This window comes from Geotrypetes seraphini, chromosome 16, assembly GCF_902459505.1.
Source record: "Geotrypetes seraphini chromosome 16, aGeoSer1.1, whole genome shotgun sequence".
NCBI lineage: Eukaryota > Metazoa > Chordata > Amphibia > Gymnophiona > Dermophiidae > Geotrypetes > Geotrypetes seraphini.
This window is the reverse complement of record NC_047099.1, coordinates 22,866,739-22,988,634: the sequence shown is the minus strand read 5'-3', so window position 1 is coordinate 22,988,634 and position 121,896 is coordinate 22,866,739. Positions and strand designations below refer to the sequence as shown.

Below are 121,896 nucleotides of genomic sequence, written 5' to 3'. Positions count from 1 at the left end.
GCGCTATACAAACTTTAGGTTTAGTTTAGTTTATAATCAATAATAAATAGTTTAGTTTAGTTAAATCAATAATCAATAGTTTAGTTTAAAACCAATAATTAATCTTTACAACATTTTGTCAATGGCAATTTTGCTCTGTGAAGAAGGCAGAGCCCAGGACTGGAAGGTGTGGCAGAAAGAGAATCCCTGAGACTTCAAAAAGTGATTGGTGTGGGAGGGGACACAGGAAGTTAACTCCTTCTTCCAGTAGGCGAGGCTTTATTTCACCACTTGCGATTCCTGGGGGAAAGGATTTAGCATGAAGTTTGGGGCTTTCCTCCTGGGGGTTTTCTTAATAATCTCTTCTGCCCCGGCCCGAGGTAAGTGAAGTCCTCTTATTCTGGAACTGTTTGGAAATGCTGGGTTTTACCTTGTTCCTTTACCTTGTACCTTTCCCCAGGCACCCTTCAGGAAGGGCCCGTATTCTCCGCAAGCAGGAAACTAATACACCCAGGACAGTTACCGGGGGTAAAAGATGGATCCAAGTCTTTCCGGATCGACTCACCAGGGTGCCCAGGGCTAGGCTTGCGCTCCCCGTGGTTTTCTAGAGGGCAGCACCCCCCTTCCCTCCTCCAGAGATCTAGGCCTTTAAAGCTTCTTAGGGAAACCTGTTGGGGAACCATCAGTACAGCAGCTTAGATTGTAAACTCTTCCGATCAGGGACCGTCTATAAATGCGTATGCTTTTCAGCGCTATATAAGTGAAAAGTAGTAGTAGTGATAATAATTTCCAAAGTTTACAGTAGCAGGGGTTAAAAAAAAAAAGGTCCGGGGAAGGGTGGCTTTGCTTCTGTCTTTTGTTTGGAAAACGAATAAAGAGAGAGTTTCAAAGAATAATTTTATCAGCCCTTTATGGATTCGTGGCACCTGGGGGGGGGGTCGATGCAAACTTGCATTTAAAAACTAAAATGGAAATAGCCTTGTAGGCCTTATTCGGCCTGAGGAACAGATCTGAACACACTTTATGGTAAATAAATGCCAGACTAGGGGAAACTGAAAGGTTGTCTAACTTAGGTCACCCTATTCCTGCTTCATAAAGTTAAAATCACACATTCTTGTTTATATGATGAGCCAAGATTAATCTGTATTACTTGCCTGCACTTGTGCAAATATACCCCACACCCCACTCCTTATTTTGTAACTTTTTTTTTATTATGTATAACAATTTTTATTGAAAGAATCAAATAATCAGTACAATAGGATAATACAAAAATACATTCAATACAATAAGAATTACAATAATATTTCATACAAATTTAAATCATTCTTTCAAATTTAATTTCCATATGAATTAATTCAATCTTATCTACACCCCCCTTAATTCCATCCCCTATCTTCCCCTAAATGAAATCCCTCACCCTGGATGAAAGTTGACAAAAATAAAGAATTAAAATAAATAACTGAAATGTAATTAGTAAACCTAATTTTCATAATAAATCATTGATAACCAAACTTCATATTTTTGGTGAAAGATTCTGAATATAAGGATCCCAAACATCCATAAAAAGATGAGTTTTTTTAGGCGAACCTCGAACCTCCCAACTCTCAAATAAAAATAAGCGATGTAATTGATTCCTCCAATGCCAAAAACTTGGAGATTCTTTCTGCAACCAAAATTGCATAACACATTTAGGCCCAATCATACAGGCTTTCTGAAATAAAAGACATTTTAGTTGGCCAAAAACCCCACAAGCTGATGCTTTACCAAAAATTATTCCCCTAGGACAACCCACTATCAAATTACCCCATAAAGAACCCAAAAAAATAATAATTTTGTACCTTTTCTGGTGATTTGGGTTGATGTTACCCCAGTTAAAGTGTGAAATAGCATCTGCTTATCTTTAGGAATATGAGATTTAAAATTATTATTTTTTCCCAGTTATTTCAAACAAATGAAATGCTAAAACAACTTAAGGCAGGGGTGTCCAATGTCGGTCCTCGAGGGCCGCAGTCCAGTCGGGTTTTCAGGATTTCCCCAATGAATATACATGAGGTCTATTTGCATGCACTGCTTTCATTGTATGCTAATAGATCTCATGCATATTCATTGGGGAAATCCTGAAAACCCGACTGGATTGCGGCCCTCGAGGACCGACATTGGACACCCCTGACTTAAGGGGACCTTTTACAAGCTAATGTGTGCTTACTGCAGCAAAAAAAATGGCTTTTTACCAGGGGGTGCAGTAATTTGAGGATCTGCTCAATAGGTCTGGGGCAGGGATCTCAAAGTCCCTCCTTGAGGGTCGCAATCCAGTTGGGTTTTCAGGATTTCCCCAATGAATATACATCGAAAGCAGTGCATGCACATAGATCTCATGCATATTCATTGGGGAAATCCTGAAAACCTGACTGGAATACAGCTCTCGAGAACCGGAGTTCCCTACCCCTGGGTTACCTGTAGAACAGGGATCTCAAAGTCCCTCCTTGAGGTTCACAATCCAGTCGGGTTTTCAGGATTTCCCCAATGAATATGCATCGAAAGCAGTGCATGCACATAGATCTCATGCATGTTCATTGGGGAAATCCTGAAAACCCGACTGGATGGCGGCCCTCAAGGAGGGACTTTGAGATCCCTGGTCTGGGGGGCAGAGAGTGGGTATGTTCTGCGCTGATTAGCCCAGGCTTAGCTTATGAATCTCAGCCGCCTACACAACAGGTAAGAGGAGGGGCCCACGTGCTAATGGGAAAAATCAGAGCGGACTATTTTAGCCCAGTGGTAAAATTGGCCATAGTGCATGAGAATAATCCATGTAAGGCAGGGGAGTCAAAGTCTCTCCTTGAGGGCCGCAATCCATTCGGGTTTTCCCCAATGAATATGCATGAGATATATTAGCATACAATGAAAGCAGTGCATGCAAATAGATCTCGTGCATTCATTGGGGAAATCCTGAAAACCCGACTGGATTGCGGCCCTCGAGGAGGGACTTTGACACCCTTGACGTAAGAGCACGCTAAGGTCACTTTTTACCGCTGTTTGGTAAAAGGACCCCTAAATGTAGAATTATCCGTGTTGAAACAATTCTTAAATAACTTGTTGGTGGGTTTTTTTTTTTTTTTTTCATTTCAGATTGGAATTTAGTTCATTTGTATTTTATTTCACTTTAGTTACTTTAATTTAATTTTTCTGCTAAGTTATGTTTAATTTTCACCTTTCTGCTTCATTTACCCCCCTCCCTTCCCCTTTTTACAAAATCGTAGCACGGTTTTTAGTGCTGGCTGCAGTGGTAACAGCTTCAATGCTCATAGGAATTCTTTGAGTGCCAGAGCTGTTCCTGCTGTGGCTGGCGCTATAAACCGCACTACAGTTTTGTAAAAAGGGGGTTATATTGTTGTTATACTCTTATATATTTCATATTCTTTCTTTCTTAGGCATGTTAGTTTAGATCAGTGTTCTTCAACTGCCGATCCATGGACCGGTGCCGGTCTGCAGAAACTTCCTGCCGGTCCACAGGGCCGGCACGTGCATCAGGCCCCAATTCGGTGCTCTTTGGCCGCCAGTCCACGGTGTGATTGATGCGGTGTTATCTTCAGACCGGCTCCCTCTTCCTCAGTGCTGCAGTGCACAAAGCCGTGGGCAGAGGCTCCTATGAGTGTCCTGCGCCTGAACCAGAAGCCTTCTCTCTGATGTCGCAACGTCAGAGGGAAGGCTTCCAGATGAGGCACGGGACGTGCGAGGAGCTGCTTTCCACGGCTTTGTGCACTGCAGTACTGAGGAAGAGGGAGCTGGCCCGGGGACAGGCCAGAAGGCAAGGCACAGCATGGAGGGAGGGAGACAATGATAGGGGGAATGGTTTGATTTTTTAATTTAGTGATCGATTTACATCTGCTGTCTGTTCAGGAAGAAATGCATTTGTTTCTTTTCCTCTGCATGCAGTCTTGCATCTTAGGGTTTGTTTGTATAGATTAGTACTTTTAGTTTTTGGTCCCGTATTTGCATGGGGTTATCTGTGTTCTGGTAGGAATGAATATTGAGAAGAGTACAGTGTTCTTTGTGTAATTTAATTTTGTGGTTAACCATTATGAGTTGTCAGGGCCGGATTTAGATGAAAAGAGGCCCTAGGCTATTCCACTTATGAGGCCCTTTCACCTCCCATTTTTAAGTTTGTAAATTACATGAGAGATAATAAAATACATCATTACTGTGATATATATCAATATGTTAAATGAAACATGTTATTGGTACTAACCTTTATAAAAAAATGTGACATGGATAATAAATAAAAAAAAGTCGAGAACATTTATTTGGACATTTATTCTCAGCACCATATATAGTACTTGTAACAATAACTAATCAAACATAACAAACAACATTGCCCCTTCCTATGTCCTTATCCTCACCTCACCCTACCCTCCAATGCCCGCCTGCCTCCCATCCCCCTTCCATTGAACACCCCCCATGCCATCCTGCCTGCCTGCCTTCCATTAAACCCCCCCACCCTACCCTCCGATGCTAGCCTGCCTGCCTCCCATCCCCCTTCCACTGAAACCCCCCCCCCCCCAATGCCAGTCTGGGCCGCCCTGTCCTGACGGATCCACGTTTTGCCTCTCTCCCCGCGGGGCTGGGCTTTGCCCAGCTGCTTCCGGACTGACGTCTTTCCCTCCCCGATCCTCCTCCCAGGGCGAGAAAAAGAAAGGGAGAAGCCAAGTTGGTGCCCCGTTGCGGCCGGAGCCGGTTCCGATCCCGAAGCGTAGAATTTCTCCTTATTTTCGGTTCAGTATTTTAGTGTTCACTGTTTTTAGAATAGTGTAATTTTAATTTTGCTAACAATTTGAATGTAGGCCCCTCTTGATCTTGAGGCCCTAGGCTGAAGCCTAGTTAGCTTATAGGAAAATCTGGCCCTGTGTGTTGTTAATATGATTATATTGTGTGTGTGTGTATATATATGAAAAATGAATGGAAGAAATGGTGTTACAATTAGTACTATTATAGGGGCGGGGTCTGGGGCGGAGATTGGGTAGAGATGGGCGGGGTCTTGCCCACGACTTAGCCCAGTGTTCTTCAACTGCTGGTCCGCGGACCGGTGCCGGTCCACAAAATAATTATTTTATTTCCGCCGGTCCATAGGTGTCAAAAGGTTGAAGAACACTGGTTGAGATTGTGAGCCTATTTGGAACAGAGAGGGCAGCTCAATGTGCCTTCAATACAATGTATTCAAATTGTGATCTGCTTAGGTTTTAAGTGGAATATAAAGTGTTAAAAATAAATAAATGTAGAATTCCTCTTGTTAAAACAATTCCTTAAATCAATTTTTAAATTGCAGCATTCTACTTGCTAAGGGACACTTTTGAACTCAATTTTATTTTTTGGAACTTTTCATAAAACATTGCCCATGTAGTCTACCAAAAAATTAAAAGGAACATCGTCTTAATAGTGACAGCCATTAGCAGAGCTCTCGTGACTGGAAAAGGAAGAGTAGATGGACTAGGGTGTGTGTTTTGGGGAGAGCGTGCTCAGTCTTCTTGCTTTCTTTTCTAAGGTCACCTGCACTGCCACCCTATTGCTTTTGCTGTTCCTGTTCGGGCCCAGCAGGGGGCTACCATCCTGCTCCCTTGCACCTTCAAATGGACTTCTGAGCCACCCCGTGACAAGAAGGTGATTTGGCAACGGGCACAGGCAGGTGTGGAGGACGAGGTGGTGCACTTCCAGAACGGCGGGGACATCCGGGACCAGCAGAGCGAGGCGTTTGTGGGAAGAACCTTCATGGGACCTGCGTGGTTTGAAAATCAGAACGCCAGCCTCATCCTGCAACCTGTCCGTCTGGAAGACACAGGGCTCTACTGTTGCCTGCTGCTGACCTATCCTCTGGGGTCTAACTCCCTCCACAATTGCTCTACGGTCCAGCTGGATGTGGATACCCAGGAAGGAGGAAGGAGTGTGGATGAAGAAGAAGGTCCACAGATGAAGACATGCGACTACAAGCCCCCAGGTTAAACAAACATACACACTGGGTTTTCTGTGTCACTGCTCAAATCAATGCTGATAAAGCCCTTCATTTGATGACAGAAACGGAGACTATTGCCCAACCTGTAGATTAGTAAAATTTGTGTGTTTTTGGAAAATACACATTTTTTCCTGTGGAAGGAAGAGATGGTAGAAGGGGATTATAGCAGGCGTGGAAACTGGAGTTACAAGTTTAATTCTAAATAACCAAAACTGTGTGAATATTTCTCTCGCTGAAAGAAAAAGCAGGTGCAGTCCCTGCACGTAACCTTTCCTGGGGTGATAAATCAAACCCCAGTCTATTGGTGGTATTGGTATACTCCCTCCTCCCTGGTAGGGATGTTCAGAGCTTGCAATGTTGCAGGCCGTTTTCATTATGGTCCCAGCAGGTTAATATGGGGACTCTGGATTGTCAGAAAACGTTTCGCAAGAGACTCCCGAGGAAACTAAAAATTCACAGGCTGTGTTCTGTTGTTGACTGGGACCTGGTTAAAAGAGAGAAGACAGAGAGAGCACCAAGTGGTCAGTTACCTCAAAAGTAAATAGTGGAGGGATCTGGACCGCGATTTGGGTTCACTGGTAGGGGCAAAAGGCTGGGAGCCATTTGCTGCTGGACCATCACATGTTTTATTTTAGGAAACAGTATCCCAAATCACTTACGAGAAATAACAACTCTTGCCAATTTTAAGGCGAAGTTAAAGACCTTTTTATTCCTTGATGCTTTTGAAACTTAAACCGTCCTTCTAAGGACGGTTTAGATTCAGGAAAGGTTTCTTCCTTCAGTTCCCCCCTCCCTTTGTTCTTGCCCCCCTTGAATGTTCTCTTTCTCTCTATCAATTGTAGTTCCGACCCTTCTTCCCTTTTGTTCCGGTTTGTCAATGTCTTTATAAATTGTCATTTCCCTTGGTTTGTCTTGGTTCATATTGTATTTTAATTGGCGCATTGATTTGGTGGGTTTTTTTTGTACACCGCCTAGAAGGCTTGATTAGGCGGTGTAAGAAATTTTAAATAAACTTGAAACTTGAGAAGAGGCAGCCGTGGTGGTGCTGAGCGCAGTCTCTGCTCTTCTCTAGAATAGAGAGTTGCGCGGGGACAGAAATCCCACCCAACCCCCGCCTGTCCCCGCCAGGATCCTCTCCGTCCCCACCAGGATTCTCTCCGTCCCCCCCCCAGGATCCTCTCTGTCACCACCCGTCCCCGCCAGGATCCTCTCCGTCCCCACCTGTCCCCGCCAGGATCCTCTCCGTCCCCGCCAGGATCCTCTCCGTCCCCACCCGTCCCCGCCAGGATCCTCTCTACCCGTCCCCGTCAGGATCCTCTCTGTCCCCACCCATCCCCGCAAGGAATTACCTCCATCCCCGCCCGTCCCCATTAAAAGCAGTACTTCTGAAGGATCATCAATTCCACAGTTTCTTTTGTGTTTGCACTGCTGTTTCCCTTGTGGAATCTCTTTGGTGGAACCCTTTTTTTGTTTTCTGTTCAGGTAATTAACTTATAAAGCCCCTCTTTTACTAAGGCTGACGTGTCCATTATATTATATGGATGAACCCTGCTTCCAAAGCCTTCCATCCCCATGGGAGTCCCGTTGGCTAGAGGGGTGTCCCCTGGGAGTCGCGTGGACCAGAGGTGGGTCCCCGTGGGTTAGGGGGGGATTCCCGCAGGACCCCCCGCGATCCCCGTTCCCATGCAGACCTCTACTCTAGAAGTCCTGGTACACCTCCTCCTGAGCCCAGTCTTATTTGTGTCCTCCTGTCCCACATGTAGCTTGAAAAATGTTTACACATTTTATCTTGGGCTGCTGCTTGGGTCTCTCATGATAAGAGCTATGATTGCACGTCAGTCAGAGATGAAGCACTTTTCCAGCTGGGGGGGGGAGGGGTGGTGAAGACTGGGATCAGCAGATAAGTGATGTGTGCGTCACGCTTCCTCCACTCCATATAAAAAAAAAAAAAGTGTGTTAAGCACTGTAGCAAGAGATGAGGAAGGATGTGTTTCCTAAACCCTCTTTTGCACCCCATCATCTCTGTCGATTACTTTATATACCCCCAGGCTCCTTTTATTGGTCATGTGGCCACCTCAGAAGTCCTTCTCGGACCCCTCTCTTTACACACACACACACAGACACATATTCAAAACTGTAGATCACACTGCTTCATTAAAAACTCAGCAAGCTTGGTATTTCAGGCTTGGTTCTGAAATGTTTTTTTTTGGGAAATTTTTGCATAATGGGTATTATAGGGCAGTGTTTCTCAGCTTGGCCCTGGAGTACTCCCTTGCCAGTCAGGTTTTCGGGACATCCACAATGAATATGCATGAAAGAAATCTGCGTATAATGGAACAGTGTATGCATATCAAGTTTATTCTTGTTCATTGTGGATATCCTGAAAACCTGGCTGGCAATGAGATACTCCAGGACTGAGCTCGGAAACACTGCTATAGGGTGAAAATGATCTTTCTAGTTGGAAACCGTTGTGTGGAGGGCCACAGGGATCCCCTCTTTCCCTCTTGGAAGTAGAAACGTATTTCAGAGTATTAGGATTGATCTGAATATTTAGTGTACTTTGGATGACGGTAGTTTTAGTGTAAAGCAATTTTTATTGAAGCGAAAATAACACAGCAAAAAGATAAAATCATGTGGAAAGAGTAACAAGTCCCCCCAAACCCAACCTCTCCCCAACCCACCCCTCAACCAAAACCATCCAAGCATCAGAAAGAAGAAACAAGAATATGCAAGCCCAGAAACCAGCAGCATCCCAACCCTGTGCCACTGGGGAGGTCCAAACACCAGAGTCCAAAATACCATGCAAACAGAGCTCTGTACTCTGATGAGCCCTGAGAGGAACACTAGCCCCCCCCCCCCCCCCACATCCCTCCCCCCACCACAAGATAGGAGAAAAATAAAGAAACAAGGAAAGAAAAAAATAAAGAAATACAAATTAAAACAAACAAAAAAAAAAAACCACCACAGCCGGGGAGAGGCACCCCCACTCACCGCTCAGAACAGCTCAAAGCCACAGCAGATTAAGAATTAAGCTCCGACTTCTAGGGGACAGTGAATAGATATAGGGCCTCCAAACCCATAGAAAACATTTTTTCTGTTGAAAGGAAGCACGCACCCGATTCCTCTCAAGTAACATCAAAGCATGCAGTCTATTGCGCCATGCCCAATACGCAGGAGGGTCAGCCGACACCCACTCAGTCAATATGACCTTTTTAGCTACCAAGCCCGCCTTCCGCAAGAATAAACTGCCGACACCAGGCGGCAAACGAAAAGCCTCAAATTTATCTGGATGACGGTAGTTTAAAGAAGTTTTCTTCAGACTGTGCCAAGTAAGGTCACTATATTCACTATTCAGTGGAGAATATTTTCAACTTCTAGCTCTGTTTGGCTTGTTGTGATGCACGTGGTCAAGCAAGAAGGTGTTTGTAACACTGTTATTGCTCAGACAGGCAGCTTGCCTTCATTTTAACATCATTCTTTCTGACCCCTGATGCAGGCATACCCTAGAACAGGGGTGTCCAACCTTTTTTGCTTCACTGGGCCGCATTGGCCGAAAAAAAATGTTTCTGGGGCCGCAAATATGCTCAAAAGCTGCGGCAAGACAGAGGAGGGAGCCGGCAAGACGGTAAACACCAGGGGGCAGCAGAGGAAAATACTGCATTGCCCTCGACTGGGGCCACACAAAATACTTCACGGGGCCGCATGCGGCCCTCGGGCCGCAGGTTGGACACCCCTGCCCTAGAACACGGGCTGTTTTGGGTCCAATAAAAGCTGCTATTTCTCACACTTGGCTTCACCTGTTTGTTCCATTCATGGCCTACAACAGTGGTTCCCCAACCCTGTCCTGGAGGACCACTAGCCAGTCGGGTATTCGGGATAGCCCTAACGACTGCGCACGGAGCAGATCTGCATTCCTATCATCTTCATTACATGCATATCTCTTTCATGCATGGTCATTGGGGTGTCAGGTAAAAAGTGCGCCGGGACAAAGGCGCGCTCAGACAATTGAGCGTAGTGCGGAGGTGCGCGCTGCAGAAAATTACTGTTTTTAGGGCTCCGACGGGGGGGCATGGGTTGAACCCCTCCACTTTACTTAATAGAGATTGCGCCCTGTTGTGGGGGCATTATGGGGGGTTTGGGGGGTTGTAACCCCCCACAATTTACTGAAAACTTCACTTTTTCCCTGTTTTTAGGGAAAAAGTTAAGTTTACAGTAAAATGTGGAGGGTTACAGCCCCCCACAACGCCGGCGCCATCTCTATTAAGTAAACTGGGGGGGCTCCCCAACAAAACCCCCCGTCGGAGCCCCTAAAAACTGTAATTTTCTTCGGCCTCCGTCTTGTGCTCAGTTGTCGGCGCGCGCCTTTGTCTTTTGCGGGGTTGTCTATGAACCGTCATTGGGGCTATCCCGAAAACCCGACTGGCTGGTGGTCCTCCAGGACAGGGTTGGGAACCACTGGCCTACAACACTGTTCTCGACCCACTCGTGATATTGCCATACCTGGGTTTTTTTTGTAATGCCCTGTTTGTGGGTTTGTCTCCACCACTCAAATCTCAATACGGCTGTTAAATTATCTATAAATATCCTAAAATACGATTGAGCGGCGTCTCTGTTAATCCATCTGCACCGATCCCAGTTTTAATTATGCACAAGATATTTGGCGGTACAAATACCAAGCGCCCTGTCCGTGTCTCGTCGTTTTCCAGCTCTGCTAAAACTGTGAGAGCAAAGATCATTTTAGCTCAGTACAAGATTTACGCTACGGGAAAGTATTAGGTCTTCATTTTGCCTATTGAGTGTCTAATCTGGAATGAACTGGCTCCAGATCTTTTGTCCTCGGCCATCTTGTTTATTTAGTATGTCATCACTTGAAAAGGTTCTTATTAAATAAGAGGATCCTTTTTCACTAAGCTGCGTCAAAAAGTGGTCTGCGTTTGTATTAGCGCAAGGGATTCTTGTGCGCCGAGGCCCCACTTAGCGCAGCTGTAAATTGGCCACAATTTTTCCATGTTCTGAATTAATGGCCACACGCTAACTTCCAAATTAGCACACGAGCCCCCTACCACCATCTCTTTTATTAGGCGGTAAGGACCTCCAAGCTAATCAGTTAGCACGCAGCGATGTACATCCGCTAACCGATTAGCACAGGGCACTTGTATTCTCTATTCTTTTTTTTTTTTTAATTCTTTATTGATTTTCAACCTACAAATGCGCAATAAATGATTCACAATTTTGTACAATATTATATAATAAGCGCCACAAAACTGACAAATATTACTGTGCAAAGAAATTCCCCCCCTCCCCTCCCAGCTAATAAACAAATATATCAAAACCTTCATGAAACTATTCATAAAATCCCCGGATCAATTCCAATCCCACCCCCTTCCCTTACCTCCTCCTCCCCCTCCCCAGGATGTGTATGTTTACTTGTCTATAAAATAAAATTAATTATTTCTCTTTACACTGCAGGGGTGTCCAACCTGCGGCCCCGTGAAGCATTTTCAAGTTTCAAGTTTATTATAAAATTTGATTAATCGCCTATTCCAAATTCTAAGCGATGAAGAAATCGATAAAATTACAGAGTTAGGGGAAACAAACATAACTAACAAAAAGACTAAATCTACGAAACATAATAAAAACCAACTTTACAAACATAATAAAACACAAGGAAAGAAATACAATCTGATTAATAAAAAGAAAGACAATTAAGGTCAAGAACAATAGGAAGGGGAAGGAGAAAAACTCTCAAAAAATATAAAGATAAAAAGAAATTCCTAAGCAATTCATTTAGTCATTAAATGCATCTTAAAAAGAAAAAATTATTTCCCTTATGTTTATTAGTTTATGAGGTAGGGAGGGGGGTATTTTATTATTACATATATCATACAATAATGGAGTATATGGTTGGGGGGGATGGGCGAGGGATAGGGATAAGAATATATGTAATATACCAATGATTGTTTATAAGTGATGTGTGAATGAAAATATTAACACTTAATGTAATTTGTGAAAATGAATAAAGAATTATTTAAAAAAAAAACCCAAAACCCTTGAGTTTGCTCTTAAATTTTTCCAAATTGTTTTCCTCTCTTAAGTAAATTGGAAGGGAATTCCGTGTTTGAGGAGCTGTAACGGAAAAGATGGATTGCCGTCGTGTGTTAATAATTTTAAGGGAGGGAATGACTAATAAGTGTTGGTCATTCGACCTCAGTAATTTAGATGCAGTGTTTTCCTCTGCTGGCCCGGGTTGTTTACCATCTTGCTGGCTCCCTCCTCTGTCTTGCTGCAGCGTTTGCGCGTCCCCAGAAAAATTTTTTCGGCCAATGCGGCCCAGGGAAGCCAAGGTTGGACACCCCTGCTTTACAGTATTTAGCCAACGGCTCCCAAACATCCATCAAATTCTTAAATCGTCCCTGTTGTACGGCCATGCAACGCTCTATTTTATATGTATAAGGCAGGGATTCCCACCAGAATGTATAGTTTAACCTATCCCAGTTTTTCCAATTTCTTAAAATAAGATGCAAAGCAACCCCGGTCATTACTAATAGAAGCTTGTTATTTCTCATTGATAACTGGCTTTTAGCTCTCATAACAGTACCAAATAAAATAGTATCATAAGATAAAGCCACTGGATTCTCTAACACAGTGTTCTTCAACCACCGGTCCATGGACCAGTGCCGGTCCACAGAAATTTCCTGCCGGTCCACAGGGCAAGCACGTGCATCAGGCCCAAAACAGTGTTCTTCAACTGCCAGTCCACGGTGCGATCGATGCGGCGTTATCTTCGAGCCAGCTCCCTCTTCCTAACTAATTCAGTGCACAAAGCCACGGGCAGTGGTTCCTACGGGCATCCTGCGCCTGAATCGGAAGCCTTCTTTCTGACGTTGCAACGTCGGAGGGAAGGCTTCCAGATGAGGCACAGGACGTGCAAGGTGCAATTAGTACTATTTGGGGGCGGGGTCTGGGGTGGAGATTGGGAGAGATGGGCGGGGTCTGGCCCACGACTTAGCCCAGTGTTCTTCAACTGCCGGTCCACGGACCAATGCCGGTCCACAGAATAATTCTTTTATTTCTGCCGGTCCATAGGTGTAAAAAGGTTGAAAAACACTGCTCTAACATATTATTTACTTGTATTCTATGCTCACCTGTGCTAAAAAATTAAATATTTTTTAGTACTTGGAAGCATGCACTGATCTCAAAACTACCACAGGGCGCCCGAGCGCATCCCGTGACGGTACCTTTTTGTAATCTGTGGTAAGCATATCTTAATAGAAAGATCCCTGAAGTGTTTTTTTAAATAATCCATTTTGGAACCCCTATGGGGAGTTGGCAAAACACTGCCTGACATACCCTCCCCGTCCCCTCTCCACAAGCCTTGCAACCTCATCTTTTACACACATGCCTATGACCGCTGTACTCGTTGACGGTTCATAGATGAAAGCGCGCGGACAAAGGAGCACAGACAAATGCACGCAGGATGTCAGCGTGCTGGGTTAAAAGTTAAATATAAAGCGCTTTGAGGGGGGGTTTGGGGGAGAACCCCCCACTTTACTTAGAAGTGTTGGCGCTGCCATTGGGGGGCTCGGGGGGGGGAGGTTAAACCTGTTTTAGGGAAAAAGTACAGTTTCTTCTATAGGGGGGGTTCCCCCCAGTGCCAACACTTCTCCCCATACTCCCCCTCAGAGCGCATTTATCTGTGCTCATTTTTCCGCACGCGATTGTCTCGCGCGCTTTAGTCCCGTCACCCTCGTTTGACATACACAAGCCCTACTCAGCCCTTGCTTCAGAAATCCCACTCATAGCAGACACATCCCACCAGTGGCGTGGCAGGGGGGTGGGGCAGACTGCCCCGGGTGCTGTCATGATGGGGGCACTGACACTTCTTCACCCTCCCTTCCCCGCTCACCAGCATGAGCAACTACTTCTGGCCTGCTGCTCATGCTGGCCTGGCTCCCTCTGAAATCACTTCCGGATCGCGGGGCCAGAAAGTGACATCATAGGGAAAGCCAATGCAAGCAGCAGGCTGGAGAGGCTGGTCGCTCTGGCAAAGATTTGAAGATGAACGGGGTGGGAAGGGAGGGCACAAGGGGTGGGGTGGAGGGGCACAGGGAGGTTGGCGTGGAAGTGCCCAGGGAGGACGGGACACGGAGATCTGTATCTGTATCTGTACCCTGGGTGCCTCCTACCCTTATTACGCCACTGAACCCCACACAGGTAGGTGTGTGTGCATCTATACCCCCTCCTCATTTTCTGTACATAATTCTCCATTCCCATCCCAGTTACCTATGAAAAGATGGTATTATAGGGGGTCCAGAGACGATAGAGGTCTATAAAATATTTAGTGGAGTGGAAAGAGTAGATGTGATTTGCTTGTTCACTCTTTCCAAAAATACTAGGACTAGGGGACAATGATGGAGCTACTAAGCAGTAGATTTAAAACGAACTGGAGAAAATATTTCTTCGCACAACCTATAATTAAACTCTGGAATTCATTGCTGGAGAATGTGGTGAAATCAGTTAGCTTAGCGGGGTTTAAAAAAGGCTTGGCTAATTTCCTAAAAGAGAAGTCTATAGGCCATTATTGAGATGGCTTGGGGGAAATCCACTGCTTATTCCTAGGATAAGCAGCATAAAATCTGATTTACTCCTTGGGATCTTGCCAGGTATTATTTTATTTGTTTACTAGTCTTTAAGCCCGTTACGTTTACGGGTGCTAGAACATATGTGTGTGTGTCTGTCTTTATTTCTTTCTCTCTCTCTCCTTAGCCGCTTTCTTTCTTTCTGCCTTTATTTTTCCTTGGCTGTCCTCTGTTCCTTTTTCTTCACCCCCCCCCCCTGTCCATCAGCATCTCTTTCCTTCTCCCCCTGTCCAGCAGTAGGCATCCCTTCCTTTTTTATCCTCCCTCCTCCTTCTTATCCCTATGATACTCTTATCTTGCTCTGTCCCTGATCAGAGGTTCCCGACAGCCGCCCAGTTGCACCCATTGGAAAAGTTCCCACTGCCGCATCCCGCACTCCTCCTGACGCGGCTCCCGCTGTCCTTTCTGTCTGTCTGTGTCCCTGGCCCCCTTTGCCTGTCTGTCTTTCTGTGTATCTCCCTGCCCCTGTGTCTTTCTTCTTTCTCCCTCTGTCTGTCTGTCCAAAGCAGCATTCCATCCTCCTCCATTTCCCTCCCCCCCCACACCAGTTCCCTGTGCACCTGCCCCTGTGTCTTTCTTATTTTCTTTGTGTTTCCCTTCCTCTCTCTGTCTGTCTGTCCAAAGCAGCATTCCCTCCCCTCCATTTCCCTGTGCAGCAGCATTAGCGTTTCCTCTACCCCCCCCCCCCTTTCCCTTCCTGCGGTCCGGACTACAAACGTGGTGATTACAGCAACGCTTGCATCAGTCTCCACACGCTGCTTCGGGTCCTTCTACTGCCCTGATTTACTCTGGCACGTCCCTGATGACATCATCAGAGACGCGGCAGAGCAAATCAGGGCAGTAGAAGGGCCCGAAGCAGCGTGTGAAGACTGATGCACATGCTGCTGGAATCGCCATTCGGGCCCGCGGGAAGAGAAGGGGGTGGGCGGCAAAGGAGGAACGGAGATCGTCGTCTGGCTGCGGTCGGGCTTGTGGAGAGCAGGGAGGCTGTGACGTATTAAGCGAGCAGGTGGTGACGTAAAACCTGCGCATGCACACTCGTGTTTTCGCGACGGATCAGGGAACACGTTTTTTTAGTGCGCATGCGCGGCCTATCATTTTATTATATTAGATTTTAAGAATTTATATACCGTTTAAAACTAAACGGTTTACAAAGTTTACCTACACAGTATTTAAAATGAACACATAATAAAAACAAACAGATTGTTAAAAAAAACATATAATAAAATAAACATAAAAACAATTTTCAAGAGAAACCATAAGGTGGGTAAAAAGAACATAGATAGTTCATCAATTTTGCCAAAAATACCTAAAAAAAAAGGCGTCAACAAATAGCTGTGTCTTTTGAAATTTTCTAAAGCTACCCTTTTCACAGCAATTTCGTATCGGACCCACCAAGGAGTTCCATAACTTAACTCCTGCGCAGCAAAAGGTCATTTTGCTAGTCTCGACAAGCCTTGGGTTCAAAGTCATCTTCAGGTTCTTGGGACCTGGGTTGGACCACTCTTGGAAAAAGGATACTGGGCTTAATTTTTCCGTTAAACCCATTCAATCTGAGCTATACCCACTGCTGGGCCTGGTGTTTTTCTAAATAATCTGGAGGAAGGAGTAGTAACAAGTGAGGTGATGCTAAGCTTTTATTCATCATTGAATTTCATGTTAAGTCATGAGGAGGCCCTGACAAAAGTGTGTGTGTGGGGGGTGAGTAATTAAAGGTAGATGAAATGTTGTATGGACCAGCGCAAAGTATCAAATTCAGGCCATAGCTACGCGATGCAGGGTTCTGTTTTCAGAACAGATCAGGAAAATCTTGACGACGTTGCTGACACTTTGTAGAAACTCAGTCCAGAGGGGGGCAGCAGTCAAAAAAAAAAAACGTAAACGGAATATTCGGAATTATTTCCTGTGGCAATAGGGTGGTGTCAGACACTCGTTGCGTGATAAGTTTTAACCCATTTAGAAAGGCTCTGGAGATATGCAGAGAGGCCTAATAACAGCGCCTGTGTATTGACCACCCTTTAAAATAGAGTTGCGGCTCTGGTTGATCACACACCAAAAAGGCACAGCAGATCTAGAAAAGGGTGACAGAAATTCAAAAAGGGGATAGAACACCTCCCTTATGAAGAGAACTTGAAACGATTAGGGCTCTTCAGCTTGGGGAAAAGATGACGGAGAGAATCTGATAAAGAAACTGTTGCTTTAACCTTTCAAGCATTTAAAACACTGGGACAGGCCCTGAAACCAGCTGGTAGCAGATGGAGCTGGATTTCGCTTGTGTTGTTGTGTGTAGAAGAAAGACAAACTGTTGCGGCTTCTCCTGAAAAATAAACTTAGCAAGCCCTTGTGCGATAGGTGGCCCTGCCAGTCACTTGGGCTTCCTGTTACCATGGAAACCCATAGGGTTAGGTGGTGAAGCCGGGTGCAGCACCATTCCATACCACAGAGCCTCTCCGCAGAAGAGATGACAGGCGCAAGGCTGAATATACTAGTGGGAGCCTCTGCAACACTGCTGGGCCTATCTTTCCTTTCCAGGATAAGCAGCATGATGGCAGGCCTTGGCTGCGCCATAGCCATGGTGCCGACACCCGGGCACCTATTAAAATTTGGCACCAGAGGAAGTGCCTGTGGTTAAATCTGGGCCTGGTCCCATATTCTAAAAAGTTTAGGAAAGTATTTGTTGAATGTGTGCCCGGAGAGTGCCCCCGTTGGCATAGCATAAGAGTTTTGACACATATATAAGGGCTGCAAGTTAATGGCAGTTAACTCTACGATTAGCACATCATTAATTGCGGGTTAAAAAAAGAAATGAATTGCAGTTCTGTGTCTCCAGTCTCTTCCAAACATCTCGTCTGCTCTCTTCCACTCCTACCTCTGTCTTTGGTGCAATCAGCATCTTATCCCCTCCCCCCCCCATCTGCGATTCAACATCACCCCCACCACCACACCAGTCTTCTGTTGGTCCTTGACATTGGCAGTGTTGCACAGATGCTGCCTGCAGCCTCTGAATCTTTCCCTCCGACCTGATCTGCCTGTTGAGAAACAGGAAGTGATGTAAGAGGCAGGAGAGAATGCTTCGGAGCAGGCTGTATGTACAATGCTTCTGGGGAGCAACAGAAGACCGCCTTTGAGGTGGATTGGAGGGGGGATGGAATGGGAGCAGAGGAGTGAGCTTCAGGCCCGCAGAAGAACCGGAGGGACCGCAGGTGAAGCTATGGCTGAGAAGGTAAACTCCATCAGCCAGTTTGATGTTGCTCATGGAGGTGGAGGGAAGGGGAAGGGTGGGAGGAAGAGAAGAAAGATAATGGACCTAGGGAGAGGGAGAGATGCTTGATCTTGGAGGGCGGGAGGAGAGATCTGATATGTGAGTATCATCTTTGTGCGATTATGATCAAAGTGAGGTTTATATATTATATAACAAAAACAGAAGTGGTGAAGGGACTGTGCACATTAACCTCTGGAACAATTGCAATTTATTAAAAACTAACTCTTTAAGCCCATTACATTAACGGGTGCTAGAGACGCTTCCTCCCTTTCCCTTGCACGGTCTCCCTCGTGATCAGGACGGGGTGGAGGGGGCTGCCCTCCGGGGCCGGCGGAGAGGAGCTAGGCGGTTGGAGGAGTAGCAGCAGTCGCTGCCGATCGCAGCCTCCGTCCTACCTGGATTTCCTTTTTTATCTGCATTGGGAAGGTTCGCTACAGCGGCTGGCCAACCTCAGCAGGCCGCTTTGAAGAGCAGCGGCAGCGGGAGGGAGGAGTCTCTGGAACACGCGCCTCCAGCTAGCGCAGGCGCCGTGAGGTGTGACACAGAAGCACACCTCGCGCCACCAGGAATCACGATCTTTGAAAAGCGCATGCACGCTTAGCCTTTTATTATTATGGATAATCACAAGATAAAAAGCATATCGCATATGTAAAAAAACCTTTTGCATTATATAGAGTCCTTTTGCTTATTTCTTTGGGCGCTTTTTTTTTTTTTTTTTTTTCATTCAGCACTTAAGGGCAAATTCTATAAGAAGCGCCCAAAAGTTAGGCGCCGAAGAAGGCACCGTTCAGTGCGATCCAAGTAAAATCGGGCGCTGTTTAGTGAATCGCGCTGAGCGGCACCTATTTTGGAAGCGCCCGAGAAATAGGCCAGCTCTAGGAACAACTAAAAGTTAGGCGGCTACGCGAGCGCTGAAGCACGCTTAAGAGCAGCGATTCTGCAACAATGCGCCCACGCCTAACGTGCTTAGCGCCTACTTTTTTGAAGGCCGCCTAAATTTTTAGAGGCGCCTTATTGCAGAATCGCTCTTGGTAGGCGCCGAAGGGGTTCCTTTATCAAGCTGCAGTAGTGGCTTAACGCGCGGAATACCGCACGTTAAACCGCCTGCCGCGCTAGCCGCTAACGCCTGCGTTGAGCGGGTGTTAAGTTTTTTAGCCGGCGGCGGGAGTTAGCGCATGATGAAATGTCCGACGCGCTAACCCCGCTGGCGCGGCTTGATAAAAGGACCCCTAAGTTTTTTTCAATTATTGCTGATTAAAAAGCTTAATTGGGCTTGTTGATCAATTTAGATAGGCGCCTCCGAAATAAGAGCCTAACTTTAGGCACTGCTTACCGAATTTGGGCCTTAGTGTTTCTTAGCGCAGCGCCTTAGGGTGAATTTTTACGCCTGTTCTGTTGGATTTTGTTTGCTTTATCCAATCTGTTGTTTTTTTTTGATACTCTACGTACCAACATCCGGGACCCCCGAGGAAGAAGTGTTTTTCGAAACACAGACCGTGTCGGGTCCGGTCCACAGGAATCCAAGGCCCGGTTTTTGGATATATTTATTATATCTTTGCTATCTATGATTTTTATTGCACCTTGTACATTCCTCTGCAGTTTTGTTTTGGTTTTTTGCTTTTGCATTTTTCACTGTGGTTTTCGTTGGTTTCCTTTGCCTTGCTTTTTTTTTTTTTTTTTACATATGTGATAAGCTTTTTATCTTATGATTATCCATACTAATAAAACCCTTAGCACGCATGCGCACTTCAAACTCCGTGTGTCCGTCTTCTGTGCCACGCATGCGTAGTAGGCTGATCTGTCTGAGGAAGAGGCAGGGTAGCGCTAAGCATGACCATCCCCCAGACAGAAACATTTGCGCGCACAGTGTGTGTACGGGTCTGGAAGAGTCAGCGCATGGCGGGGTGAGGTGGGGCAGAGCCGAGAAAAGAGGGGGGGGGGGGTCATACGCAAGCTGTTGGGGAGGAGGATGGACGTTTGGCAACATCCGGGACCCCCGAGGAAGAAGTGTTTTTCGAAACACAGACCATGTTGGGTCCGGTCCACAGGAATCCAGGGCCCGGTTTTTGGATATATTTATTATATCTTTGCTATCTATGATTTTTATTGAATAAATTCCTGCACCTCGAACATTCCTCTGCAGTTTTGTTTTGGTTTTTTGCTTTTGCAATTTTCACTGCGGTTTTCGTTGGTTTCCTTTGCCTTGCTTTTTTTTTTTTTTATATATGTGATAAGCTTTTTATCTTATGATTATCCATAATAATAAAACCCTTAGCACGCATGCGCACTTCAAACTCTGTGCGTCCGTCTTCTGTGCCACGCATGCATAGTAGGCTGATCTGTCTGAGGAGGAGGCAGGGTAGCGCTAAGCATGACCATCCCCCAGACAGAAACATCTGCGCGCACAGTGTGTGTACGGGTCTGGCAGAGTCAGCATGCAACGGGGTGAGGTGGGGCAGAGCCGAGAAAAGAGGGGGGGGGTCATACGCGAGCTGTTGGGGAGGAGGATGGACGTTTGACACAGCTAGAGCAGTTCATGAGCTCCCGGCCCTTCGGTCGCAGATGTCTCCAAACTCCGGCCGAAACCAAAAATAAAAACAACCGCTGACGCAGAGGGGGATAGGGACGCTTCCGTTTGCGGCAGGGAAGGGTGGGGCTTCTCAGTGATGGATAGGCACCAGGGACATGTGAAAAAAGGGGGCTGGGGCTGGAAACTGAAAGGGAAAAGATGGAGGGAGGGGGTTAAAAATGGGTTTGGAGCTGGGGCTGAAAATAGGGGACACGTGAGGGAAGGAGGCTTTACTAGCACCCGTTAATGTAACCGGCTTAAACACTAGTTCTTAATAAATTGCAGTTGTTCCAGAGGTTGACGTGCACAGTCCCTTCCCCACTTGTGTTTTTGTTTTGTTCCGCTCTGCATGGGGTTGAGTTTTCCTTTCTCTTAAGGAGCGCATTGTTCCATATTAAATATACAGGTATTTATATTGTACCTGGAGCAATGGACTTGCCCAGAGTCAGGAGGCGCTACAGTGAGAAATTAATTACACCATTAAAGCTATTCTGTTTATCACGATTAATTTAGGGCTGGTGAGGGCTTCTCCTTTTACAGCCGGGCGTGAACGGCAAAGAATGAATTCTCCCTAAGGGATCTTTCCAAGTGACCTGCAGCGGCCACTGTTGGAGAAGGGGTGGTGGGGCCTAGCTTGGCACATCTCGTGGTCATTCTTGCTCTAACTTTTTCCCTTCTCTCTTCTAGGTTTTATCATCTTCATGGCTTCACTGAGTTTTTTAGTGGCATGGGTCGCCATGGTGGGGATTTTCTTCTTGATCATTTTTCTCCACCCTAACGGTACGTGACCAAGAAGTGCCTCCGTTCCTCCCTGAGGCCTTCGCTCAAAACCATGCAGCACCTACAGAAGTGGGGTTCTCCCTGGGGTGGGGCCTTCACACACACACACTGAGCAGACAAAATGGCTTCTCGTATTTCTAGAAAAAGGCCCGACTGGATACAGTGCGGTCTCGCATTAGAATTGCGGAGGGAAATGGATCGGATTACCTTCAGGTAAAAGCTGAAAATTTTGAGCAGTGGAGTAGTAAGGGGGGGGCAGGAGGGTGGTCCGCCCTAGGCGCTGTCTTGATGGGGAGGGGGCACTAGCTCCCCTCCTCCTCCTCTCCGCCCCCCTGCTCTTTCCTCGCTCCTTCCCCCCGCTCTTCGCTGGTGTGAGCAGCAACTCCAATCTGCTGCTCGCACTGGCGTCGGCTCTCCCTCTGATGTCACTTCCGGGTCTCGCGCCTAGGAGGTGAAATCGGAGGGAGAGCCGACGTAGACGCGGGCAAATTGGTGCTGCTGCTTACGTCGGGGAAGTTTAAGAGGGACAAGGGAAGGGGTGTGTGTGCACAGCGGGGGGAGCAGGGAGGCGGAGAAGAGGGTGAGGGAGGGGCGCCACCTTCCCAGGCCCCTCACACCCTCCCTACGCCATTGATCTTGAGCCTAGAATTCAGTGGGTCTTGATGCTGCTGAAAATCCAGTCAGTGCCGGGGTGGAGTCCGGGCAGAGCTAAGAATTGCCCATGGTTAGCGGCAGTATTCAGTCTGCTAATTGGCTAACTTACCAAAAGGCTGTTGCAGCTTTATCCTGGTAGTTACTCTTCAAGATCTGATGTGAATGTTGCCGGGCATAACCAGACATTCAACGTCTATATCTGGATGCAATCTGGCATTGAATAGCCAGGTATGAAAAGCCTGCAGAAGCCAGTACGCTGACTTGTGCAGTGGTGCAGCCAGAGAGTGGATGTTGGGTGGGCCTATGAGGCAAATGGGTGGACACTAAGGCCCCGATTGTATAAAAGATGCCTAAATTGGCCTGCCTAGTTGATCTAGACGCCTCACTTAATTGGCTTAATTGAAAGCATCATTAAGAACCAATTAAAAAGTTTATTTAGCTGGTAGGTGCCTACCATTTTGAGGTAAGTGTCTACACCGAGATGCCTACTGTCAAGTAGGCGTGGTTAAGGGCAAATTCGGGGTGGAGTTTGGTTGTGGATTGACGTAGGCGCACTCATTTAGACCAAGAAAACCCTGGCCTAAATTACAGCGCGACTAAGGATTCAACACCTACTAAGAATCACTAGACACGATTCTATAAATGACACCTAGCAGAGGACTGAAACTACGACTTAGGCATCGTTTAGAGAATCGGGGCCTAAATGTTCCCCTCCCCCCCCTCTCCTTCCACTTGAAAGAAATTGTAGGTACCTGAGCTGGTGGGGATTTCAAGCCCCACCAGCTGCCCTGAAGGTTCCCAGGGTGCAACTGGGCAGCCGGCAGCTGCTTCCTGAGCCACCGACGCTGGAACCCTGTTCCTGCTCCATTTCTGTCTGTGCGCAAAAACTGAACTTGCGCAGAGCACCGGCCTTGGTGATTCGGAAAACAGCTGCCGACTGCCAAGCTGCCCTCTGGAGTTTCTAGAGCGTCTTCTGGGAGATCTTCTGGTGGGGCTTGGGATCCCTGCCAGATACCGCAGCAGTGTGCCACTTTTGGGTGGGCCTGAGTAGTGGTGTAGAGAGGGTGAGTGACGCCAGGGACGGTAGCGCCTCTCCCCTGCCCCCTCCTGTCACGCACGTGACCCTTTCCCCATCCCTTTTTAATTTTCCCAGTGCGAGCAGCATCACGAACTTGCTGCCCACGTCGTGTCGGCCCTCCCTCTGACGTCGCGTCCTTGGTGCGGGACCCAGAGAGCCGCCACCGATGCGGGCAGCAAGTTCGTGATCCTGCTTGCACTGGGAAAATTTAAAGAAGTATTAAGGATGGATCAGGAAGGAGAGGGGGATGGGTGGATGGGAGAGCAGAATGGGTGCCGCCCGTCCCTCCCCTCTTACTATGCCACTGTGCCTGAGCCCAAAGTGGTTGGGCCTGTGCTCACTCGGGCCCTCCTGCGGTTGTGCTGCCGATGCCACTGAAGGCTGAATTTTCATCCTTTGCTTTTATTAAGTTCCTTGAGGTTGTGCTATAATATAATTATAGAAGCTTAGAGTGTGCTTTACTTTAGTTAATTTACATTAGGATTGTTTTTAGAGTGTTAATGTTTGTTTTTTTATGAGGTAAAAATGTTTCTGCACTTTTTACATTTTTACGGAAAATGGTTGGGACGAGGGAGGAGGTAAGAGGGCGTGTCATGTAGAATGTCATGTGACCAGTCAGTCAGGCAAGCCGGCTCCCCTTGCAGGTCGTGGGAGAGCCGATAGGCTGTGGGGAAGATGGCTGTGAAATTTACAATTACATTACGTTACAAAGCTTTTCATATTCTGCCCTAGCCCTTATAAGTTCCGGGCGGATTACGGTAAAGCAGATGACCAGAAGCAAACCTGGTTAAACAGGCAATATTGAAAAAAAAAAATCATAAAAAACAATCGGTTCAAACATTTCTTGAATAAAACTGTTTTTAAAAGCTTTCGAAAAACTAAACCGTTAGTTTCTGATCTAACAATGAGAGGAGGTTTATTCCAAATAGTTGGAGTTTGATAACTAAAAGAAGCATTAAGTTGAATGAATAGCTTAATTGATGTAGGCGATGGAAATTGTAAGCAGAATTGATTTCGTTGGATGTGACCTTGTCTACTAATCATTAAGGAAACTAAATCCAGGAAATGAGGAGAAGGTAGGCCATGTGAAATATTAAAACCCAAAACATAGAGCTCGTAAGTTATCCTAGCAGAAATTGGTAACCAATGTAAGGGGCAAACATAAGAACATAAGAAGTTGCTTCCGCTGAGGCAGACCAGAGGTCAATCTCGCCCAGCAGTCCGCTCCCGCGGCGGCCCATCAGGCCCATTGCCTGAGCAGTGGTCCCTGACTAGCTCTATAACCTATCTCTACTCCTATCCCTATAACTTACCTCTACTCCTATCCCTATAACTTACCTCTACTCCTATCTCTATAACCCATCTCTACACCTATCTATACCCCTCAATCCCTTTATCCTCTAGGAACCTATCCAAACCTTCTTTGAAGCCCTGTACAGTGCTCCTGTCTACCACAGCCTCTGGAAGCACATTCCATGTATCCACCACCCTCTGGGTGAAAAAGAACTTCCTAGCGTTTGTTCTAAACCTGTCCCCTTTCAATTTCTCCGCTTGCCCCCTTGTACTTGTGGTTCCCCTTAGTTTGAAAAATCTGTCCCTGTCTACTTTCTCTATGCCTTTCAGGATCCTTTCATATTTGGAAATCAAGAATATAACTCTTAACTGCAGTATGTTGAACAGTTTGTAATCTCTTTAGGAGTCTTGTAGTACACCCAAGATAAACTTAGGGCCTCTTCTATTAAACTGTGCTAGCAGTTTCTAGGGCGGGGAGCCGCGCTGCTCCCGACGCTCATAGAGTTCCTCTGAGCGTCGGGAGCAGCGCAGGCCATTCAGCGTGGCTCCCCGCATGAAAAACTGCTAGCGCAGTTTAACAGAAGAGGGGGTATGTTACAATAATCCAGTTGCGAAATAATTAATGACTGGACCACTAGTGAAAATGCTGAAATATCGAAACATTTTCTGACTAATCTTAATTTCCTTAAAAGCCCCATATTCCGTAGTTGAAATCCCAATACTCTAGTTTGCATTTCAAACTTGTAACCATTCTGACAGAAAGAGGCCAAAAGATCTGATCTAGCCAAACCTGCCGGACCCAGCCAAAGGAATTTGGTTTTTTTCTGTATTTATCTTAGTTTGCACCAAAGAGGAACAACGATCTGTTGTACTTTTTTTTGGTATCAATAAAGAAACCCAATAGGAAAGCATGACAAAATACTCTACAAGAAAAATCTCTCCCTGTATTCTAAATAGAGAATGACACGGTGACAAAATTCATCACCGTTCCCGTCCCCGCGGATAACCGCAGGAAATAATCCCATGTCATTTTCTAGTGTCTGTTTCAACCTCAGTCCTTCTACACCAGCATTCTTCAAAGCAAAGCTTGAAGGTCAGTGGTTGTGGCCATTCATACTCTGATTCTTATGTGAGCCAAGGATAATGAAGCCACTATGACATCACTGATGTGATTGGCTCTTAGGCATTGGTGGAATGAGGCATTATGACATCACAATATCTGCTCTGGATACCAGAGACTGTCATTCTTTAGTGTCTATCTCAACCTCAGTCCTTCTACACCAGCATTCTTCAAAGCAAAGCTTGAGGGTCAGTGGTTGTGGCCATTCATACTCTGATTCTTCCCTCTCTCCTTAAAGAATGACATGAAGATGGTTTCCCGCGGTTATCCGCGGGGACGGGAACGGTGATGAATTTTGTCACCGTGTCATTCTCTAATTCTAAAATAGGAGAGCAGTGGAAAAAAACTAAACTAAGGGCCTGTTTAACAAAGCCACGCTAGTGGCTGCCGCGTGGCCACAGCCCCGAAGCCCTTTAAGGGATCCTTTTTATCAAGCCGCGCTAGCGGTTTAACACATGCCGGCCGTGCTAGCTGCTACTGCCTTCTCTTGAGCAGGCGGTAGTTTTTGGCCAGCGCAGGGGTTAACGCGTGATGAAAAGTCACACGCGTTAACCCCGCTAGCGCGGCCTGATAAAAGGAGCCCTAAATCTCTATGGGCTTCGGGGCCATTACCGCGCGGCAGCCACTAGAGCGGCTTTGTAAAACTGGCCCTAAGTTTCAAAGGATTTTTAGAACATATATAAATACGAAGGGAGGGCCCTTCAGTCTTCACCACGGAGTGAAACCCCTCAAACAGAGTTGTTGTTCTGGTAAACCCGAAAGGGTATTGCCTTGTGAAACATCCCAGGGCCTCTCCTTCAGTGCAAGTGAAGACAAACTATGAAGTCTCTAAGCGTGACCTAAATATTTCAACAAAATTCACAGTTTGTCTTCAGTTGCACTCTGTTTGAGGGGTTTCACTCCCATTCTGAAGACTGAGGACCCTCCCTTCATATTTATATAGTTAAAAAAATCCTTTGAAAAACTTTTATAGTTTTTTCCGCTGCTCTCCTAGAATAAGGGGAGAGATTTTCCTTGTAGTCTGTCCAATATTGTATTAACATGTTCCATGGATTTTATCCAGTTTTCCCCCTGTTTTTATATGTTTTTATGTTTTAATACGTCTTCATGTAATTTTACACTGTACACCGCTTAGAAATTTGAGTAAGCGGTTTAAAAAGCTTTTTAATAAACTTGAAACTAGAGTACATTTTTTTGTAGGCAAAAGGTGTACTGTAGGGATGTCAAAGTCCCTCCTCGAGGGCCGCAATCCAGTCAGGTTTTCAGGATTTCCCCAATGAATGCATGAGATCTAAACTAAACTAAACCTTGGGTTTATATACCGCACCATCTCCACGAATGCGGAGCTCGGCACGGTTTACAGGAAGAAAGATGAGAGAGGAACTACAGTGGAGAGATTAAAGAGTTAGGTGTAAAGGGGGAAGGTGAGAGGCCTAAGAGGGGGGAAGTGTTACAGTTTTGAGAATAGCCAGGTTTTTAGGTGTTTGCGGAAGAGTTGGAGGGAGCTTGAGGTTCGGAGAGGGGAGGTGAGGTTATTCCAGATCTCAGTGATTCTAAAGGGGAGGGATGACCCAAGTTTGCCTACATGGGAAATACCTTTTATGGAAGGGAAGGATAGTTTAAAAATTTGCATGCACTGCTTTCATTGCATGCTAATAGATCTCATGCATATTCATTGGGGAAATCCTGAAAACCCGACTGGATTGCGGCCTTCAAGGAGGGACTTTGACACCCCTGGTGTACTGGGAGAAGAAATTCATCACTGCATGTGTGCTCAATACGGGGACAAAGTTTTCTCTCGTAAAGTCGTCCATCTGATGGTGATGTCCACCTTTTTGGATCACTGAAAGAAGCTTTAAGGGGCAGAAGATTTTTCTGTGACGGTGACGTGGAAGGGGTGGTGCCTCAGTGGCTACGCGCTCAACCAAAAACATTCTTTTCTGATGGTATTAAGAAGTTAGTAGGACGCTGGGAAAATTGTATTGCTGATTATGTGGAAAAGTGGTGTAATTTGCTTTTGAGTGGGTGGGCAACTCCAGTCCTCAAGGGTCAGAATCCAGTTGGGGTTTCAGGATTTCCCCAATGAATATGCATGAGATCTATTTGCATGCACTGCTTTCATTGGGGAAATCCTGAAAACCCGACTGGATTCTGGCCCTCGAGGACCAGAGTTGCCCATCCCTGTTCTATACCATTCAAAACTAAATGGTTTACATCAATGGTTCCCAACCCTGTCCTGGAGGACCACCAGGCCAATCGGGTTTTCAGGCTAGCCCTAATGAATATGCATGAGAGAGATTTGCATACAGTGGAAGTGATAGGCATGCAAATTTGCTCCATGCATATTCATTAGGGCTAGCCTGAAAACCCGATTGGCCTGGTGGTCCTCCAGGACAGGGTTGGGAACCACTGGTTTACATGAATTACATACATAAATTATAAAAGAGCATAATAAAACAAACAGTCTTAAAAACATATCTGCAAAAGATTGGCCAAAGCTTAAATTTAATAATAATAATAATAAATTTAATAAATAGTGTTTAAAAAAAATTAAAGTACGGAAACTTTTTGAAGCTCCCTCATATTTTTCCTGGTTATGTTCTTTATAATTTGCCCAGTCGTGCTGTGATAAAGAAGAAGAAAAAAATTAAAATAATTTGAATAGTAAGTTACGTCTCAGTCTTAAAGAGTGCTACCTCAGAGGTTTCTCATTTACAAAGCCGCGGTGGCGGTTCTCCCACGGCAAATGCACAAAAGCCCATTCATTTCCTATGGGTTTCAGTCTATTCGCCACGGGAGAAATGCTACCGTGGCTTTGTGAAAGGGGTCCTTAGCTCTTTACAACGGTTACACTCTTATACCATAAGACAGGGGTGTCAAAGTCCCTCCTAGAGGGCCGCAATCCAGTCGGGTTTTCAGGATTTCCCCAATGAATAGGCATGAGATCTATTTGCATGCAATGTTTTCATTGTATGCTAATAGATCTCATGCATATTCATTGGGGAAATCCTGAAAACCCAACTGGATTGCGGCCCTCGAAGAGGGACTTTAACACCCCTGCTAAGAGGTATTGCTTAACTGCGTGCAATAATAAAAAAAAATAAGGCTGGAGGTGAGGTATCTTTCATCCTGACATGTTCTTTTTCCCTCTCTCTACAGCTCTGCGGCATGCGTCCCCTGGTTTCATAGGAAATCCTGTACCTGGCTGAACTGTCGTGGTTTACACAGCTCTGCCTAAAGTCCTCGCTTGAGCTGTTAAATGTTTAACTATGTTAATTGCATAAATGTTGTCAGCGGGCGAGGCATATGTCCTCTGGGTTGGGCCAGTGCAAGAGAACTCGGTCCCCGCCTCGCTCATTCTCTGGCCAGGGCTCTGCCTTCGGTCCTTTTCCAGGACTCAGTTCTGGCCCAATGCATGTTGTGAGGAGCTGACAGGTTGCGCATTATTTGAGGGGGGAAGGGGAGAGGAGGAATCGGGGGGGGGGAGGGGGGTCCTTGACTGTCTTGCACTGAGATATTGCCACTAAGGAATGTGTGGGGGAACAGGACCTAAAAAAATATTTAACTACAGGAAACAAAGAAAAGCTATGAGCTTGCAAAGCTTTTTTTTAATTGCTAAAGGCTGAGCAGCCGAAACACGGTCGTGTGGAGAAGGTGACTGCTTTGGAACAGCGTTTGTTCTTCCAGAGAGCAACTTGATTTGATGGACACTGCTTGATTGTCTGAAATTACGGGATGCTTGGGTGGGAGATTTGAATATGGAATTTTCTAATGAAGTAATTTTGAATGCTATTAAAAAAACTGCCTTTGTATAGTAAATATGCTATTTTTTGGGGAACAACACTTCAAATTGATTCTCCGCCTATATATTTCTCCTCGGAGAGCTTTTTTGGCGGGGCTCTGTTTGACTGCGGACTGCCAGAGTTGTGGTGCTCCGGACGCTGGTCTCGGCCACATGTTTTGGTCTTGTTCATCCATACAGACCTTTTGGGACGCTGTTTTTCTTTTTGTCGATGACATCTGGAACGTCACAGTTCAGAGATCAGCCCTGGTGTTATTTGGAGCATCTTTGCATTTTCATCCCCGTAGGCCTGGGGCCTCTGCATTTCTTCGTTGGATGGCTGCGGTTGCAATCAAGTGCATTTTGCTTAAGTAGATGGAAGCGGAGGCTCCTGACTATTCCCTTTGGCGTAGTCACATGATTACGTTGCTTTCTTGGGAGCGAAGAGGTGTTCAGGACATTTCTTCCTTGCCTGGACGGGCTTTCCAACGAATTTGGGAGCCCTTTTGGTTTATACTATCTACGGTGGCTCGTAGCCGCCTTTTGAACTGCTAGGGTATTCTTTTATTTACCTCACTTTGTTTAGCATCAGTGAGAGGGGAAGGGTGGGGGGATGGGTTGGGTTGGTAGGGTGGGTTTGATGGTTTTTGTATACAATTTTGAGCTACCTTGTTGTTTGTTCTTTGTTCTTGATTTTGATTGTATTTGCTCAATAAAATATATTTAATGATATTAAAGCTTATTTGGACTTTTTAGTGTTTCACTTTGTTGACAGTTCATGAAACGATTTCTTTTTGCTCATTAAAATGTTTTATCATGTATGGTGTGGACATTATCATGTAACATACTATGCCATACTTTGTATTGTTTGAATATGTTTATTGTTTATTGCTCGGGTTTGACTTATTCTTGCTGTACACCATCTTTAGTGAATTCCATCAAAAAGATATGAAATAAATCAATATGTATGTAAGTGACATTGCTGAAGGGTTAGAAGGAAAAGTGTGCCTTTTTGCAGATGATACCAAGATTTGTAACAGAGTAGACACCGAAGAGGGAGTGGAAAATATGAAAAAGGATCTGCAAAAGTTAGAGGAATGGTCTAATGCCTGGCAACTAAAATTCAATGCAAAGAAATGCAGAGTAATGCATTTGGGGATTAATAATAGGAAGGAACCGTATATGCTGGGAGGAGAGAAGCTGATATGCACGGACGGGGAGAGGGACCTTGGGGTGATAGTGTCCGAAGATCTAAAGGTGAAAAAACAGTGTGACAAGGCAGTGGCTGCTGCCAGAAGGATTCTGGGCTGTATAAAGAGAGGCGTAGTCAGTAGAAGGAAGAAGGTGTTGATGCCCCTGTACAGGTCATTGGTGAGGCCCCACTTGGAGTATTGTGTTCAGTTTTGGAGACCGTATCTGGCGAAAGACGTAAGAAGACTTGAGGCGGTCCAGAGGAGGACGACGGAAATGATAGGAGGCTTGTGCCAGAAGACGTATGAGGAGAGACTGGAAGCCCTGAATATGTATACCCTAGAGGAAAGGAGAGACAGGGGAGATATGATTCAGACGTTCAAATACTTAAAGGATATTAATGTAGAACAAAATCTTTTCCAGAGAAAGGAAAATGGTAAAACCAGAGGACATAATTTGAGGTTGAGGGGTGGTAGATTCAGGGGCAATGTTAAGAAATTCTACTTTACGGAGAGGGTGGTGGATGCCTGGAATGCGCTCCCGAGAGAGGTGGTGGAGAGTAAAACTGTGACTGAGTTCAAAGAAGCGTGGGATGAATACAGAAGATTTAGAATCAGAAAATAATATTAAAGATTGAACTAGGCCAGTTACTGGGCAGACTTGTACGGTCTGCGTCTATGTATGGCCGTTTGGAGGAGGATGGGCAGGGGAGGGTGTAGATGGGCTGGAGTAAGTCTTAACAGAGATTTCGGCAGTTGGAACCCAAGCACAGTACCAGGTAAAGCTTTGGATTCTCGCCCAGAAATAGCTAAGAAGAAAAAAAAAAAAAAAAATTTCAATTGAATCAGGTTGGGCAGACTGGATGGACCATTCGGGACTTTATCTGCCGTCATCTACTATGTTAGGAAACGTAATTAAAGTAAAATCACTATATCCTCTCTGGTTCTACCTGACAAGACGTAGTGAGACCCGGAAACTTGCAACATGCAAAGAATAATTGTTTATACACTTCTTCCTCCGTATTCGCGGTTTCGCTTATTTGCGATTTTTCACACGCTGACCCCTCCCCCCCCCCAATTAAGTCATGAGTAAAGTACCTGTACTGTACCGATAAAAAAATTTGGCGCTTATCAGTTTTCACTCAGAAAATCGCTGTTTCCTTGCTTTCACCCTCAAAAATCGCTGCTTCCCAGCGTGCACAGAGAAAATCGCCGCGTGCCTGCTATCAGCCTGAAAATCACTGCTTGCCAGTATCTTAGGCATGTTGAGAGGGAGGGAGTTAAGGACTGAGTGAGATGGGTACAAATCACGAATATGACCATTGTTATTTGCGATTTCAATAGTCATAATGGTGGCTGTTACAAAAAGCAAATAACATATATAAAAAGTTAGTCGCGGTTTTTCCGTATTCGCGGTTCTGTCCCGCCCCTAACCACCGCGAATACGGAGGGAGGAGTGTATTCATTTACGATTTATTGGCCGACAAGACGTAGCGAGCCCCGGATACCTGCAGCAAGCAAAGAAGATTTGTTAAGACTCGTTTTCAATTTGTTGACTGACATCCAATTCTAGATGTTATCAAACTTAGAAGGAAAAACATCGGAAATATTCAAGGTCACAGGAGAAAGTATTAGAGTATCATCTGAATAAGAGCCGGGCCAGCTCAACCTCTGAGCCAGGCGAGGCCCTGGCCCAGGGCGCTGGTGATAAAGAACGCCAAAATCCCAGTCTGGTCTACCTTCAGCCTTCTAGAGCAGTGGTCTCAAACTTGCGGCCTGGGGGCCACATGCGGCCCGCCAGGTACTATTTTGTGGCCCTCAGTATGTTTATCATAATCACAAAAGTAAAATAAAACAGTTTCTTGATCTTATGTCTCTTTAGCTATAAATGACAATATTATTAAGACTCGGCCAAAAAGAAAGATTTATAAACTATAAAGAGTTTTACCTCAGGCAAAATTGTCATTTCTTTAATAAGACATTAACTATTTTTTTTCTGAGGCCGTCCAAGTACCTACAAATCCAAAATGTGGCCCTGCAAAGGGTTTGAGTTGGAGACCACTGGCTTAACTGTAACCATGACATCCTGTTTGCCTTTGGGAAGCCGAGCTGAGATTGTGATGTCATAATGCCTCATTCCACCAATAAGAGCCAGCCTCATCAGTGATGTCACAATGGCTTGATTGTCCTGTTCTCCCCTCTGCCCTCCAACCCAGCCAGCAGATTAACCGTTCCCCTTAACTCAGTGGTCTCCAACTCACGGCCCGCCAGGTCCTATTTTGAGGCCCTCGATATGTTTATCATAATCACAAAAATAAAACAGTTTCTTGATCATATGTCTCTTTAGCTATAAATGACAATATTATTAAGACTCGGCCAAAAAGAAAGATTTATAAACTATAAAGAGTTTTACCTCATGCAAAATTGTCTTTTCTTTAATAAGACATTAATTATTTTTTTTCTGAAGCCCTCCAAGTACCTACAAATCCAAAATGTGGCCCTACAAAGGGTTTGAGTTTGAGACCACTGTTCTAGAGGGATAGATGCCGGACTAGGATTTTGGCAACCTTTATCATCCGTGCCCTGAGCCCGTGCTTCATCTGGCCTAGAAGGAGGGGGGAGATGCTGGATCGCAGTTGGTGGGGGGAAAGGGGAGAGTGATCAGATTGGTGGGGGGGGGGGGGTGCCAGTGCAAAAGTAAGCTCAGGGCTCCACAAGCCCTTGAGCCATTTTTGCATAAGAGAAAAATGTAATCTTGACCCAATCCACTTAGATAAACATAAAATTTAAGTGGCTGAGAGGGGGGGATCTCTGAAGGACTCCCTGTGCAGTAAGGGGGGGATCCACCCTGGGCACAAGCAGGAACCCCAGCTCATGCCAGAGGAAGAGCTGACGTTAAAGAGATAAGAGGGAAGGGTCACGCGAGTGTGGCAAGAGGGGGTAGGGAAGAAGCAGAAATGGGGACGGAGAAGAGGTTGGGGGAGGGGCGCCTCTCACCCTCACTACACCACTGTCCCTGTGCCATATACCGCTTCACTGAAATATCCTTTTGCAATTCACTTGAAAAGGTCTAGACTTTTTTCTTGTAAACCAGCTAACGCCTTCATGAGCATCGGGTTTAAATAAAGGTCCTGATCTCACTGGATTACTGCAACATAATCTACCTAGGGTCGCACCAAAAAACCATCAGGAAACTGAGTCTAGTCCAGAACACGGTCGTTCGACTAATCTTTGGCCTGAAAAAACCCGAACGCATCACCTCCATACTTGCAAGAAACTTCACTGGCCAGAATAATCTTCAAATTCGGCTGCCTCTGCTGCAAGACCCTCTTCGGCACCGCTCCTCCACTACCTCCTGAGACACTTCATCCTACAGGACAAACTCCGCTTCCCACGCAGAACACTCCTCTTTGCGTTCCCCTCCCCCCAAAAGGATGCCGATTCAAAAGATTCCTCCACGGGACTCTCGCCTTCCAAGCCAGGGATAGGGAACAACACCCTGGGCAACCTAACCCTGAACTCGCTAACATGCCACACATTCAGAAAATCACTAAAAACCACACCGATTCGACAAATTCGTCTGAGCCTCCAAAATAGTTCAACGCCTACCTCGTCTTACACGTTCCCCCCCTCCCACCCCCCTATGCTGCCCAACCACATAGCCATCCACCTACCCCCTTCCCAATTCCAACCGATGTTAACTTGCTGTTGTCAACATCTCCTATTGTACACCGTCTTGAACTGAAAGGTATGACGGGATCTAAATAAAGCTATTGTTATGAAGCGGTGCACTGATGTCTCTGCAATTAGGTATCCATTTCTGAACCCGCATTAAACGACTTGCTAAGCCGCGTGAACGTTAATTCATCGACCCCTGAGAAAGAACGAGGGGGGGGGTGGAGTGGAAAACAAAAATCCTCGTTTGCACGGAATGATTTTAGTTAGAGGTTTTTGCTCTCAAAGCTAACAGGGCAACCAGGTCCTTATGACTCACCCCATCCACTCTTCTTCAGTTCGTAACCCACGTACTTCCTGAGGAAGGTATAAAGACATCGCGCAGTGACCCAGAAAAGACCTGCAGGATCTTGCATGACAGTTCCTGCCGTCACAACTGGCCTGGGGAGAGAGGGGGGGGGGGCGTGGGGGGCACAGCAGGAGTAGTGGAAATATCACTCCAACAACCCTCTCTACAGCTCCCCATTCAAGAGAGGGATAAAGAGGCATCTCATTTGCAATATCAGAAAATGATCCGCATGCAACACTCTTAGATTTTGCGTTTCATTGGGTTTAATCTTCTGCTCAAGGTCAACCACAATCCCCCTCATGCGCTGAATCTCAACTATCTTCCCCTGCTTGACGCAGGAGCTGAAGCATAGGGATGCTGTGTGGAGACCAGGGCACCCCCCCACTCCCCCAAGCTTGAGATGCAGGGTAACATCATGACCATGAAGACTGAATGGATCAGGCTAATAAAAAAAATTTGAAAAGTACGATGGTTTCTGTTCCGATTGAACTAACAATGCATTTTTTTCCTAGATTTTGGAGGCCACAACCTCCATCAGGTCAGGGTAATATGAGGAAGGAGATTGTGGCCTCTTAAAGCTGGTCAAAATATATTTACATAGTTAGTCCAAAACTTTATTTTTTCACTTGTAGAATAGTTAAGCTCTGGAACACGTTGCCAGAGGTTGTGGTAAGAGCGGATAATAATAACAGCTTATATACCGCAATACCGTGAAGTTCTATGCGGTTTACAAAGATTAAGCAAAGGTACAAATTGATTGACTTTAAGAGGGTTGGAAGAAAGAGGGTTAATAGGACAGGAAATCCATTTTTGAGGATAGAGTAATCAATAGAACAAGTTAATCGCTATAGAGGGGAGAGAGAAGAGAGGGTCAGTTGTCTAGATACTTTAGGAACAGGTGTGTTTTCAGACGTTTCCTAAATTCCTCATAAGTAGTGGGCGAAAGCAATTGTTCTAGGTCTTTACCCCATGATGCTGCTTGGTGCGAGTGTTTTTTCAGTTTACAACCTCTCACTGGGGGGGAAACGAAGTTGGAATGTGAGCTTCTCTTGTGTCTATTGGCTGAGAAGACGAAAAGGTTAGTTATATATTTAGGGGCAAGTCCGTGTAGTGCTTTGAAGCAGAAGCAGGCAAATTTAAAGCGGACAGCAAAGCTAGTTTTAAGAAAGGCTTGGACAATTTCCTGGAGGGAAAAGTTCATAGTCTGTTATTGAGAAAGACATGGGGGGAAGCCACTGCTTGCCCTGGATCAGTAGCATGGAATGTTTGCTGCTCTTTGGGTTCCAAAACCTTGCAACTCTTTGGCATTCCAGAATCTTGCTACTCTTTGAGATTCTGGAATCTTGCTATTCTTTGGGTTTTTGCCAGGTACTAGTGACCTGGACTGGCCACTGTGAGGACTGGAAGGACCATTGGCCTGACCCAGTAAGGCTATTATGTTCTTATTAAATTTTAGATTGAACCAACATGGCTATCCCCTACTTTATCATGAATGAAGCAGGTCATTTGCAGGGTGGCATTAAAAAGTGATCCTAGAATAATGAAAATAAAGGACTAGGAGAGCATTCCAGAAGTCACTCAGATTCCTGAAACGTAGGTAGGACTGGGGAGGGCGTGGGAGGGGAGCTCTAGAAGTCAGAATCATGAAAATGTACCAAAGTAGGACTGGAAGAGATCTTCAGAGGTTGCCTAGAGCAGTGTTCAGCAATGGCCGGTCCGTGGACCGGTGCCTGTCCGCAGAAATTTTCTGTCGGTCCACAGGGCTGGCACCTCCATCGGGCCCAAGACAGTGTTCTGTAGCCGCCGGTACACGGTGCGATCAACGTGGCGTCTTCGGGCTGGTTCCCCGAGTGCTGCAGTGCACAAAGCCATGGCAAAAGGCTCCTACGCGCATCCTGCATTTGAATTAGAAGCCTTCTTTCTGATATCGCAACATCAGAGAGAAGGCTTCCAGATGAGGCGAGGGACGCGTGCGAGGAGCCGCTGCTCACTGCTTTGTGCAATGTGGCCCTCAGGGAGCCGGCCCAAAGACGTCACGTTGATCGCACCATGGACCGGCCCGAAGGTAACACCGGGGGGCAAGCCAGAAGGCAAGGCACAGCATGGAGAGAGAGAGACAACAACGGTAGGGGGAATGCTTTGATTTTTTTAATTTTTTTATTAAGTGATTGATTTACTTCTGCTGTCTGTTCAAGAAGAAATGCATTTGTTTCTTTTCCTCTGAGGGTTGTACTGCTTGCAGAGTCTTGCATCTTAGGGTTTGTTTGCATATTAGTACTTTTAGTTTTTGGTCCTGCATTTGCATGGGGTTATCTGTTTTCTGGTAGGAATGAATGTTGAAAAGCATACAGTGTGCTTTGTGTATTTTAATTTTGTGGTTAACCATTATGTGTTGTTATTAGGATTATATTGTATGTGTGTATATATGAAAACTGGATGGAAAAAATGGTGTTACAATTAGTACTATTATGGGGGCGGGATTTGGGATAGAGATTGGGTGGAGATGGGCACGACTTAGCCCAGTGTTCTTCAACTGCCGGTCTGCGGACCAGTGCCGGTCCACAAAATAATTATTTTATTTCCGCCAGTCCATAGGTGTCAAAAGGTAGATGAACACTGGCCTAGAGTTATGGAAAAGTAGAACTGGAGGGGAGTTCCAGAGGACATCTAGAGTGATAACAATACAACAAATAAGATTAAGGAATGTTTATATATGAAAAATTCCAGAACTACCTCTCCATGACTCTAGATGACTGATGGAGCCCCCTTCTAGTCTTTCCATAACCCTAGGTGACATCTGCAGCACCCCTCGAGTGCTGCAGATGTCACCTAGGGTCATGGAAAGACTAGAAGGGGGCTCCATCAGTCATCTAGAGTCATGGAGAGGTAGTTCTGGAATTTTTCATATATAAACATTCGTTAATCTTATTTGTTGTATTGTTATCACTCTGTCCAATGACTTTCCATTTATTTTTTAAAAATCTTTATTTCCCCCAGCATATTTCCGATTAAAAAATTAGCTGGGAGAGTATGCATGAGGTGGGTGACAGGCTGGTGGAATCAATCTTTTGTGATTTTTGAGGCAGTTTAGAGAGTAGGTGGCCAGGCAGGAAATGGGCTGCCTTGCACCGATGCTCCGATTGCGATACCTCCACTGACAGTTTCTCTCTCCTCTAACCTAATTTTTAACCCTGGCCTGGCTGCTCCCAGATCAGACACAGGAATGGAAGAAAGAGCAGCCCTCCTCTGCCTCCTTCTGCTACTCCGAGCTCCCTGCTTGCCTTCCCTGGAGAAAGGTAGGTCTTCTGGCTTGTAGATGTGTGAGTGATAGTGTTCGGACCGGGGAAATCTCTACGGAAAGAGCTTCAGAGGCTTGTAATATTGACCATGAGCATCACAGCACCTGCAATGAGCTCCTTACAATTGTCAAACCAAAGAAACAAAGTCCAGGAAGCCTAAAAGTGAGGGCACAGTGAATCCAAGACCACAAAAAGAAAACTGGAGACCACTTTACAAGATGCAGGCAGTGTTTATTCCAATAAACCAGCGGTCTCAAAATCAAACCCTTTGCAGGGCCACATTGTAGATTTGTAGGTATTTGAGAGGGCTGCAGAAAAAAATAGTTAAAGACAACTTTGCATAAGGTAAAACTCATTTGTAAAGCTTTCCTTAATTGCTTCTGATAATTTAAGCTCTACATAGCTGAAAGCAGTGCAACATGCAGAAAGATGCAGGAAAGCGCTTGCATGAGGTTACAGCAGTGAGGCAGGCAACATTCCAGAACAATGGTAAGATACTGAGGGCCTGAAAATAGTACCTGGTGGGCCGCATGTGGCCCCCGGGCCGCGGGTTTGAGACCACTGCAATAAACAATACGCTGCACGCTATAATCACAGCTTCTTCAGCAGCGAGACCCCTCGCCAGACAACATTGCTCCAAGTTTATTTGACATGTGATTTACCAACCATCAGCGAGCATCTGATCGGTTTACGGAGTAAAATTACAATGTTAAAATTAAAATACAGTTCTAAAATAAAATTGGGGAAAAAAAAAAAAAAAGGCCATTTAATAAAGGGCTCCTTTTTACTAAGCTGTGCTGGTGGTTTTACTGCGCGCATGCTGGACGCTAACGCCTCCGCTGAGCAGGCGGTAGTTTTTTGGCTAACGCAGGGAGGGGTTAACGCATGCTAAAAAGGTGCGTGCGATAAAGCCGCAGACGCGGCTTCGTAAAAGGAGCCCTACGTATTTACAAACTGAAAAAAATACCATGAACACCTTCTCGCACATCAGGCAGCATTATGGGGTAAAGATCTAGAACAATTCTCTCGCCCACTACTTACGAGGAATTCAGAAAGCGCCTAAAAACTTATTTGTTCCTAAAGTATCTAGACAACTCATCTCTTTCTCCTTAACGGTTCTTTTGTCCTATTACCACTTTCTTTCCTTCATCTCTTTTAATTCAATCAACTTGTACCTCTTTTAGTCTTTTGTAAACCGCATAGAACTTCACGGTATTACATTACATTACATTAGAGATTTCTATTCCATCTGTGCCTTGCGGTTCTAGGCGGATTACAATTTAGAAGATATCTGGGCATTTCCAGTGGAGTTACATTACAGTAGAAGAGTAAATTATAGGTAAATAGTAAAGAATTACAATACATTCAAGATCACAGAAGATGTACATAACAACTGAATCAAGTTACATCGGGTAGAGAATAACATCAGATAACTATAAGCGAAGGTGGTTACATAATGTTGATGATTTCATGACGTTGGTTTCTTAATGTTGATGATATAGACTGTAGAGGTGTTTGATGGTGGTTAGAGTGATGGGAGATATTTTTTGAATAGTAGAGTTTTTATTTCTTTTCGGAATTCTTTTATGTCTTGTTTTGATCAGTAATTTTGAGATGGTAGGGTCAATTTTAGCTGCCTGTGTCCCTAGTAGGTTGTCGTAAAGTTTCTTACGTCGAGTACCATTGAGGGGTGGGTAGGAGAAGAGGTTCAGTGTTCTCCTTCTTCTGGGTGAGAGGTAGTAATAAAAACGGTTGTTTAGGTAGCTGGGTGCAGTGCCATGGGTTATTTTGAATAAAAGACAGTAGAATTTGAATTGTGTTCTTGCTTTTATCGGTAGCCAGTGAGCTTCTAAGTATGCGTTGGTAATGTGGTCATATTTGCTGAGTGAGTAAATGAGTCTGAGGGCTGTGTTCTGGACGGTCTGTAATTGTTTTATTGTTTTGATTGGGCACGGTACTGCGGTATATAAACTGTTATTATTATTAGAATTGACCAGCATCTCAGGGACCCCTGATGAAGACGTGTTGGACCGTGTCAGGTCCCTTTACCTGTTAAAAGGTGGCCTATTTGTACACAACATACTCCCTACAATTGTACCATAGGCTTGTAAGAGAAAAGAGCTTTAGGTAATTAGCCATGCAATGGGCATTATTACATCCAATAACCACAATTTATTATTTCTATAGTGCTAGCAGACTCATGCAGTACTGCATATTGTACACGCAAGAGACGGTCCCTGCTCTGAAGAGCTTACAATCTAATTATGACAGACACACAGGACAAAAGGGGAGTCAGAGCATAGTGATCATTTAAGGAATTAGAGGGGGGGGGAGGCTGATGAGGTGGAATCGCATAGGACAAAGGGGAATAATAATAATAATAATAAATAACAGTTTATATACCGCAGTACCGTTAAGGGAATCTGAACTTAGGTGCTCAAGAAGGGAACTGGAACGGAATGAAGAGGTGGTATGGGACCATTCAGGGGATGAAAGCTAGAAGGATGCTAAGGTGCACAGGAAGAGATATGGCCAGTAGGAAAAAGGAAGTATTGATGCCTCTGTATAAGACTCTGGTGAGACTTCATTTAGAATATTGTGTACAATTCTGGAGGCTGCACCTTCAAAAAGATATAAAAAGGATGGAGTCGGTCCAGAGGAAGGCTACTAAAATGGTGTGTGGTCTTCGTGATGAGACATATGGGGACAGACTTAAAGATCTCAATCGGTATACTTTGGAGGAAAGGCGGGAGAGGGGAGATATGATAGAGACGTTTAAATACCTACGTAATGTAAATGCGCACGAGTCGAGTCTCTTTCATTTGAAAGGAAACTCTGCAATGAGAGGGCATAGGATGAAGTTATGAAGCGATAGGCTCAGGAGCAATCTAAAGAAATACTTTTTTACAGAAAGAGTGGTAGATGTGTGGAACAGTCTCCCAGAGGAAGTGACTGAATTCAAGAAGGCATGGGATAGGCACGTGGGATCTCTCAGAGAGATGAAGAGATAATGGTTACTGTGGATGGGCAGACTAGATGGGCCATTTGGACTTTATCTGCCATCAAGTTTCTATAAAAGACATATGTTGGTAGGGTTAGGATTTAAACACCAGCTTCAAATAAGCGGGCTTTCCGTCTGGATTTGAATCCGCCAGCGATGGACCCTGGCGCAGCAAGGTAGAAGGGACGGAGACAGGGGTTGGCAGTAGAGGAGAAGGGCATTGGCAGGAGGGGCTTGTCTGACACACGGAGTGATCCTGGCCCTAAATGGTTAATTCTCATTGACTTTTTTTGTTTCAGTCTATAGTTTTGTAATTCCTGGAGTGTTTCCAGCTTCTTATTTTGCAAACTGCCCTGAATTATAATTGGTGTGGTTGGGATAAAAACGACTCCCTCCTGCCTGTTTAATGCTTTAAATGTTTACTTGTAACCTGTTCTGAGCTTTCTGGGAGGACAGGAGATAAAACGAGCAAACTAAAATACTGAATAATGTAATGCAACAGTGGTTTAGGGGTTCTCTTTGCTCTATACCATAACCGGGGGGGGGGGGGGGGGGGGGGGGACTGAGGGTATAATAAAAGCGCTCCCTATCTATACTGAGATTCTATCTATTCATCTTTTCATGAAGTGATTCAAGGTGGTTTAAACTAAACTAAAACTTGGCTTCGTAGACTGGGTCATACAATATGTTGAATATTAAACCGGTTCTGTGAAGTATTTTCCCTATCTGTCTAGCTGTGTTGCCCAGAGTCACAGGGGAGCAATCTTGGATTGAATTCCACAGCCTCAGGGCTGAGGCAGCAGCTCTAACCACTAGGCCACGCCTCCCCTTCCCTATATGATGTACGTGGATGACATTCTACTACTACTACTGTTTAATACTTCTATTGCGCTGAAAGGCATACACAGTGCTTTACAGTTTGACATTGAATAGACAGTGCCTGCTCAGAAGAGCTTACAATCTAACTTGGTCACACAGGCATGACGTAGAAGGTTGGAGATGCAGAACCCAAGGTGAGAGGAGTTAGGAGGAATCAAAAGCACTCTCGGAGAGGTGGGCTGACATTTATAGACGGTCCCTGCTCGGAAGAGCTTACAATCTAACTTGGACAGAAAGACATGACATATAGGGTTGGGGATGCAGAACCTGAGGTGAGAGGAGTTAGGAGTCAAAAGCACTCTCGAAGAGGTGTGCTGACATTTATAGATGGTCCCTGCTCGGAAGAGCTTACAATCTAACTTGGACAGAAAGACATGACATATAGGGTTGGGGATGCAGAACCTGAGGTGAGAGGAGTTAGGAGTCAAAAGCACTCTCAAAGAGGTGGGCTGACATTTATAGATGGTCCCTGCTTGGAAGAGCTTACAATCTAACTTGGACAGAAAGACATGATATATAGGGGTAGGGATGCAGAACCCAAGGTGAGAGGAGTCAAAAGCTAGCCTCCTCATTGGTCTTGTCCCTGCTGCCTCTCGTTTAAATGCCCAAGCAAAGAAAGCTAAGTTAAAAACTAATTTATTTCACGAAAAAAATATACAATGCTTTAAAAAATATTAAGATTAAGACTATTTAATATAAGAGAGGCAGCAGGGAGAAGACCAATGAGAAAGCTAGCTATGTTGTGAATTCTGTACTATAACAGATTGTATTCTGTACAGATGTAACCACTGAGGTCTTATCCCAAATCACCTAAATGAAATGAATAAGGAATTGAATATATGATAAGCTGATGGTGAAGTACTTATTATGAAATATTGAGATATATCTGAATGAAATATGTCTTCGAACTTTTTCAAAAACTTTTCTTAATATATCAATGAATGAGGACACTTTTTGGATTAATGACTTATTCAAATGTTTTGCCATGTATTGTGTCAACACTGAAATGTAGCATACTATAACAAAGAAAGAATCCAACAAAACTGCAGTGTGAGATCGAGCCGAAAAACAAAAGCAAAAACTGCAGCGGTGATGTACAATGATGACAAGACTTTAATGGACAATCATCCGCTATAATAAAAAACCCCTTAGCGAGCAAGCGCACTTCAAACTCCGTGTTCCATGCCTCCGTGGTGCCGTGCTCCTGCAGGCGCAGTATGACCCTGCGGCGGTTTCTCTATTGGCCTCCGTTCTCATGCGCAGATGCGGCAACAGTTTCACCCCCCTCCCACACCCCAGCCAGCCTGCGCCTCGACGAACGGAAAATGCCCAGGCCTCTAGGGCTCAAGGCACCGCTGCTAGGTGTACAGACAGGGACTAGCGGGTTTTCCCCAGCCCGAGGCCGGACCAGCAGCAGCAGTAGCCGCGGTTTCATCAAGTGACCGCAGGGCATTTGCTAGGCCGGCCCACTTTGATAATGCGAGGTGGGTCAGCCTAGCAAAAAGGCTGCCCGGTCTAGCGGGTGCTGCACAGGGGGAGCAGGTAAGGGAGAGGGGGTGTTGCTAGACATGGGGGAGGTAAAAGAAAGGGAGAGGGGCTACTGCTGGAGAGGGGGAGCAGGGAAAGGGTGCTGATGGACAGGGGGGAGGTAAAAGGAAGGGAGAAGGTCTACTGCTGGACAGGGGGAGTAAGAAAGGGGTGCTGCTGGACAGGGGGGAAATAAAAGGAAGGGAGAAGGGCTACTGCTGAACAGGGGGAGCAGGGAAAGGGTGCTGCTGGACGGGGGGGAGGTAAAAGGAAGGGAGAAGGCCTACTGCTGGACAGGGGGAGCATGGAAGAGGTGCTGCTGGACAGGGGGGAGGTAAAAGGAAGAGAGAAGGCCTACTGCTGGACAGGGGGAGCAGGGAAGAGTTGCTGCTGGACAGGGGGGAGTTAAAGGGAAGGGAGAAGGTCTACTGGACAGGGGGAGCAGGGAAGGGATGCTGCTTGGCAGGAGGGAGGTAAAAGGAAGGGATAAGGGCTACTGGACAGGGGGAGCAGGGAAGGGGTGCTGCTGGACAGGGGGGAGGTAAAAGGAAGGGAGAATGGCTACTTCTGGACAGGGGGAGCAGGGAAGGGGTGTTGCTGGACAGGGGGGAGGTAAAAGGAAGGAAGAAGGCCTACTGCTGGACAGGGGGAGCAGGGAAGAGGTTCTGCTGGACAGGGGGGAGGTAAAAGGAAGGGAGAAGGGCTGCTAGCATCCGTTAATGTAACGAGCTAAAATAACTAGTAAGAAATAAATATCAATATAGTCATAAAACAGTTTGTATCCAAAAAGGATTGATGAACCCGGACCCGACACGGTCCGTGTTTCGAAGAAACACTCCTTCTTCATGGGTCCTACATAGTATCATATTCAAAATAACCTGTTTACCGCTGATTCCAGTTGCTATCATCAGGTTATTTTGTATATGATACTATTTAGCCATAGCATACTTCACTTGCTATAACTCATCAACAGATAAGTACATCATGTTCTCTGATCTTAAGGGTCGATGGGACTGATGTAATGTCACAGTATGTGAAAGATCCCATGGTATCCCTCGGCGACTTGCTTGAAAAATCAAACACCAACACATTAAACATTACTGGAGATTTAAAAGGTAGCCAATACAATTTTTGTACTAAAGGTGTCTCATGCTCAAATGTAATGCCATTTGCAGAGATTAAATGATTTCCAGAGGGTGCATTTGAGATAAAGGTGGTTAGACATTTATTCCATTCATCTGCTTGGAATAGAAACATAGAAACATAGAAAGATGACGGCAGAAAAGGGCCACAGCCCATCAAGTCTGCCCACTCTATTGACCCACCCCATTAAGTCTGAGTGCTAATGACCTAGTTCCTTAACTCGACCCTCGTAGGGATCCCACGTGGATGTCCCATTTATTCTTAAAGTCGAGCACGCTGGTGGCCTTGATCACCTGCACCGGAAGTCTGTTCCAGTGATCTACCACCCTTTCTGTGAAGAAATACTTCCTGGTGTCACCACTAAATTTCCCTCCTCTGAGTTTGAGCGGGTGCCCCCTTGTGACCGAGGGTCCCTTGGGAAAGAATATATCGTTTTCCACCTCGACACGACCCGTGACGTACTTAAATGTCTCAATCATGTCACCCCTTTCCCTGCGCTCCTCAAGGGTATAGAGCTGCAGTTTGCCCAGTGATCGATCCATCAAGGAATCTCTTGTAGATACAGCTCTTCAAGGATGGAAAGGCAAACAGATAGGCACTACATGTGGAAATTCAAAATGGTGCGACAGGTAGATCGGGGATGAACCTGTTATGGTTTTGAAGCAGAGGCAGGCAAACTTGAAAATGGCCCTTGCTTCCATAGGTAGCCAGTATAGTTTTTTTGTAATACGGGCTTACTCAGAGAAAGGGCATTTTGGTAATGCTGGAGTGATCAAAATCCCAGTAAGGAGCTCAACTATTAAGGGGAACCCCCACCTAATGCCCTCGCGCCAACCCTGATGAGCGGTACAGGCTGGTGCGAGTCCATTAATTGGTGTTACATATCTTTGGGGCCCGGGCGGTGAAGTCCGGAAGAAATGTTTTACTGAATCCCATTCAAAGATACTTGTGTTTTTCTGATTATACCCCAGATTTGCTCGAGATGGAGGAGGGGGAGAAGGACAGCGTCCTGCAGACCCCTCCCTCACTGGCTGTGAGGACAGGAGACACCTTCAACCTGAGTTGCACGCTGACCTGGAGGCAGAGGGCACAGCTCCGGACCGTGGTTTTCCTGTGGGAGGTCGGGAACCGGACATATAGCCGTGTGGCCTCCTCTACCTTAGAGGAGGCTGCAGGAGGCAAGAATTCACCCCTCTCCCTTGGCTGGGATGACAGAGTGTCTTTGCGGGCAGATCTGGGAGTAGGGGCATCCTGGCTGGTTGTGATCAATGCCCAGGAGCAGGACAGTGGCTTCTATCGCTGCAATGTGTCTGTGCTGAGACCACTGCCCACGCTGGACCTCTCTGGAAATGGCTCGATGGTGACCGTACAAGGCAGAGTGCCCTCCTTCCTATCCTACTGTCTGATATGTCTCTCGTTGTCTCTCACATTTGTCCCTTTTAATGTGTCGATGTTTCTTTTAAATTGTACTTCCTCTGTTTATGTTAATGGCATTGGTTTTATGTTTTATTATGTTTTTCTTTTCCTTTTTATATTTTACATTGTAAAGTCGCTTAGAAATTGGATAGTTTCAAGTTTATTTAATTTTTGATGAATCGCCTATTACAAATTCTAGGCGATGTACATATTATAATTTAGATAGAAGAAACTTACAAAATAAATTCAAATTTCAAATTTAAAACAATACATACATGAGTTTGAGGAATAGGGATAAAAGTTACAATATTTGGGATTAGATAAAAAAGGAAAAAACAAAAAGAGGGGAATAAGCGATCAAATCAAATTTTAATAAACACTTGAAAACGATGCTCAATACTCTCTTCTCACCTTACTTGGGTTCATCCATCCCTTTCTTTTCTTCCCTGCACAGGTGAGGAGGTGGTACTGCCTCAGAGTTCTCTGCACCGTTATACCTCACTTCTCACTGCTTTTGCTATTGGCGGGGTCCTAATCACGGTGACAACCCTGATCTTGACATCGAAAGGCGAGTATTTGAAAATGGGGAAGAGGAAGGAGGGACAGATACAGAGGGAAGCGTAAACAAGATGGGAGCCAGACAGGTTTCAGTATAACAGATAGAACTAAGCAACAGGAGTGCTTCCCTTCAGACGTAGGGTTGCCAGATTGCCTCTATGAAAAAAAAAGAGGACACCTGCTTCTGCCCCAGACCTGCTCCAGCTTTGCTACATCCGCCCCCCACCCTGCTGCCACATCAATCTACCCCGAGCTCAGGACCGCATCTGCGCATGTGTGGATATTGGCGCAATGATGTCCGTGCACGCACAGACGCCTTCCAGGCGTGGCCCTGTAGTTGGGGACTTCAAAAACTTGGACAAACTGGCCAGGTTTTGGCACCCGGACAATTCTCTAACAAGAGGACATGTCCAGGTTTCCCCGGATGTCTGCTAACCCTCCTCATGCACTCCCATCCCTCACACCTAACTCCCCATTCTCAACACACACATAAGAGTTGCCATTACTGGGTCAGGCCAAAGGTCCATCCAGCCTAGTAATACTGTTTCCAACAGTGGCCAACCCAGGTCACAAGTACCTGGCAAGATCCCATGGGATAAAACAGATTTTATGCTGCTTATCCTAGGAAAAAGCAGTGGATTTCCCCAAGTCCATGGACTTTTGTTTTAGGAAATTATCCAAACCTTTTTTAAACCCTGCTACGCAAATTGCTTTCACCACATTCTCTGGCAATGAATTCCAGAGTTTAATTACACATTGAGCGACAAAATATTTTCTCCGGTTTGCTATAAATCTACTACTTAGTAGCTTCATTGCATGCCCCCCTAGTCCTAGTATTTTTTAGGAAAGAGTAAATAAGCAATTTACTTCTACCCATTCCACTCCACTTTACTGGGGAGCCATCATAGCCATTTCATCGCAGCTGCGCTGAAACCTCCCACAATGAAATGGCTGCCATGAATCGTCCCATTCTGACTATGAGTTTGTACCTGGGTTTAAGTGACTTGCCTGAGATCACCAGGAGCTGCAGTCGGATTGAACTGAGCCTACCGGGTTTCAGGCCATTGCTTTAACCATTAGGCTATACCTCCATTCCATGCATTGTTTTAGTTGTAGCTCAGGGTGAGTTAAATTTAGCTACTTTTAGGTATTCATTCATCTACTGTAATTCGATGATTGTAGAGCTCTTCTTCTTTGTGAACCGCCTAGAAGTCGCAAGATTATGGCGGTATAGAAAAATAAAGCTATTATTATTACTGCCTCACACCTTCACATAGCCCCTCTCCCCCTCCAAACACAACCCCACTCCCTCACAAACACCCCCACACAACTCCTACTTTGATGAAGCTTCATTCCATCTGTTAGTGTAGTCGTCCGTTTTAAGCATTCCTGGTTATTGTAATGTTATTTATTTGGGTGCGTTTAAGAAAATTGAGAGTGGTTCAAAACACCGCAGTTCGACTGATCTTTGGACTGGAAAAAAATGGGAGCATATTACACCATCTTATTTGAAACTCCACTGGCTGCCGATTGAGGCCAGAGTTTTGTTTAACTTTGCCTGCGTTTCGTACAAATCAATTTTTGGTTTGTCACCTTGTTCCAAATTTTTTCTTTGAACCACCCAAATAAGGTCACACGCAGAGTTTGTCTGTTTACATTTCCTTCCGCTAAATTATGTTGTTACAAAAGATTCCTGGAGAGAACTCTCTCTTTTCAAGCGGCCAAACTGAATGATTGGTTTGGTAAAATTATGCTAGGATCCTCTTCTTATCTTGATTTTAGAAAACTATTGAAGACTCAACTATTTGAAAAATTTGTATCCTAACTGGTTGTTTCGTTTAATAATTCTATGCTTCCGTCATGCAATGGATCTTCTTTTAAATTGTATTTTTACTGTATGGTCGGTTCTTAGTTGTTGTAATCCGCTTAGAACCATTCTTTCCAATTGCATTTTTCTTTTAAATCATATTTTCTACTGTAGGACCAATTCTTATTTATTGTATTTTGTTCTGAATTGTGTTTCCCCTTTAAAATTACTCTCCACTGTATGACTTGTGCTTATTTGTTGTAAACCGCCTAGAACAGGGGTCTCAAAGCCCCTCCTTGAGGGCCGCAATCCAGTCGGGTTTTCAGGATTTCCCCAATGAATATGCATGAGATCTATGTGCATACACTGCTTTCAATGTATATTCATTCGGGAAATCCTGAAAACCCGACTGGATTGCGGCCCTCAAGGAGGGACTTTAGATCCCTGGCCTAGAACCATTTCTAGCACCCTAAGCGGCGCATGGCGCACTCCTACCTGCGTGTTCCGTATGTCCGTGGCCGGAAGGAGTGCGTATGCGCGCCTACAACTGCCCCACACTCGCGAAGGGAGAAGATACAGAAACAAAGAAAGACTGACAGACAGCCAGGGAGAGAGGCAGTAAGACAGGGGGTCAGAGACACACAGGGGGACAGATGCAGAAAGAAAGGGGGGCAGGGAGAGAGATAAAAAACATAAAGTAAGAAAGAAAGAAACGCCTCGGCAAAAGTCTACACATCTATTCTAGCACCCGTTAATGTAACGGGCTTAAACACTAGTATAAAAATAAAATTATTATTATTAATTGTGAGGGCAGCAGGCTAAATCCCAGGGATTCTCACTTCAGCTCCTTGTGATCTTGGGCAGGTCACTCAACCCTTTGTTGCATCAGGAGCAAACAGACTGGAGCCACTCCGGGGACACAGAAACACCTAGTGCAGTGTTCTCAACCACCGGTCCACGGACCAGTGCCGGTCCACAGAAATTTCCTGCCGGTCCACAGGGCCAACACGTGCATCAAGCCCAAAACAGCGTTCCTCAACCGCCAGTCCACGGTGCGATCAATGCGGCATTATCTTTGAGCCAGCTCCCTCTTCCTCACTGATTCAGTGCACAAAGCCACGGGCAGTGGCTCCTACGGGCATCCTGTGCCTGAACCGGAAGCTTTCTCTCTGACATTGCAACGTCAGAGGGAAGGCTTCCAGATGAGGCACGGGACGTGCAAGGTGCAATTAGTACTATTATGGGGGCGGGGTCTGGGGGTGGAGATTGGGTAGAGATGGGCGGGGTCTGGCCCAGTGTTCTTCAACCGCCGGTCCACGGTGCGAACGACGCGGCGTTATCTTCAAGCCAGCTCCCTCTTCCTCACTGATTCAGTGCACAAAGCCACGGGCAGCGGCTCCTACGGGCATCCTGCGCTTGAACCGGAAGCCTTCTCTCTGACGTTGCAACATCAGAGGGAAAGCTTCCAGATGAGGCACGGGACGTGCAAGGTGCAATTAGTACTATTATGGGGGCGGGGTCTGGGGTGGAGATTGGGTAGAGATGGGCAGGGTCTGGCCCATGACTTAGCTCCGTGTTCTTCAACCGCCAGTCCACGGACCGATGCCAGTCCACAGAATAATTCTTTCATGTCTGGTGTAAAAAGGTTGAAAAACACTGACCTAGTGTACCTAAACATAGGGTTACCAGACGTTCGGATTTACCAGGCATCCAGACGGCTTTTCCAAACCCGGCACTTTGTCTGGGTTTTGGAAAAGTTTTGAGCTCGGGGGCCACCTCTGGAGAGCACCTACGCGTGTGCGGATGCAACGCGGTGGCATTGGACGCATGCGCGCACCCGTGTGATGTCATTGTGTCACGCCTGCGTGTGCTCGGAGGCCCTCCAAACATGGCTCTGTGCTCGAGAAGAGGAGGTTTGGGGGGGGGGGGGCTGGGGCAGAATGGGGAGTGAATTGGGTGGATATCCTGAAAACCTGACCTGGCTCCGGCTCTCGAGGACTGGAATTGCCTACCCCTGTCCTAAGTGGTTTATATTCAGGTCCTTTATCATAATTAATGGCTGGAACTGGGTGGGGCTGTGGGGCAGGGCCACGAATCCACGTTTTACTCATGTAAAATCTGGTAACCCTACCTAAAGGTAACTTGCCTCAAGCTACTATTGCGAAAGGGGTGAGCTAAATCCAAGCCCATAAACACTCCACATGTAGCATTACATCTTTTGTCCCTAGTCCCTACACACAACCCCTAAACCTACTTCCTCAGGCACCTCTACATAGGGTCACCAGATTTTCCAACGTAGAAATCCAGACACATGGCCCTGCCCATTCTGCCTCTAGCCCCGCCTTGTTCCGCCTCCAGCCCTGCCCTGTTCCACCTCCAGCCCCGCCCCATTATGCTGGTATAGGTGCGAGTTCCTAAATGTGGTGGGGACCTGTTTAACTTACAGTATATTTTAATCCTAGTACTATGCACAAATTTTTCTAGTATCTTACAAATTGATTTAATTTATTCATATACCACTTCTATCCTAAGTCAGGGGTAGGCAATTCTGGTCCTCGAGAGCCGGAGCCAGGTCAGGTTTTCAGGATATCCACAATAAATATGCATGAGATCGATTTGCATGCACTGCTTTCGATGCATATTCATTGAGGAAATCTGGAAAACCCGACTGGAATACGGCTCTCGAGGACCAGAGTTCCCTACCCTGACCTAGGCCAGGGGTAGGCAATTCCGGTCCTTGAGAGCCGGAGCCAGGTCAGGTTTTCAGAATATCCACAATCAATATGCACAAGATATATCTGCATCTCAAGGAGGCAGTGCATGCAAATCCATCTCGTACATATTCATTGTGGATATCCTCAAAACCTGACCTGGCTCCGGCTCTCGAGGACCGGAATTGCCTACCCCTGTCCTAAGTGGTTTATATTCAGGTCCTTTATCATAATTAATGAATAATATTTGCTCAGTAACCACCACCACGGTCATATTATAAAATGTATAATGACCACGATTTTATGGGAACCATCATTGCACACACGGGTTCCCTGCTCCTCTGTCAGACTAGGAAAGGACAGCCTGACCTATAACCAGTGTCCTTCCTTTGGAGAAGCCAAATAAAATAAAGAAAGAAATAAAAACCCTTCTATTCAAAAAAACACATAAAACCGAACTAACACAATCACCACGACAACATACTGTGTTTCCCCGATGATAAGGCAGGACCATCAAATAAGACAGCCCCCCCTTTTTAGAAAAAAATGTAAAATAAGGCACCCCCCCCCGCAAATAAGCCACCCACCGATACCTGCGCTTACCCGAATCGGGTGGTACGGTGGGTGACTCCGTGTGGTCCCTCCGTCTACCGTATTTGCCTCCATGGCTGCGTGCCGCGCCTCGTCATGAAGTGAAGAGGAGGAAGTGACAGGACTGCAGCGCGCGCACGTGACTCCGCGCAAGGAAACACAGGCAGCTTCCCTCATCCCTCCCTAACGGAGACTGCAGGAGTTTGTTCACGGCCGGAACATCCAATACAGGTAATAAAATTCTGTTTTTTTTCAACAATAACTGTGTACTGTAGTCTTCTTCATGGGTAAATAAGGCATCCCCCCGAAAATAAGCCCTAGAGCATATTTTGGCCTTCCAAAAAAAATAAGACAGTGTCTTACCATCGGGGAAACACGGTATGTACTTCCAATATCATGACAACTCAGATGTAATCCTTAGCAACTCAAAGAAATGTACAAACTACTCCGAATCTCCGGCCAATCCATTTGTAATTCGCCTTGAACGGCAAGGTAATGGCGGAATAGAAATCCCTAATATAATGTTAGCGTTCAGCCACATCAATTGCCATCAGATAAGAACATAAGAACATAAGAACTGCCTCTGCCGAGTCAGACCATAGGTCCATCACGCCCAGCAGTCCGCTCCCGCGGCGGCCCTCCAGGTCAATGACCTGTAGTGATCTATTACTCATTATACCCCTGGATCCCCTTTCCCTTCAAGAACTCGTCCAATCCCTTTTTGAAACCCAAAATCGTACTCTGCTCAACCACCTCCTCTGGAAGCGCATTCCAAGTGTCCACCACTCTCTGGGTGAAGAAGAACTTCCTAGCATTTGTTCTAAATCTATCTCCCCTCAATTTTTTTGAGTGCCCTCCAGAGTGCTCTCTACCTTCACCATACCCTTCATAATCTTATAAGTTTCTATCATATCCCCTCTAAGTCTCCGCTTTTCCAGGGAAAAGAGCCCCAGTCTCTCCAGCCTCTCAGCCTATGAGAGGTTTTCCATGCCCTTTATCATTTTTGTTGCTCTTCTCTGGACCCTCTTGAGTATCGCCATGTCTTTCTTTAGGTACGGCGACCAGTACTGGACGCAGTATTCCAGATGCGGTCGCACCATGGCCCTGTACAGCGGGAGGATAACTTCCTTGGTTCTGGTAGTGATACCTTTTTTGATAATGCCCAACATTCTGTTCGCCTTTTTTGAGGCCGCTGTTTACCCTGATGACGACTGCGAAACTCAGCTCGAGCTGGCCGACAGCGGCATTGAGCTGATAAAGACAAGTGCAACTGTTTCAGTGATGCTGATAGCAAAACAGTGATCGACATTTTGGGTTTTTAGTTAATGGGCGAGCACATAAAATCTGTGACACGATTTTGAATATCGCAGCGCTCAACAAACGGAACCAGATCAATGCAGCTTTCATGTCTCTTTTCTGTTGCCCACTGAATTATTTCTGGTTATAGATCATGCTGCCCTTTTCAGGTCTAACGGAGGAGCAGGGAACCCGTGTGTGCAATGATGGCTCCCATAAAATGGTGGTCGTTATAAATTTGATAATATGATCGTGGTGGTGGTGGTTACTGAGGTAGCACACAATATTATTCATTAATTTGTAAGATACTAGAAAAATTTGTGCATAGTACTAGGATTCAGATATAATTTAAGAGTGAGTACTTTTGTTTTTTTTAGCGCTTGCTATAGCTTGTTGACAATTGACTGAGAGGGGACATGATCGAAACATTCAAGATAATGAAGGGAATAGACTTAGTAGATAAAGTCAAGTTGTTCACCCTCTCCAAGGTAGAGAGAACGAGAGGGCACTCTCTGAAGTTAAAAGGGGGATAGATTCCGTTCAAATGTAAGGAAGTTCTTCTTCACCCAGAGAGTGGTAGAAAACTGGAATGTTCTTCCAGAGGCTGTTATAGGGGAAAACACCCTTCAGGGATTCAAGACAAAGTAGATAAAGACAGGTTGTTCACCCTCTCCAAGGTAGAGAGAACGAGAGGGAACTCTCTAAAGTTAAAAGGGGATAAATTCTGTACAAACGTAAGGAAGTTCTTCTTCACCCAGAGAGTGGTGGAAAACTGGAACGCTCTTCCGGAGGCTGTTATAGGGGAAATCACCCTTCAGGGATTCAAGACAAAGTTAGACAAGTTCCTGCTGAACCATAACATACACAGGTAGGTTCTAGTCTCAGTTAGGGCACAGGTCTTTGACCTAAGGGCCGCCGCGGGAGCAGATTGCTGGGCACAATGAACCACTGGTCTGACCCAGCAGCAGAAATTCTTATGTTTGTATGTTCTTAAGTGGAAGCCCCCACTTACATCCTGCCCCTGCCCAGCCCCTGACAAATACCCACTGTGTAAGATACGTGGGTATTTCTGGAATAACACTTAGGCCGATTGACATTTACACGGTATTCTCTGCATTCAAACTTGTAACACACACGCCAAGGTTTACCAGATATTTTCTAAAAAAGAGGACGCATGGCCCTGCCCTCTTCTACCCCTGGTCCCACCCCTTTCCACCCACAACCCCACCCCATTTCACTCCCCCCCAACCCCAGCCCAACTCAACCTCGTGTTTCAAAGGCATCAGTGCGTGTGCAGATGTGACGGGGTGATGTCACATGCATGCGGCGTCATTGCCTCAGGTCTGCGCATTCGCAGATGCCCTCCAGACGTGGCCTCGAGCTCAATGGTTTTCAAAACCCAGACAAACTGCCGGGTTTTGGAAACCTGTCTGGACACCTGGGAAAATTTAGACATCTGCTAACCCTACACATGCATAAAGGTGAGCACCCAGTAAGTATCTGAGCTTAACAGTGGGGCAGTGAGGAGACCAGCGACTGCATGATCTTACAGTTTGGGCTTTATTATTCTTTAGGGAAATGCTCAGGGGTCAGAGAAGAGGTGAGACCACCCAGCACCACAGATACCAAGGAGAACACGCACCATGGAGTGCCAAAGGTGTGTACAGAAATCAGACTTGGACACAATTCATATCCGTTCAATCTACTCTGACAGTGTAGGGGCACTGCCTGAATCCCAGCTCAGAACTTCTATGCCCTGGGGAAGGGGATGGGGAGAGGACAGTATATCAAATATACTGCAAATTAGAGAATGACACGGTGACAGAATTCATCACCGTTCCCGTCCCCAAGGATAACCGCGGGAAATAATCCCATGTCATTTTCTAGTGTCTATTCAACCTCGGTCCTTCTACACCAGCATTCTTCAAAGCATAGCTTGAGGGTCAGTGGTTGTGGCCAATCATACTCTGATTCTTATGTGAGCCAAGGATAATGAAGCCATTGTGACATCGCTGATGTGATTGGTTCTTAGGCACTGGTGGAATGAGGCACTATGACATCACAATATCTGCTCTGGATACCAGAGACTGTCATTCTGTAGTGTCTATCTCAACCTCAGTCCTTCTACACCAGCATTCTTCAAAGCAAAGCTTGAGGGTCAGTGGTTGTGGCCATTCATACTCTGATTCTTCCCTCTCTCCTTAAAGAATGACATGAAGATGGTTTCCCGCGGTTATCTGCGGGGACGGTAACGGTGATGAATTTTGTCACCGTGTCATTCTCTACTGCAAATGAACTTGGAAACTTGCTTGAGGAAATACTCTCAGCCCCTGAAGTGGAAGGAGAACAGTCGTTATGCAGAAGTGACATCTAATGGAAGAATGTAATGCCTCATTGTTTCCGGGTAATAGTAACATAGTAAATGACGGCAGATAAAGACCCGAGTGGTCCATCCAGTCTGCCCAACCATACATGCTCCATAAATTAATTATTTAGTTTAAATGGTCATTTTCCTTAGATATTTCTGGGCTGGATACCCAGAGCCCTGCTGAGTAGTGGTGCTTAGGTTCCAACTACTGGAGTCTCCATCAAAGCTCACTCCAGCCCATCTTAACCATCCCAGCCATCGAAGCCCTCCCCAGCCCGTCCTCAACTGAATGTCCATTTACAGGAAACAGGCCGTGCAAGCCTGCCCAGTACTGGTCTTAGTTCTTCAATGTATACCCATTATTTTCTGATTTGAGATCCTCTATATTCATCCCACCCTAGTTTGAACTCTGTCACCGTTTTCTTCTCCACCACTTCCCTTGGGAGCGCATTCCACGCATCAACCACCCTCTCCGAAAAGTAGAATTTCCTAACATTACTCTTGAATCTACCACCTCTCAACCTCAGATTATGTCCTCTGGTTTTACCATTTTCCTTTCTCTGGAATAGATTTTGTTCTACGTTAATACCTTTGACGTATTTGAACGTCTGAATCATATCTCCCCTGTCCCTCCTTTCCTCTAGGGCAGTGGTTCCCAAACCTGTCCTGGGGGACCCCCAGCCAGTCAGGTTTTCCAGATATCCCTAATGAATATGCATGAGAGAGATTTGCATATAATGGAAGTGAAAGGTAAGCAAATTTCTCTCATGCATATTCATTAGGGATATCTGGAAAACCTGACTGGCTGGGGGTCCCCCAGGACAGATTTGGGAACCACCGCTCTAGGGGATAGATATTCAGGGCTTCCAGTCTCTCCTCATACGTCTTCTGGTGCAAACCTCTTACCATTTTCGTCGCCTTCCTCTGGACCGCTTCAAGTGGAGGGAGCTCAGTGCATCCTGGCCAAGATTATTCCTATAGTAATTGAGAAAAAAATAGTAGTAGGGGGAAAAAAATCCTGGATTTTTGGGAATGAAGACACCAGAGTGCAGATCATGATTCCAATGAACCTAGGAACTCTTAGGAGGAAATAATTTATACAGAGGGAGAGAAGGAATGTAAATTTATAAATGCATTGTAAAAACACAATAATTTCTTTAAATTGTCAATATCAAAATGAGATAGTGTTTGTTAAAAGGTGGGCTGTTAATGGGGAAACAATGGTATGTCCCACAGAAAGTTGTGTAGGAAAATAAGCATTGCTGGCTGACCCAAAAGGACTGTCTAATAAAAGTAGGTGGAGGTGATACAAAGGAGGATCATTAAGAACTGATAAGGGACGCAAGCATTGTCAATTGAGGACCCCATGTTTGCATTCATAAGAGAACCTGAATGTTCCAAAACAGGGGTGTCAAAGTCCCTCCTCGAGGGCCGCAATCCAGTCGGGTTTTCAGGATTTCCCCAATGAATACGCATGAGATCTATTTGCATGCACTGCTTTCATGGTATGCTAATAGATCTCATGCATATTCATTGGGGAAATCCTGAAAACCCGACTGGATTGCGGCCCTCGAGGAGGGACTTTGACACCCCTGTTCCAAAAGAAAAGACCTTCCCGGAATTGAGTTCGTCTGATCAGCTCCAGCCAGCGCATTTTTTTTATAAATCCTAGATCCAGCAAATTAATAACCCAGTGAACTCATCACATCAAGCAGCAGTATCCGATAATGGTATCCTCACCTCTCCCCCCACAACAGGAAACGTTTTGCTCTGGTGCAAGTTTTGGATTTGGACTGCGGTAATGAAAATCTCTCTCCCTCCCTCCCTCTCCCTCCCTCTCTCCCTCAGGGAAATGCCTCTGCTTCTACATCTGTTCAGACCAGGAGGGACAGGATGGTGCATGCAGAAATCCAGAATGCCCTCAACCAGGTCCCTTCACCACTACGTGCTGTAAAGAGCCAGCTGCAGCCAGGCCCCGCCGAAGAGATCATCTATAGTGCGCTGGCACTGGCATCGCCACAGGCTGCTAACATTCCTACAACAGTACCATGACTGTCATACTCTTGGCGTGCAGAAGTGTGCTCTGCATCCCAGAGGTGTCAGCCCATCTGCTTTCCAGGGCGCTGAAGCGAGCAGCGAGTTTGGGAGCCTTCCATCAAAGAAGGGCATTATGGAAACAGCGCCCCCCCCCCACCCCACCCCCCAATTTCTAAAGTGTCCACAGAGTAAAATGAATTTCTCTGTTCCTTTCCAGAGCTAGGACTTTGCAGGGTAAGGAGGCTGACGAGGGTTTACTAATTTATGATTTCATTCATTCCCATTTTTGATACAGCAATTTGTACCTGAAGATGGATGAATCTGGCTTAAAAGCGATAGGGGCAGCCTTGCACGCCATTGTCATTTATAATATCGTTATTATAATTGTGCCACTGTAGTTGTGCATTTCTGATATAACGATGTATTACGCCCTATTTGTCTCGTTGTTTTTTGTATATAGGCTTATGCTTGATCATTTCATTCGTTATGTTATTAAGAAATTGCAAGATTTATGTCAAGCTATACTTGGCCTTTTTTTAAAAAATTATTTATTTACTCAATTTTCTATACTGTTCTCCCAGGAGAGTTCAGAACGGTTTATATGAATTTATTCAGATACTCAAGCATTTTTTCTATCTGTCCTGGTGTGCTCACAATCTATCTAGTGTACCTGGGGCAATGGGGGGATTAAGTGACTTGCCCAGGGTCACAAGGAGCAGCGTGGGTTTGAACCCACAACCCCAGGGTGCTGAGGCTGTAGCTTTAACCACTGCGCCACTCTAGAAATCAAAATGTAGTAGAAGTGAGCCAAGTATAGGGCAATGAGGCCATTGTGACATCACTGATGAGGTTGGTTCTTAGGCATTGGTGGAATGAGGCATTATGATGTCATAATACCAGCTCTGCTTATCAGAGGCTGAAACTTGTCACACTATTTTTTTATTCAATTTTCTGTACCGTTTTCCCAGGGGAGCTCATAACGGTTTATATGAATTTATTCAGGTACTCAAGCATTTTTCCCTGTCTCTACCTGGGGCAATGTGGGGATTAAGTGATTTGCCCAAGGTCAGAAGAGCAGCGTGTGTTTGAACCCACAACTTCAGGATGCCAAGGCTGTAGCTTTAACCACTGCGCCACTCTAGAAATCAAAATGTAGTAGACGTGAGCCAAGTATAGGGCAATGAAGCCATTGTGACATCACTGATGAGGTTGGCTCTTACGCACTGGTGGAATGAGGCATTATGATGTCACAATACCAGCTCTGGTTATCAGAGGCTGAAACTTTTCACACTGTTTATTTATTCAATTTTCTATACTGTTCTCCCAGGAGAGCTGAGAACTGTTTACATGAGTTCATTCAGGTACTCAAGCATTTTTCATTGTCTGTCCCAGTGGCTCACAATCTATCTAGTGTACCTGGGGCAATGGGGGGATTAAGTGACTTGCCCAGGTCACAAGGTGCAGCGACCATCACCTAGGACTAGGTCCTAGGGTGAATCTCTTCATTAAGATAATAAATCCTAATATACAAACAATAGAAACATTTACTGTTGACAGAGGCTGAGGCAAACACAATGATCTTATAAATCAGTTTCCTTGGAACAGGGGTTCTCAACCCAGTGGGGTAGTGAAAGTAGGAGGTGCCCAGGGCTTCTTCTACCCCCCTCCCCCTCACAACATGTGCATGCCTTCCTTTCCTCTCCCATACCTCTTTGGCTCTTTTGCTGGAGCAAGCAGCATCTTCAACCTGCTGCCGGTGCTGGCCTGGGCCTCCAGTCCTGCCCCATTTTACCCCCAGCCCCACAAAGCCTCCTCTCCTCTTCCCCGACGAGCTCCGGCGGCATCTGGAGAGCCTGGTGCATGCGTGAATCTGTGTGGCATCATCTCAGAGGCCCTCCAGATGTGGCCGGAGCTCAGCAGGGCTTTCCAAAACCCAGACAACTGCTTGGTTTTGGAAAGCGAACGTGTCCGAATTTTCCTGGTCATCTGGTAACCCTAGTTATGACATACTGTTCTTTTTCCGTTTACATTTTACAAGGACTCTTTCCTTATCTTTCCACTTTGAAATACGAGGGTCATTTCATAAATAATGTAAACTTTTTTTTTTTTTTTACAATCCTTCAATATAGTCTCCCTGCTTTGCAATGACCAAGTCCCAATGTCCGGGAAGCTTCATTATTCCATCCAATACACTGTTTTTGTTCAGTTGCCGAATGGCTTGGGTACCGGTGGAAGAAAGCTCTTCCAGAGATGCAAAACGATGTCCACGCATAGGTTGTTTCAACTTTGGAAAAAGGTCGAAATCTGGTGGGACTCATGTCTACACTGTAGGGAGCATGAGGTAACGCCTCCCAGCCGTATTCGTGTAGTTTTTCAGTGACGAGTGGAGAGCTCCATCTTCCCCCACGACCAAAAAATTTTTGATGAGCTCAATCAATAGTCAAACAAATGATGATTTGTGCTTATGTTCATGAAGGCATCATCATCACAGACAAAGTTTCATGTGGAAGAAGTGTCACAGCCGTGCATTACCGTGATTTTTTGCAAAACAATGCGCAGAAAAATGCACAAAACCCGACCTCAGTTGCTCTTGGCTGGGCCAAGCATTCTTCACGACAACGCTTGCCGGCACATAGGGAATGTCGTCATAGAATACTGTGTCCAACACTGGTCTCCTTACCTCAAGAAGGACATAACTCTGATGGAGAGAGTGCAGAGGCGAGCCACGAAACTAGTCATAGGAATGGAGAATTTGAGCTACGAAGAATGCCTCAGGAAACTGGGACTGTTTACACTCGAGAAGAGAAGACTGAGAGGGGATTTGATTGAGACTTTTAAAATATTAAAAGGATTTGATAAAATAGACCAAAAAGCAGCATTACTAACACTTTCAGATGTGACACGGACAAGAGGACACAGCCTGAAACTTAGTGGCAGCAGGTTCAGGATAAATGTCAGGAAATTTTGTTTCACACAACGAGTGGTGGGCGCTTGGAATTCTCTTCCGGACGATGTTGTAGCGGAGACTACTGTTCTGGGTTTCAAGTGCAAGTTGGATGCACACCTTCTTGCAAATCATATTGAGGGATACGGTAATTTCGGGTCTCCAAAAAGGAGTACCTAAATGGGCCTCCGCGTGTGCGGATTGCCGGACTTGATGGACCTCGGTCTGATCCGGTGAAGGCATTTCTTATGAAAAACTACGCAAATATGGCTGAGAGGCGTTACCTCGGTCATTGCAAAGCAGGGAGACTATATTGAAGAATTGTTATAGAAATACTTGAAAAAAAACAAAACCATGGAAATAAAAAAAAAAAAAATAGTGTGCATTATTTATGACCCTCGTAGTTATCAGTGATGGATAAGCTCAGAATACAGGGGTTCAGGCTAGCTAAAGGGACTTTTGGGGATTGTATTTCAAGTTTGACCACATAAACTATATTGACAGTTAAACAATGATAGTACAAAGAACATGTTTCCTCATTCCACAAACAGGGTGTGTCATTTGCTGGAAAGCTTTACCTCCCTCAAGCTGGGAGCAGAAGATGTCTGTGGAGAGCTAAAGGTAGGTTGTAAACCTTTAATTCTGTTTTTTTCAGCAGAGGAGCTGAGAGTGGCAGCTGGGTATCTGGAAGGCTGGGAGACAGGCGGGGTGCCTGGGATTGCGTGTGAAGACTGGGATTGGGGGGGGGGCATATGGGCTATCTTGGATTGTGCAAAGAGTCTAGGGTTGGGAGGCAGGTGGATTGTCTGGGTTTTTGCACGGAGACTAGGGTTGGGGGCAGGTTCGATGTCAGATTGTGTGTGGAGACTAGGACTAGGGACAGGTCGGATGTCTAAGATTATGTGTGGTGTCATTATATATACGAGTTACATATGTTAAATCTCTGTTTCTCAAGTTGCTTTGGTTGTCAGTCTATTTTTGTGTCTGCTTTAAAATATTGTGCTTCACTCAAGGTCGATTACAAGGGTGTCCCGTCTAGAGAATGACACGGTGACAAAATTCATCATTGTTCCCGTCCCCATGGGAAACCATCCCCAAGTCATTCTTTAAAGAGAGAGGGAAGAATCAGAGTATGAATGGGCACAACCACTGATCTTCAAGCCTTGCATTGAAGAATGCTGGTGTAGAAGGATTGCGGATGAGATAGACACTAAAGAATGACGCGGGATGGTTAGAACATAAACATTGCCATACTGGGACAGACTACAGGTCCATCAAGCCCTGTTTCTAGCAGTGACCAACCCAGATCACAAGTACCTACCAGAAACCCAAAGAGTAGCAACATTCCAGAGCTGAGATTGTGATGTCATAAAGCCTCATTCCACCAGTGCCTTAGAGTCAACCTCATCAGTGATGCCACAATGACTTCATTATCCTACACTTGGCTCACATAAGAATCAGAGAATGAATGGGTTCAGCCACTGACCCTCAAGCCTTACATTGAAGAATGCTGGTGTAGAAGGACTGAGGTTGAGTAGCAACATTCCAGAGCTGAGATTGTGATGTCATAAAGTCTCATTCCATCAGTGATGTCGTTTCATTATCCTACACTTGGCTCACATAAGAATCAGAGAATGAATGGGTTCAGCCACTGACCCTCAAGCCTTGCATTGAAGAATGCTGGTGTAGAAGGACTGAGGTTACATAGAAACATAGAGTATGAAGGCAGAAAAGGGCCGGCGGCCCAACAAGTCTGCCCAATCAAGAACCCTCCCTCCTCGAGAATCCATTTTTTAAGCATTCCTCTGGAGCGACCCCACCAGACGGTCCCATCGTCCCTTGAAGTCGAGCGTGGTACTGGCCTCAACTACCTGACGTGGAAGACCATTCCATCGATCAATTACCCTTTCAGTGAAGAAGTATTTCCTGGTGTCCCCATGAAATCTTCCCCCCCTGAGTTTTAGCGGGTGCCCTCTTGGCACCGTGGGACCCATAGGAGGTTGAGATAGATACTAAAGAATGACACCGGATGGTTTCCAGTAGTTATCCGCAGGGATGGGAACAGTGATGAATTTGGTCATTCTGCCTGTCCTCTTTAACTCTCAAACCACCACACACTCCCTCTGATCATTGGACCCCATTACCTTGTACGTCTCAACCCCAAGCAGGCACACTGCAAGTCTAGATATTCAATTTTCTTTTTTTCCAAACCCAAAACTTTGAAAAATGGTCCCGACCACCACCACCATCACCAATAGCGAAGCAAAGGGGGGGAGGGAGGGTCCACTTTGGGTGCCCGCTTGGTGGGGGCATCAGCACCTTTCCTCCTCTCTGTCCCCCTTCCTTCCCCCCCCCCCCCTGTGCATGCGTGCTGCTTCCCTTGCTCCATACCTTTTTAACGTTCATGGCACGAGCAGTGACCCCAACCTGCTGTTTGCCCCAGCGTCGGCTCTTCTTCTTATGTCATGTCCTGGACCCACACCTAGGAAGTGATGTCGGAGGAAGAGCCAACACTGGTGCAAGCAGCAGGTTGGGGTGGTCGCTGCTTGCGCAATGAACATTAAAAAGGTACGGGGAAGGGGCTGCGCACGCAGCAGGAGTGGCGGGAAAGGAACCGATGGAAGTGGGGGTGACGAAGAGGGTGGGGAGCGGCGCGAGGTGCCTATCACCCTTGCTACACCACTGACAACCCCCATACTGAATTATCCTGTACACAGTTTCAAAGTGTCTTGAAAATGCAATACTTCAAACTGGGGTTCAGTAGCTTAGTTCTGGGGGTGGCAAACTGTCTGTCCACTTTAACTTTAAACACTTGGCTTTCTTGAGGTTGAATGTGTGTCTTTCCTATCAATTATTGGTGCTGGTTTCTGAATTTTTTTTATTTTTTTTAAGATTGCAGATACGATGTACAGGGCACAGGATCTTTATTGGACTCCAATAAAGATCCGGCGCCCTGTACATCGTATCTGCAGTCTCCTTGTTTTCATCGCGTGACTCTTCACCTCAGATTGGTTGGATTGTTTTTCTTGTTTTGTCTTGTGTTTTTAAGATTGTATATCGCCTTGACCTGCTTGTCAGATAAGGTGATAAAGAAAGTGCTCAATAAATAAACATACAGTACCTATAATATCACTTTTCCACCTAATCACCCCGTTTTGCTTGACTGACTTGTCACATAACACCTTCTTACCACTTTTCCCTCCCCAACCATTTCCTGCAAAATTATGAAAGTGCAGAAACCATTGAAGAACCCTTGTATATCTAAATTGGAAAAAACTAAACCCTCACCCTTTTACAAAAGCACAGAAGAGTTTTCCTCGCTAATATTGAGCATTGTTATTGATTCATCTCTTACATTTAAGGATCAGCTAAATTCTCTCGTTAAAAAGTGTTTCTTTAGACTCCGTATCCTGAGAAGAGTGAGAGCGCTCTTTCATCAGCAACACTTCTCTGTAATGGTTCAGTCAATTATCCTGTCAAGGTTGGATTATTGCAACTCAATGGGTCTCTCAAAGGTCAGTCTGCAGAGACTTCAATTGATACAGAGCACTGCTGCCAAGCTCATTTTTGGTAAGAGTAAAATCGATCACGTGACCCCATTGCTCAAGGAATAACATTGGCTTTCAGTGTACCTTAGAGTTCAATTTAAGTGTGTTTGTATTGCATTTAAAATTCTCTTTGGCATTTTTATTACTTTGGTTCCTTTAGATTGAAATGGACACAGATCTCATCTTGCTAGGAATTCAAATAAAATAAAACTTACATTTCCTTCTCTTAGGGGTAAAAATAGAACTTTCAAGAGATTCAGCCATTCTTTCATTTTCAAACTAACTAAGCTCTGGAAAGAGTTACCACTTTCACTTAGAAGTCTAGGTCCCTTTGTTTTATTTCAGAAAGCTCTGAAAACTTTCTTGTTTACTAAACACTTTGGAAACTAAGCTATTTTAGAATACATTCTTCTTATATATTTATGTACTATACTTACATTATTGTACACCAAGTTGAGCACCTTTTGGTTGAAGACCTGGTCTATAAAATTAAGTTTTAGTTTTAGTTAGGATTTTATCGCTGAATGTTCTGCGCTGCTCCAATGGTCATAGAGTTTCTATGAGTGTCGGAGCAGTGGAAAGTAATCAGCGTACTAGCCAGCATGAAAAACCTCTTCTGTGCTTTTGTAAAAGGGGAGTAAATAATGTTCTAAAAATACATAACTGAAAAACTTTTATAAAGGTATATTATAAGGGTTTATAACTCTCCTGATGGCCCTTGTGGGGTTTTTTTCCTTTTAAGAACATAATAATACTGGGTTAGACCAATAGTCCATCAAGCCCAGTAGCCCATTCTCACGGTGGCCAATCCAGGTCACTAGTACCTGGCCAAAAGAAGTAGTAATATTCCATGCTACCAATACAGGGCAAGCAGTGGCTTCCCCCATGTCTTTCTCAATAACATAATAAGAACATAAGAACATAAGAAATGCCTGCACCGGATCAGACCTGGGGTCCATCCAGTCCGGTGATCTGCACACGCGGAGGCTCAGCCAGGCGTACCCTGGTGCATACATTAGTCACTCGTATCCCTCAATGTGTCCTGCAAGAAGATGTGCGTCCAATTTTCCCTTAAATCCTAGAATGGTAGTTTCCTCCACCATCTCTTTCGGGAGAGAGTTCCAGGCGTTCACCACTCGCTGTGTGAAGCAGAACTTTCTGACATTTGTCCTGGCCGTGTCCCCTCTCAGCTTCAGGTCATGACCTCTGGTCCAAGTCTGGGCCACATTCGCCAATGTGAATAAAGCTATTTCTTGCTATCCATCCTTTCCCCCTGTTGGTGAGTGAGCTTGCTCCATTTTGTCAATTCCTTTTAGCAATTTAAAAGTCTCTATCGGATCCCCTCTCAGGCTTCTCTTCTCAAGGGTGAATAATCCCAGTTTTCTGAGGCGATCCTTGTAGCTCAAGTTCTCCATACCTTCTACAGACTATGGACTTTTCCTCCAGGAACTTGTCCAAACCTTTCTTAAAACCAGCTACGCTCTCCACTTTTACCACAACCTCTGGCAATGTGTTCCAGAGCTCAACTATTCTCTGAGGGAAAAAATATTTGCTCCTATTGGTTTTAAAAGTATTTCCCTGCAGTTGTAATTTTTGACGGAGTGAAAAATCGATCCACTTGTACCCGTTCTACTCCACTCTGGATTTTGTAGGCTTCAATCATATCTCCCCTCAGCCGTCTCTTCTCTAAGCTGAAGAGCCCTAACCGTTTTAGTCTTTCCTCATATGAGAGGAGCTCCATCCCCTTTACCATCTTGGTCACTCTTCTTTGAACCTTTTCTAGTGCCGCTCTATCTTTCTTGAGATAAGGAGACCAGAATTGAACGCAATTACTCCAGATGAGGTCGCACCATGGAGCGATACAAGGGCATTATAATATTCTTAGTCTTGTCTTATTGTAGTGGATCAACGTTGTAATTTTTTTATTTACCTCAGTGATTGCTTATGCCATTATGTTTTATGCTTTTTTCTTCAGATTTAGGTTTTCTGCACATGCACAAGTGTTATTGCTTGGTGTACTTACTATGTGGGAAACTTAAAATATATATAAAAAAAGCATACATACTAAGTAGTGACCACATCAACTCTATTATGTATTCGGCGCACATAAACTAAATGGATAACTTATGCCCTTTGCGGCTAAATAGGGCCTCTAAACAGCAAATTTCCAATGCCACCACATCCCCTTTTCATATAATAATAATAATAACAACAGTTTATATACTGCAGGACCGTGAAGTTCTATGCGGTTTACAATAAATTAGAAAGATTTTACAAATTGAATGGAACATTCATAGTTAGAGATTAGTGGTTAACAATTTACAAGATCAGATTTGGGGGTGGGATTGTGATGGGGTCTATTGTTCAGATTCGTTACCTAGGTATTTCAAGAACAGGTATGTTTTTAGGTGTTTCCTAAATTCACCATAGTTGTTTGTGTGAGAAATTAGTTTTTCCAGGTCTTTGCCCCATAAGGCTGCTTGATACGATAGAAGTTGTTGATGATGTCTCTTAAATTTGCATCCTCTAGCCGGTGGGGAAACGAACTTCAGGTGTGTTCTTCTCTTATGTCTATTGGTTGAGAAGGAGAAGAGGTCAGTTATATATTTAGGGGCTAGACCAGATAGTACCTTGAAGCAGAGACATCCCAGCTTGAACTTCGCACGTGCCTCCATTGGCAGCCAGTGCAGGAGTTGGTAGGAAGGGGTTATGTGATCGGACTTCTTCAACCCGAAGATCAACCTGACTGCTGCATTTTGTATCAGTTGTAGTCTCTGCATTTGGCTTCTTAGGACTTAGGGCCCCAGTTGGAAAGCTGCAGTATATGCTCCGATGCCTTTTCAATTCCTATGGGCACCGGAGCATTTACTGTGCCAGCCTGCACTATTGGGTTTGATAAAAGAGGCCCATAGGCTCTGATTCTGTAAGCGACACCTGCCACGGCAGGCGTCTACAAAATGGACACCTGCCACAACGGGTACCATGTCCAAAATCACAGTTCACAAGGACCCTAGGTGCTGGAAATGTAGGACAGGGTATTACAGGCCTCATTTCTGGCACCCAGGGTCCTTCCTGAATCGCAGCCAGCAGCGCATAGTGACACCGAACCCTGCCTACTTCCAGGCTTTGGCGTCGCTATGTGCCGCTAGCCACAAGGGACCTAGGTGCTGGTCCTGGAGGCTGCGTAATGGTCGTTATTTTTTTTTAATGTTTAAATCCTTTTTATTCATTTCAAAGTTAGTACATAACATGTCAAGCAGAACTGAACACCGATATAATAACACAGAACTGTTACCACCCATCCCACCCCTTCAAGGAATAGCAGTTACAAATTGGGTAAACTTCGACAATTATATGTTAATGAAGTAGTCTACTTCTGGCCATAGGTGTCAAAGTATTACAAAACGGTAGCCAGCAGTGACAAAATAAGACCCTTGTCTACAGTCCAAGTTATTGAGTGCCTGGCGTTCAAGTCCAGCAAACTGTATCATTAAGGATCTCCAATGAGCTAACATGGGAGCCTGGACGGTTAGCTAAGTTTGTAGAATTGCAGTCCTGCCCACTATAATGGTTTTCCTAACAAAGGCCGCACATTCAGATCACACCGGGAACATATGAAGCCTTAAAATAAAGAGAAATGTCGGTTGTAGTCGCCAAGAACAAGACCAAAATTGGGCAACATGGATAGAGTTGGTGCCAAAAGGAAGAGATGCAGGTGCAGTTCCAGAACACAAGGCTCAAGGTAGCATGAGGAGAAGTACATAGCGTCGTTCTTTCTCCGTAGCTTGGACCAACAGCTTGTCACCCTGTTTGATACATGTTTTAAGCAGATCTGCCAAGCCTGGTATTTGTAAATCAAAGGTCCACTTATTGGCAATTGCCTCGTCATTCAAGTCTCCAGCAAGTTTCTGTGATGAAATCTCAGAGGAATCGGTACTTGAGCAGTTAAACATAGTGCCTTCAACAATATTTCCTGAACTTCCTCTGCCAGGGCTTCTTTACTCAGAGAAGAGACGTAATGTTGCAGTTGCAAGTATGGATACCAATCTCTAGCGGATAAATGAAACGTTCGTTTAATTACTCCAAAAGGTTTTATGGTCCCATCGGCCTGTACCACTTGTGAAAGATAAATCATGCCTTTACGGGAACACTCCCAAAATGCAGCCTGGCAAAGACCAAGAGTGAAACAGCTATTTTTTTATTTTTAAATGAGGGTTTAATTGGGTTTTAATGGCGCAACCAATTCTCGTTAGCCACAAATGACCCAGATATCATGAAAACACAATATGTAAAATAATAAACACTTTCAGTAATGGTTGATGCAATGATGTCCTATGGTATGATACAAGGACAGCATAGGTTATAAAATAACTCAAAATGAAGGAAAAAGCCTCAGAAAAGAGCCCTCCCACCTCCACCGAAGTGGTTTGTTATAATAGGTTGACTTCTGTTTGTGAGTTAGGGGAAATGGATTTTAGGATGGAATATAGAATAGAAGGGTTTCTTGCTTTTAAGATTTTTTAGAATAATATTATTTTTTTGTGTAATTAATTTTGGTCTTGTATAGACATGCATGTTCTTTATATGATTTTAGGTTTTTGGCAGATTTATTTTTACGCCATTTTCTCTCCAGGCACCTCAATTGCCGTTTCAGCAATAAAAGTTCTTGAGAAAACCAAGGATTACGTATTTTTTGAATGGAGATGGATTTGCTGATGGTTGGAGCTTCCTTGTCTAGTAAAGATTGAATTGATGTGTTCCAGATTGTAAGATGATCATCAAGCAGCGTCGTCTCTTCTGACATCACTTCCTGGACCCACCCCTAGGAAGTGACATCAGAGGAAGAGTCAACACTGGTGCGAGCAGCAGGTTGGCCTTTCATCCTCGCTACACCACTGCTCACAGGCAGAAAAACCTCCCAAAATCACAGAAATGTCCAAACAAAACTTAAAGTAGTGCTTGAAACGGAGAAAAAAAAGATATTGTGTCCTGTAAACCCTGAAGCAGTCTGCAGTAAGCTAAATGCTGGCCACGGTTGGCGAGACCCAATAGCATTTACGACGTTTGGTTAAGAAGTCAACAAAACCATTTTGAAATCATATAAGATACGTGTTGGGGTTTTTTTTTTTCTGTTTCAAGCGGTGGCTGGCTGGTCGTATGCGCGCAAGACAATCGCGCCCGCACAATTGCGCACAGTCCATCGCGCGCAAGACACTCCTGCGCAACACAATATTGCGCACGGTCAAATACACGCAACACAATCGCTCGCATAACAACTCAGCGCAGACAATCGCGTACATGACAACTCGGCGTGGGGTGCTAGCACACAACGTAAAAGCGTGTGCACATGCCTTGCTGTTGTACGCGCGAACGGCGAGCATGACGTTTGCGCGAGGCAAATGTGTATAAGGGGCACTAAGGACATAGGAAGGAGGCACAGGACATAGGAGGACATTAAAGGCCGCACTAGGAGCTTGGAAAACACAAGGTAAAAAAAAGGGACATTGAAAACAATCTTTTTCGTCCTGTGAGCACGCATTTGTCTTGCGCGCAATTGTCCGAGCGTGTATTTGGCTCCGCCCATATGTCTGTACGTATTTGCCTTGCGCATATTAGACAGTGTGCCTCTTCAAGCACTGCTTTAAGCTTCAAACATTTTTCAGTAAGGTGCCTGGGAGGTTTCTGTGCCTATGAGTTCTACCCATATCATCCCCTGGAAAGCAGAGACCCAAAGAAGAACAATATGCTAGAACCTGCTGGATGTAGACTGTCCCAGGAAGCCAAGTGGAAAAAAAAACATCATTTGCATAACATTTGCATATGAGACAGTATGTTTGGAAATACCCTTACAGAGGTGATGGGACAACAGTCTGACTTTGAACAGGAGTATAAAATTAAAAGAGAGTAACATAGAAACATAGAAACAGACGGCAGATAAGGGCCCACGGCCCATCTAGTCTGCCCACCTTAATGTCCCTCCCCTACCTTTGCCCTGTGAAGAGATCCCATGTGCCGATCCCATTTGGCCTTAAAATCAGGCACGCAGGTAACTGGGCGATATTGAAGAATCCACCGGAGTGCTCGTTTCAATATTGATGAGCCCATTTGCATGGCAGGATCGGAGACTGCCAGGAAGCTCGGAAAAGACCACGGTAAGCTGTTTTGAGAATTCGTCGTTAAAATACATGCCAGCTAAACTGGCGGGAACCGGTTTAGCGACCGCGTTAAAGGCAACCTTGTTTCGAGAATCGGGCCCTGAACGAGTACATAAAAGTTTTAAAGAATGGACTAATGAAGAGGCGGATGCTGGGGGCTTAGTGCCGGTTTGTTAGGGCCCTAAGCCAGGGGTGTCAAAGCCCCTCCTCGAGGGCCGCAATCCGGTCGGGTTTCTAGGATTTCCCTAATGAATGTGCATGAGATCTATTAGCATACAATGAAAGCAGGGCATGCAAATAGATCTCATGCATATTCATGGGGGAAGTCCTGAAAACCCAACTGGATTGCGGCCCTCGAGGCGGGACTTTGACACCCCTGCACTAAGCGGTACCGCTGATAAGACTTATAAAAGAATTACATTACATTACATTAGTGATTTCTATTCTGCCATTACCTTGCGGTTCAAGGCGGATTACATCCAAACTAAAACAAAAATTACATTCAAAATTTGAAGAAATAGAATAAGCGATGACATAGAATTTTTAAGGTAATATATGTTGGGTAAAGAGTTACCAAAGGGAAGTGGAGGTCTTTAGGAGATAAGAATAGGGTGAAATTATGGATTTTAGATAACATTTGGTAGATAGAAGAGTGTTAGAGAGATCTAAGGGTAAATAGAGTGTTGGATATTGGGTTGGGATTGGTTGTGCTGGATAGGTTTTATGTGTTTTTTGAAGAGTATGGTTTTAATGTCTCTCCTGAAGGCTTTGTAGTCTGTAGTCGAAGATAACAGAGTGGTGATTTGTCTGTCCAGTTTAGCTGCTTTGGAGGCTATTAGGTTATCATAAAGTTTTTTTCGTTTGACATCTTTGGATGATGGGTGAGTGAATAGTGAGTGGGATCTTCTGTGTCTGGTTGAGGAGGATTGATTTAGTCGGTTATTCCAGTAGGTTGGGCTTTCTCCGTTGAGAGCCTTGTAAAGGAAGCAGTAGAATTTGAAGTGCACTCTCGCTTCTATTGGAAGCCAGTGCGAGTCATGGTATGCCTCTGTGATATGGTCATATTTTTTTTTAGGAAAGAATAATGTAATAATTTTTTGAGGTAGAAAGACTTTTGCTGTGCTCCTTTTCCTGGAGTCCTATGGTAACCCTACATATAATTCACTCAGACTCAATTATTTAATAGGCTGACTTCGTAATGGTTTTACCTTTTCTCCTATTTCAGCCATGTTTGCACTTTATCTTCATGTTTCTTACTTGCATGGTTTATCTTTTCATCTTGATCAATGTTATTGAAATGTTTCTGTACCTTTTATTCTGATCAATTTTATTGAAATGTATGTACTGCCTTTTATTGAATTATATTGTGATTTTTATTGGAAATGTATGTATGTATTGTTTTTTTTTTCTCATGCTGTGAGCCACTTAGAACCTCCCCGGTATGGCGGCATATTAATAAATTATTATTATTATAAACCCAGAGGATCCTTACAGAAAGGCACTGGAGCAGGAAGTGAACTGGACACTTGTGATTTATGAAGTCCAATTCCGGTATCGTAAAAATAGCAACTTCAGCTTCCTGAAGTTTATGACAGGAACGTTCTCGAATTTGCATGCGGGACAAAGTTCTTTCATATCTTTCTGATCTGATAAGTTAAGAGATACAGTTCCGGATAGTGTTTGAAACGGTCTGGAAAAGCGGGACAACCACACCTGCTTTTATCTTGGTTCATTTTCAAATGAACCAACACATTCCCTCCCTCGGTTATGAAATGACTCCCCTCCCCCCCCCCACACACATGGACGTCGCTCTGTGACCTCTCACCCCCGGCCAAACAAGGGGCTGCTGAAAAGTTCTCAGCCCAACCAACTCCCTAAATCCTGAGTGTTACTTTGCTATTGTAGCTGAAACAATTATACCTTCTGTGCCAATGTTTGTGACCCCTGTTACTGGAAAGAAGGCATAATTTGTGGAATTCCTGACCAGGTCCAGGGAAAGGAGGTGGAAACCGGGCAATTGGCTCAGGACCACCAATGGTACAGGGGCCTCAAGCCTGCCTGAAGCTGAGGAAGGCGCGGGTAGTTTTATTTATTTATTTAAGTAATTTAAATACCACCTGTTAATTGTCTAAGCGGTTTACATTCAGGCACTCAGTCATTTGTCCCTATCTGTCCTGGTGGGCTCACAATCTATTTAATGTACCTGGGGCAATGAAGGAATGAGTGTCTTGCCTAGTCACAAGGAACAGCGCGGGGCTTGAGCCCACAACCTCAGGGTGCTCAAAGTTTCAAGTTTCAAGTTTTATTTAAATTTGATGATTCGCTTAATATTTCTAAGCGAATTACATAAATATATAATTGGGATAAAACATTAAAATTAAATTAACATTACTACATTAAATAAGTAAACAGGGGAATATTAGACTGACAATACAGACATTATGGACAGTACTGGAATTCTTTGGTAAAAACGTAAGGGAAAAAGTTACAATATTTTATATCTTAAAAGAAGAAAAAATAACGTTGGTAGGGGAGGGATAAAACACTAGGGTTGGGTTTAAAATACTGAAGTTTTAAATGATCATGAAAAGGGAGAAAATTTTAGAGGCTAAATGAAGCTTTGAAGAGGAATGTTTTTAAATTGGTTTTAAATAGATTAAGATCTTTAATATTTCTAATGTACAAAGATAGGGTATTCCAGATAAGTGGAGCCTTAACTGAGAAGATATCATGGCGTCTGGTTCCTATTATTTTTAAAGATGGGACCATTAATAATTCTTGTGTATTAGACCGAAGAGAACGATTTGAAGTAAGTGGAATTAGAAGACGGTTAATAAACTGTGGTTCATTAGTAGTTATTGTTTTAAATACAAGTAAAGCTATTTTATAAGTTATTCTTTGATTGATAGGTAGCCAATGTGAGTCTATTAAATAAGGCGTTACATGATCATATTTCTTTCCATGGTGAATTAATTTAATAGCAATGTTTTGTATTATTTGTAGTCGTCTTTGTTCCTTGCATGTAATGTTTAATAACAATGAATTACAGTAATCTAATCTAGAAATTATGAGAGAATGAACTAAAATATTCAAGGATTTTGACTCTAGATATTTAGACATTGAGCGTATTAAACGTAAACGATAAAAACAACTTTTAACAGTATTATTGATGTGCTCCTGATAAGACAATTATGCATCAATTGTTACTCCTAAGATCTTGAGTGATGTTACTAGGGCCCTCCCTAATTTCTGCCCTGGGCCCCTACATGTCTGTGTTTGATTCTGTTGGCTTTGGGACAATCACATTGTTGCCTTTCTAACATCACGCAGGAGACCGAATATTTGCAGCCCTGTAACCCCAAAGTAAGAGCCTTGGGTCAGAGAGGAAAGGTGCAATGCTGGGACTGCTGCTTTTTCTCTACACATCAGCCGTGCAAGGTATGAATTCATTGCTCTCTTACAAGTTTGGTGTTCTTGCTGTGGTATTCTCAGTGTGGAGGAGTCATCTACCATGGCCAAGTGTTTCTCCTGACGGCCTGTCTTGTCTAGAGATCATAAATGCCACTGAGTGGTTCTCTGTACAGCTCTGTGGACACACTGCAGCACTTCATAAAAGCTTAAAAGTGGCAGTGCAGAAAGAGAGGATAGTTTCAAAGCCATTTTCCCCTGGTAATCTATATGGTTGAAACCCTCCTTATAAAGCAGAAAACGGTATGTAGTGTTCACAGTGCGACTATTTCTAGCTGCATTATACAAGGGTCTTTCCATGCGTGTATTAGTGGCATAGCCATGGATACATCTGGTAGGTTTGAGCCTTCCCACTTTGGGCTCAGGCACACCCAAGATTCTCACACCTTTGGTATGACTTGTGGGAATCCCTAAGCCCCACAAGCTACAGGGGTCCTCCATTGTCTAAAACAGATTCCTTTCCTACTTTGTTACAGCCAGTGGTTCTTTCCAAGCACACATGCAAAAAACCAAACATGCATGGGAGGGGGGGGGGGGCAGGGGCCAGGTGGAGGCAGTGCTTTGACAGTGCCACTGCCTGTGGCAAGTAGGGAACACAACAGTTCTTGCTGCTGGAGGACCTCGGCAGTTGGTAGGCCTTGGGAATCCCCACCAGCTCAGGTATTTAATGCTTTGAGTTGCCACGGGGGGGGGGCGGGGGGGAAGACTACATGTGCCCACCCAGATTACCCAGTGGCCCACCCAAAATCTGAGTTCTGGCCATACCTTTGGTGTGTGTTCAGGTTGGGATAACACAGCATATGAACAGAATGGCATTTTCATATCCCTCCTCTCCCCCCCCCCACCTCAAGAGAAAGAGCACAAAGTCCGTGGGGGGAGCTTTTTGTGTCACTGTGCCTGGTCAAGCAAATTTCCAGGTCTACAGGTGCAAAGCTATATATAGACTACACCTGGGGAGTCTATTAACCCTCTCCTCCCTAGATCAGTAGCATAGAATGCTGCTACTCTTTGGGTTTTTGCCAGGCACTAGTGACCTAGATTGGCTACCGTGAGGGCTAGATGGGCTAGATGGACCATTGGACTGACCCAGTAAGGCTATTCTTATGTTCTTAATAATTAATTCACTAGGGCTTTTCTGCTGTTCAGCGTCATAGAGAACAGCTTAGGAGATGTTCCTGCCTAATTAAACCCCACTCAGCAGGTAATCCTCTTTTCACAGTGCAGCCAAATATCCTCTCTGACTGCCATGTATTGTGGAGGTCATGCCAGGGGTCCTGTGGGCAGAGTTAGCAGCACCGAAGGCAGTCCTATTTTTGCTTGCTTAGCTATGTGGGTGCCGGCATTAGATATCGTCTGGGCTGGCACTCAAATAACTTCCAGGTCAGCGCAGGGGTTCACTCAAATATCAAGCACAGTGTCCAGAATTCAAATATCTTGTTTTGGTTCAGCAGCTTTAAAACTACTGACTAAACTAAACTAAATCTTAGGTTTGTATACCGCATCATCTCCACATTCGTAGAGCTTGGCACGGTTTACAGGAGATGGGATGGAAAGGAACTACAATGAAAGGTAGAGGTTTACAGGAGTTGGGATGGAAAGGAACTACAATGAAAGGTAGAGATTTACAGGAGATGGGATGGAAAGGAACTACAATGAAAGGTAGAGGTTTACAGGAGATGGGATGGAAAGGAACTACAATGAAAGGTAGAGGTTTACAGGAGATGGGATGGAAAGGAACTACAATGAAAGGTAGAGGTTAACTGGAGATGGGATGGAAAGGAACTACAATAAAAGGTAGAGGTTTACAGGAGATGGGATGGAAAGGAACTACAATAAAAGGTAGAGGTTTACAGGAGATGGGATGGAAAGGAACTACAATAAAAGGTAGAGGTTAACTGGAGATGGGATGGAAAGGAACTACAATAAAAGGTAGAGGTTTACAGGAGATGGGATGGAAAGGAACTACAATAAAAGGTAGAGGTTAACTGGAGATGGGATGGAAAGGAACTACAATAAAAGGTAGAGGTTTACAGGAGATGGGATGGAAAGGAACTACAATAAAAGGTAGAGGTTTACAGGAGATGGGATGGAAAGGAACTACAATAAAAGGTAGAGGTTTACAGGAGATGGGATGGAAAGGAACTACAATGAAAGGTAGAGGTTTACAGGAGTTGGGATGGAAAGGAACTACAATAAAAGGTAGAGGTTTACAGGAGATGGGATGGAAAGGAACTACAATGAAAGGTAGAGGTTTACAGGAGATGGGATGGAAAGGAACTACAATGAAAGGTAGAGGTTAACTGGAGATGGGATGGAAAGGAACTACAATAAAAGGTAGAGGTTTACAGGAGATGGGATGGAAAGGAACTACAATAAAAGGTAGAGGTTAACTGGAGATGGGATGGAAAGGAACTACAATAAAAGGTAGAGGTTTACAAGAGATGGGATGGAAAGGAACTACAATAAAAGGTAGAGGTTAACTGGAGATGGGATGGAAAGGAACTACAATAAAAGGTAGAGGTTTACAGGAGATGGGATGGAAAGGAACTACAATAAAAGTTAGAGGTTTACAGGAGATGGGATGGAAAGGAACTACAATGAAAGGTAGAGGTTAACTGGAGATGGGATGGAAAGGAACTACAATGAAAGGTAGAGGTTTACAGGAGTTGGGATGGAAAGGAACTACAATAAAAGGTAGAGGTTTACAGGAGATGGGATGGAAAGGAACTACAATGAAAGGTAGAGGTTTACAGGAGATGGGATGGAAAGGAACTACAATAAAAGGTAGGGGTTTACAGGAGATGGGATGGAAAGGAACTACAATAAAAGGTAGAGGTTAACTGGAGATGGGATGGAAAGGAACTACAATGAAAGGTAGAGGTTTACAGGAGATGGGATGGAAAGGAACTACAATAAAAGGTAGAGGTTAACTGGAGATGGGATGGAAAGGAACTACAATGAAAGGTAGAGGTTTACAGGAGTTGGGATGGAAAGGAACTACAATGAAAGGTAGAGGTTTACAGGAGATGGGATGGAAAGGAACTACAATGAAAGGTAGAGGTTAACTGGGGATGGAAAGGAACTACAATAAAAGGTAGAGGTTTACAGGAGATGGGATGGAAAGGAACTACAATAAAAGGTAGAGGTTAACTGGAGATGGGATGGAAAGGAACTACAATAAAAGGTAGAGGTTTACAGGAGATGGGATGGAAAGGAACTACAATAAAAGGTAGAGGTTTACAGGAGATGGGATGGAAAGGAACTACAATAAAAGGTAGAGGTTAACTGGAGATGGGATGGAAAGGAACTACAATAAAAGGTAGAGGTTTACAGGAGATGGGATGGAAAGGAACTACAATAAAAGGTAGAGGTTTACAGGAGATGGGATGGAAAGGAACTACAATAAAAGGTAGAGGTTAACTGGAGATGGGATGGAAAGGAACTACAATGAAAGGTAGAGGTTTACAGGAGTTGGGATGGAAAGGAACTACAATAAAAGGTAGAGGTTTACAGGAGATGGGATGGAAAGGAACTACAATAAAAGGTAGAGGTTTACAGGAGATGGGATGGAAAGGAACTACAATGAAAGGTAGAGGTTTACAGGAGTTGGGATGGAAAGGAACTACAATAAAAGGTAGAGGTTTACAGGAGATGGGATGGAAAGGAACTACAATGAAAGGTAGAGGTTTACAGGAGATGGGATGGAAAGGAACTACAATAAAAGGTAGAGGTTTACAGGAGATGGGATGGAAAGGAACTACAATGAAAGGTAGAGGTTAACTGGAGATGGGATGGAAAGGAACTACAATGAAAGGTAGAGGTTTACAGGAGATGGGATGGAAAGGAACTACAATGAAGGGTTAGAGGTCCAAGTATGAAGAGTTTTTAGAGGGCTTAGAATGCCAGAGATGGAGTAAGTATCAGATTTTTGAGAATAGCCAGGTCTTCAGATGTTTACGGTGAATTTTAGAGGTTAATGCTTTACACCTGTCTACTCTATGTCCAAAGGGCGAACAGAATGCTAGGAATGATTAAGAAGGGGATCACGAACAGATCGGAGAAGGTTATCATGCCGTTGTACCGGGCCGTGGTACGCCCCCAACTGGAATACTGAGTCCAACACATGAAAAAGAACATAATACTACTCGAAAGGGTCCAGAGAAGAGTGACAAAAATGGTTAAGGGGCTGGAAGAGTTACCGTACAATGAGAGGCTAGAGAAACTGAGCTTCTTCTCCCTTGAAAAGAGGAGACTGAGAGGGGACATGATCGAAACATTCAAGATATTGAAGGGAATAGATTTAGTAGATAAAGACAGGTTGTTCACCCTCTCCAAGGTGGAGAGAACAAGAGGGCACTCTCTAAAGTTGAAAGGGGATAGATTCCGTACAAACGTAAGGAAGTTCTTCTTCACCCAGAGAGTGGTAGAAATCTGGAATGCTCTTCCGGAGGCTATTTTAGAGGAAAGCACCCTTCAGGGATTTCAAGACAAGGTTAGATAAGTTCCTACTGGAACAGAATATACGCAAGTAAAGCTAGACTCAAATAGGGCACTGGTCTTTGTCCTAAGGGCCGCCACGTGAGCGGTCTACTGGACACGATGGACCAATGGTCTGACCCAGCAGCGGCAAATCTTATGTTCTCCTCTCCTATGTTTGCATGGTATTGTGTGTGAAATCTTTGTGATATTTGCTTCTGTATCGGTGCTTAAACCTATCCTGGGAGTCCATAGGCCATTTGGGTTTTCTGGAAATCCCTAATTAAAGTGCATGAGAGAAATTGTGTATATATGTAAACTTGTAACCCATGCTGATCTCTTGTGGGAGGACAGGATATAAAACCAAATAAATTGAATGAAGGTGACAGGTACATAAATCTCTCTCATGCATATTCATTAGGGATATTTGGAAAACCTGACTGGCATTTGGACCCCCAGGATAGGCTTGAGTACCCCTGCTCTTTACATTGGACACAGAAACATTGCTAGAAAAGGCTGTGGACCCTGAGCTGAAATTATTTGAAATTCCACTGGTCATCTAATCATAGGTATCATTATTATATCACTACAGGATATAGTCATCATTTTACAATGATGGTAAGTACAATACCTCTCTACCACAGAGAGCTCACAATCTAAGTGGATGCCCAAGGCAAAGAGAGATAGAGACTTCTGTGGAATGCTGTTTGGTTGGGGGGAGGGGCCCAGGAGCTCCACCCTAACCCCAGCAGAATCCTGCGGCATGGCCGTCACCAGCTCCTGACTCCACCTTCTACCTCCTCCAGGCGTTGTACTTCAAATCTTTGGGGCAGCCGCTGCACAAGCGTCAACGAGCAGGCCTGCTCCCGGAAGTAGAATGAAGGGTCCCAGGGGCAGGCCTGCTCGTTGACGCTGCACGGTGGCTGCCCCGAAGATATAAAGTCCAACATCAGGAAACAGATGGGAAGGCGGGCACCAACCGTCGACCGCCAATTTGGGGGGAGGCCATGGCTCATGTGGCCTCCCCCGTTCCGACACCTATGGTTGAGAATGCTGTATGAATCCTAATCAAATACTGTATCTGGCCCACAGGAGAGTTATTCTGCACAAAGAGGAGAGAGTTCTTGGTGGGAGCCTGTGGGGACACCATCTCCTTACCCTGCAACTTCTCCTGGGAGGGATTGCCGTTCACTAAGTTTGAGCTGGTCTGGCAGAAGAAGAGTGCAGGAAGCACTCTAGTTGTACACCACGAAGATATGAGGAACTCCCCCAACCTTTACCAGAACAGAAGTTTCAGAAACCGGACCCTGGTGAAAGATGGCTGGCCCCAGAGCACAGACATCACCCTTATGCTCTCTAACATCACCGGCATCGACCGTGGAGTCTACACCTGTGAAATTTTCACCCTGACCCCTTATTCCAGGAAGAGCTGTGCAGAGATACAACTTGACGTACTCACAGGTAAGACAATGAAGGAGAGGCTAAGATTCATCAAAGTATAAGACCCTCAAAATCAGGAAAGCAGTAAGGCATCAATAGAGCCCAACACTGGAAAATAAATCATCAAAAGATTTGATGCAGACACTTTTCGGCACACTATCTAAATTAGGGGGTATAAACTGATCCATCAGTGTTGCCTCAGCTCTGTTTCGCTGTTGGAAAAACAGATCCTCTGAGCCACACTCAGCTGGTACACTGCACTTTCCATACGTTGAGAAGCTATCGCAAGAAGACCATTGAGGAGCTATTGACATGTATCTCCTTTGTTTATGAAGGTGCAATGCACAGCTGATTGCAGCTCAGAGAATCGGTTGTTCCTTCAGAGAAACAGAGCTGAGGCAACATTGAAAGACTGCTTTATACCCCTGATACAGACAGTGTGCTGAAACATAGCCATGTTGGGTTTTGGGATGACTTTTTCCTATAAAGTACTCTGTTGATGCCATACCGCGTTCCGTGTTTAATGTGCCCTCGGCATTCCCATCACGGCACTTAGGTCAAGAGCCTGATTCCAGAGTGACATCACACTGTTAAATATTTGTTCCCCTTCAGGGACTTCAGTGACATCAGAAATTTTTTAGATTTATGGGTTGTGAGGTTGGGGTAGGATTTGAGCATCTAGGCTGTTCTCTGTATTACTTAAGAACATAAGAACATAAGAACTGCCATCTCCGGATCAGACCTTCGGTCCATCAAGTCCGGCGATCCGCACACGCGGAGGCCCTGCCAGGCGTACACTTAATCTGCCTAATCCTTTCCTCCCATTCTTGTGCTTCATCTCACCCTGCACAGACGCTGTCGGCCTGGGTCTCGGCATCTCCGTGGCTGCCACCGCAGGAGCATCTGTCCACCTGCCCTGCTTTTCTAAGCTTGGGTGCAGCAACAGCACACACAGACTGCACACTTCATGGACGTTCTCAAAGAGGGGGTCGGACCTAGGGGCTGAGCTTGCAAGCTCTGCGCATCCCCTGATGGACGCCGGCTTCTCGCTGAGTCACAACGGGACTCTAAACCTTCAGGGAGTGAAGGCCACTGATGCCGGGATATACAGTTGTCACCTGGCTGGCCAGAGCAAGGTTGCAGAGATACTATTGGAAGTCACTGGTAAGGCACGTTTAAAGACTCCAGCTCAATGCTGGCCTTTACTTCTCCTATAAAGAGACTGAGAGGGAGATGCACAAAACTTTCAAACCGAAGCGTTATTGTGTAGCCGACGCACAGAGGCTTTCAGCCACTACTTTACCCACGCAAAGGTTTGTCTACCGTTTAAGTACTGGCTTGACATTCTTCCCCTCCTCATCTATGAGGCTTTCGTGGGCAATAGGGGTGATAGTATTACTGATTTACGTGCTGTGTGGTTTCCTGCTTCTCCTCAGGTCCTGTGAAGACCAAACGCATGGTGGTGAGGCTGGTGGCCTTCATTCTGATCGCCTTGTTTTTTGGATTCGGGATGATCATTGGTGAGTTTCATTTGTAGGGCAGTGGCTCTTTCACCGTGCACCTCAGCAGGTGGAGGGGGAGTTGCCTTACGGTTACAGCTGCTGCCTCCGCATCCTGCGGCGGTGAACTTGATTCCCACTGCATCTCCTTGTGACCTTGGGCAAGTTGCTTAACCCTTCGTTGTTCCACGCGCAAAAGAAGTGTGTGGGTGTGTGTAAAAAACGTGTAAGCAAAGAAGAAAAACCTATGATTTGCCAAAATATAAATTTCAAAACCAAAGAAAGCAATTAGGAACAAAATTTCAGTCTCGCTCAAGATGAACGCCGGAATCTAAATCCAATATCAATATACAGACTTCAGTACGGGTAAACCAAATGTGTCATTTTTTGGTTTCTTTACCCCAGGCGGGAAATTCATAGGTGACTAGCACCAGACCCTAAGTCTAAATAAGTCCTGTCCCGTACATCATTCAGTCCTATTTAATTTGAATCTTTTAAATATTACATTATATTACATTGGCGTCTTCTATCCCGCCAATACCTTTCAACAAGAGTTGGCCTGGGCATTTCCAGGGAGAATACATGGTTAATAGATGTAGCGTCGGGACCTGTGGAGGGTCGATCGGGTTTCGTTAGACCTTTTGACAAATTTTTTTGAATAGAAAAGTTTTTAAGTTCTTTCCTGAATGTTTTGTAGTTGGGCGTCATAGTCAGCTGATTGGAGAGGTGGCGGTCTAGTTTCGCTGCTCTGGTGGCTACTAGTCCGTCGTATATTTTTTTGCTTTATATACCTTTGATTGGGTAAAGTGTGCATGAGTTCTCCTTGGTCTGGATGTGTTTTTTCCTGATTAGGCGGTTTGCTCAGATAGCTTGGTCCATTTCCATTTAGGGCTTTGAATAGGGTGCAATAGAATTTGTATTGTATGCGTGGTTGTCCAGGGAGCCAGTGTGAAACTCAGAAAGCGGCGGTAATGTGGTCGTATTTTTTCAGCGAGTAAATCAGTCTAACAGCTGTATTTTGGACTGTTTGTAATTGTTTTAGCACGTGGGACGGGCATGGCAGGTCTAGAATGTTACAGGAGTCCTAGGATTAGCGCTTGTACCAAGAGTTTGAAGTGTTCGTTGTTGAAGATAAAATATCTCTCAAAAAAGACACGCGGTGTTATTTTCAATGAGTGAGAAATGATTAAAATTAAGTGGAGTAATAAATCCCCCAGACAATCATAACATGAAAAAATTATCAAAATAAATATAATATAATGAAAATGCTGTAACCAAAAAGGTGATGCAAAGTATCGGAGTCCTCTAGGCAGAGCTCCGTTTCGATTCCTTCGTCAGGAGCGGAGACAAATTAGTCCTTCTATACAAGGTAGATAAAAATAATCATAAGAACATAAGAAGTTGCCTCCACTGGGTCAGACCAGAGGTCCATCTCGCCCAGTGGTCCGCACCCGCGGCGGCCCATCAGGTCCACGACCTGTGAAGTGGTTTCTGAACACCTCTACAACCTACCTCAAGTTCTATCTGTACCCCTCTATCCCCTTATCCTCCAGGAACCTATCCAAACCCTCCTTGAACCCTTGTACAGAGTTCTGGCCTATCACATCCTCTGGAAGTGCGTTCCATGTGTCCACCACCCTCTGGGTAAAAAAGAACTTCCTAGCATTTGTTCTAAACCTGTCCCCTTTCAATTTCTTCGAGTGACCCCTAGTGTTTGTGGCTCCCCATAGTTTGAAGAATCTGTCCTTATTTACTTTCTCTATGCCCTTTAGGATTTTGAAGGTTTCTATCATATCCCCTCTAAGTCTCCTCTTTTCTAGGGAGAACAGACCCAGCATTTTTAACCTGTCAGCGTATGAAAAATTTTCCATACCTTTTATCAGTTTAGTCGCCCTCCTCTGCACTCCCTTGAGTACCGCCATGTCCTTCTTGTGGTACGGCGCCCAGTACTGCACACGAAGGACATGGCGGTACTCCTCATACTTTCGGACTTGCCAATCAGACCCAGTGATGCATCCAGAATTTGACTCAATCAATACTGAACTGGATAAAGAAATTTTGTTGAAAATAGTTTTCTTTGGTTTTGAAACAGAAAGGTGGCAGACCAAGGGTGTCAGGTCAAAAGCGCGTCGGGACAAAGGCGCGCACAGACAATTGAGCGCAGCGCGGAGATGCGCGCTGCAGAAAATTACTGTTTTTAGGGCTCGACGGGGGGGGGGTATGTGGGGGGGAACTCCCCCTTTACTTAATAGAGATCGCGCCGCGTTGTGGGGGCGTTGTGGGGGGTTTGGGGGGTTGTAACCCCCCCACATTTTACTGAAAACTTCACTTTTTCCCTGTTTTTTAGGGAAAAAGTAAAGTTTTCAGTAAAATGTGGAGGGTTACAACACCCCAAACCCCCCACAACGCCGGCGTGATCTCTATTAAGTAAACTGGGGGGGCTCCCCAACAAAACCTCCCATCAGAGCCCCTAAAAACTGTAATTTTCTTCGGCACGCGCCTCCGTCTTGCGCTCAGTTGTCGGCGCGCGCCTTTGTCTTTCGCGGGGTTGTCTATGAACCCGGATCAAGTCCCCCCCCTGACCGTTGGCATTGGAGCGTGGGAAGTCTTCAATGACCTCTACGATTATTCAGTGAATTCTGGAATTATCCTGAATTCTTGTAGTTCCTAGGCTTGTGTGCTTGAAAGAAATGCGAGTGTATTTTCTGTATTGGATTGGATTAATGTCTGTTTACTGTGTATGACAGGATGGAAGATATGTATATCAAATGTACCCAAGCAGAATCCCGCAATCAGGCCAATGATGAGTCATGAGGAAAAGGATTCGGCATTGACGGAGAGTGATAAGAATGTGAATTGGACATGCAGCAGCATAAAACCTTTGATTGCGGGTCAGACTGACATACTTGAGTTAGAAGCGTGATGCAGCCATGGAGGAAGCAGTGAGGCTGTCACCCCTCTCTTATAATGCAAAAAAACCAAAATGTTTCTGCAGGGATGATTATTCTGTGTATATCATTCTCACATGAAATGAGGCCTTTAACTAGTTGTTGGGAGAGCCCTTCTTGATCTCACCCTTGCCTCCATCCGCCAGAATGCAGATTGAGTTACCCATGCTGGACCCCCAGGGAATAAATTTATATATTGGGATTTATTAACTGCCTTTTCATGAAGAGATTCACCCAAAGAGGTTTACAATACACTAAATAGTAATTAGCATTGCTACTATTACTTAGCATTTTGTCTGGATTTGAATACTGCCAGAGACGAAGCTTGATGCACTGACTCAGGTCAGGTGCAGCAAGGGAGAAGGAGTAGAGGAGCCGGCAGTAGAGGAGAAGGGTACAGATAAGAGAGACTTACCTGATGAATGGAGTTCCCAAAGAGGAGTATAGGGAGAGATAAGAGAGGAGAGATATTGAGGAGCTGCAGAGTGAATGCACTTGTAAGTCAAAAGGAGAAGTTTGAACTGCGTGCGGAAATGGATAGGGAGCTATTGAAAAAGACTTAAGGAGAGGGGTGATGTGGGCTTGGCGACCCTGGCGGAATACAAGTCGTGCAGCAAAATTTTGAATGGATTGATGGGAAGAGAGATGGCTAAGTGGAGGACCTGTGAGAAGCAAGTTGCAGTAGTCTAGGTGAGAGGTGATAAGGGTGTAGTTAAGGGTTTTGGTAACGTGCTCAGAGAGGAAGGGTGAGATTTTGGAGATATCAGAGAGAAAGTTAGAGAGGCGTCAAAGATGACCCCGAGGTTGCAAGGTGATGAGACAGGGAGGACGAGAGTGTTATCCACTCAGACAGAGTGGGGGGGAGAGGAGATGTAGTTTTAGGTAGAAGAATAAGGAGCTAATTCGTGGTCATGTTCAGTTTTAAGTGGCAAAGGGACAGGCAGGTTGAGACTTGTAGGATTTATGGTGGACAGAGGTAGATGTCGGGAATACTTTTTGATTCTTCTCTTGTAAGGATCAAATAAACTCTCTGTTTAAGAAATGTTTTCTCAGCTTACGAGTGTTGAGGAAGGTCAGATCTCTTTTCCATCAACGTCATTTTTCTGTTTTGGACCAATCTATTATATTATCCCGGTTAGATTATTGTAACGCCATTTATCTTGGCATCACTAAGAAACATAGAAACATAGAAACATAGAAGATGACGGCAGAAAAGGGCTATAGCCCATCAAGTCTGCCCACTCTGCTTACCCACCCCCTGTCTATGCCCTAATGACCCAATTTCCTTACCTTGACCCTCGTAGGGATCCCACATGGGTATCCCATTTATTCTTAAAGTCTGGCACGCTGTCTACCTCGATCACCTGCACTGGAAGCTTGTTCCAATGATCAACCACTCTCTCTTTGAAGAAATACTTTCTGGTGTCGCCATGAAATTTTCCGCCCCTGAGTTTGAGCGGGTGCCCTCTTGTGGCCGAGGGTCCCTTGAGAAAGAAAATATCATCTTCCACTTCGACACGTCCCGTGAGGTACTTAAATGTTTCGATCATGTCTCCCCTCTCCCTACGTTCCTCGAGAGTGTAGAGCTGCAATTTGTTCAGTCTCTCTTCGTACGAGAGACCCTCGAGCCCCGAGATCATCCTGGTGGCCGTCCGTTGAACTGATTCAATTCTGCGCACATCTTTACTGTAATGTGGCCGCCAGAATTGCACACAGTACTCCAGATGAGGTCTCACCATGGCCCTGTACAACGGCATCATGACTTCAGGCTTCAAAGACTACAATTGATTCAGAATACCGCCGCGAAGTTGATCTATGGAAAGAGCAAATTCGACCATGTGACTCCTTTGCTTTTCTCTCTCCATTGGCTTCGGGTTTATTTTGGAATTCAGTTTAAGTGTTTACGTTTCATTTTTAAGGTTTTACATGGTATCTTTGCTCCTCTTGTTCCTCTGCTATGGAATGTTTAAAGATTTTCATATGCGAGAGGCATTCATCGATTTGAACTTTATTTTCCTTCTAGGAAAGGAATTCAAGGAGTTAAGAATTTTAGCAGCTCTCTGGCGTTTATATTTCCCCAACTATGGAACGAACTTCCCCTAATTTTGAGGTGTACCAGTTCCTTCCAACTCTTCCGTAAACTTCTAAAAACTTTTTTCTTCGATAAACATTTTAGAAACTAACTCTTTTATTTCAGTTTACTTTATTTAAAAAAAAAAGATTGTTAACCGCGTCGAGCTTCCTTTGGTTGAAGACACGGTATATAAGGTTAAGTTTTAGATTAGTTTAGATCTGGGAGTTGTCAGAACAGAGATGATATTGAAAACCATGGGAAGAGATCAGAGCACCAAGGGAATGAGTATAGATGAAGAAAAGAAGAGGTCCCAGGACAGAGCCCTGATAGTGGGATAGCAGTGGAGGAGGATCCATCACTGCATGCACTATAGGTGAAATGAGAGAGAGAAGAAGAGAACCAAGAGTGATCAGAGTGCTGAAATCCAAGTGAGGACAGGGTGCCAAGGAGAAGTTGGTGGTCTACAATGTCAAGAGCAGCAGAGGTCGAGGAGGATGAGGATAAAATAGAGGCCTTTGGATCTGGCAGTTTCCATAGAGTGCAGAGGGTGAAAGCCTGGCTGGAGTTGGTCGAGAATGGCTAGGGTTGACCGAAATCCAAGTCAACGGTGATGAACATCACGTTCAAGTAGCTTGGATAAGGAGGAGGAAGACGGGGTGATAGTGGATTTTTGAGAAGTGGTGTAATTACGGCGTGTAGCATGTTTGAAGACATAAGGGACCGTTGCAGTGGAAAATGATCGATGGAGGAGGTGACAGATGGAAGGGGTGACAGTGGGGAAGATCGTGCTGATGAGTAGACCGGTGGGGGATCGGATCGGAGAAGCAGGTAGTGAGCTCGGAGGAGGAAAGAAAATCTGCAGTTTCCTCTTCAATGATTTCAGGGTTAATAAATGATGGGACGTTGTTACTTTTCCCTTCTCTCTCTGCTCCTTCTTACCATTGGGGTCTAGTGAGTATGCTTCTACAGGGAAATGTTATAGTAACATGGTAGATGACAGCAGATAAAGATCTGAATGGTCCATCCAGTCTGCCAACCTGATTCAATTTAAATTTTTTAATTTTTTTTCTTCTTAGCTATTTCTGGGCAAGAATCCAAAGCTCTACCTGGTACTGTGCTTGGGTTCCTACTGCCGAAATCTCTGTTAAGACTTACTCCAGCCCATCTACACCCTCCCAGCCATTGAAGCCCTCCCCAGCCCATCCTCTCCCAAGCGGCCATATACAGACACAGACCATGCAAGTCTGCCCAGTACTGGCCTTAGTTCAATTTTATCCTTTAATCGGTTTCATTTAGCTAATTTACCTTTTTTTTTTTACTATGTTTGTGTTAATAAATGGATACTTGTGAAATTATTTCAAATTGCTAAATAAAATATTACAAAAAAAAAAAAAAAAGCTGCCAGTAGCCTGCTACATTCTACTTTCATTTGCGTCTGTGAATCAAAGAAAGCAGAGTCCCATTCGGTGGACGTGATATGTAAAAGGTAGAAAGTAGAAACCTAACCACAGGAAGAGACAAAGGGCTCCTTTGACGAAGGCGCGGTAGCGGTTTAACGTGCATAATACCGCGCGCCAGACCACCGGCCGTGCTAGCCGCTGCCTCCTCTTGAGCAGGCGGTAGTTTTTCGGCTAGCACGGGGGTTAGCGCGGGATGAAAAGTCACACGCGTTAAAGCCGTTACCGCGGCTTCGTAAAAGGAGCCCAAAGTTTAGCACCAAAACATGTCCAAAGTAAAATTCCCAGGTTTATTGGTAGCAATAAAAAGTACAGTGGTGCCTCACACAACGAACTTAATTGGTTCCAGGAGCAAGTTTGTTATGCGAAAAGTTCGTTATGTGAAACGCGTTTTCCCATAACAATACATGTTAAAAAAAATAATTCGTTCTGTAGCATAAAATATGCTAAGATGACATAAAAAAAGATAAATTTTTTGTTATTATTTTTATTTAGATACATCTAAAAACATACATCTCCCTGTCCTTTTACTTCCACTATCTTCCTATCCCATCTCTATTCCCTTTTGTCCCTCTCCCCATGATCAATCATCTCACCACCTCTCTCTGCCCTCACCCTCAGGATTCAAGATTGCTTCCACTCTTTTTCCTGTTGTTCTCTCTGCCTGTCACCCTATGATTTAGCATCCCTTCTGCCCTTGTCCAATATTTCCCCTTCTCTCCCTCCCTCTCATCCCCTGCTCCAACATACCGTATTTCGACTGCCCTTCCATCCCCAGGCCTGCCAACTTCCACTCATTTACTGCTTTCTCCCACCTCTGCCAAAGCCCGCCCCCCCCCGCAGTGATCGGCAACACCAGGCACCCCCCCCTCGATCGGCGAAACAGGGCCCCCCCTCGATCGGCGAAACAGGGCCGGCGACTGCTTTCTCCCGCTGCTGTTGAAGTCTGTAAACAACTTTAACACAAGCCACGGGGCTCTAACAGTGCGTATGCTGCCAACTGCTTCCTTCCTCCTTCCTCTCCCCTCATGATGTAACTTCCCATTTGGTTGATGGAGGAGGAGGAGGAGGGTAGCCGGTAGCGTCACGCACACTGCGCGGAAGGATGCAGCTCGGGCGACTTCGTTGTGTGAAACGAAGTCCGTTGTACGAATCAAGACAAGAAGTTCGTTGTGCGCAGCGTTCGCTGTGCGAGGCGTCCGTTATGCGAGGCACCACTGTACCTTACACTAAGGCTCTGGCGCAAGGGAGGTAAATTGCTTCTTTTTCCCCTTTTGTATCCTCACAAATTACTGGCTAGCTTTGAATGTGGAAATCTGATGTCTCTCTGGCTACTAACCTCCACACAAGGGGCTAAAAGATGCTGCCACATTAACTCCTAATAACGCACCTTGTTTCAGCAGGTCTCTGGGACCTATGAAGGCACACTTGAGACAACAGAATAACTTTCACCTCCATATAATTTGGCAATTTCTCCCCCTAAAGATCTCCATCTGTACAAAACCAGAGGAAGCTAAGTCTAGTCACTCCAGAAAGTGTAGTTACTTACCTGTAACGTAGGTTCTCCGTGGACAGCAGGATAGTCAGCCACATATGGGTGTAAAACGGGTCAACAGTGAACTGTCCCAATCAACATTTTTGTTGTTGTTGTTTTTGAGACACTGGCCACTGTGTTTATATATTTTCCGTTTAGAGAGGGACAGAGCACACCAAAGAGAATACAGCTAAAAAAAAAAAAAAAAAAAAAGCAGAAAGTACCTTAACGAACAGGGATAATAAAACAAGCCTCGTTCATTACGATTCTTTTGTGCTTTTTTTGTTTTTGTTTTTGCTGTATTATGCAAAAGCAGCAGCGTGGATGAGCGCCACCACCTGGACGAGCGACAATATGCAGCTCTAGTGGATAGCTGACTATCACCAAGAACATCCACGCTGTGGCTGGAGCAGTGCCTCTGAAAATTCAGAGGGCACTTATTTGTGTAGTGACCTTCTTTAAATAGGTGTTTAAAAAAAAAAACCTCACAAACTTGAATAGTTTCTATTCTCTATGCATGTGTTCAAAATGCATCATTTTGCCCTCATCCTCTCCCCTTAGGAATCACCAGCTTTTTTTTTTAAACCAACCCAGAAAAGTATGTTATCTGCCCAAGGACTCACCTCCACATACAGATACATCGGTTCCAAAGTTATAGCTGTTTGTGTGCTGAGGACAGCTTACCAAAGCAAACTGCAACATGCATAGACATTTATTTTGATTTCACAAGTCTCTCTTTATTCCATAGGACAGAGCTACAAATAGATGGTTTTTCTCATGCTACCATGGTCGGATTCATCTGATGTCATGGCATGGGAAACAGAACCAAACCTGAGAGGGGGAAAAAAAAATTACGTGGGAGGGTGGCAAGTAGGGAATCCTGTGGCTTGGAATTATGATAAATGTTGATTAAGTAACTGCTGATTAAACTTTCAAAAAACCAGGGAAGAAAAAATGAAGCAACATCAGAATAAAGAACAAATTAATATATTACACTAGATTCTGGAAGATCAAAGAGCACCTGAAAAGGGTGGTAGCATGGCCGAGCGGTCTAAGGCGCTGGATTAAGGCTCCAGTCTCCTCGGAGGCGTGGGTTCGAATCCCACTGCTGCCATCGAAATGTTTTCTTGATAATTTCTCTGTTCTTTATGTCCTTATACCTAAATCCTGATCTTTTGTATGTTTTCATCGCTGCTGTGCCACACTCCCCTTTGATCAGAGCTGCAAATGGTCCACTGACTCAAATTCATGGACACCCCAGAATATATTAATCATCACTCTTCAGTCAATTTAAGGACAGTAATCTCAGAGCCCCTGGTGTTTTAACACCCATTTTGAGCGGTAGCTCTACTCACTAATAAGGATTAATTAATTAATCAGCTCAAAAAGAAAATGCAGAGAGTAGTCCAGCAGCAAGAGAGTTGCTATCCAGTCTTTTGCACTGTCTCACATCTATGTGTGTGCTCACTGCAAAGAGCTCCTAGCTCTCAAAGAACAAATCCATTCCATTGAGGATACAGTTGCAGAGCTGGAGGAGCTGAGGCATACAGAGAAGTATAAAGAGGAGACCTACAGGGACATTGTAGCAAGTCCCATCTCCAGTCTGGCAGCTCCTGTGCTGAAGTGGAGGGGGGAGGTTTCCTAAAAGGAGATCATCACCCTGGTGAAGTAGGAAATCATTCTGTAGCAGGACCTGCCCACCAGGGGATGCAATATCCTCTCCCACTGGGCTTCTGCCCAGGAGGGAAAGGTTAGGACAGCTGATGTAGTTGGTGATTTGATCATTAGGCATGTGGTTGGTGGGCATGAAGATCTCTTGTCTCAAATCCCATCGTATTAACCCATCTTTCTCTAAGAATTGTTGGTCCTGCAAGTTATCTGAAGGCACTCTGAAACACCTCCTCTTTTCCTGTCCCCATGTCAGCTCTTTCTGGTCTTCTGTATGGGATACGATTTGTTCTATATTTCATATAGATATTCCCTTGACATACCAAATGCTTCTACTGAAGTCTTTTTCAATTAATGACATACTGCCTGAATCTGCTCATTTTCTTTTCAACCTTTCGATTTCCTTAGCTCTTAAAGTTCTCCTATCTTCATGGAAAGACTTATCTAAAGTTTCGTATAACCAATGGTGGAATTTGGTTTGCTACACCTACCGAACTGAAACATATCTAGCTAAAGCTTCCAACAGGTTCCTTCACTCTCAATCCAAATGGAACATGTTAAAATTCTATCTATACCCAGCTCAATCTTGATATCCTTGCTTTCATAATGTATATTATATTATTTTTTATTTAATTTCTTTTCTCTTTAACTCAATTGTTTCTGGGTATTTAACGCTTTTATATTGTTTTATAGATATCGTATTATAATATTGTTTCATAAACACTGATTTATTTATTTGGATCATACTGCCATTTGGCGCTTTTGTTAATTTAATTTATTTTGATTCATGCTTGTTAGTATTTCTGGATATTGACGCTGGTCATAAGGTACACTTTTAGGCTGTTTGGATATTATTCATTGTAAGAATGACTTTTAGCCACATTGTCATGTACTTGTTCATTTACTGATTGTACCTTATATTTATCATGACTTGTCATATATATCCATGTTTTGTATTTTGAAAATTCTAATAAATAAACCTTGCCTAAAAAAAAAAAGATATCTTGTCTCTGTGGGTTCTTGTTTGAAATGGGGCCACCCTAAAGCGACATTGGCTCATATGTTCTGAGAATGTCCTTTGATTCGTAGTTTTTGGTCTACATACAGGGGTGTCCAACCTGCGTCCCCGTGAAGTATTTTGTGCGGCCCCGGTCGAGGGCAAAGCAGTGTTTTCCTCTGCTGCCCTCGGGTGTTTACCGTCTTGCCGGCTCCCTCCTCTGTCTTGCTACAGCATTTGCACCAGAAAATTTTTTTTTCCGCCAATGCGGCCCAGGGAAGCCAAAATGTTGGACACCCCTAGTTCTACAATCTTTTCCTAGGTCAGTCATATGTGGCATGCTCAGTGCACTGTAACAGCTATAGCCTATTTTGGCTTTTTGATATTCAGCACCCGTTGTCTAAGGGCTATAAAGGTTTTTTTTTGAGACGGGTGATTCTTTCGGGCTTGAAAACTATTCTCTATATTTGGATAGGGCCTACAGGTCCAATTTATGGCTACTGGCGAGCCCGCATGCTACATCTTGTACTCATGGAGGCCATGTCTGTTTTCAAATTGGGCCACAAAATGGGGCCGAATGTTGCTCACAGTTTGGCAGCCATTTTTGGACACCTTGACTGCTCGCAGTCGTGTTTTGTTAGGTAGACCTTAATTTGTTTTTTTTGACTTATTATTTTCCTATGCAGTCTTAGGAGGAGGGGTGGGTGGGGATTTGGGGGGATAGGGCTGATAGTTGGGAGGTTATGTTTTTCTGCTGTTATTTTATCTGAAGTATAGTTTTGGTCATGTAATTTCTTCTTTGTACTATGCTTGCTTTTGTATTCTTCTGTTATCCATGATTGTTCTTATTATTCCATTTAATAAAAATGGCATAAAGAAAAGAATGGAAAAAAGGATCCAGGTGAAGAAAATAAAGAGAGACATGAGCACTGGCAAGTTAGATGCAAAGCACTGATAAAGAAAACTAAAAAAGAATACAAAGATACATTTACTAAAGAGGCAAAAATTCATAGTAATTTTTTAAGGTACATCAGAAGCAGAAAACCTGTGAGGGAATGCATGGGACCGTTGGATGATCAAAGAGCCAAAGGGATGCTCAGGAAGGATAAGGCCATAGCAGAGAGACTGAATGAATAAGAACATATGAATAGCCGTACTGGGCCAGACCAATGGTCCATCAAGCCCAGTAGCCTGTTCTCACAGTGGCCAATACAACTCACTAGTACCTGGCCAAAACCCAAGGAGTACCAATATTCCATGCTACCGATCCAGGGCAAGCAGTGACTTCCCCCGTGTCTTTCTCAATAACAGACTATGGACTTTTCCTCCAGGAACTTGTCCAAACCTTTCTTAAATGAATTCTTTGCTTCAGTCTTTACGGAAGAAGATATAAGAGATCCACATGAACTGGAAATGGTTTTCAAGGGTGATGAGGCGGCGGAACTGAAAGAAATCTTGGCGAACCTGGAAGACATACTACGCCACATTGACAGATGGTACGTATACATTCCCGGATACTGAAGGAACTGAAACATGAAATTGCTAATCTGCTGTTAGTGTAACCTGTTGCTAAAATCATCTATAGTACCTGAAGATTGGAGGGTGGCTTATGTTATACTGATTTTTAAAAAGGGTTCCAGGGGAAATCCAGGAAATTACCGACTGGTAAGCCTGACTTCAGTGATGGGCAAAATAGTGGAACTACAGTACAGTAAAACCTTGGTTTATGAGCATAATTGGTTCTGAAAACAGGCTTGTAATCCAAAACACTCTTATATTAAAGCAATTCGTTCCACAACCCCAAAACTGAAATACTCTACATACTTGTATTGCAAGACCTCGCTCGTTTAGAAGTCACTACAGTCTTGCAGCATCTGAGAGAGAAAAGCCATCGGCTCAATTGTGATGATGTGATGCGGGGAAGGAGTAAAATGCGGACCTCACGGACCTTACGGACCTCGTGGATCTAAAACTGCATGTCTTTAAAAATCCGAGGTCCGTGCAGGCCCCCGGCTCCCTCGCGGACCTCACGGATCTGAACTGCATGTCACATCCTTAAAAATCTGAGGTCCGCGCCACTTTTGAGGTCCGTGCCACTTTTAGTCTCTGGCTCTGACAGAGCTCTATGACAATTTAACTCTGACGGATCCTAATGCTTTTCCCTCCCTATGTTAGGATCCGTCAGAGTTAAATTGTCATAGAGCTCTGTCAGAGCCAGAGACTAAAAGTGGCGCGGACCTCAAAAGTGGCGCGGACCTCGGATTTTTAAGGACGTGCGATTTTAGATCCGCGAGGTCCTTAAGGTCCGTGGAGGTCCACATTTTACCCCTTCCTTGTGACGGGAAGGGGTAAAACGCGGACCTGATGGACCTCACGGATCTAAAACCGCACGTCCTTAAAAATCTGAGGTCCGTGTCCGTGCCACTCGTAGTTTCTGTCTCTTACAAACCTCTATGACATTTTAGCTCTGATGGATCCGTCTCAGCTTAGGGAGGGAAAAGCATTAGGATCCGTCGGCGCTAAAATCTCATAGAGGTCTGTCAGAGCCAAATTCTATGTCGGGCTTAAAGAATAAGCAGAGCGCAAAATGGTTAAACAGCCCTGTTAAGCGCCGGGTTTTCTGGATCTCTTGAAAGAGACCTCCAATTTGCGATCCAGGAAGCCTGATTCACTATAGTGTACCCTTACTTTAAACTATAATAAGATCCGGCAGACTTAAACCTGTACATAAGAAGGCTTCTGCTCTGCCGCACCAGCACTAGTCTCTGTCTCTGACAGACCTCGATGAGATTTTAGCGCTGACGGATCCTAATACTTTTCCCTCCCTATGCTGAGACGGATCCGTCAGCGCTAAAATGTCATCGAGGTCTGTCAGAGACAGAAACTACGAGTGGCACGGACCTCAGATTTTTAAGGACGAGCGGTTTTAGATCCGCGAGGTCCATCAGGTCTGTGAGGTCCGCGTTTTACCCCTTCCCCTCCCCTTCACTACTGCGCACTAAAAACACAAAAATTAGGGGGCTCCTTTTACAAAGCCGTGCTAGCAGTTTTATCGCACACACCGGATTAGCGCGCGCTGGCCGGAAATCTACCGCGTGCTCAAAAGGAGGCGGTAGCGGCTAGCGCCTGCGGCAATTTAGCGCGGCTTTGTAAAAGGAGCCCTAGGAGGTACAGAATAGAGAATGACACGGTGACAGAATTCATCACCGTCCCCGTCCCCATGGATAACCGCGGGAAACCATCTTCATGTCATTCTTTAAGGAGAGAGGGAAGAATCAGAGTACGAATGGCCACAACCACTGACCTTCAAGCTTTGCTGTGAAGAATACTGGTGTAGAAGGACTGAGGTTGAAATAGACACTAGAAAATGGCATGGGATTATTTCCCACGGTTATCCGCGGGGACGGGGACGGTGATGAATTTTGCCACCGTGTCATTCTCTAGTACAGAATATAGGAGAAACGGATTACTGGGAGAGAGCACCGAGGAGCAGAGGCTGCAAGTGGATCAGGCTTCCCAAGCGCAAAGCCATCCGTAAGGATCAAACTGGAGTTAAGGGATGTAGTGCCAGAGCAATTACACGTTCGTGGGTTGACATTCAGAGGAAATCTCTCATAAGAGGGAGAGCTGGGGATTTACAATCGTGTGGCCTAGGATTATGCACATATTAAAAAAAAAAAAAGCTCAGACTGGAAGAGCCAACAGAACAAACCAAGCAGCTAAACTGCAGTGCATCACTTAAGCATGCCTCAATTCCACCACCTTTGCTTGAGAGACCCAGTTTTAGGTCAAGCGAACGAAACAGAAGGCCCACGGCGATTTCAGTGGTGGAACGGTAGAGACAGGGAGAAGGGATGCAAGACTCAAAACACGGCTCGTGCTACAGTAGTTCCCCACCTTGTGCTCACTTCCTAGAATAACCACGTGGTCAGAGACTGCAGGAAGTAGCACTTCATACCCAAAACTTCTCGGGCTGATTTCTAGTGGCCGGTTAGCTCAGTTGGTTAGAGCGTGGTGCTAATAACGCCAAGGTCGCGGGTTCGATCCCCGTACGGGCCAAAAAAGTTTTACATATCATTTTGCTCATATGAGTTTAGGCTGTATATTAAAATGTTTTGCAACTCTACTACGTTCAATCTCTTTCTGTGGCTGTATTTTTTGGCCAAAGAACTTCAATATTTTTGTTTAAGCATTTTTTTTTTTTTTAATATCTAGCCTTACTGTGAAATGAGAATCCTGGAGATTCATGTTTTACCTTGTCCCCCTTATTTTTGTCTTAAGTCTTGTAGTGTTACCTTGCTTCTTGAACACACATGGAAACATTAATCCCTGCAACTCAAATTTTCATATTGGTATGCTTTATTATCCCTCATATATCTCCTATTCAAGGGCACTGTTAGACCATGCATTCTGCATGCATAAAATCCCTCTCTGAATTGCTCGGGGTGTACTTCAAACAAGGGTAACTGTCTAAGCTTAGTAAAGCTACGAACCGAAGTTATGCACACGTATAAAAAGTAATCTAAATAGTCGTTAAGTCTAATGTCAGAGACATCTTGAAAATCATAATTTTTTTTCCTATTAATTGCACTCATTTAGAAGAAAAACATGATCGTCCCTGGGTGGGGGAACTAGGTCTGTTCAATAAACTTAAAAAGTACAGGTAACAATAATAAGCTTTTGATGATTTTAACAGGAGTTGCCATTCAACAAATAACATATAATTGGAAAGATTGTACAAGATTAAATTATTGTTTTTGGTGGAATTCGGTGTGTCATGTGCATAAAATGGAAAGAAGGCTAGCTGTTAAAAAATTTAAGGATGTATGGGGGCCATTAATAAATTATTATAATGAATAATCAGTATTTTCCCCCTATTAATATATATAGGGAGGGGGGGTGGGTTTTAGTTTTCTTATTATTAAGTAAAGAATAATGAAGTTATTGTATTATGAGATATTATTTATAAAGTATGTTTTATGTGGGGTGGGGAGGGGTTAAAAAATTTTTGTGTGAGTATTGTGGAATTTCAAGTGGAATTGTATATTATTTGAATGATTTTCTGTACACTTGTAAAATTTAAAATGAATAAAGATTAAAAAAAATAAAAATAAAAAGTACAGGTAAGCATTGTAGTAATCATGACATTAGTAGAATTCTGCTCATGTATATACATTTTTCAAGTTAAAAAAATATCCAGATCTACCTGCACACACAAACTTTGTCACCACAAGTAAGTCATTCAAAGATGCTGACACTATAGCATCCTTCTTAATCTACTCCAGGGTCTCTTTCTCCCTTCCTGTCCTCTAGCAGGGAAGAGACAAGAGGAAACAGAGGGCTGCACAGCAGAGCAAAAGACTCCTGTGTCTTGGTTTCTTTACTATGAAGGTGTAAAAACAGTTTGGACAGGAAACCCAAGGAAGCATCCATTTTCTCCTTCACTTACTCTGATCTTTCCTGATTTCATATTTTTGAGCCAGTGCCGGTTGACATGAAAATCTATCTCATCAAAAGAAAATCAGCCGCCCAAACTCGCAGGACCTCGTGGCGCAACGGTAGCGCGTCTGACTCCAGATCAGAAGGCTGCGTGTTCAAATCACGTCGGGGTCAAATTGTTTTTTTTCTCCTTTCAGAGGACCCTAATCATTTCTCTGCAGCATTTTCCAGGACCAGCACCAGCCAATGCATCGCGTCAAAGAAAAGATCCCTTTCTTGCCTGAATAATAAAAACAGTGCAACAAGTTTTGGCAATCTCAAAAAGGAGATCATGATAGTACCAGTCTCAAAGGTTAATCTATACTTTGCATCTTGTGATCTTATCACTGCTAACAGTAGAAAGAATTCTGTTTTAGTGACAACCAAACAATTTTTCCTTTTCCATCCCTCTCTCCATTCTATTCTTCAGGTATTTAGCATTTTGTAAATAAAACCGGGCTCCAATTTAATACTTTAATGGAAAGTTTTCAAAGCAGTGACATGGGATTGTGTATGTTTATTATATTTAATAAGAGGAGGAAAAATAAACCTTTAAATAAAATTGAGGACACGAAATTTCTGTAAATTTCTGTAAAGTTCTAATGATCTAGTTCTAATGATCTAGTTTTCTCTATTGCATTCTGTATAAATAATGCCTGACCCTTGATACATTTTGAAATGGGAAGAGCAGGGGGGAAAACTACGCTTTCTACTGATAAGACACCATTTAACACTGTATGACTAAAACAAATTACCATTATTTATAGAAGAAGACAAAATATTTTGTAGGCATGGAAGATTTTGGAATAGTAAACTTGCAAGTTAGGAACTGAGAATGCTGAGCTGCCCCCAAATAGGTTCATAAAGCCAATGTAATGTAATTATCTTAATGTTTCTCTCTTCCTCCAATTTTGAAATATGTCTTCCACTACTTATAGTTTAGCTAGAGGTCGGAGATAGAATTTCTTCATACATAATGTGATTGAAGGATATAAAATTACAAGCATGAAAAAGAAACCCCTTAAATAAAGGCATGTGCGACAAGGATGGGATTCGAACCCACGCGTGCAGAGCACAATGGATTAGCAGTCCATCGCCTTAACCACTCGGCCACCTCGTCATTTAATTGAGCGTGAGTTTAAATCATTTACCAGTGTCTTTCATTTGCTCTTTCACCTGTCCTGTAATTATTAAAAGCAGAGCAGGAAGAGAGAATCGAGGAGAAACTTCAACATCTTTTAACTTAAGACAGAAAAATGAAAAAAAAAAAGGAAAACAACCACAAAAAGACATAACTTAGGTAGTTATATATCCCAAACATGGCAACAAAGACTCAATGTTTGGTCATTAATGTGATTCAGTGGATAAATGTAGCATCACCATCAGGAAGATAAGTTAAATGTAGGTATAATGAGGAGCTTGGGAAGGAGGAGTATTTAGGAATGGGTGTTGCATTGACCAGTAAGCGAGCAGATAAGTGCTTGAATGGTACCTGATCTGCTTACAAAGACACATTATGAACCGCACACCAACCATGGTCATAGTGAAGATCAATTTGATAAGCACCACACAAAGCTGAATTAAAATCAGGATTTCATGGCAGAAGCAAAAAAAAAAAAAAAAAAAATTAAAATTCTGGGAAAGGATGCTTCTCAAGTGCTTTACTGTGGTCGGTTAGCTCAGGACCAAAAAAATGGAAGAGCTGCCGTCCCTGGGTGGGCTCGAACCACCAACCTTTCGGTTAACAGCCGAACGCGCTAACCGATTGCGCCACAGAGACTGACAAATGATTGATTTCCAGAGCTTGATGAAGTGGTCTGCCTGCACTCAGCCAGATCTTGCCCCATCCACTCCTTCTGACCCTCTCTTAGGCTTCCTTTCTTTGGTTGAGTTTACCCCCAATCTTATTTACACTCTCCCCCTCCTTCCTCCTAGTTTGAGATTCTTTTAGCTACACCATATGAAAGCCTGTTTTCATATGTTTATTCCCTTTGTGGCAAAAGTTTCCCAGATGCTATAGATAATAATAATAACAGTTTATGCCCTTTTGTTTCTCATGAAGGAGATCAGAAACATTACATTTTCCTTCTCCACAAGGAACCAACTAAAGGATTTCCTCAACCAATGCAATTAACAGCTTTTTGAACAGAGCCGAATTCAAATAAAGGTGGTAAGGTAAATCCAAATAAATAAAAGTTGAAGTCGACGAGGATGGGATTCGAACCCATGCGTGCAGAGCACAATGGATTAGCAGTCCATCGCCTTAACCACTCGGCCACCTCGTCTTGGAAATAATGGGGACAACTTTTATTTTTGTCCCCAAAGATGGGAGGGGGATGGTTTTGGTTGGGTGGGATTGTTTCTTATACAATTGTTTTTATCTATTTGTGTTGATTTTGAAGACTTATTTCATTGAATGGTTCTTGCTTTATTTATTTTATATGACTGTAAATGATTTAAATAAAGGTACTGTAAATAGAAGTAATCATTAGTCACTCTTACTTACTTACCGGTACTTACTATACTGCCTTTATTTATGGTGGTTCCAATCCTCAAATGGCTGCCACAACCTGCTGTGGCAATCTCACCTCTTCAGACATTACTCTTGCCAAACAAAACCACTTCAAACATCTGACTGACTCAGCTCCAACCAGTGGGGTAGTGAGGGTGAGAAGCACTGGGGGTGGGGGGGTGGGGTGGGGTGGGGGGTGGAGTCACCCCCTCCCCCCCGATCCCCGATTCCCCCCTGCCACATGGGGCCCCCTTCCGTTCCCTTCCCCTTCCTCTTTCTAATCAAACTGACTCTTATATCACCTCTCCCCTCTCTCAACTAAGCCACCTCCACCTCTCCCTTCTCCAGCCCACTCTGTCCAATCCTGAAGCTTCTTCTTCCTTTCTGGAAATCACTGAAGAGGAAACTGTACACTTTCTTTTCTCTTCCAAACTTACCACCTGCACTTCTGATCCAATTCCCACTCATCGCTATCTTTCCTACTATCCCCCTTCCATCTGTCACATCTTCAGTCTATTACTTTCCACAGCAACTGTCCTCTTGATGTCTTCAAACATGCCTCTCTTTAAAAAAAAGTCACTGCCAACTATCACCCATCTCCCTGCTCTCCTTATCCAAGCTATGTGGTTCACCATCATTGTCTTGACTTCTTGTCAACCCCAACTGGTCTTGACCCATTCTAATCATGCTTTCGCCTGCTACACTCTATGGAAACTGCCTTTGCTAAAGTCTCTCATCCCCTATATTATACAGCAGGATCAGCTTATTCCAGAGAATTGTATCAAAGACTGCTGAATTCTTTCCCTCCCCAGACACACACTTTTCCTTCTTTTTTCTCATTCTTTGATCAGTTTCTCTCTTCTTTTCTCTTTCAAAAACTGCCTTTTGCTGAAATTCTTCATATAAATAATTACAATATTCATATAAAATTGAAAGTATTTCCACAAGAGGCCTTAGATAGAGTCTGTAACTAGGAGCTGTAGCACAGAGTAGATGAAAAGGAAAGGGAAGAGCAGAGGGAGAAAACTCCCTGCGCTTGAACAGTTAGCTACTTTAATGCAAGACAGTGAAAGAAAAAGCTTTCTTGGCCCGTACGGGGATCGAACCCGCGACCTTGGCGTTATTAGCACCACGCTCTAACCAACTGAGCTAACCGGCCAACTGCAGAACGTTGTTAATTTAGAAATATAAGAAGTTGGTGAATTTTCAGGCTTGTTCACTCAAATGAGATATGGTATTACATAATTTTATTGTATCACATTTAGAAAGCTTCCTCTTGGAGGTCAAACGATTACAGTACCTATAGGCAGCTCATTAAAGTGCGCTTAAAAACGTCTTTTAATCAAATGGCCTCCATTTTATAGCTGCCATTGCCTGGCCTCTTTTGGTTTCAGATTAACTTTTATCTGTGCTTTTTTTTTTAATCCATTAGATATAGCACTCAGAAAAAGAATATAGAAACAATTTTTATCAGGAATTAGCACTTAATCTGTAAATCACATATACTTATATCTGTGTAAAGACTAATACATGAGCACTGGATAAACAGTCGGTAGCGTGGCCGAGCGGTCTAAGGCGCTGGATTAAGGCTCCAGTCTCTTCGGGGGCGTGGGTTCGAATCCCACCGCTGCCAAGTTGATTTTTTTTATTTTGTGTTCCTTAATTTTATTTATTTTTCCAAATAAAGTCATGTAATATATTGGTCTTATACTTTATTGATAACAGAATATTCATTAATTATATGTAAATACCTGACTTTATAAGTAAATAAACACTTTAACTCCCCATACTCGAAGTCATGTATCTAATATACAGTAGTCCTGAGAATGGTGGGATGGAAAGGGGAGGTTTTGGTTGGGTGGGATTGTTTCTTGTACAATTGTTTTTATCTATTTGTGTTGATTTGGAGACATTTCATTAAATGGTTCTTGCATTATTTGTTTTATTTGGCTGTAAATTATATTTGAAAAGTTAATAAAAATGATTTAAAGTAAACAAATAAAATAAATGTTTAAGAACAAAAAATCAATGCTGCGTTGGCCGGGAATCGAACCCGGGTCAACTGCTTGGAAGGCAGCTATGCTCACCACTATACCACCAACGCCTTCTGACAAGGTTTGAAAATTAATCCTACCTGTATCTTCTATAGAAAAAAATGTTGAACCAGTTTGTTTAATATAATGATGAATTCACTTTTATTGCCTTTATTATCTACAATTTATGCAAATCTCAAAGGCAAATCTCTCATTCACTCCACTCACATTTAAATTAGAGAGAAGAGTAGAACCTAATGGCTCTGAGCTCATTATCACCCTTAGGAAATTTAACTAGTAGAGAAACCAGGTGTGCAGATAAGGAAGATTGTCCACGTATTTGGGAAACAAAAAAGACACAATTCTAAAAACTGAGCTAGTTTACAAAACCTGAAAATACGTAGATTCCGAAATTATAACAATCACGCGTTACCCCTGCTTCAAAGAGAATGCACCTGATGCCTGAAGGGGGTGGATGTGACAAATTTTTAAAAAGTGGGTTAGAATAAACACACAACATTTTTGGAACGAAGAGAATGCTCATTAATAAGGGTGGGGGGGGGGGGAGGGTAACCTGAAGGAAGCAAAATCACATATAACACAGCAAAGGGCTTTCAAAAGGTTTGAGGTGACTTCTGTGGGTGCCATGGTTAAACTCAAATGTCCATCTGTAAGTCATCACTCCAGTTGGTGACTGTGTGAATTATTGTAATTGTTGGTAATGGAAATCGTTGAAAATTACAAGTGCATTATTTTCAGTCTTTCACCATGAACATCGTGGTTTTCCTCCTTTTCACCAATGAAGCAAATTTTTCACGCTTTTTTAGAACAATGTTTTTGTTTTTTTGTTTTTACATATTTGTGGGAAAACACTACTGTTGCTTGCTCGCCTTAGAAATTACCCCCACCTAACCCCTATTTCAACTGCAGGGTATTTATTCACCAAATATGCTGCACTGCTATTTTATGTATTCATTCAATTGATTCAGAATTAAGAATGTATCCATTTAAATTTAGCGATGAATACACAAGACAAAATGCACTAATCATGCTCAATGTTGTTTAAAAAGCATATATCAAAGACAATAGCATATACCAAAAACATACATAACTAAAATTTTCATAATTACAAACAAAAAAACATTTTTTTCCCCAAAATCTTTATTCATTTTTACATCTCACAACAAGTGTACAATAATAAAACAGTTGATTCATATAGAACACTTGAAAATCTTTCTTATTATCAACATAAATGTATAAATTGAAGATCCTTCCCCCACCCTCCCTTTTCTTCAAAATAAATCAATCAATCATATTATACATATACATTACGGTTTTGTTGTTGTGAGTTATGAGCATCTTAGCCAGGTAGAGTAATCCAAATCTGGCTCCGATATCTTTCAAGTCCTGTCGCTGCTGCAGAAAGAGTTTCCTCTTGGCCGCTGTGGTCTTCGCCAGATTAGGAACGAAAAGAACCTTCTTGCCTTGGTAAAAAAGTTGCTTCTTTTCTTTTGCTGAAGTCAGAATCTTCAAGGCGTGCTGATAACGCAGCATTTTGGCCACTATAGGCCTAGGTGGTTTTTGGCTTGAAGTAGGCCTGGATGGAACCCGATGTGCTCGCTCTAATTCTAGCGGTGGATCAAAGGTAATACCCAGCAAAGATGGAATTAAGGTCTGCAAGAAGGTAATGGTGTCCGAGCCCTCCGAAGACTCAGGGATTCCCAAAATTCTCACATTACAATGACGGCTTCTGTTCGCCAAATCTTCCAAGTCCATCTGCAATGCCGCGATATCTTTACTGTGCTGCGGTATGAGGGAGACATTAGCCACGTGTTGTGTCTTGAAATCGGCACGTCTGGCTGTTATGATCGTCAAGCCACGCCCCCCTGGATTTAATATCTATGCCCCAAATACGAATCAAATAGAATTTTTTAAGAGTTTACAGCAATTATTACTCCCACTGGCTGCATCTAATTTAATTGTGGCTGGAGATTTCAATGCTGTAATGGATCCATTAATGGATAAAAAAACCAAGTAGAATTATGAAATCATTAGGGTTGGAGAATTTGGCTCAATCTTGTAATTTAATAGATATATGGCGTATACTTCATTTTAATGATCGGGAATTTTCCTTTTGTTCACAGGTCCATAAGTCTTTTTCAAGAATAGATTATTTTTTTTTTGTCTTGAGTCAGATAGTTCAAAAAGTGACAAAAGCCATCATTGATCCTATTATTCTATCTGATCATGGTGGAGTGTGGATTGAGTTACAATCTGATGAACAAGATTATAGTAAACCTGTTTGGAGATTTGATAATACTTTGATTGCGGATTCAAATTTCCTTGAAGATTTTAAATTAAAAATGATTGAATTTTTCCAATTGAATACATCTGAAGATATTAACATTGAAACATTATGGGATGCATTTAAAGCTACCATGAGAGGTAATATTATTTCATATTCGGCATATATTAGAAAACAACTGAAAAATCAATTTTACAATTTGGAAAATGAAATTAAACATTTGGAAATTAGTTAATTGATAAGTGGGAATATAATACTCTACAGGCTTTACTAAAAGCAAAAGGTAAATATAATGAGATATCTTCTAAATTTGTAAGGAAAGATTTGTTCTCTAAGCAAACTCAGTATTATGGAAATTCAAATAAGGCGGGAAGATTATTGGCAAACTATCTTATTTCAAATCACCCTTTTCCCTATTTGCTAAATTTATTTCAATTTCAACTGACTAAAGGTTGCATTACAGGTACTATGGCAGATTCGCTAACAATTGTATTACCGGGGGGTCACGTGATGCTGGAGACCTAATGCTGGAGACGTGCCTCTCTGCAGCTCCGGGCCACTCCACTCTAAAACTTGCTTTAAACCCACAAATCGGGGGGGGGGGGATGTGCTCCGCACTTTTCCTTCACCCGAGGACAGGGAAGTGGAGTGAGCCTCCGCGTTGGTTTTTTTTGGGGCACTTTTTTCTGGTTATGCCGACTAAAGTTCAGCAAGGAGCCAAGGCTAAGCATACAGTGCCGGGAGCTAAAATGGCGGAGCAGCACGAGGTACCTATGTTCACTCTGCAAGACGCAGCCGTTCAGGAACTCACACGCTCCCTTACGCTAGTTATGGAAGACAAACTTACCAAAATTCAGTCTTTCATGGAGGAAATGAGGGAGCGCCTGGAATCCCAGACGAACCGTCTGCAACGCGTCGCTCGCTCAGCAGGAGGTCCGCACGGACAGCTTTGAGGAGTGCCTCCGCACCCTGGAAACATCCACTAACATCTTAAAAGAGCGAGCGGAGGACCAGGAGAATCGTGGTCGCAGGAATAATCTGCGATTCATTGGAATCCCTGCTTCTGTGCATGATGTGGATCTCCGCACTCGGCTCGAGGCGTTGCTGCCTGAGGTCTTTGATATACAGGCCCCTCTGGCCCTGCTGTTGATTGAAAGGGCGCACCGTGTGGGGATCCGCAGCGAGGGAGAGCAACGTCCGCGCCCCGTCATTGCGCGTTTCCTCAATTTTGCTGTGAAGGAGAGGATCCTGTTCCTGTATCGCAAGGGGAAGGAGCTGTAATTCGAGGGCCATAAAATTCTCCTCTTTCAGGATTTCTCCCCACAAGTTTCTTATCAGCGGCGTGCTATGGCGCCTTTTTGCAATGAGCTCTTCAAACGCCACATCAGAGTTAATCTCTTGTATCCGGCTCGGGCCCATATATTCTACAATAATAAAGTCACCTTCCTTGACACCCCACAGGCCATGGAGCAATTTATCCAAAAGCTCCCCCCTGTGCTGGACTCTCCTCGGGTGGGTGAATGAGTGCTCTACTCATGGCTTTTCTCTGGCTGTCCGCCCTTCTGCACTGGGCTGAGTTGTCTTCTTGTTTTATCTATATAGCCTAGCTGTTGCTAAAGCCTGGGGGCTTTGTTCTTTTTCATTTTCATTTTGCAATGTCTGCCAATGGTTTGGAGTTCTTCTCCAGGACAGGGGAGTATCTTTGTTTTTGTACTCTTTGTTCCTCGTTTTGGATCTCCCGGGAACTGGAGGGGGTAATTTCTACCCTGACCCCCAGGCAGCTGTATGCTACAGGTGTCATTAAAACGGGTGCTCCACTTGTGGGGCACCTGCTGTTTCTTGTTATTCCTCATTGTTATTTGATGTTCGTCACCAACCGGACTGTTACTTTCTTTTTACCTGATGGCTTGCACTCTGAGTTTTGTTCCTGGTATTGTATTTGCCTGTGCTTGCTATGCTTCTCTCTTTTTCTTTTTATTTGAGTTTCCCTCCATTCTGCAGTTAACTTCCTTTGATGGATTGGGGGTGGCCCGGAGCTGCTGTATCTATACTGTTCTGTTGTATTGGGGTACACTGTATGGTCTGGGGAGGGGGCGAGGGAGGTTGGGGGAGGGATGGGGGGGGGGGGTTCGGATGTGTGAGTGTGTATGTATGATTGGTTGGGTTGTCTGTGAATTTTTCGGGAATTTAAGGTGTGGAAGTTTGCATCTTGTGTGGCTGCGTTGGATGCCAGGGGGGCGGACTTCCTCTTTTGTGGTCTGTGAAGCAGGGGGATTTGGCTGGAACATTCCCTCTCTTCTTCTTTATGGATTTTGGTTACTTTCATTGTTTTTCACTCATCCTGTTTATTATCCTGGCTAACTTGAATGTTAATTCTTTAAATGTTGATGGTTTTCATTCTCCTGTGAAACGTATCAAGATTCTAGCCTATTTGAAGAGGGAGCGATGTGATATAGCGTTTCTTCAGGAGACCCACCTGTCCGCCACTGAACATCTCAAGCTTAGGAGGGATTGGGTGGGATAGGTGGGTTTCTCTGCTTATTCTTCCCAGAAACGTGGGGTAGCAATCTTGATTCATAAAAACATTCCCTTCAGTATCCATAAAGAAATCAAGGATCCGGAGGGCAGATACCTGTTTCTGATTGGAGACCTGTGGGGTTCCTCTCTGGTGCTGGGTTCAGTCTATGCCCCGAACATTTATTCTCATGATTTCTTCTCTTCCCTGGTGGGAATCTTGGCGCCCTACTCCTCCCATCGGTTGATCATCGGGGGAGATTTTAATGTGGTGGTGGAGCCCCTTGTGGATTGTAAGCCTGCTAAAACAGCGACTAGGGGACACTATGACAGGGGGATACCCTTCCTTATTCACAAATTGGGATTGTTGGATGCCTGGCGGACCCTGAATCCGGATGATAGTGGTTTCTCTTTCTATTCCCACCCTCATAATGTATACACTAGAATTGATTATATATTAGTTTCTGAGGGGTTGTTTTCAAAATTGACCCGGGCTGTTATGGCCTCCCCTTTGGTATCGGATCATGTCCTCCTGGGCACCACTTTTCAGTTTTCTCCTGCCTCTCTTAGTACAATCTGGCGGATGTCTCCCCACCTATACTCAGACCCTACTTTTCAGACCTATCTGGGACAGAGGTGGGAGGACTTCCTCCAGACCAACAGAGCGGAGGACGTGAGCCTGGTTACATATTGGGAGGCAGCTAAGGCTGTTTTGAGAGGTCACGTGCTGGCCTATTCCGCTGCTGCAAAGAAAAAACGTGATGGGGAACTGTTGACCCTGACCGCTGAGTTGCAACGCCTGCGGCGTTCCCATATCCCGAGTCTTACGCGTGCCTTGAGGGACAGGCTTCAGGCTGTTAAACATCAGATCAACACTATTCTCACTCAGCGGGCTTCCCGAAATATATATTTTTACAAATACAAACTGCATGCTTGGGGAAACAAAACTGGTCGTTTACTTGCCAATTTGATAAGACCCCCTAGAGCCTGGCATGTCATTACCCACATCAGGGATAGCACGGGGCGGGTACATAAGAACATAAGAATTGCCACTGCTGAGTCAGACCAGTGGTCCATCATGCCCTGCAGTCCGCTCACGTGGCGGCCCTCTGGTCTAAGACCAGCACCCTAACTGAGACTAGCCCTACCAGTGCACGTTCTGGCGGCTAGGTTGAACCAAAGCGAGGCAGTATCAAAGCAATTCTCAGTGTCGGGTTTCTCGGGTTTCTCAGCGGATCCCACTTGTTTAAAGTAGTGTGCCCCTCCCCCTCCTCCCTTCCCGCCGAGAGCTCGCGTGTGCAGCACTTTACACACGCTGCTTCGGGGCCTTCTACTGCCCTGATTTACTCTGGCACATCCCTGATGACATCATCAGAGACGCAGCAGAGCAAATCAGGGCAGTAGAAGGCCCCGAAGCCGCTCCTCCTGTCACTTAAATAATCTCTTCCTCCCCAAAACACCAACCAAGTATTCAGATCCCTGAAATGTAACATAATCTTACTTGTACTAGAGAATGACACAGTGGCGGTTACCCGCGGCTAGCCGCGTTTAGCCGCGGGTTAACCCGCCAAAACGGTGACCAAAAAAAAATGGTCACCGCAAGTTCGGGGACAAGGCAATTCACCGCCCCGTGGGGCGGTGAATGGTAGCATGGGGCGGTGAACCATCTGGAACGTGCGGTGAACGAACAGCAGCCCACTCTCTCCCGCCGGCTGGCCGACCATGCATCTCCCTCCCTCCCTTCTTTTCCCTTACCTTTTCTTGTTAAAACGCGCGTTTTCTATAAGGCTAGGAGCTGTATTACAGCCGGAGCCTTGAAGTCAAGTCGCGTTGCACACTGGAAAAAGTCTCCTCTGACGCAACTTCCTGTATCCGGTTGCATCGGAGGAGACTTTTCTAGCCGGCAACCCAACGCGACTTCAAGGCTCCGGCTGTAATACAGCTCCTAGCCTTATAGAAAACGCGCGTTTTAACAAGAAAAGGTAAGGGAAAAGAAGGGAGGGAGGGAAATGCACGGCTGGCCGGTGGGAGGGAGCTGCTGGACCGCGTGAAGGGTGCTGAGGGTGGGGGGATGGAGAGAAGAAGACGCTGAAGACAGGGATGGGGCCAGGGCGGTGAAAGAGATAACGGGGCGGTGACGGGGCGGTGAAGGGAACGGCAGAGACGGGGCGGTGAAAGGGACAGCGGGGACGGGGTGGTGCAGAGGATGGTGGTCCGGGGACGGGGCACTGACGGGGACATAATTTTTCCCCGTGTTATTCTCTAATTTGTACTCTAACTGTAATCTATTTGTTATATCACACAGTAACGTACAGTCAATTTAATATCCAATTTGCAAGTTCTTCCAGAATTAATCCAGGTACCTCTCCTCCCTTGTAACAAAAAAAAAAAAACCAACCCCAAAACTGTTGTAACTTCACTGGAAATGTCCAGTTAGCTCTTTTGTAATCCGCCTTGAACTGCAAGGTATAGGCGGAATAGAAGTCCCTAATGTAATGTAATGTAAAAGCTGACTCATTTTTCGATTGCCTTGCAGCGGCCATGCTTCTGCACAATTACAGCCACCGCCAGTAGGAAAAACTTCAGCAAAATCTTTAAAATATAAACAATTTGTTGCCCGGGTCAGAGGAGCGTCGCTATTACTCCTCCATCTTGCGTGCGCTCCAAGCCACGCCCCCCCCCAACAAAAAAAACAACAACCACCATTAAAAACAAATGCTGTATACCATAATCAAGATCTTCTGTCTATAAACTGAAGAACACTAGATGCAGTCTTATATTTTCTGGCAAAGCATCCCAACTCATTCAAATTCATTTGTTTTTGTGCTAAAACACAGCCACAAACTGTATAGATTGCAATCAGTTTTTCCAAAGTAATAAATACTTTTAATTGCACTGACAATATATATGTATACTTTAGTAGCTTTGGAAAGTGTATTGCCTTAGTAAGCTAATAAAAGAATGGACATCAAAACGTATCATTTTATCTTCTTGTTTTGTTTCTAATTATACTTAAAAGTGGGCTAACACGGCTACCATATTTACTTTTCCAAGAAAATTACCTTTTTTAATAACTATTCACATACATTTTACATATTGTTTGTGTGATACACATCTTCCCAAATAGAAAGGCGCAGAATACTTTCATCATCAGTGCTCCAGTGGCGCAATCGGTTAGCGCGCGGTACTTATATAGCAGTACTTGCCCAAAGTCATGCCGAGGTTGTGAGTTCGAGCCTCACCTGGAGCATTATCTTTTAAAAGTTCCTAGCTAGGAATTTTTAAAGCAGACCTAGTGCTATGTAGATTAAAACCATAAATTACTTGCTAATGTAAATGGCTAGTGGGTCTATGGCCCAACCTTCTAAAACACAAATAGATTACTGCAGAATTCCATACATACACAGGCACTAAACGGCCTTACGGTCTATTATAAATACTGTTCCTATGTAAACTGCATGCACTAAAATCATGAGCATTACATATTGTTTTTTTTAGAAACCTCATATTTACTGGGATTAGAAAACGAACATGAAAAAAAAAGAGTATGGGGCTCGTCCGGGATTTGAACCCGGGACCTCTCGCACCCAAAGCGAGAATCATACCCCTAGACCAACGAGCCAACTGGAAAAAGAACGTTTCATAAAGCATTAAGAACATTTGCTCGATTCCCCCAACTAAACGATAAATCTTCTAGACCAAGGGAAGAAGATGTGCAGCAGCTCCATGTTATTTTCGATTTAATGCAAGGATGGCATGACAGCACACTACTGTGGGGCGATAGGGTGCTAGAACGAAGGGTGCCCCAGAACGGATGATAAAGGCTGTGAAAGCAGGTGCCAGTGGGATTGGTTAAAACCAGGATCCCTGCGGGCCCCACGTCCCGGCCGCTTTCTTTTTTAAGGACGTGCGGTAGAGACGCGCGCTCCTCGTTTTACCCAGTCTCCAGAACGCCGGCTTCGCGTCCCCCTTTCCGGCCGGCCGCGGCTGCCGTCCTTTCCCGTGACGTCACGTCACGAGAGCGGAAGCGCCGGGCGCAGCACCGCCTCCCCCTGCGGGCAGCATGAAGCCCCCCGTGAGGACCCGCAGCGCGCCTCTGCGCTACGAGGAGAGCGGCTCCCGCGTGCGGGTCGCCCCCTGGAAACTCAAGGAGAAGCTGCTGCTGCTCAAGGCCCTGAAGGAGCAGAGGCAGCGGAAGGAGCTGGACGTCCAGGCGCTGCAGGCGCTGCTGCCGCAGAAGAGCCACGCCGAGGTCCGTTAGGCTCGCGCGGGCCGAACCGTTGCGTGACCCGCCCACGCGGTTCCATTTGAGCTACTTTTCCATAGCTTGGCTCGCGGCTTAGGCTCTTTGCGCGGAGTCAAGCTGCGGATCTCTTCATAAAGGTGGCTAATAAAGACCAATGAACAAGCCTTTTATGTCCCTTTTCATTTTTTTTACAACAAAACAAAAAAAAGAGGGACAAAAAACAAAAATTAGAATACCTTTTAACCAAGGTGCTCAAAACCAATAGATGGTAAGAAAATCACCAAACCGGGGACAAACCCCTGTAAGTGCTTTTAAGAATCTTATCATTGCACCATCTGCAATCGGTAGAAAGGTGTTTGAGTTGTGTCTAAATAATTGTATCATTTAAAGCAGGAGTCTCAAAGCCCCTCCTTGAGGGCCGCAATCCAGTCGGATTTTCAGGATTTCCCCAATGAATATGCATTGAAAGCAGTGCATGCACATAGATCTCATGCATATTCATTGGGGAAATCCTGAAAATCCGACTGGATTGCGGCCCTCAAGGAGGGGCTTTGAGACTCCTGCTTTAAATGATACAATTATTTAGACACAACTCAAACACCTTTCTACCGATTGCAGATGGTGCAATGATAGACTCTTGAAAGCACTTACAGGGGTTTGTCCCCCGTTTGGTGATTTTCTTACCATCTATTGGTTCTGAGCACCTTCTTGGTTAAAAGGTATTCTAATTTTTGGGGGTTTTTTGTCCCTCTTTTTTTGTTTTGTTGTATTTAAGGCCTTTGGGGGACATTTTTTGATTGAATTTCACCCAGTAGTTGCATTGGGGATCCAGTACCTTTTCATTTTTAGATAGCCACTCCCCTCGGAGATCTCAAAGTCGTTCCTTGAGGGCCACAATCCAGTCGGGTTTTCAGGATTTCCCCAGTGAATATGCATTGAAAGCAGTACATGCACATAGATCTCATGCATATTCATTGAGGAAATCCTGAAAACCCGACTGGATTGCGGCCCTCAAGGAGTGACCTTGAGACCCCTGCTAAGTGTATGTAGTTTCTGCTCTCCTTAACCTTACTAGTAGATACCACAGTGCTTGATCTCCCACCCCTTGCCTGGTCTCCACAGATTTAAGATGTTCTGCATATTTCATAATGCATTAAGAGCATCACAGCTGATGTTTCAGGTGCTCCACTTTCCTATTAACAGTTAGTGGAGCTTCACCTGGGATAGAGGCAGAGGATTCAAATGGTTCAAGGGTGGGGAAGCTTGGGAGTTCAGGGTGGGTGACAAGAGTGTTAGAGGATACCAGTAGCTGGACAGGGAAGATTCGGAATGAGACGCCTAACTCATTCTGAACAATCCATGCCGGTTATTGCCTTTCAGGTGAATAGGAGTAGGTCAGTAGGAGCTGGGTTGAGTATTTGAGCATCCCTTTTGTCTTCCTGGCCATCTCCAACCTAGACACAGTGATAGGAAATTGCTGATAGCTACCTGACCAAATCAGGGACATGATCATTGCCACCAAACTGCATCCAGGAGTAGCACTTAAAAATCAAGACTCTTCGGAAATTTTACATTCTAAGCTTGTGGAAGTAGGGTGCAGTAGCAGTTTTACCAACACACTTCTGCTTTCTTTTTTTTCCCAGATTGTGTCTTTCATTCACTTGATGAAGGGCCGGGTGGCACGTGAAGCTGTGCAGAGGGATTACCAACGCTACCAGGAAGAGAAGAAAATCAAGGAGTCCCAGGTCCTGGCACCTATTGAGGTACTCTAAAATCAGGAGGGTGTTAGGGGGGCTAGGAGTTTTGAGTGCTATTTCATGTGGCGTGGAAATGTGCTGCACTTTCTCCAGTAAGTTCTTGATTGATCTGTCCTTTCCCCCTCTCTCTCCTCACACTCTACCACAAGATTTGTATGATTAATTTGTGTTTGTTTCCTTTCCTGATACCTTGACCTTGGACATCTTTCTCAGGTGTGGACTAATCTGGCTGAAAAAGTGTCTCTTAACCTTGAAGATGCAATAACAGCAGCATTTTCTCAGGTAAGCAGATTGCAGTCTTCCTTAGAGCTCTGTGCAGAGCCAAGATTATTATACAGGGCTTCATATTGTTGTGAGACATCTTGCCATCCCGACGGCACAGTGCGCAGCGGCCGCAAAGAAGGCAAACATTCATGCTAGGCATAATCAAGAAGGGTATTACAACCAGAACAAAAGAAGTTATCCTGCCGTTGTATCTGGTGATGATGAGTCCGCATCTGGAGTACTGCATCCAATATTGGTCGCCGTATCTTAAGAAGGATATGGCGATACTCGAGAGGGTTCAGAGGAGAGCAACATGCCTGATAAAAGGTTTGGAAAATCTTTCATACGCTGAGAGATTGGGTAAACTGGGACTCTTTCCCCTGGAGAAGAGGAGACTTAGAGGGGGTACAAGATCATGAAGGGCATAGAGAGAGTAGAGAGGGACAGATTCTTCAAACTTTCAAAAAATAAAAGAGCAAGAGGGCATTCGGAAAAGTTGAAAGAGGACAGATTCAAAACGAATGCTAGGAAGTTCTTCTTTACCCAACGTGTGGTAGAGACCTGGAATGTGCTTCCAGAGGGCGTAATAGGGCAGAGTACAGTATTGGGATTCAAGAAAGGATTGGACAATTTCCTGCTGGAAAAGGGGATAGAGGGGTATAGATAGAGGATTACTGCACAGGTCCTGGACCTGTTGGGCCGCCGCGTGAGCAGACTGCTGGGCACGATGGACCTCAGGTCTGACCCAGCAGAGGCATTGCTTATGTTCTTATGACCTAGTTCCTGACTGGGCCAGCAGATTAAAGTCTGTTCTGCGAGAGTCAAAGAAATAGAAAAACCTGTGCAGATGTTGCAAAGCAAGGCATGCTATGACATTCAGAATAGATACAAGTGGCTATAGCTTTTCTGCAGTCTGTGAACTTAGTAGCATGAGCTATCATAAAAGTATATTAGATTTGACAACCATTTTCTTATAAGCTGGTATCTGCAAGCTCAAATTTCACAAGAAATATTGTCTCTTTCCTCTTAATTTAAACTCTAAACTGCAAAGAATTAGATTTCACTTTTTTCCCTTGCTTTCTGTAAGAACGCTTGTATTTTCTCAAAAGATAGCATTACATGTGTAGAGATGTTACACAAAACTGCTTTCTCTTCTCATTCCAAGATTCTAACCATAGCAGCCACTGAACCTATCAGCTTACTTCACTCTGTGCCAAAGAAGCCAACTGGGACCACAGGAAAGAAGATTATTAACAGTTCTGCTGAAAGCGGTCCAAGTGATTCTTCATCGCCTGCATCTCATAACGTTCCAGAGCCCACCACAGGCTCCCATGCGGCCAAAGCTGTTGAAATGTCAGGTACCTCTCAGTCCCAGGAAGCTGTTCCAGCTGTTGGAGAAGAGGAGAGAACAAGTCCAGAATCTGAGGAATTTAATGTGGACTTTGAGAAAATCTATAAATATTTGTCGGCATTGACCCGAGGTGGTAAAATGCCAGAGCTCTCCAACTTTGGTAAGTTGGAAACTTGGAAATCCATGAGTCTCAGGGCGTGAGGGGTATAGGATCCGCATTCAGTAGATTTATGCTGAGTAGTTAAATAGATTAAAGAGAGATTTTGAAGTGGATAGAAGAATGAGTAAGTGGGATGATTGTAAAGAAGTGGGGTTAGAGATTGTGTTCTCTGTTAACAAGCAAGGGGTATGCAGACATACTATATAGTATGGCTGTATTCTTCTTCTGTCTACTGAGAACACCCCTACAGGTAAGTAACTCTTCTTCCTCTGCCCACAAATGGGGGAATGCAGGCACACAACACAGAGAGCCCTCCATCATTGGCAAGCAGCTCTGCAGAATAAGAATAAATATGTAGATCATTAGTAAGATGGTTGGAAGGCTAGACTGCTAATAAAAGATGATCAAGTGATTTGACGACTGATTAGATAATTCATTTCTTAGATGAGTGGATGAATGAGCTGGAGATAAATACAGGGATGCTTGAGTTAGAATTAAGAGTGTTCTGTTAATATAAGAATGAGCTGAAGGGATGATTTTGTGGATAAGAATAGTTGGGTGGATATCTAAATTCTTAAGAATGTTGGTGAATCAATGAATAACTTTGGCTGAACTAATGATATGCATCTTGCACAGTGCTCAGTCCTTGGTTCAAAGTACATTTTTATTGTGTTGGTGGAATGCATTTGACACTATTATCCTTTTCTTTTTGCTTCACTGTACCAGAATCCGCAGTCATATTGGATTTGCTCATGTCTCTTCCTGATGAACTGATCCAGCTGGATTGTGCCAGTCTCAGGACCCACATGTATCAGTCCTTCAAGCACCTGAACTCACCATGGCCAAGTCAGGAGGGACCTAAAAAAGGCCAGGGTCAAGAAGAATCTGCTGCTACAATCCCTCCTGTAGACGCTCCTCAGGAGTCATGCTCTAGTGGGAAGACAGCCTTAAGTAAGCAAGAAAAAAGGGACTGCACCTCTGAAGGGTCGAACCAAAATGGAGCAGCCATTAGCCAGCCAGCAAACCAGATGTGCAGAGAAAACACAATACCAGACAAGGGGCCACAATGGAAGGAGCTTGGCGTCTGTCCTCTGAACTCCTTTCTTATTCCTGTAAAACTCTTATCTCAAACTGTAAAAAATTAAGCTTACAAAGTTTGGTTATTATACTTCTTCCTCTTTGCACAGTTGCTCCCTTATGTTCCAGATAGCCCAACAGATACCGTCCACACTAATGTAGCTCTAATTTAAAACAGGACAATTGTGTGAAGTTAAATAAAAGATTTTAGAGATAGAAGTGACTTCTGCTTTGTTTTCATTCACTGCTAAGTGATCCCCAACTTCCTTTTCCATGATGAGTCATTTAGGATTAAAGCCCAAACCAGAACCAAGGCACAGTCTCTCCTGCTATAACTACCAAGTCAGAAAGGTTTGAATGTGCAGGTTTCACTGTGAAGCCTGTTAACTGGCAATTCCTTGATAGAAAGAACATCCTCATCTTTCGCACAACCATCAGTGGATTTTTGTAGTGCAGCATACGTTTGTTCAGTGTGTTAACAGATGATCTACCTTGCAACAGAACAGCTGGCTTATAAATCATCTTCATCTCTATTGTGTATCACAGAGAATTGGGCCCCTGTAAATAGGAGGAGATGTATCAAAGTTGATACATTTAGTTCTACCCAAATGTATTCAAGATTGCATTTCTGTTCCCTTCTCAGCCAGAGGAGGTAAAACTTTGACCAAAATCATTGACAAGACACACAGCTTCTTTTAGAGTGAGATCGCCGGTGCCAATCATGGATGACAGGGAAGCTGGAACCGGCAGCGGTGATCCCCAGCGCGTAGCAGCCCCCGGTGATTTGATCAGAATTACTCTGAGGTTTGGCTTCAGTTTTCCTATAAATATACGCAATTTGTATATCATCTCCAGATTGTAGATGAGTGCTGGTGTTAATTACCCGCCCAGCTGACTTTAGGGAATCAGCAGGTGGAGATTTGACTATTACTCCATGGTTATGCAACTTCATTTTATGGGAGGATTGCTTAGCACACCTATAAATCTGTGAAAACTTCCTTAAAACTGATCTATAACTAACACAGATCATTAAGATAAATTAACACCACAGTTAGTTAATTTATAATGGAAATTAAAAAAAAAAAAAAACAACTTGAAAAGATATGAAGAACTTGAGTTTATGCGCCGAATTTAAGCCATCTGATTGTCATTTTGAGAAATAAATTCTTCTAAAACAGTAGGGTCTTCATAGTGGATTGTTTTATTATTGTAAGTGATGTGCATAATTGATGGGTAAAGCAGTCCATATGTTGCCCCATTTCTCTAAGTTGTGGACAAAGTAATAGAAATTGCTTTCTTTTTTTTTAAATTCTTTATTCATTCTTTATTTATTTATTGCTTTCTTATAGATGCTGTATGCTTGGCAAAATCTAGTAGTGAAATCTTATTTTCCTGCCACTTTAAAGATTTCTTTTGCTTAGCCGCATTAAGAATCTGCATTACTTGTTGATATCTAAGATGGTTAAAAATAACTGGTTGAGGTCCTGTTTGTTTGTTAGACCTACGATTCGGGATTTCTAACGGTAAGATGAATTTGAGTGAAAGAACTTTGGGTATAAATTCTTTCAAAAAAGAAATCATATTCGTTCCCTCCACATTTTCTGGGAGCCCCAGCAGGCAAATATTTTTTCTTCTACTGTGATTATTTGCCTCTTCTAGCTCTTTTACAAGGCGAGTAATCATTTTTCGATCCGTTTAGCATTTATTTAAAATTTCTTCCACTCCTGTCACGCGCTGCTCCAGTTGTTCCATTCAGACAGAGACATTTGTAATGAAAGGTTTGTTACCTCTGCTTGAATTGTGAGCTTTACAGTATTATCCAGGATTATTTCCTTAATTGTACGCAGCTTAGCCATAACAGAGTCAGTTGTGTCAGTTGAATCTCGCGGCAACAGCACTTTCGAGGGAGCGGAGGATCTGGTTTAGGCCATTTTGCTATTCCTGAAGCAACAAAGGCATTTTCTAGTCTCAATTGTCTCCCTGATTCCATGAGAGATTTTATTATCCTTTTTCTCTTCAATTTCAACTCACCGGATTGCTGACAGAGATTATAATAGTGCTAGGAAGGGACGAGCTCACTGATCACGGGTCCATATACTTGCGTTGCCAAGTTCCGCCCCTTTCAAAGTTGCATTTCCAAACCACCTTCTGGAAGAGAGACTGGGACTTGAAGCATATTTCTGGGGCTTGGCCTCGCACAGTCCTAGAGGTGGGCAGGTTCCAGGGTAAGAGTAGTGGGTGCCCTGGAAGAACAATCACCCCACCACCATCAAACGATCAAGAATGACATGGGAAGCAGAAATTTGGTGCCCAATCTCTGCTCCAAATATCCCTGAGACCAGTTTTGTGTTTTTTTATCCAAATACCCATACAACAATTTATACCACTTTACGGCTTGGTGACCCAAGAAATCCGCCTGAAAGCACAGGAATTCCAAACTATACTGAGAGTTAAGAACTTTCCATTCAGGGAACCCCTCCTGAATAGCCTGCTTCAATTGCAACCACTTAAAGATTTTGGTCTTGGAGAATAAGAACTACATGGTCAGCATCTATGAGACAGACTTGGTTCTTTTTGTTGCATAGAGCTTTTTGGACCCCAGTTGGTTTACAGAAGTTGGATAGCTCTAGGTCTAATAGATGCTGGCATTGTAGTTTAGAAGCTGGGACTTTAGATCATTAAATTTTTTTCTATCCCTATATAAATGCCTTTTGGAAGTTAATTTGGTCCCAAATTAATTCATTGTTAGAAAATCATGTTGCCCTTTCCTATTATTTGGTACATCTATGAGATTAAAGAGTCCAATTTCAGCAAATAATAATAAACTTTTACTAATACTGACGGGGGTTGCCATTCAACATATTACTGGAAATTGGAAGGGTTATACTAAACTTAATTATACCTTTTGGTGGAATTCAGTCTGTCATATTTATAAAATGGAGAGAGTGCTTGCTATACAGCAAGGAAATTATCATAATTTTGAAAAGATTTGGGGGCCGTTGATTACATATTCTAATGATCAGACACCTTAAACACCTTTTTATTATATAAGAATATAAGTTGGGTGGGATTGGGATATATGATATTTGTTAATTGGTTTATTCCTAATGGATGGGATGGGTGGGGGAGGGGTTCTTTTTATGCTTTGATGATTATAAATATGAATGTCAAGTGATTTGTAAAATTCTTGATTGAATATTATACACTTGTAAGATATGAAAACGAATAAAGATTTTTTTTTTTAAAGAATGACATGGGAATGAACATCAAGCAAAGGCCAGACATGACTGAATGGATAGGAGTAATTAGTAATACTCATTACATTACCTAGACCAGGGGTAGGCAATTCGGTCCTCGAGAGCCTGAGCCAGGTCATGTTTTCAGGATATCCACAATAAATATGCATTATGTATTTCAGCCTCTTTTTTTAATTTTTTTTCTATTTATCCTCTGTACTTAAAAAGCAAATTGACTTGACTTGCCCCAAAACGATGCTGAGCAGGAGCTGCCGAAAGCCTTGCACCATCAGCGAGCTGTTGTCGCCATAGCGTGTGAAAAGCACGTGCAACTGCCGCCGCTGAGCCAGCAACACCCGGTCCACGGCCAGCTCTAGTTCTACACTGTTTCGGCCACCGGCCGCGCAACAAGAACAAGGGCGGAGAGATGAGCATCGACAGCATCAGCCCTGCCCAGCCGCCCCTCCCAACTCACACATCCGTCGGCAAAGTCGCTAGGCGAATCGTAAGCTTCCCTCCATAGGTCAGCGACGGAGGGAAACTTACAATTTTCTTTGGGCCTTCCTCGTTGCCGGGTCCTGCCTTCGCGGAAACAGAAAGTAGGCAGGACCCGGCAGCGAGTTGTAAGCTTCCATCCGTCGTTGACTAGTCTCCTGCCTTAGCCCGCAGCGAATTCATGCTTCGGGGCTCTAAGGTGTGTGCGCTGGCTTCCCTTCTCTTCTCCTCCCCCCCCCCCACCCCCGGATGTAACTTCTGGTTTCGGAGGGAAGAGAAGGGAAGCCGGCACACACACCTTAGAGCCCCGAAGCATGAGTTCGCATCTCCAAGCCAGTGAGAGGTGGTTTTGGGGGGGGGGGGGGGGATTTTTATTACATTGAGCGGCGGCAGCTGCAGGATTCCCGATAGATGACAGCTGGGCGGTCATCTAAATTAGGCGGGCGGAGCGCCCGGCTAAAAGGCCCTGGGGAGAACACTGTTTATCTGATGTCATTTACTATGTTACTGTATTTTGATGTACCTGCAAAAGTTGTTAATGTGAGTTTTTGCCTCTGTGACAAATTTCTCTTTATATTCTCTCTTATCTGTTATGTGTTTTGCATCTAACTTGCCAGTGCTTATGTTCCTTCTTCTTGTCTTCATTTGGATCCTTTTTCCATTCTGTAAAGGATATTCTTTTGGGTCTTATAGCCTCTTTCACTTCCATGCTGGCTGTCTTTTGTTGTTCTTTCCACTGTTAATAGGCTTTGGTACACTGTGTCTGTTTGGAGTGGTCTAGCGGGATAAGGAGAGGGAGGCGTGAGGCTACTGGATGGAGAAGAGGAAAACAGGAGTCCTAGCAGCAGAAGGCAGGAAGTTCCAAGACAGCTGATGCCGGAGCCAGAGCCTCTCTTCCTGCCCAGTGTGCCACAACAAACCTGAGTTGTCACCTTGCTTAGAGTGACTGCAGGCCACAAAATAGTTCCTGGGGGACCGCGAGTTTGAGACCACTGATCTATACCACCCCAGCCATTGAAGGCCTCCCCAGTCCATCCTCCACCAAATGGCCATATACAGACACAGACCATGCAAGTCTGCCTTAGTTCTTCAATATTTACTATTATTTTCTGATTCTAGATCCTCTGTGCTTATCCCACGGGTTTTTAGGATAGCCCTAATGAATATGTATGAGAGATTTGCATATAATGGAGGTGACAGGCATGCAAATCTGCCCCATGCCTATTCATTAGAGCTATCCCAAAAACCCGGTGGTCCTCCAGGACAGGGTTGGGGACCATTGCTCTAGTGCACCATCAACGAAACCTTCCTGTTACCTGAACACTGCCCTACAATGTGATCCTTACAAAAAAAAAAACTTTTTTTGCTGGGACACTGCTCTACAGTTTTCCTGAGATAAAAGCCCCACCTGCCATAAGAGGTATCTCCAAGAATGTACACTTTGATACCAGAAGCTTTTTCCACTTTTTTTGCCACAGTGGCTGAATCCACCAACAGCTCATTGGGGAACTGGAGCGCCACCTGCAAGACAGAGAGGGACAGCATTCAGGTTCAGAAGAAGAAAGCCTTGAATTTAAGCCCTTATTTGCCACAGGTGGCTTCTTACAGATTAAACAAGACAAGAGCAGCAGATGAAGCTCATACGCCAAATGCTCAGTTCTGCATTCCTTTCCTTCTATACTTGTCCTATGCTTTCTCATTTTCAGGCACTATTCTGGTCTGTCTCCATCATCTTCATACAAAGAAAATGATGGCCTTTAAGTTTGTCATCCATGCCAACTATTAAGATCTACAAATCCTTAATGCTGTCCCCATATGCTTTGTGATGAAGACCACTATTTATTTATAGGATTGTATTTCTTTGATTTTTTAGCTCAGCCTCCCAAAGGAGTTCAGAACGGGAAGCTTAACGAAGTAGTCTATCGCAGATATGTCCAATCAAATCCAAACCCCGCCTAATTACATCAGTTGCAGACATCAACGGGGATTCAGTATGATGGAATTTTCTGAAGCTGTTCTGAAAGCATTTCTGCAAATAGTCTTCCAACTGAAATAATACTACAGTATGTTTTCCAAACTGTTTGCCAAAACAGGCATTAACAACACAGGTCTAGAGCTAGACAAAATCAATATCTAGCAAGTTATTCAATAATTGTCATATTGTAGCAATTTTTAAATTGATTGGTAATCAGAGGCACTAACCAAAGTCTCCAAGGGATTTAGAATAGATGACCCCAATGTACCTAACACTGTTTAGCTTTTTCCAATTCAAGATGGTCCTTCACCAAAAAAAAAGTTTTTTGATCAGATTTTTATCTTGATTTTCTTAGAATGATGAGATGATTAATTTTAATACAAACAAATTACCTTTGCCTTGATTCTTTCGTGTTGAATCTGTTCTTGAATCTGCTGAATTTTAAGTCTGTTGTACAGTTCTTGGTTTTCACAATATCTTGATTATTGGAACATGCTGTACATTATTCAACCATTACAAGTAACAAAATAGTCTAAGAGAGCCACTCAGCTCACCAGACTAACACTCACTCTACAGCCTCTATGGCAGCCACTTAACTGCTACTGGCCACATCCACAAACATGCCTTCAGCCGTTTCACAGGTCAATGAGCTGTGGCCTCAGAGGTCAACATCATCATCAAAGCTAGAGGTCTACTCTGGACTCTAAAAGCAGACCGTGCATACTCCTGGTACGCCCTGACATAGGTAAGGACACTAAACAAACCGTGAGCGGACTGCTGGGCACGATAGACCACTGGTCTGACCCAGCAGCGGCAATTCTTATGTTCTTATACACAATAAAATGTACAATAGCACAAAAGACACAGTATAAATGTGGTATAGAGCCGACACGGGCTGTGTTTCGGTCGTAGCAATGACCTTCTTCCGGGGTCCGGTCTTACTATGAGCCACAAGCTTAAAAATGTGAAACAACGTAATAAAAACTGTGTGCACAACTAACATAGTCTGTAAATTGACTGGGGTAAGGTAAGGCCACATGCACACCTTGTTACACTGATGCTGTGCAATAAATGCCGTTGTTCTCTCAATTTCATAAACCTCATCAAGTTCCTCAGGAGGGGTCAAGCTGTTGCCTACTGCTGTGGTAATCAGGGGCCGCTGGATTGCCTCTTCACCATCACTACTGAACTGCATTGCCATGGTTAACTCAGCATCGCCTATGTTTAAAACATAACAAAATGAAGAAAAAAAGATTTAGGAAGGCACCCATTTTCTTTATTT

At 44.4% G+C, this 121,896-nt stretch overlaps 3 protein-coding genes and 11 non-coding genes across 17 annotated transcripts; 8 read left to right on the top strand and 6 right to left on the bottom strand.

Moving 5' to 3' along the window:
• The first annotated feature begins 220 nt into the window (after window positions 1-220).
• Window positions 221-57,523, top strand: LOC117350089. 3 transcript variants are annotated; one of them, XM_033924044.1, is made up of 7 exons: window positions 221-359; window positions 5,516-5,965; window positions 21,138-21,230; window positions 45,191-45,592; window positions 46,090-46,203; window positions 54,173-54,255; window positions 56,815-57,523. In XM_033924044.1, the coding sequence occupies exons 1-7, from the start codon at window positions 299-301 to the stop codon at window positions 57,016-57,018; spliced, it is 1,407 nt and encodes a 468-aa protein (XP_033779935.1). In that variant the 5' UTR covers window positions 221-298; the 3' UTR covers window positions 57,019-57,523. The 3 variants fall into 3 exon arrangements, with proteins under 3 accessions (XP_033779935.1, XP_033779936.1, XP_033779937.1); XM_033924045.1 differs by having other exon boundaries at window positions 45,191-45,397; window positions 56,815-57,519; XM_033924046.1 differs by lacking the exon at window positions 45,191-45,592 and having other exon boundaries at window positions 56,815-57,504.
• A 2,836-nt stretch (window positions 57,524-60,359) lies between these two features.
• Window positions 60,360-84,590, top strand: LOC117350837. The gene is made up of 6 exons (XM_033925491.1): window positions 60,360-60,568; window positions 72,981-73,088; window positions 78,687-79,055; window positions 79,887-80,198; window positions 80,471-80,554; window positions 83,281-84,590. The coding sequence occupies exons 2-6, from the start codon at window positions 73,046-73,048 to the stop codon at window positions 83,454-83,456; spliced, it is 984 nt and encodes a 327-aa protein (XP_033781382.1). The 5' UTR covers window positions 60,360-60,568; window positions 72,981-73,045; the 3' UTR covers window positions 83,457-84,590.
• Window positions 84,591-89,578: 4,988 nt separating this feature from the next.
• Window positions 89,579-89,660, top strand: TRNAL-AAG. The gene has a single exon. It is a non-coding gene; the product is annotated as a tRNA-Leu (tRNA).
• Window positions 89,661-95,196: 5,536 nt separating this feature from the next.
• TRNAI-AAU lies at window positions 95,197-95,270 on the top strand. The gene has a single exon. It is a non-coding gene; the product is annotated as a tRNA-Ile (tRNA).
• A 1,482-nt stretch (window positions 95,271-96,752) lies between these two features.
• TRNAW-CCA lies at window positions 96,753-96,824 on the top strand. The gene has a single exon. It is a non-coding gene; the product is annotated as a tRNA-Trp (tRNA).
• A 903-nt stretch (window positions 96,825-97,727) lies between these two features.
• Window positions 97,728-97,809, bottom strand: TRNAS-GCU. The gene has a single exon. It is a non-coding gene; the product is annotated as a tRNA-Ser (tRNA).
• A 586-nt stretch (window positions 97,810-98,395) lies between these two features.
• TRNAN-GUU lies at window positions 98,396-98,469 on the bottom strand. Its single transcript has one exon. It is a non-coding gene; the product is annotated as a tRNA-Asn (tRNA).
• Window positions 98,470-98,892: 423 nt separating this feature from the next.
• On the bottom strand, window positions 98,893-98,974 carry TRNAS-GCU. The gene has a single exon. It is a non-coding gene; the product is annotated as a tRNA-Ser (tRNA).
• A 1,312-nt stretch (window positions 98,975-100,286) lies between these two features.
• TRNAI-AAU lies at window positions 100,287-100,360 on the bottom strand. Its single transcript has one exon. It is a non-coding gene; the product is annotated as a tRNA-Ile (tRNA).
• Window positions 100,361-100,752: 392 nt separating this feature from the next.
• Window positions 100,753-100,834, top strand: TRNAL-AAG. Its single transcript has one exon. It is a non-coding gene; the product is annotated as a tRNA-Leu (tRNA).
• Window positions 100,835-101,233: 399 nt separating this feature from the next.
• Window positions 101,234-101,305, bottom strand: TRNAG-UCC. Its single transcript has one exon. It is a non-coding gene; the product is annotated as a tRNA-Gly (tRNA).
• Window positions 101,306-109,208: 7,903 nt separating this feature from the next.
• Window positions 109,209-109,303, top strand: TRNAI-UAU. Its single transcript has 2 exons — window positions 109,209-109,246; window positions 109,268-109,303. It is a non-coding gene; the product is annotated as a tRNA-Ile (tRNA).
• A 300-nt stretch (window positions 109,304-109,603) lies between these two features.
• On the bottom strand, window positions 109,604-109,675 carry TRNAP-UGG. The gene has a single exon. It is a non-coding gene; the product is annotated as a tRNA-Pro (tRNA).
• Window positions 109,676-109,989: 314 nt separating this feature from the next.
• SNAPC2 (small nuclear RNA activating complex polypeptide 2) lies at window positions 109,990-116,580 on the top strand. Of its 2 annotated transcripts, none has more exons than XM_033925510.1 (5): window positions 109,990-110,305; window positions 111,943-112,062; window positions 112,270-112,338; window positions 113,486-113,831; window positions 114,558-116,580. In XM_033925510.1, exons 1-5 carry the CDS (start codon window positions 110,117-110,119, stop codon window positions 114,974-114,976), a joined length of 1,143 nt encoding a protein of 380 aa, XP_033781401.1. In that variant the 5' UTR covers window positions 109,990-110,116; the 3' UTR covers window positions 114,977-116,580. The 2 variants fall into 2 exon arrangements, with proteins under 2 accessions (XP_033781401.1, XP_033781402.1); XM_033925511.1 differs by lacking the exon at window positions 109,990-110,305 and adding an exon at window positions 110,308-110,436.
• Window positions 116,581-121,896: the final 5,316 nt, after the last annotated feature.

Coding starts and splice junctions, on each gene's coding strand:
- LOC117350089 (XM_033924044.1), top strand. CDS start 299: ATGAAGTTTGGGGCTTTCCTCCTGGGGGTTTTCTTAATAATCTCTTCT. Junction 46,204..54,172: donor CCTGATCTTGACATCGAAAG/GCGAGTATTTGA, acceptor ATTATTCTTTAG/GGAAATGCTCAGGGGTCAGA. Junction 54,256..56,814: donor CGCACCATGGAGTGCCAAAG/GTGTGTACAGAA, acceptor TCTCTCCCTCAG/GGAAATGCCTCTGCTTCTAC.
- LOC117350837 (XM_033925491.1), top strand. CDS start 73,046: ATGCTGGGACTGCTGCTTTTTCTCTACACATCAGCCGTGCAAG. Junction 73,089..78,686: donor CTACACATCAGCCGTGCAAG/GTATGAATTCAT, acceptor TCTGGCCCACAG/GAGAGTTATTCTGCACAAAG. Junction 80,199..80,470: donor GATACTATTGGAAGTCACTG/GTAAGGCACGTT, acceptor GCTTCTCCTCAG/GTCCTGTGAAGACCAAACGC.
- SNAPC2 (XM_033925510.1), top strand. CDS start 110,117: ATGAAGCCCCCCGTGAGGACCCGCAGCGCGCCTCTGCGCTACGAGGAG. Junction 110,306..111,942: donor CGCAGAAGAGCCACGCCGAG/GTCCGTTAGGCT, acceptor TTTTTTTCCCAG/ATTGTGTCTTTCATTCACTT. Junction 112,339..113,485: donor TAACAGCAGCATTTTCTCAG/GTAAGCAGATTG, acceptor TCTCATTCCAAG/ATTCTAACCATAGCAGCCAC.